The 144,179-nt window shown below is 41.1% G+C and overlaps 4 protein-coding genes across 11 annotated transcripts in view; 1 reads left to right on the top strand and 3 right to left on the bottom strand.

Annotated features, from left to right (window-relative positions):
- The window catches only part of LOC117507043 (low-density lipoprotein receptor-related protein 1-like), a 446,568-nt gene extending 443,995 nt beyond the window's left edge, over positions 1 to 2,573 (top strand). For all 3 annotated transcript variants that reach the window (XM_034166738.1, XM_034166739.1, XM_034166740.1), the window contains one exon: positions 274 to 2,573. In XM_034166738.1, coding sequence (XP_034022629.1) covers positions 274 to 414 — 141 coding nt within the window. In that variant the 3' untranslated portion in view covers positions 415 to 2,573. The remainder of the gene's footprint in view (positions 1 to 273) is intronic.
- A 69-nt stretch (positions 2,574 to 2,642) lies between these two features.
- On the bottom strand, positions 2,643 to 27,226 carry LOC117507044 (E3 ubiquitin-protein ligase DTX3L-like). 2 transcript variants are annotated; one of them, XM_034166742.1, is made up of 9 exons: positions 26,987 to 27,226; positions 26,683 to 26,713; positions 26,008 to 26,055; positions 18,948 to 19,155; positions 7,005 to 7,164; positions 6,671 to 6,930; positions 5,700 to 6,577; positions 5,413 to 5,627; positions 2,643 to 3,155 (listed from the first exon to the last, which is right to left on the bottom strand). In XM_034166742.1, the coding sequence occupies exons 2-9, from the start codon at positions 26,698 to 26,700 to the stop codon at positions 3,086 to 3,088; spliced, it is 1,857 nt and encodes a 618-aa protein (XP_034022633.1). In that variant the 5' UTR covers positions 26,701 to 26,713; positions 26,987 to 27,226; the 3' UTR covers positions 2,643 to 3,085. The 2 variants fall into 2 exon arrangements, with proteins under 2 accessions (XP_034022633.1, XP_034022632.1); XM_034166741.1 differs by having other exon boundaries at positions 5,700 to 6,914; positions 7,007 to 7,164; positions 26,987 to 27,225.
- Positions 27,227 to 29,534: 2,308 nt separating this feature from the next.
- On the bottom strand, positions 29,535 to 85,511 carry esyt1b (extended synaptotagmin-like protein 1b). 4 transcript variants are annotated; one of them, XM_034166736.1, is made up of 53 exons: positions 85,302 to 85,511; positions 84,848 to 85,206; positions 83,471 to 83,512; positions 80,986 to 81,120; positions 80,811 to 80,884; positions 80,652 to 80,724; positions 79,913 to 80,002; positions 79,683 to 79,738; positions 77,423 to 77,543; positions 77,163 to 77,339; positions 76,565 to 76,647; positions 76,322 to 76,370; positions 76,141 to 76,230; positions 75,907 to 76,002; positions 75,365 to 75,436; positions 72,827 to 72,913; positions 72,546 to 72,695; positions 72,294 to 72,407; positions 72,033 to 72,209; positions 71,839 to 71,924; positions 71,712 to 71,760; positions 70,954 to 71,043; positions 70,772 to 70,867; positions 70,594 to 70,665; positions 70,417 to 70,503; positions 70,162 to 70,308; positions 69,734 to 69,840; positions 67,253 to 67,430; positions 66,875 to 67,048; positions 66,688 to 66,770; positions 65,490 to 65,538; positions 65,319 to 65,408; positions 65,138 to 65,233; positions 64,530 to 64,601; positions 61,705 to 61,791; positions 61,091 to 61,237; positions 60,869 to 61,005; positions 59,613 to 59,733; positions 59,446 to 59,516; positions 59,046 to 59,187; positions 44,508 to 44,684; positions 44,345 to 44,427; positions 37,199 to 37,247; positions 37,019 to 37,108; positions 36,730 to 36,825; positions 36,560 to 36,631; positions 36,379 to 36,465; positions 36,112 to 36,258; positions 33,834 to 33,976; positions 32,887 to 33,018; positions 32,693 to 32,795; positions 32,428 to 32,477; positions 29,535 to 30,338 (listed from the first exon to the last, which is right to left on the bottom strand). In XM_034166736.1, the coding sequence occupies exons 2-53, from the start codon at positions 85,190 to 85,192 to the stop codon at positions 30,311 to 30,313; spliced, it is 5,469 nt and encodes a 1,822-aa protein (XP_034022627.1). In that variant the 5' UTR covers positions 85,193 to 85,206; positions 85,302 to 85,511; the 3' UTR covers positions 29,535 to 30,310. The 4 variants fall into 4 exon arrangements, with proteins under 4 accessions (XP_034022627.1, XP_034022626.1, XP_034022624.1 ...); XM_034166735.1 differs by having other exon boundaries at positions 59,446 to 59,524; positions 59,615 to 59,733; XM_034166733.1 differs by having other exon boundaries at positions 59,440 to 59,522; positions 85,302 to 85,510.
- Positions 85,512 to 91,894: 6,383 nt separating this feature from the next.
- On the bottom strand, positions 91,895 to 97,796 carry zc3h10 (zinc finger CCCH-type containing 10). Of its 2 annotated transcripts, none has more exons than XM_034166732.1 (3): positions 97,716 to 97,796; positions 95,242 to 96,531; positions 91,895 to 92,765 (listed from the first exon to the last, which is right to left on the bottom strand). In XM_034166732.1, the coding sequence occupies exons 2-3, from the start codon at positions 96,388 to 96,390 to the stop codon at positions 92,244 to 92,246; spliced, it is 1,671 nt and encodes a 556-aa protein (XP_034022623.1). In that variant the 5' UTR covers positions 96,391 to 96,531; positions 97,716 to 97,796; the 3' UTR covers positions 91,895 to 92,243. The 2 variants fall into 2 exon arrangements, with proteins under 2 accessions (XP_034022623.1, XP_034022622.1); XM_034166731.1 differs by having other exon boundaries at positions 97,569 to 97,759.
- Positions 97,797 to 144,179: the final 46,383 nt, after the last annotated feature.

Genomic DNA, 144,179 nt, shown 5'->3' with positions numbered 1-144,179 from the left:
GTGTGGGGTCTCTCAGTTACTGAAAACTTACCCACAATTTTAAAATCTTGCTGTGTGAACCATGCATGATATGACACAAAATACGGTAACATGTGACTCAGAAAATTTACTATGAGTGTGTAGTACATCCATGTAGATTGTGCACAAATCTCTGCTGCACTATATTGACAAACTGACATTGAAAGTAATGTTTAGTTACAGCCGTACCAGATACCCATACTGTACGCTTCTACACGTTACATTGTCTGACAGATGATTTCTGATTTCCTCCAGCCCACCAACTTCACAAACCCAGTTTATGCCACTCTGTACATGGGAGCTCACAACAGTCGCAACTCGCTGGCCAGCACAGATGAAAAGAAGGAGCTGCTGTCACGTGGAGACGAAGAGCTGCTGGTGGACCCGCTGTTATAGACTGTCTAGTGGCCTGGTTCATACTTTTAAACACACCCTCTTCTTGCCTTTTAAAGAAAAGTCAACAAAAAATTGATGAAAAAGTGTGAACACTGTATAAAATGTACAAACATTAAGGACTACTTTTGTATGTGATTGCAGTATTATATTTTGTTCTTTTGAGATTCCTCTGGTCAAAAATGAATAACATTTTTTTATGAGATTTTTAATTTACACTTTTACCTAAATAGCCACTACCTCTGTGCAAAATGAAACGGAAAACAAGAAAATCAGATGCTATCATCGGAGCAATTTTAATTTTTTATTTTTGTATGAATTGTATAAAGAAAACATTGTTCCGTTTCACCAGTGCAAACTGTTTGTTGTTTGTGTCAACTTTGGGCGAGAAAGGCAAACAGAGTTTTCTAAATCAGTACATATGTTGTGTTTCTGGAGTTTTAGTGAGACCGGGTGAGAGTGATTTATGATAGCACAGTTTGTGTATAGCACAAGGAAAATGCCAATACCAGATGACAACTAGTGATTCCACATCATTTTCAACCTTCATGTGAAATGATTGTGTTGTCTTCCTTGCACAGAATATACTCATATTTTGTGGCTTAGTTTTATACTGTAGGTCCAGTGGTGGGCACAGCTAACCTACAAGTTAGTGCTGATAACCATTAGTCAGCTGACTGAAAACTTCAAATTTGTGATAATGCTAAACTAACAAACAACTAAAACATTTTTAGTTGAAGCTACCATAACCGCTAACTTTTACTCTATGATTTTAGCTTTGGCTTGGATTTCGGGCTCTAATACCCTGAAAAACAAACAGCTGAAATTTGAAGTGTAATCATGGAAGTTTGAAAAAAGGTTTAGCATGCCGAGATCAGCTAATAATGATTTACATAATTATACAAATTGAACAGTAGTTTATACTAAACAGTTTATTCACAGTACAGAAAGTATTAAACAAACATTAAATACAGAAAATACACATAGAAAGTGATTTTAATAATTTAATTAATGGATTTATGACCTAATCAGGAATGAGCTTACTTCTCCCACCCAGTGTAATAATGCAATCACACTTGAGATGGTCAACACAACATTGTGATACCTGGCTACAGGAAGAATGTAAATTACATGTAAATTTTGTAACATTCATAGTTATTAATGTCAAAGTAAGTGATGTTAGATGCCATAGCCTAAACTCACCTGTTTGAGAAGAACATGACTTGTGTGCTGCAATCTGCCCTCTTGCTTTGGATTGCACCACGTACCAGCGCGTCTCACAGTTGATACGCTGGTCCTCCAGCTCCTCGAGGTGACGCTTGTTGCTTTTGCCATGTGTCAATTTCATTGGATCAGTGTATAAACTCCAGCAGCGACAAATGTTTGATTTTAGTGTTTATAAACATTTTTTGACTGTTAAATTTTATTCAAAAAAGTGTTGCTGACTTAAGAGTTAGCAGAAATAAATTTAGTGGAGGCTTCTTGAAACATTTGGCTTTGCTAATTAGGTGTTAGCTGAATTGTGCCCACCACTGTGTCAGCTATATACCGTAAGGTGTTTTGTTTTGAATCACATTCTGTGACACGTGGAGCCCATGTGTTGCTGAAATGAGATTATAGAGTTGGAGAATGAGGATGCTGCTAATGTGCTGGAAACATTCCAGGCAAAAGTAGATGATGTTGAGGTAACGAGGGTCTGAAATTACGAGTCTTTTTCTGTAAACACCAGATAATAATCGTCTGGCTCTGTGAGTACTTTTCTTACGTTTAGGAGCTCAGTCTGTACTCTCATTGTTTTAGTCTTAAGTGCATTATTAGCATCTCTTTGTTTCTGAAGATGTTCTTAATGTGTCCTCTGTGCCCTGCTGCTGCCAACGCCGCCATTCTGGTCACTCTGACACGTCCGTACGCTCGGCCTCTGTCCCACGATGCTGCTTCTTTCCAAAAACGTGTCAGCCATATCTTAATGCATGTCAACGGTTAACTCCAATTTGTAATGTAACGACAATAACAACTCCTTATTTTTGCTTGTCAGCGTTATTTTATGCTGTTGTATGTTTTGTCTTTCACTGAAAAAGAAGTACAATCATTTTACCTGAAGAACTTTCTTTTTTGTGCAGAATCATACATGCATTTTCAGAATTGTTTTTGATTCATCCTTTTTTTAAAAAAAATGAAAATCGACACACAGCTTTTATAGTACACAATGCATGGAGGCTCAGACTTTCTTCTGGAAAGAGAATAATGTTTAAATTTTGCTGGAGTACTTTGAAAACTAAATAACAGATTGTTATAAATAAAATTTTTAAAATGATAAGCAGGTGCATTTTTTCTTTACATACTCTGCTATATAGTAAAGATAACTGAGAAGATAATGCTGATTTGCTTCATTGATTTATTTTGTATATATTCACATCATTTCACAAATGTGGACTTCTAAATCTTCTGTTCTAAGATAAAAACCTGTATTCACTTTAAAGCTTTATTCCTAAGTAAAGAAATAAGAAGTAGTTTCTGCAGATCAACATATGCTCAAAATATAAACACTGTTCACTTGTGCACAAACAACCCCAACTGATTATCATGACATCATATAATTTCTGAGTATGAACTAAATTTTAAATATCTTTCATGTGGGTGACATTTGGCTGTCACAACTTGTTTCGAATAGTCTTCACTCGATCCCTTTGGCCTTCAGTTCCTCCGTCACTCGCTTCAGATAGTTATGATCCGGATATCCATAACTGTGGGAATAAGTACATTTAAGACAGAATGGTCTCTTTAATTCAAATAATTTTAAATGTGTATTAAAGGGGAACTTTGACATTTTTTTCAACCTGGGCTCTATTTTAGAAGTCGTGGGGTTCATCTTTTAAATTTGAGAAAAATTTATTTAATTAATTGATTTAACTGATTTACAACACAACATCAAGGGCTAACTTGAATATATAACCTAATGGCACAGGACAATATAAAAACAGTCGTCATCATTTGCTGATGAGGGCTCGGCCTTACAGAACAAGACCACATGACTATGAGGCTAAGGTAAGCACTTCATTGTATACCCAATCAGTTGCTTTAAAAAGTTGCTTTACAGTTAGTACTGTAAATGTGCATGTTTACCTCCATAGGAACTGTCCACATGCTACCAGACACTTCTAATGACATTTTCACCTGTTGAGTGCCAACAAGAAGTGGTTTACTGAGAATGCTTTTAGATTGTTCTGTGACATTACACTACATAGTTGGTTAGCCTGTGACGGTGTTTGCAATCTGTATCAGTACTGTGTCAATTCAATTTATTTTTGTCCTGAGTGAAAATAACCCCAGAATTTCTACATATACAGCTGCAGCTTAAAAATGAACTTCCCCTTTAAAACCAAAACTGGCTAAGCTAATATCAATTATAAAAGCTGATTTATCAAAGTGGAATTTAATCCCTTTTTTAAGCTTGGTAACAAGACTGGAGGCGATTAAGATGAATATAGTGCCACGCTTGCTATATATATTTCAAAATCTTCCGAATGAGTTAACAGAAACGGATTTTAGAGAATGGGACAAATTTATATCTAGATACATATGGCAGGGTGCCAGACCGCGTATTAAATATAGAACTCTTCAATTGCCAAAAACAAAGTGCGGTCTAGGTTTACCTTGCCTTAAGAGCTATTACCCAGATGCTCAGTTGAAGGTCCTGCTGGGTTTGTGTGATCCAGATTATGTTGCGAAATGGAAAGACATTGAGGGGAAAACTGCACCACCAGTACAAGCTCTTTTGTGTGATGTGCAATTACAGAAAATCTGGAGACAAAATGTGAATCCTTGGCTGTGGGTGTCTCTGGGGCTGTGGTCCAAAATCCTGAAAAAGTACAACTTGATACAAAAATGCAGGGTATTGAGATGGATCGCATATGATACTGATTTAGCACCAAATGCAGTGGACAGCACATTTAAAATGTGGGAAAATGGCCCAAAAATGTATTGGGAAATAATTAAAAGAGATGAGGTAATGAGTTTTCAGCAAGTAAAAAGTTTTTGGTCTGGGCAATCAGGATTTTCATAGATACCTACAGCAAAGGTATTATATACAGCAAAAAATAAAATTAGGAATGTTAATATTTCTCAATTGAATATACTTAAAATTGTCTTGGCTTCATATAAATCAGAGTTAAGTAGTAAAGTTATTTCAAAACTATATGTAGCTTTAGAGGAGTTAAAAGGGGATGCCACAGGATATGTGAAGGGGAGGTGGGAGAGGGAAACAAACATTGAAATTTTGGAAGGGGATTGGGAACAAATGATTTCATATCAATGGAAAACAACTAGTTCCCTGTTTTGAAGAGAATATGGGTGGAAAAATGTAATATGTTTTTTTTTTATTACTCCTGCGTAAAGAAAGTATGCTGATACTAAATGTTGGAGGATATGTGGTGAGGATAAAGCAGATCACTTCCACATCTTCTGGGGTTGCCCCTTAATAATTCAATACTGGACTGAAATTAAAAAAGTTATAGATGAAGTACTACATATTAAAATTCCATTAAGGTTTGAAATTGTGTATCTGGGTAAAACTGAAATGTTGAATTTAAGAAAAGATGATTATAAAATTATGAGAATCATGCTCTTGGCTAGCAAAAAGGCATTCACCAGAACATGACGAACAGATCTGGTCCCCAAGGTGGAGGAATGGGTCGATGACATGCTGAATATATACATTATGGAGAAAGTGACCGCATCTGACAAATTCAGTAATATCTGGACGGGATGGCTACAATACATTAGACAATACAGATCAGATTTTATATAGGACTTTATTGCATATGTCAGGAACATTTCTATATATAAATCCCCCCCCTTCTGCTTGGAGAAGACTTTATTGTGACATTAAGTGGACTCTTGGATAAATAAGGATTTTGAATGATATTTCTGTACACCCTAGTTCGAAGCTACAGTGTTCTTGTTTTCTGAATAAAAACAGAAAAAAAAAAATGGCAAGCTCACCAAGCTCCTCCTCTAGTGTTGGTCTTGTGATGAATGTCGTTCCAGGTCACCTGGTCTTCTTCCCCCGTGGTTCTGGACATCCCAACAGTAAATATCATCTTCTGTTCAAATGCTTTTCTTAACAGTTGCAGCACATTGTGGCCCTCTTTGTTGTCTGGTAGATATGCCCTTCTCATGGTGCCACAGTATTTCTTTCCAGGGTTGGGGTGTTTCTCCTACAAAAGAACAGCAACACTTAAGCACGACCACATGTTAATAAAGTGTGTTTGAATAGTTAAAATCGGTACCGTTTGTATTCCATCTGGAATATGATAGGTGATGACGATTGTGCCACAGCCAGGGAATCCAGGGAGGGGTGAGGAACTTATGTTCCAAGACATGTTTCCATCAGGCTGGTCTCCCTGCATCTTACCAAAGACCTCTCTACAGATGGGACATATGTTCCCTGCAGTTTCAATGGCACGAGTCAAACAATGTTGACAAAATTCATGTTTACATTTGAGTTGTTTCTTATTGGTAAATGAGTCCATGCATATAGAGCACACTTCTTCCTTGCTTTCTCTTGTAGAACTTCCTGCTGTTGCTCCACCTCCTGTGGGCATTTCAGTGTTATCCATGTCAGCTTGTGACTGTCCACTGTCCCAGCTCACTTGTGGACCACTGCTCCCACTGGCACCAGCTCTAACATCATCTTCAGAATTGGACTCTTCCAGCTTTTCTGCTGCATCTTTGGTCTGGTCAGGATCCAGGTTTGCTAGGGTCCCAGGTGACATCATGATCTTCTGGTAGAGACGAAGAAGTGTTCTCACAGCATGGCTCTCCATGGAGGCTGCTCCTACACCTGATGTATGCCTAACTTTAATGGTGAGTTTACCCTGAATGATGCTCGATTCTTCAAAATCCACACCATACTTTGCTTTAATGTTGACGAGTTCTGTCTTTAAGGAAACATTCATCTTCTTCCAGTGTCTCTCATCCACTGATAGTCCACCATGAACGAACGGGTCTTCAATGTTCATGCCAATCTGTGGTCTGTTCTGGGACACCCACGCAGACTCTTCCCTCAAATTGCTCTGCATTAATTTATTCTGTGGCTGGTTTAAGCACTTGCTGATGATATCTTGATTTGGTTTTGGTCCACTTGTGGAAATTCCCTCAGGGGTCACTGTCAGCAAAAAATTAGCGTCATTTCCCTGGAGCATTTTCAGAGTGTCCATCAAATTATTTAGCTTTGCAGACTTGAGAGGAAAATAATCACCCCTGGATTCGCCTAAGCACCCTTGAACAAGACTTATGAAGTCATTGATAGCTTTAGTAGGATTTCCTCCTTGGTTTACGTTGAAGGACACCTTTGCTTCCGGTTCGATTCGAACGCCATTCTCTTCCTCTATACGTTTCATTTCCTGCCTGTAGATGTGGTACACATACCAGAAGTGCCCCAAAGGCACTAAGACATGCTGTGTCTCCCCATCTTCAGCAATAGATGCATCACTGTGTTCATCCTGGATAAAAGATGCAATATTTTAATAGAGTTTCTATTTTATTATTATTATTTTTGTTTTAACTGCACACTCAGCACAGAAATAATACGTACACATTTTGCAGCTGACAGTAAAGAGGGAACATTGGCTTCATCACCATTTGCCTTCTGAGGTCGTAGCTCCGATGGGGTCTGACCAACAGATATTATCTTGTATTTTTCATCTTTCCTCCTCAGTATTTGATCAGTTAGACCCTCTAACACACTGATGGCTTTAAAGGAAGAAAAACAAAATTAATCATAACCTAAATAATTTAAGTTACAGTGAATGATTCATTCTAACCAACGGTGTGGACAGCTCAACTAAAAGTTAACCCCAATAATCTCTAATCTGTGACATGAAAAGTTAATTGTGATAAAGTTAAATGCATAACCGCTAATATGTTAACTGAAAAGTTCACTGTGATAATACTAAACTGATATACTGCTAAAATCCACAGAAGCTGCTGATGACAGCTAACTTTTACTAAACACATTTAGCTTTGGCTTGTTTTCTGGCTTTACACTCCACCCTAACCAGGACTAGTGCGCTCTAGGACTAGTGGGAAACTCCCATTGTCAGTCATCATGTTGTACCTCCATCCTTTTCACCCCATTTTTTTCTCCTCTCCTTTTTCTGCCCTTGGCACCAGAGGACTTTAGTTGTTTTTTTGTTTTGTTTTTTGACATGATGGCATATAGCCTACTACCGTATTAAACCAAGTATAAAATGGCTCTGAAACATTTTCTAAAGACCAAATCAGGTTTTTTTAAGAACTACACAAGTTCAGTCAGTTTTTGTGTGTGTGTGTGTGTGTGTGTGTGTGTGTGTGTGTGTGTGTGTGTGTGTGTGTGTGTGTGTGTGTGTGTGTGTGTGTGTGTGTGTGTGTGTGTGTGTGTGTGTGTGTGTGTGTGTGTGTGTGTGTGTGTTTTGCTGTTTTGTCTGTTTGTTTGTTTTTGGTCGCATTATTCTTTATGGAACTCCCCCTACAGTTCAGGAGTACATATGTCACAAAATTGAAAAAAAATAAAAAAATAAATCACTGCCACGCAACGTTACCACTCTCCATGTGCATTTGTTTTTACACAAGCCGTGTCAAGAAAGAGACAATCCAGAAATACACAGAACAGAGTTTAGCTCAGGTGGATTTCTCTTTGTGTCTGTTTCTCTCAGTCTCTCCATCTGTCTCACATGTGCAATCACTCACCAGCTCACTTTAGTGAGCTGGATCTCAGACTACCTTACCAACAGGCCGCAGTTTGTCTGGGTGGGGGACTGCAGGTCTTCAACTCTGACTTGCAGTACTGGAGCACCTCAGGGCACAGTGCTCTCTCCTCTCCACCCTCTACACCATGGACTTTCGTTACAACTCCAATACATGTCACATGCAGAAGTTCTCAGATGACACTGCAATTGTGGCATGTATTCGGGAGGGGGACGAGAGCGAGTACAGAGGCCTGGTGAAGGACTTTGTGCAGTGGTGCCGGGTGAATAAGCTCCAGCTGAACATGTAAGAAATAAAGCCTTCATTGGCTGCCCGGTGCCTCAAAGTTTTAAAGTTTTAAATTGAATACTGTAACCCCCAGAATGGGTACCAATTGATGAGAAAACACGCTGTGTAAAATTTTGTTGATTCCTCCTGGCACTGGCTTATAAATTCAAGATGGCCTCCACAGGTGATGTTCAAGCTTTAGTTAGTATAGAGTTACATCACAGAAAATAGCAAAACTTCATTGCTTTTGATCTGAAGTAAAACTTGCCAAACCATCATCGTAATATGCATATGTCGTGGACATGAATGAGCGAAGCTCGTCAGCATCTCACCATGTCATTTAGGCAGTGGTGGGCACACTTCCGATAATCCGATAACAGATAATTATCGAAAATAAAGTTTTCATTATTGGATTATCTTTTTAGATAACTTTAAAAACCATTATTGGACTAATTATCTTCCGATGAATTGTCATCCGATAACTTTTAGACTGATAATGTAGTAAACCAAGCTGAACAGCAGCAAACATTTTTAAAATTTAAAATCAGCTGAGGCATACCTGTTGAAAGTTTTCTGAGAGATTTATAGTTCCATCCTCTGCAAACAGAAGCGAGCTAGTCTCAGGAGAAACCATTCTACTCTCTGCAGGCAAAGAAGAACTGGTCACAAAAAAAAAATAATTTTCTTTAACACCATACTGATATGCTGGCCATATCACCCAAGTCATCCACAGGCATACATTTTTAACTTGTGGTTCAAATTTTAACCAAACTAATTTCAGACAATCTCAGTACGTTCATGACAGGACAAATGCATTTCAGACACTCTGTTCAGGCTCCATGGACAACAGCATTAAACTCTAGTGCCTAAAACTCTCGTGAATATATTCTCTGGGTTTATAGAGGTTATTGTATTTGCGTTTGTTAAATTCCACGCATCTTAAATGTAGCAGACACAGATTATCTGGGATTTTGTTTTGGCACGTTTTTCAGGCCTCTACTGCCATCTACTGGCCAGTAGTATTCATGGCAGTATTCCCCTAAGTACTAAGCGTCTGGGCACCAGTAGATGGCAGTGTTCTATTTATTTTGACCCCGGTTATATCAGATGGTTGTCAAATCAACTTTTGGGCTTTGCAAATGGCTTTTTTTTTTTTTTTGGTTACAAATTAAGTTTAAAAGCAAAACAACAACAACAACAACAACAGCAGCAGCAAAAAACATTACAAGACAGCTCTGCGGTGTTTGCACATGCACAGTGCGAGCAGTTGGATGCTTGTAGCTCTTCAGGAGCAGGATACACTCACAACGGCCGACCAGAATAATATCAAACAGGTTTGATTTTCATTCGACTATACGATCGGCGATCAGGAGGTGGTCGTGAGATGTTAAACGCAGCTTGTTACTCCATGTACACTACACGATGCAGGACGTGCGATTAACCTGAAACTTGGTCCAAAAAATTCTCGCATCTGAAAAAAGGGCCAAAACTCGCACAGTGTAAAGCCAACATTTATGTGTCAACACAATATTGAGTGCACGTTTTACAACATCATAAAACGTGCACACGGCACAATATAATAAAACATGCGCACATTCTCTCCACATGCAAAACATTTTGCGATGACACTTCCAGGGCTCCATAAAAATGAATGTTTTTACAAATAAAAAATTGAATATTTTACAAAAGCACAATTATCTGTAAACACCAACACACGACACACGTCACATTAAAGTGTTGGTTTACATAATGAATGACTGAACCAATCAGTGTTTAGCAGAGGCACTTTTATCCAGAATCCTTTGCGCTCTGTCTGTGTTTGTTACAAAACCTCAGAATTAGTGCATTATTCAACATTAAAAGATATGTTATATTTTAACTTTGTACAAATGACAGAATTGACATTAATGGAGTTATTCTATCAGTATTCACACAAAACCATAAGTCAGGATGCCTTTATTTTTCAAGACCTCCGCCTGACCGGAGCATTGTGATTGGTAGAGAGCTGGGTTTGTGGCTGTTCTCAGGGTGCTTCAGTGCTGTAGCTGTGTAGCTTCTAGAAGGGGGCAGCATGTTCAAACATAGAACTGCTGACTCATTGTTTGGGTCTTTTGTGTGGTGTTTAAATTCAAATTCAGCTTGTTAGCAGTTGCAAATGTACCAGAGACAATACTGGAATTTATCGGTTATCTGTAACTTCCAATACATTTTTGGGTGGTTCATCAGTTTATCTTTATCAAAGATAACTTTTCAGTTATCTGATTATCTGTTATTGAAGTTAATTTTTTTGGTTATCTGTGCCCACCACTGCATTTAGGTCCTTCAGACTTTATTTTGAGTAAATGCTTCAGGGGAGCATAAGCATGGCAAAAACCTTTCAGCCCCCCAGACTCCCCGCCTTTTTAAGTATTTTTCTTTATTTGCCTCTCACACACCTGGAAAAGCTCCTTGCCATCTAATGTCCATGTCCTTTAGGTCCATCAGACTTTTTTCAGTAGAATGTTTCTTGAGAGCATGACTAAAACCTTTCAGCTTTCAGACCCCCCACCTTTTTAAACATTCTCCTTATTTTGCCTTTCAGCTTCTGGAGGGGCTCTGCCCCCCATAATCCCTACATTTTTAACTATTATTCTTTCTTTTTTTTTGCGTTTCAGCTGACCCCCTAATTAGAGCCCTCGTAACCCCCTGCCACTTTAAGTATTTTTTTTTAATGTAGATGTAAATTAATATTCAAAGTTTTCAGCTAGTTGACAGTAGGGCTGTACAATATGGCCAAATTATCATATCTCAATATTGTCATATATGTAAATTGTCATGTAAATGTCACTTATATACATGCTGTCCTCGAGACCAGGTACCTAAGTGGCTCTACACTCTCTCTCTCTCTCTCTCTCTCTCCCTCCCTCTCCCTCTCTCTCTAAAGATATTTCGGTGTACCTTAGTAAACACTAGTAGAGTTCCACCTTAGATTTGGAATGTACAATAGAAGATATACCTTAATGAATTTTCATTTCAATATGATATAACTAACATTTGATACAAAGTGCAGCAACAATGAAAATTATACATTCTTAAACAAAACAAATAATACCACACTTATTTTGCACTTATCATAAGGTTAGGATACTGTGCCCTCCAAAAGTCAATCAATCAATCAATTTTTTTTTTTATATAGCGCCAAATCACGAGAAACAGTTGCCCCAAGGTGCTTGCTTGCTTGCTTGCTAGCTAGCTAGCTAGCTAGCTAGCTAGCTAGCTAGCTAGCTAGCTAGCTAGCTAGATAGATAGATAGATAGATAGATAGATAGATAGATAGATAGATAGATAGATAGATAGATAGATAGATAGTTTTAATGTCCCCATGGGGAAATGTACTGTAAGGCAAGGCCATACAATAATTATGTAAAACCCCAACGGTCAAAACGACCCCCTGTGAGCAAGCACTTGGCTACAGTGGGAAGGAAAAACTCCCTTTTAACAGGAAGAAACCTCCAGCAGAACCAGGCTCAGGGAGGGGCAGTCTTCTGCTGGGACTGGTTGGGGCTGAGGGAGAGAACCAGGAAAAAGACATGCTGTGGAGGGGAGCAGAGATCGATCACTAATGATTAAATGCAGAGTGGTGCATACAGAGCAAAAAGAGAAAGAAACAGTGCATCATGGGAACCCCCCAGCAATCTACGTCTATAGCAGCATAACTAAGGGATGGTTCAGGGTCACCTGATCCAGCCCTAACTATAAGCTTTAGCAAAAAGGAAAGTTTTAAGCCTAATCTTAAAAGTAGAGAGGGTGTCTGTCTCCCTGATCTGAATTGGGAGCTGGTAAAAGTAATGGGACACTTGGAATTTCACAGATTTTAATTTGTTTATGCCATTTTAAATACAAGAAATACAATATATATATATATATATATATATATATATAAAGAATTAAAATTTCTAAAATTATTTTCCTCAAACTCAAACTGAAAGCAAATCTCTAAAACTTGATAAAACCTGTAAATAATAATCAGTTTTACTGCCACGTTTCTTTAGAGAAGTCAGGGGATGGAAAGATGAACATTTCCAGTTCACTGAATATGTCTTGGACTTTATTTACATCAATTATGAAGAAATACAAAAGTTTCTTTCACCAAAACATCAAATCTAGGCTTTCATCTCAAATGTACTTTCTGTCAAATTGTAGCTGAACTTTCAGGTCTTTTTAAGAAAATCTTCCTCTACACCACTTCATCAGGAAGCAGGATTTTATATTTGTAATTCATTTATATCAAGTTGTAGAGATTTGCTTTCAGTTTCAGTTAAGGAAGATCATTTTAGAAAAAACAATGTATTTGAAATGGAATAAACAAATTAAAATGTGTGAAATACCAAGTGTTCCAATACTTTTGAGGGCAATTGAGAGACACTGAGGAGCAGCATCTTACATCTCATATGTAGTCAGTGGTGGGCACAGCTAACCAAAAAATTAGCTTCCATAACAGATAATGAGCTAACTGAAAAGTTATTTTTTATAAAGCTAAACCAATAAACCACCCAAAAATTTAGCGGAAGCTACAGATAACCGATAACAAGCTGATTTTGAGTTTTAACACCACAATCGCTTCTGGTAGCATCAAAGGCGACTACAGACCCAAACAATGAATCAGCACTTGTGTCTTTGAGCACCCTGCCCACTGCTGGAAGCTCCTATTTACTCCATAACTTCCAGCAGCAAAGCTCAACTCTCTACTCAGTAACAGTGTTGCCGTGAGGCGGAGGTCTTGAAAAATAACGCAGTGCTGACTTATGGTTTGGTTTATAAATAAAATTAATACTGATAGAATAACTCCATTAATGTCAATTCTGTCATTTGTACAAAGTTAAAATATAACATATCTTTTAATGTTGAATAATGCACTAATTCTGAAGTTTTGTAACAAACACAGACAGATGGCAAGGGATTATGGGTAAAAACTGCCTCCGCTAACACTGATTGGTTGACTCATTCATTCTATGTTTCTGTGTAGGCTCTCAGTTGTCCAGGTGGTTTCCATATTAGAGAGGCTTGAATCTTCGACTGGCGTCAAGCAACCCAGTCCAGTCGAAGATTCAAGCCTCTCTACTATCATTCATTCTATGTAAACCAACAAGTTAATGTGAGGTGTGTCGTGTGTTGGTGTTTACAGATAAATGTGCTTTTGTAAAATATGCCATTTTTTTATTTGCAAAAAAAAAAAGTCAAGTTGTAATTAGATAACCGTCTGATATAACTGTTGCCAAAATAAATAGAACACTGCCAACTACTGGACGCTCAGTACTTGGGCGAATACTGCCATGAACACTACTGGCCAGTAGATGGCAGTAGAGACCATGAACACTTGCCAAAACAAAATTCCAGATAATCCCTGTCTGCTACGTTTAAGATGCGTGGAATTGTTTCTGTGTAGGCTCTCAGTTGTCCAGGTGGTTTCCATAGTAGAGAAGCTTGAATCTTCGACTGGACTGGGTTGCTTGACGCGAGGCATCTATCTCGCGTCAAGCAACCCAGTCCAGTCGAAATTAGTTTGGTTAAAAATTTAACCATAAGTTAAAAATGTATGCCTCTGGATGACTCGGGTGATATTGCCAGCGTATCAGTATGGGGTCAAAAGAAATTAGCTTTTTTCTTTTTTGTGACCAGTTCTCCTTTGCCTGCAAAGGATAGAGTGGTTTCTTCTAGAACCAGCTCTGTTTACGGAGAATAGAACTGTGCATCCACTATAAAACATTTAACAGGTAGGCACCTAACTGATTTTAGATTTCATAGATGTTTGTAACTATTCAGCTTTGTTTACCATGTCTGCAAAAATACGATAGCCTTATGATCAGGCAAATAATGTGGTGCAGTTTTCTATATGATTGGGACCATCTTTTAATTTAGACCAGGGTTGGGCAGCTTGCTCCAGAAAGGGCCAAGAGGGTGCAGGTTTTCTTTGCAGCCACTGACTCCACCAGGTGATTTCACTGATTAATATCACTTTGAGCAGATGGAATCAGTTAATCAGTGAAATCACCTGGAGGAGTCAGTGGCTGCAAAGAAAACCTGCACCCTCTTAGCCCTTTCTGGAGCAAGTTGCCCAACCCTGGTCTAAATTAAAAGATGGTCCAATCATATAGAAAACTACACCACATTTTTTGCCTGATCATAAAGATTCCAAAAAAGGTATAGTTTGGACTATCTGTGACTGAATGTTACGGAGTTATGAGGTAAAAGCAGGAAGAATGTTGACAAAGGTCAGTTTCAGTTTGTACAGGGGTCAAAAGTTAAAGTTGCTCCATTAATTTAGCTCCAGCTGCATTTGTGCAGAATTTGATGCTTGTATCACTATTTGAAGGATTGTTTCAGTTATCTGCTGCACCAATAAACCAATAGAGAATGAACCAGCTGCTGTCTGTTAGCTTAAATGTGCATATAAGCAACCCAAATTAAAGGAGAAATGCTGCTTTTAACAACCTGGACCTCATTTCTGGCATAAAATACGGTCTGATTAGAAGTCCATAGTTCAAACAACATGTTCAGTTCAAATCTGAAGCAAACATTTTCTTCTTCTACTAAGGTGGATTAGAAGTTTTTGTGGTACACAGCACTAACTACTGGACAGGAGGAACCTATCAGTCAATGTGACTTACTGATTTGAAAATGCAGCTCTTTCAACCAGAAGTGTGGTGCTATGACATGTCAATCATCTGTGTCCAATCAGATTTCAGGAGAGTCCAGTGAAACCCCGGCCTCTACTCTAGCTCCACCCATGCCAGGAAGTGTTTGACATTTGAACATTTCCTGTTTCACTGTGACTGATAAATTAGCACTTCCTGTTTGAGTGTGAGCTTGCCCTTGAGTTCCCGCGAGATTCCATGGGATCTCGTCTGTCAATCCCACTGAACTATACACTACGTGGAATGGCCATCATGGCTGAGCGAGTGAAGCCAAGCCGCTGCATTGTCGGCCATCTTGCGTCCCCCAAAAGGCACAAACGCCGCACAGTGGAATCAGGTCGATAGTATAGGGTCAAACTCACCAATTTCTGCAGAATGAAGCCCTTCGTCGAGTCGTTATGTAATATTATTGAGCTCTGTTGAGGCCATTTGTAAGACTTGTACATGCAGTGTAGTTTTTGATAGATTACTAAAGTAAATAGAAACAAAAACTTGTTAAATCTATGGCCATTATAAGCTCTTGCAATGCAACACTATTTGAATACTTTATATCATATTATATGCTTGTGAACACGCACAAAGCCCCCCCCCCCACACACACACACACATAATGTTCATTTGACACAACACAACACAACACACACACACACACACACACACACACACTCTCACTCACTCAAAACACCCCCCAAACGGTGCACATCAACCACAATCAAATGCACAAATACTTTTTAATGTCGTGCACACATGCAGAAAGGCACACAAGTAATTGGTCAATCAGTTAAAGTAAATATTAGAATGTATTTTAGTTTTGCAGAAGTAGGAACATTGGAACAAATCACAATCACAGTTGATGTAAAGCAGTCAATCCATTCACAGATGTCAATGTGCACTCTATCAAATTGAAAATTAAATATGTGAGAGATTTAGTGTTTGAAACAAAATACAACTAGAGCAATGGCCCAATTTTAAATGAGCTTTTTACAGTTGTTTACATTTCTGAACTTTACAGCATCTGATTAACACATTTTGAAAAATAGCTTTTTATGTATGTACAGAGCGTGTACTCACTTTCATCATCAGATGGAGCAGCATCTTATTTGGATCCAAAATAAAAAATAGTATAGTAATATTATTTGATAATGCTCTATAGAAGTTGACATTTTCAAAGAAGCCAGACCAAGTTAGAGGCTGAAAATTTCAAAATGTATATTACATTATATGTATTATATATGTATTATTATTATTATTATTATTATATTAGATCATATTACATATATTATATATATTATATTATTATTATTATATATATATGTTTTATTGTATAATATATGTATATTACTTGGGGCAACTGTTTGTTGTGATTTGGCGCTATATAAATAAAATTGATTGATTGATTGATTGATTGATTACTGAATCTGGCCTGTCAACTTCATGGAAAACGCATAATAATAAAGCAAAACTGAAAATCCTGAAAGTCCTCTCCCACGATTTTCACGAGTATCACGATTCGTGCAATTAATTGCAGTGCAAGACGGCATTTTGCGGTGCAAACAAAGCTAAATCAAATCAAACAAAGCTAAATCGGCGATTATTAATCTAAATTTTGCGTGTGCGATGAGCATCTCTTTTTATATCGCCATTCGAAGTTCTGGGGGACACAAGATGGCGTTTTCTGTACTTCCGCTGGCTTCACGCCTCAGCGGCCAATCAAGGTACAGTGATCGATCGGGCCCATTCTACGTAGCGTATAGTTTAGTGGTCAATCCAGGAAGTGTTTGACATTTGAGCATTTCCTGTTTTACTGTGGATTTGAAAACTGGCACTTCCTGTTTAGGACTCCCTTTACCATGAGTGAGCTTCCCACCACTGCGCAACGCTTCGTTCATATTAATGACTATGACACTACACAGGCTCTTACTGGCTGATTTCTGGTATGATATTTTTCCATAACAGACCGTAACCATGACAATTGGTCCAGATCACGTATCACATTTGTGTCTCTGTTTACAATTTTCACAGCTCAGAATAGAACAAAAGTGAACAAAGAAATTATGAGCGATGAAGAGGACCTTTCTCAGAGCGAATTTTATTACACTGGTTTGAATTGGAGGAAGTAACAGCAAACGAAATGGAAGTGCACATGCAAAATGAAGACAAACAAGATGAAAACACAGCTTCGAACAGCTATATAATAAACGAATTACTGCACTGCGCTCGGTCCATACTGTCAATACCACGGTCTGATATTTTCCTGTACAGACCTCGCACTCTGTTAATAACACTTTAATATTTTTTTAAGTTAGCGGTTTCATATGATTAAATAACTTGAACATGGAAACAAATTTTGATGAAAGTCTGTACACAAACAGAGGTTTTACAGCCCTGTGTACCTCCAAAAATGTATTTATACAAACAAAATTTTACACAGCGTGTTTTCTCATCAATTGGAACCTATTCAGGGGCCAGAGTATAAAATTTCACAACTCTGCAAAATAAGGACCATCCTACTGGTAAGGGGGAGAGTTCTCCGCAAAACAAGTCATTTAGCCATTACAGTTACTCCCAAACTGTAAAATTAAGGTAAAAAGTTACTTAGTTCCCCTTTAAGACAATGTGAAAATAATCCTAATAAAAGGACACCGAGTACAATAGTGGTGCAATAAGCAGTAGGGCAACTCCTATAAATCGCCATTGTCTAAGCCAGGGGTTTTCAAAGTGTGGGAGAGTGAGCCCCCCCCCCGAAAACAAATGAATAACTGCCCCCCCGACACACATACACACAATTCCAACATCTTCGTGTGTTTCTTTTTATTCTTTTAAACATCTTTAACACATTTTAAAAGTATATGTATGTTTTTAAGGAACTGCCTATGCATTTACACATTTTACAGCCTTAGTAAACATTTTAAGCATGTGTTTTTAAAGAACTTTCTATTCTTCTATTATTATCTTTTGCCGTATTTTAAACATTTTTTAAACATTTAAACATTTCTGTGTGTTTTTAAACGTCTTTGGCATAACTAACTCATTTTAACATAAATAATAAGGGATGGGTATTGATAAGATTTTATCGATATCGATGCCATTATCGATTCCGCTTATCGATCGGATTTCTTATCGATTCCCTTATCAACACCTCCTGTGAATTTTCTGTGTACTAAAAGTAGGCTTTACAGGTTTTTTATGTCAATAACATAGATAACATCTTAAAGTAAATAAATATGAAATTGGTCACTGGATCACTGATCTCTGGACATAAATAAAAATAAACTAAATCTATAGTTTTTCTCAAAAGCATTTCCTTTCAGACACAAATGGCATGAATCTAACTCCATAACTGAGCTGAGCTCTTACACCCGGCTGTGCTGCAAGTCAACATCAATGTCATTCATAAAGAATGCAGGACTTCTAATTTAAAACGTTTTAAAAAAATGTTTTAGTCTCGTGTCTGTGTTACAACGTTTGAAAAGAGGTGTCATTTGATTTAAACAGTGATTTGCTGTGAAGTTATTCATTCCGACTGAACTCTGTCTCGGCAGAGAGCGGCACATTGTTTGGAGCTGTGCAAACGGAACGGAGGACGATTCTCGTTTCTTCCCGGCAACAAGAAAAGAGTCCCAGTTAGTGACTTTAATCCGCACTTTAATCCCCGGGGGGGGGGGGGGGGGGGGGGGGGGCCTCACAGTTTGAAAACCACTGGTCTAAGCAATGGGCAACTCTGGCTGTAGTTTAGTTCATCAGTACTAAGGGGCCCATGACTGTCCTGGGGTCCCACACAGTTGCCTGTCTTGCCTGTTGGCAAGCAGCTCCTCTGGTCATAAAAAAAGAAAATTCAGACATACAAACCTGAAGCTGGTCTAATACTCATCTCAACCGTCCCGTCTTCTGACACATTTTTAACAGTGCAGTATTCGCCTCTCTTGTTTCTGTTGAATTGTGTCTGCAGAGTTATCTGAAGATCCTTTTTACGTGCATCTGGCTGTAGCTTATCTCCTTCCCACTTTACAGATAGAGTAATTAAAACTTCCTGCGTGTTCTCTGCTGTCATCGAATCCTGAAACATATCAGCCCATTGAAGTTACAGCAACACAAAGACCAAATGTGCTGAGCAACTGGAAACGCACAATATAATCTGACAAATCACGACTGAAGACGCATTTGTTTTCTATTTTATATGAGGTCTGTTAGATAAGTATCGGACCTTTTTATTTTTTGCAAAAACCTGATGGAGTTGAATCACGTGTGCTTGCATCAGCCAAACTCAAACCTTCGTGTGCACGCGTGAACTTTTTCACGCCTGTCGATTGCGTCATTTGCTGGTAAGCAGCCTTTGTGTGGGACGTGTGTAGTGCGCTCAGCAGATTTTCATTGCAAGGAAAAAGACGGAACAACTGGAGCAGCGCCGCATCAAATTTTGCCAGACAGTGGGTGACAGCCAGGTGGAAACCATTCTGATGATTCAGACGGCTTTTGGTGACAATGCTCTGGGCATCACACAGATTAAGGAGTGGTACAACCGGTTTAAAGACGTCCACACAACGGTGGAGAGCGAGCCATGCTCCAGTTGGCCATCGACATGCAGAAATGACCAGATCATTTCCAAAGTGAACGCTGTGGTGATGCGGGACCGTCGTGTGACTCTCCGAAAATTGCGGAAGAGGTGGATATCAGCACTTTTTCAGCACATTCCACTGTGACAGAAGATTTGGCCATGAAAAGAGTGGTGGTGAAATTCGTGCCGAAGCTGCTGACGGCGGAGCAAAAGCACCTTCGTGTTGAAGTCTCACAGGACATGCTGTGACATGCCCACCTCTTCCACAAATTCTCGGATAGTCACATGACTGAAAAGTCACCGAAAGCCATCTGAATCATCCAAATGGTTTCCACCTGGCTGTCGCCCAGTTTCTGGCAAAATTTGATGCGGCGCTGCTCCAGTCGTTCCGTCTTTTTCCTTGCAATGAAAATCTGCCGAGCACACTACACGTCCTCACACAAAGGCTGCTTACCCGCAAATGACGCATTCGACAGGTGTTGAAAAAGTTCACGCATGCACACGAAGGTTCAAGGTTGGCTGATGCAAGCACACGTGATTCAAATCCATCAGGTTTTTGCAAAAAATAAAAAGGTCAGATACTTTTCTAACAGACCTCGTATAATTAACATATTGTTTTACTATGCTTTTTATTCTTTTTACTTTATTATGCTTTTAATCTTTTCACGATGCTCTTTGATCTTTTGGTTTAATTTGTTTGGTTTTTTTGTAGTTGTTTCCTATAAAGCGCCTTGAGGTGACGCTGTCGTGATTTGGCGCTCTATAAGTTCAATGAATTGAATTGAAATTTCATCAATCTGCTCACATACAACCCCTGGCAATAATTATGGAATCACCGGCCTCGGAGGATGTTCATTCGGTTGTTTAATTTTGTAGAAAAAAGCAGATCACAGACATGACACAAAACTAAAGTCAATGTTGCAAAAGATGTTGGTTGTTCACAGTCAGCTGTGTCTAAACTCTGGACCAAATACAAACAACATGGGAAGGTTGTTAAAGGCAAACATACTGGTAGACCAAGGAAGACATCAAAGCGTCAAGACAAAAACGTAAAGCAATATGTCTCAAAAATCAAAAATGCACAACAAAACAAATGAGGAACAAATGGGAGGAAACTGGAGTCAACGTATGTGACCGAACTGTAAGAAACCGCCTAAAGGAAATGGGATTTACATACAGAAAAGCTCAACGAAAGCCATCATTAACACCTAAACAGAAAAAAACAAGGTTACAATGGGCTAAGGAAAAGCAATCGTGGACTGTGGATGACTGGATGAAAGTCATATTCAGTGATGAATCTCGAATCTGCATTGGGCAAGGTGATGATGCTGGAACTTTTGTTTGGTGCCGTTCCAATGAGAATTTATAAAGATGACTGCCTGAAGAGAACATGTAAATTTCCATAGTCATTGATGATATGGGGCTGCATGTCAGGTAAAGGCACTGGGGAGATGGCTGTCATTACATCATCAATAAATGCACAAGTTTATGTTGATATTTTGGACACTTTTCTTATCCCATCAATTGAAAGGATGTTTGGGGATGATGAAAACATTTTTCAAGATGATAATGCATCTTGCCATAGAGCAAAAACTGTGAAAACATTCCTTGCAAAAAGACACATAGGGTCAATGTCATGGCCTGCAAATAGTCCAGATCTTAATCCAATTGAAAATCTTTGGTGGAAGTTGAAGAAAATGGTCCATGACAAGGCTCCAACCTGCAAAGCTGATCTGGCAACAGCAATCAGAGAAAGTTGGAGCCAGATTGATGAAGAGTACTGTTTGTCACTCATTAAGTCCATGCCTCAGAGACTGCAAGCTGTTATAAAAGCCAGAGGTGGTGCAACAAAATACTAGTGATGTGTTGGAGCGTTCTTTTGTTTTTCATGATTCCATAATTTTTTCCTCAGAATTGAGTGATTCCATATTTTGTTTCCCTCTGCTTGGTCTAAAAAAGTAACCGTTACTGACTGCCACAATTTTTTTCCTGATTTCTTACAGTGTTTCTTAAAGCCAGAAAGCTGCCATCTGAAATGACTTTAGTTTTGTGTCATGTCTGTGATCTGCTTTTTTTCTACAAAATTAAACAACTGAATGAACATCCTCCGAGGCCGGTGATTCCATAATTTTTGCCAGGGGTTGTATATAATGCAATGGATAAAATACAAATTTAGCTCTTGGACACATTAAATCGATAAGAGGATTTCTCTGTGCTCGATCCAAAGTCATCCAGGGTTACATCTGGCTCCAGGTCTTAAGTTTGACTGAGTAGAGTATACATATATTAATACAAATGTGGGCCGTAACAAAATAAACACACACACACACACCAAAACAATTATAATGCAATAATGATAAAATACTCGTACGTTTGTGGATTTTTTTAGCCCAATTTTGCATGTTTTTTTGTGTTTGTTTTTTACGTCCTCATCAAGCAGCCGGTCGCGGCGCTGCGAAGGGAGAGCACGCGCATTGTGTTCTGTGTGTGTCTGTTTATAAGAACCTTCTCGCCCAGAAGAAAAAAAGAGCGCCAACAACTACCAGTGATGCCGGTAACGGCACTGAGCTTTACAAAGACATTTTTATGCTTTTTTTCTCTGAGCCGCTAAAGTGTGAGTGCTTTCTTTTCAGTGAGAGCAAGGGCAGCCAATCAAACAACGGCAACCGATCAGCGCCAACACCTACGTGCATTTCATAATGAGGTTGCCAAATAAGCTCCAAAACGACGACATTAAATGCAAACGAAGCATGCTAAACCCAGCATAGTAACATAGCTGTTTCAGAGAGCCTTTTAGGAAGGTTCTGAGCCATTACAGATCCAACCAATTTTTTGGGGGCTACATATCACATCACAGAACAAGGATTAATGTCCCATTCAACCTCTCTCTATCACCTTTAAATAAAACAGGGAGATGAAGTGGAGGTTTAAGAGTCACTAGGTGTTCACAGGAAACAGTTATTTCTATATTTATTTATTTATGTTTACTGTTATTTGGTTTTATCTTTTCTGTTCTGTTTTATCAGGTTCTTTTTGTCTGTTTCTCTGAAATTGTATTGTAGCATTACTAGTTATTATTACTATTATTGTTGTTGTTGCTATTATTATTAATATAGAAATAAAAATAAATAAATATTACAATTTGTAATACATGTGACTTTTATGACAAATGCTGAGCCATTAATTATACAGAAAAAAATGCACACAACGTGCTGAGATGCAAACAGCTTAATGCTAACTTTAACATTTAAAACGCCATAGACATGCTAATGCGTTAGCATCAGTCCCATTTTTAAGTTATAAAATACATCTATCAACTGTTTCAGCAGACCATAACAGGTTGGTTTAACACAAAAAGGTAAATATTACTCACAGGCATATGTTCTTTAGGGTTTTAGCTGGGAAAAATTAAGATAAAGCAAAATAAAACTAAGAACTGAAGCAGCATATCAAAGCATTGCTTCACTGATTCAAGGTTCAAAGCAAAGCCACACCCTGCTCTACTTGGGGAGTGTCTACCAATGTTCCCACAAAGACAGGGAGGAGAAGGACCGTGGCTCATGGCAAGCAGTAAACAGAGGGGAGAGGAGTGAAAATTCACACAGTCCCTTCCTCCGTGGTGCGGCGCCATCCACACTGACACTGCTGCTGCTTTGATTAGCGCAGAATGGGATGTTGCTTTGACAGTGAGAATATCATATTTTGGCCCCAAAACACACGACACCACGTGCACACAGGTCTGTTAGAAAACTATCCGACCTTTTTAGTTTTTGCAAAAACCATATGGATTTGAATCACGTGTGATTGCATCAGCCAAGTTTGAACCTTCGTGCGCATGTGTGAGTTTTTTCACGCCTGTCGGTTGCGTCATTCGCCTGTGAGCAGGCTTTGTGTGAGCAGTGGTCCACCCCTCTCGTCGGATTTTTATTGCGAATAAAATGTCTGAATGATTTGGAGCTTTGCTTCCACAGAAATGGCAGAAGACGTGGACATCAGCACTTTTTCGGCACATTCCACTGTTACAGGAGTTTTTGTCATGGAAAGAGGAGCGGAGGAATGCGCCACAGAGTCGCGAATGGCGCGGGACAAAAGCACCTCTGTGTTGGTCTCACAGGACAGCTTTCAGATGGCTTTCGGTGGCTTTTCAGTCGTGTGAATATCCGAGAAATTGTGCATGAGCTGGACATGCCAGAACATGTCCTGTGAGGCTTCATCACGGCGTTGCTTTGCGCCATGCGGCTCTGTCCTGACGCGCAAATTTCTCCGCACGTCTGTCTCAATGTGCCGAAAAAGTGCTGATGTCCACGTCTTCTGCAATTTCTGTGGTAGTCAGACGATGTCCCGGATCAACACAGCGTTCAGTTTGGAAGTGAACAGCACATTCCACTGTTACAGGAGTTTTTGTCATGGAAAGAGGAGCGGCGTCAGACGACGTCCCGGATCAACAAAGCCTTCACTTTGGAAATGATCTGGTTGTTTCAGCGGGGTTTCAGCCTGTCGATCGGCGCTCGGAGTGCGCCGCACTCTCAGCCGCTGTGGGCGGTCTTTAAACCGGCTGGAGCACTCCTTAATCTGTGTAATCCCAATAAAATCGTCCCTGAAAGCCATCTGAATTTTCCGAATGGTGTCCACCTGCAGGTCTCTCAGTTTCTGGAAAAATTTGATGCAGCGAAGCTCCAAATCGTTCAGACATTTTATTTGTAATAAAAATCCGACGAGAGGGTGGACCACTGCTCACACAAAGCCTGCTCACAGGCAAATGACGCAACCGACAGGCGTGAAAAACTCACGCATGCGCACGAAGGTTCAAGCTTGGCTGATGCAATCACACGTGATTCAAATCCATATGGTTTTTGCAAAAAATAAAAAGGTCGGATAGTTTTCTAACAGACCTCGTATGTGTGGTTAAATTTTCCAAATGACGGAAATCTGTCGTGGTGACGGAAAACTTTAACCCATGCCATAGGTTTTCTGTTCAGACTCGGAACAGCCGATATGAAGCCCGTATCTCAGCTTCGCCCTGTTAAAATATGTTAAAATATCTTAAACTAAGAAGTAAAAAAAAAAAAAAACAAAAACAACTGCCCCCTGTATCGTTGTCATGGAGGAGGAAACTTTTGACAGCCAAACCATTTTTTTGTACCAGACTGTAAACATGTTTATTTCTGCTCTAAAGTTGGACATTTTAACACAGAGTCCTGCAGGAATGTGATCTGTTTCGGAGCCAACCTCAAGTGTTCCAAAAAGGAACTGCAGCTTTTTGTACTTCCAATAAGGGTTCCTTTGATGCCCTCAAAGTTCATTGCTTGGATATAACCTACCACAGACTGGACTCCTTTTCCTTGAGTTCCAACAGAAATGGCTGATTCATTCAACATAACACTAACCATAAATCGCCAGAATGCGCAGAAGGCATGAAAAAAAGTGCCAGATGCGACCTTGGTGGCTACTACGTCGCTGTATTACGTTACGAATCCATGTGTATTGATTTCTAACACAAAACTGTAAAAAAGGGGGGATAATTATAAGTATAAAGATGACTGAGTATATAATCAGAGCAGTAAAATTATCAGTCAGCGTGAATGCCACATTCTAATCCAATTACATTTTTCTGTGAATTTGACTGGTTAAGCGTGTGAGATTTCAAACCATATAATATCAGGGTAACAGTGGCAAAATATTCAACCGTTTCACATTTGGATGTATTACTCTGCGCCCTGATCAGTGTTCTGACGAGATGTCATTCCTGTCGAATGTCATTCTTGCCCTCCGCGCAACTGCGCAATATTGTCGGGACGTGGAACTGTCGATTTATGTGACAAGACGCACAATTCAACAGAACACCGGTTTCGTGCCCTGCTAGCTGTTAGCTGAGAGCGAGAGAAAGTCATGTACCGCTGTCGCCTAAATGAGTGAATTTAAACTACCATACGAAAGTATTGATGTGGATTCTGATACAGAATTACCATTTCACATTTGATGGATTTGATGGATTTTCATGTTTGATGGATTACTCCGCACCCTGACCACTGTTGGAGTGACACTGCCTAGGCTCGACGGTAAGCCTCGCTGACCAAATGACCTACAGAAAAATAAACCATGCAAATGATGGAATTGAATTAGAATGGGAATAACCCCCTTGTATCTGATGATTTGCAGACGTTCATGCCGTTATACGGTCGCAAATAGCCATTTTACCAGCTCCGCTAACGGGTCGCCATAAAACTCCTTTTCACCAGCTCTGCTAATGGGTCACTGGTAAAGCTCTATTTGCAACTGTATAACCAGCATGACCATGTGCAAGCCTTCAGACACAACAGGGTTATTCCCTAATTAACCCCCACCAGCACTGACCCTGTGACTGTGTACAGTTATTCTCACCAGCTGCTGCTGCCGATACACCTGGAAAGAAGTACTGGATTATTCCCACACTTATATTGCTATGTCTAATAAAAATAATAAAAATACACACTTTTATTTGTAATTAGGACACTGAACTGCACCATTTTTTCAGAAATGCAAGTAGAATTGCTTAAATTCTGCTTGCTGCTTAAATTTCCAATTCTGCTTAAATAAGCAGAATTGGAAAGTATGAGTTCTACAGTATTCTGATATCATAAAAAAAAAATCTATTTTCATCCACTTAAAGTTCTGGATCGGCAGCAGCGATCCAGAACTTTAAGTGGATGAAAATTTCAAAGGTAAATGCAGCAGTGAAATGCAGAAGTGCTAATGGCGGCTTGTGCTTCTTTTTAAAAAAATTTTCAAGAGTCCAAATGATCAGCGATATTAATAACATTTAAAACCCTTTAAAACCAGAAAATATGAATTCTACAGGTACATTTGACACTGTTCTTTTGTTATGCCTTTTTTATGATTTGTTGCTTTTCTCTATGTGTGTTGTTGGTTTGTTTTGTTTTTCATGTCTGAAATAAAACTTTCATTCATTCATTTTGGGACAGGTCTCCCCCACCTCTAGACACTTATTTTTATCCCGAACTATATAGTGTCGCCTTCATAATTACTTACATTTACTTTATCCGACATTTTGAGTCTTCCCCTGCAAAAAGAGAAACGTTTTAACATGAAGCCACAGTTTTCAAGAAAATCATAAAACGCTGTTGACACAAATAACCCTCATTAATCTGACGGGTTTATACAAAAAGACAACGCAGTGAAGAAATCCTTTCGCTTTCGATTTCAGACAGAACAGACATCACTTTATTCATTTCCATTCACATTCTCTGAAACATTATAAAGGTCTGAGGCGTTCAATGTACTTCATGAACACGAACAAAACCAGAAACGTCGAATAAAACCGTATATAATTTACCTTAAAGCTCGCCAGCTGCGTCTTCCTGGCAAAAGTGAAAGCGCTTGTCAGGACCGGTGACGTCACCGGTGGAGGCGGAGCTGGGGCAAGAGTTTAAAAAAATGTACAAAAATGAATAAAATCTTGTTTGATTTCGTTTGGAAAAGGAAAATGTCATCAATTATAGGCTTCTGTTGAAATGAGTGGAGAAACTGGGACTGGTGCAATATTTTGTTGTTGCCTCCATTCACTGCTTCCTGTTGGAGTGTAGTGGACGCGACAGAGACTAATCCACGGGCGGAGTGTGGGCGTGTTGGCACAAACCATTTGGAGAATGGGGGGTTCAGCTGAAACCATTTCAAATTTTTGCCCATGTATGAAATGCAACTATTAGTGCAGCAGATAACAGAATATTTACAGAGGAATCCTGCAAATGGTGACAGAGCAAAAGTTAAAGTTTGGTGGAAAGTGGTGCAAATTATTGGTTGAGCTGATAGGATTCATAAATAGAATAGTTCTGACTGTGCTAATTGTTTGGTCTCCAAAGTAAAGGTCAAGCAATGTCGACATCCACTGGATTCTATGACGTGACATTTTACCCCGTAATGTGATAACTAATGTAATAACATTGTGCAAAGTATTCTTTTTAAAACCCTATCAACTCAACCAATAATTTGCATCACTTTTTACCAAAATTGGAGCAACATTAACTTTTTACCCCTATACAAACTGAAATTGATCTTTGTCTCCATTCTTGCTGTTTTTACCTCATAACTCCATAACATCCCTCAATGAAGAAAGTGTGTCAACCTTGGCAGGTGAATTAAGGTGCCCTGACACTTGCACACACATTGTGGTAACGATCCCACCCGCTGTGTTCCCAGCTGGACGCCGTGTTTTGTTCTACTGGCTGCCCCGCGTTATGCACTGGATGCTGCGTATATAAAATCATTTTGTTGAGGATTAATCTTTTTCTGTCCGAGTTGTCTGTTGAAAACGGCTCTAATCGCTATCGGAATCACAGAGGAGCGCTCCAGCTGCTGCTTTCCTCACGCGTGTGCATGTTTAATTACGTGGAGAATGCATCTGGAGCCGTCTAAAAAGGTAATTATTTATAATGTTTACATTGTAATAGCTTGGTGAAACAGTTACTTCTTGTGTGCAGCTGTAAAAGTATGTTTATGATAGAATCGTTTAGACGAGCTGCGCTCTGATGCGGTGCGCAGACGCAATCACTAGCACTCACATGCAGTGTTTTTGACTTGTTTGCCCTTACCAAAAAATAGTACTGATAAGTATATAAAAAGTAAACTGGAAGTATACTTGGAACATACTTGCATGTACTACTTTTTGGTAAGGGTGCATAATGTTCACATGAAGTTCAAGTAGTTAATGCGTGATGGATATTTTTAACATTTCAAAATTTTCTTTGCGTACTTGCACAAAACTGCGCACACTTTACAAGAAGTTTATTTTCGTGCACAGCAGAGCACACGCAAATGATCAAAGTCGTCAAAGTGTCAGGGGGCCTTTAGTCAGCTCAAACGGGTAATCTATGCCTAGTAAATGAATTCAGGTGATATTGGTGATTTTGTGTTTATATTTGATAAATGTCACATTTGATTTTCACCATGAAGAAATGGTTACATCATCCAATGTCAAATTTAGTCACTGACTAGTCCACCAATGATTTTAATGAGTCGTCCCAACCCGAGTATTGTTAAATCTGCAAGGTCCAGAGAGGTGTGAACATGATCCCATAATTTCAGGCTGTTGGCCCTAACTTTACAACCAATAAAAGTCTTGATAAGTAAGTAAAATCACACTGGTTAATTGACATTCAAGATAGTAAGTTGAATTCTGGACTCCAGCCATGGCCTTGGTCTCGAAACTTGCAGCACTGAATCATCTTCAATCACTTACTCCAAATGAAGGTCATGGAGGGCGAGCCTGGAGCCTTTACCAGTAGTCAGGACGTGAGGCCGAGCACACCCTGAACAGGACACCAGTCTGTTGCAAGGCCAAAAGTGCAGCATTGGTCTTGGATGTTGCCTTGCTCCATGTTGTTTTTTTTTTTTAGATTTATCATCAGGCTCTGAAGACGGTTACTGTGGCTCAGAGTGAATTCACTTCATCTGACATTGTTGACATCTGTCCTTCACATTGTCAACTTCTGATTAGATTAGTCATAGTATGAATGTGAGAGAATTCAAGTCCTCCACTAGTGTCACTTTTAGGTCCCCATGATTTTTGTAAATCTCGCTCCTCTGGGAAGATGTCTGCTTTAATTTCAGTGGACCCACCTGAGCTTTCAGTCCAAAAGGGTGAAGATTGATCCAGGTCATCTAGTGTATGCTGCGTTGAGGTGATCACACTAATTCCACAGTATTTTTATTTGGGGGTGGGGGTATTTTTGCCATTCTAATCAACACTACATACAAAAATTTGACTTTTGCTCACTAAGCCTTCAAGCCTGTTTTAATATGAAAATAGTGATGAGTCTGAACTTTGACCCTCAAACCTTTGCTCCATCTTAAATATGAGTTCAGGGAAACAAACACTGAGATGTGATGAATATTTTTATTGTCATTTTGTTGGCAATCCTTCAATAACAGCATCTGATCTGATCCATAATCTTTGCAAATATGCACAGAATCAAGTATATGATGCATTTGACACACAGGTGCAACGAATTCATGATTTAAAAAAGAAATCACACAAAAATACCTCAAAAACAGAAAACACTGTGTGTGGGAGCAGCCACGGTAAAACGTTGACACTGTTCTTATCTGTGTGCATGGGATTCCTGTAAAGCGTGATTGTAAAGCACTGAATCGCTGCAGTCAATTTAAATATAAAATAATACAATGTTGTCCTTTCGTTCCAACAATTCAAAACACTGAAATAGTAGCATTCATGGACGATACATCAAAGTAACTTACGTTCTAAAAATGTTGCTGCCCTTCAAACATGATACTGCTGTACTTTTTTTTTTTCAATATGGCCACAAAAAGAGCAAAATAAGCAACAAAAACTAACTTCTGGGCCTGTACACCTTCACACTGTTCACTTACTCCAGCTTTTTCTTCACATCATTATCTCAAATAAAACACACCTTTCTGTCACGCAGAACTTAATGTAACTGTTTACCCACTCAGCTAGTTCAGCCTGGTTAGATTACTGATTTATGTGACTGTGCACCACAGTCATTTAGGTCTGTTAACACACTGAGAGCGAGGCAGGTACAGCGAAAGTGCAGGAAGTGAAGGCATCGTGTGAGACGCAGTAGTGGTGTAGCGTGAAGCAGATTAAAAACGCCATCAGTGACACAAGCAGTCGCAGCCGCTACTCATCTTCATCTTTTAGATTGAACCTGGAACAAACACAGGGACATTCCTTTAATGCAAACAGTCAGCATCAGCAGGGATTTAGTGCTGATCAGTTGATGATAATCACACAAGAAAAATTTTAATGTTTACAGTGAAAAATTACACCAAACTCAAAACATCAGTACACCAAAAGGGGCATGCAGAGTGCATGTGCCTCACTTGTTTGACCCCGATTGTAGCTAATTAATTCTGAGTGATTCAGTGAAAACATAGTACAGTGGATTGTTCTGTAATTTATGTTTGTAGCATGGTCCAAGCAGAGGGTCACCCCTTTGAGTCTGGTCTGCTTGAGGATTCTTCCTCAGAGGGAGTTTTTCCTTACCACTGTTGCTCTGGGGGTTGGTAAGGTTAGACCTTACCTGTGTGAAGCGCTTTGAGGCAACTCTGTTGTGATTTGGCGCTATATAAATGAAAATAAATTGAAATGAAATTGAAATTACAGGTAAACCCTGTCAACTCGTATTCCGGCTTTACTCGCGGTTGATTTGTGGACCCCAACAATTTAGACTACTATATAAAAGTCAGTTTTGATTTGACCATTTTTGGGAGGGGCAGGCACAAATATAAATTCGTGCCCACCACATGCGCAAGGGGCGGGTGCATGTCTCGAGCGTGAAGTGCGGGTGCGTGTATAAATTCCAGCCGAAACTGAACCAGCGATAAGGATCTAAAGGCAATGGTCACATCCAAAAACTTTGAATTGTTCAGAATCATCCTCACTGATGAAGCCCTCATCGCTGAAGTGCAGCAGCCCAAGGAGGAATAAAATCCCGAACCCACTCCAGATGAAGAAATCATCACCATCCACTAAGGAATCACGCTTGAAATGGTCAAAACTAATGCAATATGGCATGGTGAGCTGATTACAAGTTTTTTTGATCAACCTCATTAAGGGCTAAATTGTGCAGGTGTCAGCCAAATTCCAGGTTTATACACACAAACATCTAACACCGCTCGCTTGGCACTTAGAAAATGTGTGGCCATACGCACTATTAGCATGAAAACAGTCAGCAGACAATCACTTTTGAGCTGGCTGTGAAATCTGTCTAAGTGCCCCCACGAGTGTGGCATGGCAGAGTGTTGGCTGCGACGGGCTGCAGCAAGTGAGTGCATGGTGCGCACACTGACAGCCTGCCCCAGGTGAAATGGACAGTCAGGTCGTAAGACGCAGTGAGCGATCTGAATGTCACGTCACCCATGTGAGCTCTGTTACACATGATACTGTGTCTGTCCTGCAGAGTGCCATCAGCAGGACACGTGTGTTGGGCCGGACACGCACGTGGGGCTGGCTGAACATGCCAGGCCAGTGGATGTGAATGTGATAAGAGCAGACTGCTCCATTCATATCATTTCATGACTGTACGTCTGTGACCATGGGTCATCTACAGAGGAACAGGCGGTTCATACTTATATTGTTCCCTTGATAAGAAGGATTCAATAAAATGCTGTGTTATTTTTATGGTGTGTGGTTTTATTTTTTTTTAAATACATCTATCTCCTTGTTGGTTTCAGCCATTTTTCTGCACCTCTTATAGGACAGTGATAGTAGTGCAATGGTAAAGTTTCTGGCTGGCAATCAGAGCTTTTGTAAATTGCAGGTTTGAATCCCATGGGTGGCATGTAATTTTTTTTTTTCTTTTCACAGCAGCTGTGTGATGTGGTTACACATACTCCAGCTGCTCGCAAGTGTTCCCGCTGTGATGGTTTCATGCTTGTGCACGAAACCGTTGCAGTGGGATCATTCACACCTGCCCGACCACGTGTCCCTCCCGACGTCGGCTCGATGTTCTCGTAGTTTACTCATACGAACTGTTTCGCCGTGATTCGCCCTGATTTGTATTTATTCGTACTATGTGTGAAGGGGCCCTAACACGCGGTTTCAGATAACTCGCAGTCTGACTGTGTGGACCCCAGCTTGTGCGTGTTAACATGGTTCACTTTCTTCTGTGAATCGTTTGATTCATGACAACTGGGACACAGTATTTTTAGTGATTGACATCAAAATATTGTGGATGCTGTATCACTTCAACAAGCACAGGGGAGAGAAGGTTTCATCAGCTATTTTAAACTCACCATTCTGTGACCCCAGAGACCAGGTCAATCTGAGCCAACTCGATCTGCACCTAAAGGACGAAAATATCATGTTAATGTTTCTATTTTTATAATTAGTCAGCATTTTTGGTGGTTTGTTCCACCATCAAGGGACCACAAATGAGAATCATCTGGATTGCTTTGTGTGTAAGGATAACAGTGCCCAGACGCCACTTCCTGAAAGGACGTAGCGATCGAGGAGTAGCATAAGCCTTTATGAGCAAACTGAACATTGCCTCAGTCTGACCTGTCCGATGATATCACGGCTCCTGAACAACGCCGAGCTGTTCTTCACCGATACACTAAGGCGCCTGAATCTCGTCTCCTCCATGGAAAGATCATATTCAAACCTTAAAGAAATAGCCTGATGTAGTTATATCTGATCTTGAGAGACGCGAGACGCTCTCATAGATGCTGTGAGCCTGACAGACGACTGATTACCTCTCATTGTATTCTGGGTTGAGGTCTCGTTTTTTCACAGCCGTCTTCCCCTTGCTTGCCTTGTTTTTGTCTGGTAGCAGCATGAGGGAAACATAACTGTCAACTCCATCCTTACTTTGAGAAGGCAGACCCCTGCACACAGAAAACCAAAGCATATCTCAGACCATTCATTCAACTATTTTGTGTACCCGCTTACTCTAATCAAGGGACACAGGGAGGGTTCGCTGCTATCCCTATACTATGCTCGGGGGAGAGGTGGGGTACACACTGGATAGGAGGCCAGTTTATTGTAGGGCCACATATAGCCTAAAAAACCTCATTCATACTCTCACCTACGGTAAATTTAAGCTTTGAAATTCAGCTAACTTGCATGTCTTTGGAAGCAGGAGCACCCGGAGGGGGCCCACACAAACACAGGGAGAACATGCAAACTCCACACAGAAAGGACCGGGGGAAGTGATCCCACAAGCTTCTTGCTGTGAGGCAACAATGCTAACCACGCAGCCACGATGCTGCCCTATCTCAGATCATTTGACATATAAATGTTTAAGATCTAACACAATTACAGTGTGATAGTGTCTTGTTTTTGACTACTGTACTGTAAGATTGGTCAGATAACAGGCTGCATGTTACAGACCTGCATGTTTTTTTAAAGGAGTGGAATAGAGACACACAAAAACACATATAAACTCTAAAACACAAACACAATGAAAATAATAACTGCAAATATTAAGAAAATATTCTTATTGAGGTTACCATGACACAAACATCAAAATATAAGATAATTAAATTCCAATTTTATTTTTTTGCTGTATCTGATGTAAATGAACACCATTTCTACACTAGCAATCATGTCTTAATTAAATGTTGGCCCTCCAGTCACCGCCGTTTGTTGTTTTAATATTAGCTTGAACAAACTATTTTAGCATACTGTTTTTGGAGCCTACCTGCAGGCATGAACAATGACGATGAACCTCCTCTCTTGTGAGTCATAAGACAGAGATAACTTCACCTGGCCTGTGCCACAGCCAGCCACAGCACAGGGGAGAGTCCCTGCACTTATCATGTCCACCAGTTTGGAATCCAGAATCTGATGAAAACACACAGATCAGTAACAACAGGCCTTTCTCATCGGCTAAAGGTACATCCATTTTAACAGAAAACAAGCTGTATGTTTTCCTGTATAACAAGAACAACTAATAAAAGCCCATTTTGAAAGTGTACTTTATTAACAACAAAGACACAGCTCTAAGAAGTGCGGAATGAATTTTCACAAAGATTTATTTAGTCATTTTTATGTTTATGTTATTTGTTAATTACACCATCTTGGTATGACACGCGTATCTCCACGTCCAAGTCATCACACCACAGTGACGAGCAACAGGAGGAGTGGATGTGAGCCGACACAAAGTTTTCCTCCCCGCAAATCTTTACTCAGAGACTTGGCTTTAAAGTTGAAATTAGAAATTTAGGTTGAGGTTCTGGTCAGGTTTAGTTGTTGAGCTGTGAGGGTTGGAGACACGGCTAAAGCAGAAAGTGTTTATGTGCCGTTGCACCCATAGACTGGACAGAGCCTGCATGATGGCACCCATTGGTTTTCTACAGAGACCCGGAAAAGCTGAAATGATCACCTATTCTGGGTGTTACCATGTTGACAGCCCCACCCACACTGATTCACGATGACCTTATTAATGCATAAAGGGGCGGAGAGTGGGTGGTTCCATGTGTGACGGAAAAAATCTGAACACTCCGCCTTCATAGTTTTGGGCACTGTGCGATGGTTCTCATAACGGTTTACTTTGGCGTGGACAGTAAAACTTATCTGCTGCATATTTCCACAGTAATTGCGTATTAAGGCTGGGCATACACTGTACGATATTTTCAATCGTACTTGGCTCCAGCTCAAACTGTGCGACAAAACCGCAGGGGTTAAAAGTTCAGAGCGCACGATTCATGTTCTCACACTGTACGGCCCGATGCTCTGATGCGATCTGACTGCTCACATTGTACGTTCAAAAACCACACGTCGGAAGCTTTTTTTTCTTTAAAAAAAATTTATTTCATGCCTATCAGCGCGCACAGTGAGTGAAATCAGGTGGGGGGAGACTGAACATATATGCGCGCGCACACACAGCAGACAGCAACATGATCCATGAGAGGACGGTAAAAAAAGAAAAACATTCATAACAGGTGTTGGTACTTACACTGTTGTATAAATGAACTACATTTCATACGGAGTCATACAGCTGTGCAAGGTGTAGCAACTCCCTCATCTGTCGTAAATCCTGTTGTTGTTTGTTGTGTGTGCGCCCGTTTGTGTGTTTGTTGTGCACACACAGCACTCTCACTCATGAGAGAACTGTTTGCTCTCTCCGGTGTTTGCTCATGGACAGTGTGCGAGGTAATCAGCGCGTAGACGCTTGTAGCGCTGCTTCAGCAGCGTGGAACCCTCACGAGCCACGACAGCCAACCAAAATATCAAACAGGTTTGATTTTCATCCAACCATACGATTCCTGATCGGGAGGTGGTCGTGAGATGTTAAACGCAGCTCGTTACTCCATGTAGACTGCATGATGCAGGACGCACGATTAAGCTGAAACTCGGCGTGATCCAAAAAATTCTCGCACGAGTGAAAAATCGGCTGAAAAAGGGCCAAAACTCGCACAGTGTAAGCCTGCCTTAAGAGGACCTACCGACAGCTGCTAAAAGTGCTGACACCATGAGCATACAACATTAAATAAGACAAGAGTTTCACTCTGCATGAATATTGCAACAGGGATGTCTTAGATGACTCATTAGGATGTTTCACCACACAACAAGCCAGATTATTCCAGGTGTTTGTAATAAAATACTCCAAACACACGGAGAGGGATGGGCTCCTTTCAGTTGGAGACTACGAAAGGAGTCGATGGACACAGTCGCTGTCACTCAAAGCAACCACGCCCACAATTATACAGAATTTTATTAATTAACATGTCTTAAACTAAGCAGTTAGAACCAAATTCCACCCCGCACAGTTGTCATGGAGGAGGAAACTATCTATAGAGGCCAAAACAGTTTTTTTTTTTTTTTTTTTAAACCAGTTTATTTCTGCTCTAAAGTTGGACGTTTTAAAATGGCCTCCTATGGGAAAATGCTCTGTTTTGGAGCCAGCCTCAAGGGGCCAGTCAAGGAACTGCACTTCCTGGTTGGGGTCAAAATACGAGCTTGCCATTTGGCTGCACCTTGAGTTCAGCTCTCAGGAGGATCTGACTCTCAGGTAAGGCTCCATCCAGATGGAACCACTGGTCCAGGAACAGCTGCGGTTCTGCCAACAACTCTCTCATTGCAACCACCAGCGATCCCATTGGCTGCTCCCAGCCGCTGAAGAGCTGGAATATGTGTGTGAGAAAAAAAATTCAAACATTATCACCATGAACCACAGCTTTAAAACAGACTGTGTCATAAGAAGAAGAAGAACGTTGCAGATTGTTAAAATAAAAAGTCCTCACCTTCAAGACAAGCATCTGATGCTTCGGATCACGGACCAGGAAGTGGAAAGACTCGTTCCACTGGGGACTTGTACTGCGGTCACATACCTCGAGGTAGAAGGTAAAAGGATAGGATGAAATTACGAGAATAAGAATTTGTCATCACTGTTAAGAATGAAGCATGGCGCTGCAAAAGTCTCACTTTGGTTCTGTAGGATGTTTCACCCAGAACAAGCTCAGCTCCAGCTTTGGGTTCTTTTCCACTCTTCTTCATCTACACAGATATTCAAACTGTGTTATTTGAGCCGTTGTGTGGGAATACTTGTTCTTTTAATAACTGTGGATTATGTCAATAAACTGCAGATGACTCACGGGTAATGCATTTGCGCTGTCTACATGGACGAAAAGCAGAGCGGCAGCTGGCAGCACTTTGTTCCGGTAAGCTTGAAGGGACTGAAGCTGCAGTACCTGGCACACCAAGCACAGTCAGTCAGGTCTCACAGGAATGTGTTGAAATGTGAATCACATTCCAACAGTGTTGAAATGTGGCAACACAGCATTATCGGTGGTGTTCCTTTGAATGCCTCATTCCAAGTTTGACTGTTTCAACAGTACGAGCCTAAAGCTAGTACGTGATAAAGTAACATGCTTAAGGCCTGACCTGGTCAAGTCTGGCTGCGTGTGAGACTGTAGGAACCCATTCCAGTATGACATGAACCTGTCCAGACTTCACATCCTTCAGGGTGTACCACTGCAACAGAGTTAAAGAACTGCATTCATACAAAAATCTGACGCCACACAGAGTTAGAAAACAACTTCAGATTCTGAATTTTGGACTAACCTGATCTGTGTACTGTGACCTAATGATGTCATTTAGATTAACACTGAATCTGCAAAGACAAAAGCAACAAGGTTTCATGTCATGAGCTCAAAAAAAAAAAATGCACTGCCCAACTCAAAATAATTAAGGAAACAATTTGCATGGATTTTAAAAAAAGTCATTCCTCAGACATGACTCAGTACACATCGTCATAATAACTTAACTTTGGAAAACATTCAGCTACGTAGTTTAGTATACTTGATCTGCTTTGTCCTCTACAAGGGTAAATAAGTTGACCCAACTTAATGAAACAATTTTGTTATTAGGTAGCCAAATTCTTTTATTTAAGTTATTCTAACTTCTTTATTTTCATCTAGTCTACTCAGAAATGTCCGACAAAACTGTTCTCTTCAATTTATTTTGATTATTTCACTTCAGTCAGAATAAAATACGTTACAATTCCGGTTTTACAATCAAACTGTTATTACTAACCTCATGAAGCATTTTTTTTAGTGTGTGTAGAATTTAACATGATGAGAACAGAATTACAGTTCATTTAAATTAACAGCTACTATGACCAAAGATAAGATGGATTAAAATTAACTCAATTAAACCACTTGGATTTTCATATATATATATATATATATATATATATATATATATATATATATATATATATATATATATATAGCTCACCTTGTCCTCTGGTCTTCTGTGACACCAATCAACAGTATGTGACAGCTGCAATGAATTCTCCCATTTATTTTGGGTTATTTGATTCAATAAAGTTAATTTTATTACGGGGTATGTATTCAATTCAATACTTTATTGTCATTGCCATAATAACAACAGTTATAAATGACACGAAATTTCGATGGAGCCTCAAACAACGGCATAGTAGCTTATTCATGACATAATAACTTATTCATGGGTATGAATATGTTTGTAAACCTTCATTATTAAGTAAGGCACAGAGTGACAGTTCAGCATCTCAGTGCACAGTAGAACAGAGTAAAGTGCGTATATGTAACGGGGGGGTCCCAGTAAACAGGGATGTTGGGGAGTGTCGAGTGGCTGCTGCAGCAATGCAAAGACCAATTCACAGTTATTGTAATGGTGGGATGTGACGTGTAGTGATGGCGGGCGATGACAGAGAAGGAAGGGGAGGGAGAGACTGCAGGTTTAGCAGCCTCACGGCCTGGGAATACAGACTGCGGGCCATTCTAGAGGTTCTAGTACGTGTGGACCTGTATCTTCTCCCTGAAGGTAACAGGTGGAATAGGTCATGTGCAGGATGGTAACTGTCCCGAAGGATGTTGTACACTCGTCTAAGGCAGCAGCTGGTGTAGAGTGTCCTGATCTCCGGGAGGGTAGTCCCGATGATCTTCCCCGCTGTCCTCACCACTCGCTGGAGAGCCTGCTGGTCAGCCTTAGTGCAGCTGGAGAACCACACTAAGAATCCGTAGGTTAGCACACTGCTGATAGCACAGTTGTAGAAGTTAGTCATTAGCTGCTGAGGAATTTTGGCACATTTCAGTTTCCTCAGAAAGAAGAGGCGTTGTTGGGCCTTTCCTACAACTGCAGCTGTGTTACTGTCCCAGGACAGATCCTCTGTCACCATCACGCCTAGGAATTTGAATTTGGAGACCCTTTCCACAGTTTCACCGCTGATGGAGAATGAGTGCGGTGACCTTTTTTGCATGAGGGGGTTGACGGATTATCAGTGCCGATATTCTGCATTTTTGTGGATATTGGTATTGGTTATTTATACTGGTCGATATGCTGATATTTTTGCAGCATGTAGCGACTCAGTAGTTGCTAAGTTCAGCCTTCATGCACTGTGCACTGCAGCTGTGAGTGAAGCTGGAGTACACAGCTGAAAGGAGCATTTGTCTCCGTCTAAGTAAAAACAAACAAAAAAAACCCCCATCAAAATCGTTCATTAAATAATCCACAGTTACTCCTGTGTTCATAGCTGTGAATACATACAGAAATTAATGGTTAATTTTACAGATTAAAGGCTCTGTGTTTCCTCAACAGGAGAAAAGGCTAAACAGCAGACATGGTGTTTGAATCAAGGAGAGGAGTTGGGGAGGGGTAAGAGCAGAGAGGACTGGAGGGGAAATAAAATAAAAGGGAAGAGAGAAGAGGAGGTTTCACTCATTCACATGAAAACAAAAGTTTATAGTTTTCATGGAACATTTATAAACTGTACAAGCTGTTTACTGTTTATAAGCAATCACAAGGCCATTGTAAACAGCAAACATTAGCGCAAAACGCTCATTAAAGCAGCGACGCAACTTAACAATCATAAACGATCATCTTTTGTGCACAGCCTCACAGAGAAACAGGAAAATATTAAAAACTATGATCCATCCAGATTTGATCCTTTCAATATCAGGTTTATAATGAAATTAGTCCAGGTTCAGCTCTTGTTCAAATAAGACAATGGTTATATTGTTGGAAAAAAATGCAATCCCACTCAAAAATATATAGAAAAAAACCTGCCAAGATGACAGTGTTAAACTATCTGATGGAGCTCTCTGCCTCACTGGATAAAAGCTACAGAGTGTAACACATAGTAGCTTTAATCCGGTGAGGCAGAGTGCACCATCAGACAATTTAACACTGTGAAACAGTTTTGAAGAACGGAGCAAATGCTTTGTCCATCAAATATTAATGTGTTTTTAAACTTTTAACTATTATTTATGACCTATGCGTAACATAAAATGACATGAAATAACACAACTATGAAATTTGCATCATTTAAGTTTAATTGCCTCAAGTTGTGGCTCTTACAGTAGATTACAAATCTTTATAAATCTTACTTTAATTTATTGTGCATCACATAGAACAACTGATGTCTGAGAAGTACACAGTAAAATCATCAGTGTAAAACTAACACTGACAGTGTTAAATTAACAATACCACTGTCAGTGCCACTGTGGTCAGAGTGGGACCATATGTTTAATTTCAGTGTTAATTTAACACTGGTTATTTTACTGTGTACCCATCATATAAAGTAAACAGACCCTTACTTCAGGCACTGATCCAATTCAATCCAATCCACCTTTATTTGTACAGCACATTTTAAAAACAACAAGGTTACCAAAGTGCTGCACAACAGATAAAATATATATATAAAAAATAAAGTTAAAATACAACAGATTAAAGACATATAAAAACAAAAGGAAGACATCCGATAAGATAAAACACTAAAAGATGAAAACACAACAAAAACAGACAGAAGACCACACAACTCTCATGCAGTATTAAAATCCATGGAGTAAAAATAAGTTTTTAAATGAGATTTAAAAGTATCCAGGGTGGGGGCCATTTTGATATGCGTGGGCAGCTCATTCCATAACTTAGGAGCCACCACTGAAAAAGCACGGTCCCCCCTGGTCTTTTGTCTGCTTTTTGGCACAACAAGGCGGAGGTGATCAACGGCCGTCAATGCTGTTGTGGGGGCGTAGATATGTATAAGATCAGCAATATACTGAGGTGCCAGACCATTTAGTGACTTAAAACAAACAAACAAACAAACAAACAATAAAATCTTAAAATTTATTCTAAAACAGACAGGGAGCCAGTGGAGAGAGGCGAGAATGGGGGTGATATGATCATGCTTACGAGTGGCTGTTAAAAGACGAGCAGTCGCGTTTTCGACCAGCTGTAAGCGGGCAAGGGAGGCCTGGTTAATGCCAGTATACAGTGCATTACAGTAGTCGAAACGGCTCAAGATAAAAGCATGAATCAAACACTCAAAATCATTAAAAGATATGACATTTAATTTTAGATAAAAGCCTCAGATGATAAAAACTGGTTTTAACTACTGAATTTATCTGTTTATCAAGTTTAAAATCACTGTCCATTTTAACACCAAGGTTTGTGACAATGGGTTTTACGTGTGGGTGCAGGGAGCCCAGTTCTATGGAGGAGACACCATAGGCTTGACGGTCAAAACACCATGACCTCAGTTTTATCTTCATTTAAATTAAAAAAATTAAAAGCCATCCATGCCTTGATGTCCTATTAGACACTCTAGTAAGGGTATCAGGGAGCTCTTGTCATTTTTCTTAAGGGGCAGATAAATTTGGGAGTCATCCGCATAAAAATGGTAGGAGATACCATGTTTTTTAAAAAGTAAACCAAGAGGGAGCATGTATAAAGAGAAAAGGATGGGCCCAAGAATAGAACCTTGGGGAACTCCGCAAGACAGGGGAGCAGTAGACGAGGTGAAATCACCAATCCTCACTGAAAAGTATGTCTCAGACAGATATGATCGGAACCACTCCAAGGCAACATCCCTGATACCTACACAGTGCTCGAGACGAGAAATGACAATTGTGTGGTCAATCGTATCAAAAGCGGCAGTGAGATCTACAAGCATAAGAATAGCTGAATCACCAGAGTCAGTAGTTAATAAAAGATCATTAAAAACCCTTAAAAGTGCAGCCTCAGTGCTATGTAATGCTTTAAAGCCAGACTGAAAAATGTCAAGAATATCATGTTCATCCAAAAAAGACTGCAGCTGTACAAATACAGTTTTCTTCAAGATTTTAGAGATGAATGGAAGCTTTGAGATTGGTCTATAATTAGAAAGAACTGAGGTGTCTAGATTTAGTTTCTTTAGCAGAGGTTCCACAACTGCTTCTTTAAAATATGCTAGAACAACACCGGAAGCAAGACTACTATTTATGATTTTTTGGACATTAAGTCTAATGGTCTCCCAGACCTCTTTAAAGAGGCGAGGGGGAACAATGTCTGTGGGACAGGAGGAGGATTTAAGTTGAGTGACAATTTTTGTGAGAGATGAAAGCGACACAGGCTCAAACCGGTTTAAGAGAGCTGAGCAAGTGACAGGTATGGAAGGGTCAAAAGAGGGGAGTGAAATATGAGTTCTGATAGTTTCAACCTTATTAATAAAATAGAGAAAATCTTCACAAACTTGGGAAGAGGCTTCCAGACAGGTGGACTAAGGAGCGTTTAAAATTAAATCAATAGTTTTAAAAAGAACACGAGGTTTATTCAAATTTTGGGAAATTATATCAGTAAAATAGGCTGTTTTTTCTGTTTTGACAGTCCTCTGATATTTTCTCCAACTTTCTTTGAGAATTTCATTAGACATACAGAAGAAAACTGAGCAGCAGTGGAGGGTTTCAACATGCGACAATGTCACACAGGTGCACACGGTTTAAAACTATGACAGGGCAAATTAAAATCAAATAAAACAGGCATGTGGTCAGAGAACACTGCATCACATACCTGAACATTAAAAATAGACAGATCGTGTGATAAAACAAGGTCTAACGTGTGCCCATGTTCATGTGTGGATCCAGTAACATATTGTACAAGGTTAAAAGCATCAACCAGGTCTAAAAACTCTTTAGCCGGTGGCTTAGAAGGGCAGCAGACATGCACGTTAAAATCACCAACACATAAAATCCTGTCATAGTTTGTCATAACACCAGCCAAGAAATCAGAGAGCTCTTTTATAAAGTCTCTGTTATATTTAGGTAGCCGGTAAAACACCGCACATAGTACCGGGTCCGACTGACCCAGTTCAAACAAGCTCAGCTCAAAAGAGGAAATGACATAAGCGGTAAAGGCTTCCAATACAGGCTGTTTTTAAAAACAGTTGCAATTCCTCCTCCACAGCCAGATGTCCTTGGCGAATTTATAAAAGTACAATCAGGAGGTAGAAGCTCTGTAAAGTCGGCTGACCCACCCACATTTATCCAGGTTTCAGTCAGAAAAAGTACATCCAAAGTATGTGAGGTGAAAAAGTCTTGGAGGATTAAAGTCTTATTCACCGATCTTGCATTTACCAACGCACATCTAGTCAAACCCAGGAAAACTGGGTTTGACTAGATGTGATGACAGGCCACATGGGCTGTCCGGCTCAGCGGCTTAAGGTTACGCTGGTCCACTCCACCAGGGCTCCGGAGGCGAGACAGGTGAGGGCGCACGGCATGAAGCTCTACAAAGGGCAAACAATAGGTACCAGCCAGGTGCCAGCCTGAATGAGGGTGCGACGAGAGACAAACGGACAAAGACAGGCTAAATATTCCTGTGAAAAGCCCCAGGGAAACCTCCTCCGAGCCACCCCGGAAGAGGAGACCAGCCAGGCTTTAATCCTGACTAGTTGGCCACTGCGTGTTCCTGTGTCTACGCCTCCGGGGAAGCTGAGCTCCAGCACGGAGCAGGTGCGCGGGAACATCTGCCAAAAGCAGTGGAGGACAAGTTTTTTGCTCACCCCGACCATAACTCGCCAGAAAATTTGCAGAGGATTTGATTTTTAATAACTCCTGGTGATCATATACCAGCAGAGAGTTTATGGTCGTCAGGACAGACACCAATAACAGAACAAACACAAAAATTGCCAGCGTTAGATGGCCTGCCAGACACACTGGCACAATCTTTGAACACCAGACAGTTCAAATGATCTGAAGTCCTATTATCCTGATGGGCTATTAGCCCATATCACTCTTTTAAAATATGAATTGCTGTTTTCTGGTCTGTAGCAAAGTCCCGCCCACAACACTACTTGATTTGTTAGCCTGTTAGTGCCGAAGGCTATTGTCACACAGACTGGCTTAGAAGAAGGTAGCAGTAAGCAGACTGGAGCTGTACTGGCTGTATTCATTTATTTGTTCAACTTCATAATAATGTTATTTATGGCTCCCTGCACTTTTCGTGTGACGTCATATTGAAAGGTTCTGTCAATTAAAATGTATGCGGCAAAACATTTAAAGAAGGATTTGTGTTAAGAGTGCATTCTACTCAATTCTGACACCTTTTCACACTTTTTACTGCAAGCAAATATCAATCTCAAATATCAGGATCAGCATCCAAACTTTGCCGATAATCAGTATCGGACCTTAAAAATCCCGATGAGGCGACTCCTAGATCTGCACATGGGAGCACTTTAAACTGTCACTTAAAATAAAACAGAAACACAACCTTGTTGTATATTTTCAAATGTGATAATGATTGATATGGAAAAATAACTGATTATATATATATATATATTCCACATTAAATCCGGCTGCTTTATTTGTGGTCCCTTAGAACTCATCCATTTTCCAGATGAATGTACTGTGAACTTTGCCATTAATAAGTCACTGTTTAAACATGTCTGTGAGGAACACGAGATACACGCACCTGCCCAGGAAGTCATCAGAATCTAAATCCTTATCGAACAACTCAAACTGGATCTCCTGGACACTGCGTCCATTTAAAACCACCTGAACACAAAACAAAGCATGTAGTTGGAAAAGACAACACACACCATTAAAGCCAACCTTTCACCTGCCGTACTCCTTACCTCATACATTTCATTCCAGGTTGGGTTGAGATTCTCTTTGATCACTTTACTCTTGAATGTAACCACACCAACACTGATCTTGACATAGGGGTCGCTCTTGCCCTTTACCATTCCCCCCATCAGGTTATCTTTGGCAACCAGACTCTGGGCCTCCAGTAGGTGAATCCTCAGCACCCCCTACAGGATGGACAGTGTAAGTACACATAGAGGTCTGCTAAAAGAAATTGATGGAGCATCACTTTCATTTACATTCCTGCTACATGTTGTGGTGTACTGCTACTGAGGAGTGTATGGCTGTGAGGATACCGAGCGAACATGAGCAGCTACACAATGAGTTTAGTTCTTTTAAATTTTGTTAATATGCATATCTCGCGGACATGAATGAGTGAAGCTTGTTGGCATCTCACCATGTCATTTAGGTCCTTCAGAGTTTATTTTGAGTAATGCTTCAGGGGAGCATTAGCATGGCACCCCCATCTTTTTAAGCGTTTTTCTTTATTAAAACCATGCCGCCCCCGCAGAAGGGAAGGGAGGTAACGTGAGCAGAAGCCGGAGTGTGGGGTGTGTGATGGGGGGGTAGGAGGGGGGTGGGGAGAGAGAGTGGAGCATGCTTTAGTCCTATGAAAAACAGTTTATTGTCTTTGTGGGTTGAGATAAGAAAGGAGCCAAATAATCACCAAGGCCTGAAGGCATTCCTCTGGAGGAAAAAAGTCGGGCAATTTGTCCTTCAGGCTTGATAAGCCTGCCATGTTGTGGTTTGAGCAATGAAAAACACTTTTTACAGTTCCACTTGAACAACCAAATCCCAATTATAAATTAAGAATATTCCCAATTATGAATTAGAATATTCCCCGGCCTCTGAAATCTTCAACTTCATCTGCAAGGCACGCATCTGCTCCAAGATGTCATCCAATTTGTGTCTGAGTTCAAGAGTCATCCCAGTCTGAGAATGCAACGCCTTGCCCACCTCGTTAATCATGACGGACAAGCGAGGGGCCATGGTTCTTGATGCCACCGTCTTGCCAATTTTCCGATAGATCAGGGCAGCACATAAGCTAGAAAGTACCAGCCCTGCTACCATAAGACCAAATATGAATAAATTCTCTACGTCCTCAACGGAGAAAGGCGCCAAGCATGCAATACGCCAAGACCCCCAGGAGTCGAGAACATAGCCCGCAGGATACGTTCCATATCGTTCAGAGACCAGCTGATCAATTCCATGGTTAATCCAATAGTAGTCCAACAGAACCAGTATCCAATATAATTTGAGGATTTCACAGTCTGGTGAAGTAGGGACTTGAAGGTTAAAGCAGAGAGCAGAGATAAGGGGGAGTGGAGGAGATGTGACCGCCCTCGTCGGAGTCCCAAGCTGAATGTCTCAAGTTAAATCAACTCTAACTTACAAACTTAAGTTCAAACAACTTAATTCATTCAGGTTTTTACAAATTGTAACACTTTTTTAAGTTGGTTCAAACCTTCTCTTTTTTCAGTGTAGGGCTGTACAATATGGCCAAATTATCGTATTTCAATATTGTCATATAAATTGTCTTGTAAATGACACTTATACAACCCCTGGCAAAAATTATTGAATCACCGGCCTCGGAGGATGTTCATTCAGTTGTTTAATTTTGTAGAAAAAAAGCAGATCACAGACATGACACAAAACTAAAGTCATTTCAAATGGCAACTTTCTGGCTTTAAGAAACACTATAAGAAATCAGGAAAAAAAATGTGGCAGTCAGTAATGGTTACTTTTTCAGACCAAGCAGAGGGAAAAAAAATATGGACTCACTCAATTCTGAGGAATAAATTATGGAATCACGCTGTAAATTTTCATCCCCAAAACTAACACCTGCATTAAATCAGATCTGCTCATTAGTCTGCATCTAAAAAGGAGTGATCACACCTTGGAGAGCTATTGCACCAAATGGACTGACATGAATCATGGCTCCAACACGAGAGATGTCAATTGAAACAAAGGAGAGGATTATCAAACTCTTAAAAGAGGGTAAATCATCACGCAATGTTGCAAAAGATGTTGGATGTTCACAGTCAGCTGTGTCTAAACTCTGAACCAAATACAAACAACATGGGAAGGTTGTTAAAGGCAAACATACTGGTAGACCAAGGAAGACATCAAAGCGTCTAGACAGAAAACTTAAAGCAATATGTCTCAAAAATCGAAAATGCACAACAAAACAAATGAGGAACGAATGGGAGGAAACTGGAGTCAACGTCTGACCGAACTGTAAGAAACCGCCTAAAGGAAATAGGATTTACATACAGAAAAGCTAAACGAAAGCCATCATTAACACCTAAACAGAAAAAAACAAGGTTACAATGGGCTAAGGAAAAGCAATCGTGGACTGTGGATGACTGGATGAAAGTCATATTCAGTGATGAATCTCGAATCTGCATTGGGCAAGGTGATGATGCTGGAACTTTTGTTTGGTGCTGTTCCAATGAGATTTATAAAGATGACTGCCTGAAGAGAACATGTAAATTTCCATAGTCATTGATGATATGGGACTGCATGTCAGGTAAAGGCACTGGGGAGATGGCTGTCATTACATCATCAATAAATGCACACGTTTATGTTGATATTTTGGACACTTTTCTTATCCCATCAATTGAAAGGATGTTTGGGGATGATGAAAACATTTTTCAAGATGATAATGCATCTTGCCATAGAGCAAAAACTGTGAAAACATTCCTTGCAAAAAGACACACAGGGTCAATGTCATGGCCTGCAAATAGTCCAGATCTTAATCCAATTGAAAATCTTTGGTGGAAGTTGAAGAAAATGGTCCATGACAAGGCTCCAACCTGCAAAGCTGATCTGGCAACAGCAATCAGAGAAAGTTGGAGCCAGATTGATGAAGAGTACTGTTTGTCACTCATTAAGTCCATGCCTTATAGACTGCAAGCTGTTATAAAAGCCAGAGGTGGTGCAACAAAATACTAGTGATGTGTTGGAGCGTTCTTTTGTGTTTCATGATTCCATAATTTTTTCCTCAGGATTGAGTGATTCCATATTTTTTTTCCTCTGCTTGGTCTAAAAAAGTAACCGTTACTGACTGCCACAATTTTTTTTTCTGATTTCTTATAGTGTTTCTTAAAGCCAGAAAGTTGTCATTTGAAATGACTTTAGTTTTGTGTCATGTCTGTGATCTGATTTTTTTTCTACAAAATTAAACAACTGAATGAACATCCTCCGAGGCCGGTGATTCCATAATTTTTGCCAGGGGTTGTATACATACTATCCATATTCTTGAGCAGCTTAGGTGGATAGGGAGAGTTCCCATGGGATAAAAAAAGCTTTGCAACCTACCATCCCTGGTTCTCAAGACCAGGCACCTAAGTAGCTCTACTCTTTTTTTTTTTTTTTTTTTAAGATATTTAGGTGTACCTTAGTACACACTAGTAGAGTTCCACCTTAGATTTGGAATGTATAATAGAAGATATATCTTAATGAATTTTCATATCAATATGATATACGATATCACTATGATTTGACACAAAGTGCAGCAACAGTGAAAATTAAACATTTTTAAACAAAATGGTAATAATAATACCACACTCATTTTGCACTCATCATAAGTTTAGGATACTGTGCCCTCCAAAAGTATTGCAACACTTGGAATTTCACACATTTTAAGTTGTTTATGCCATTTTAAATACAAGAAATACAAAAAAATAAAGAATTAAAATTTCTAAAAATATCTTCCTCAAACTCAAACTGAAAGCAAATCTCTAAAACTTGATAAAACCTATAAATAATAATCAGTTTTATTGCCAGTTTTCTTTAGACAAGTCAGGGGATGGAAACATGAACATTTCCAAGTCACTGAATATGGCTTGGACTTTATTTACATCAATTATGAAGAAATACAAGTTTCTTTCACCAAAACATCAAATCTCGGCTTTCATCTCAAATGTACTTTCTGTCAAATTGTAGCTGAACTTTCAGGTCTTCTTTTTAAGAAAATCCTCCTCTACGCCACTTCATCAGGAAGCTGGATTTTATATTTTTAATTAATTTGTATTATATCAAGTTGTAGAGATTTGCTTTCAGTTTGAGTTAAGGAAGATCGTTTTAGGGAAAAAAAATGTATATGAAATGGAATAAACATTAAAATGTGTGAAATACCAAGTGTTCCAATACTTTTGAGGGCAATTGAGAATAACTGAGGAGCAGCAGCTTACATCTCATATACAGTGCAGCAGATAAGAGAATATTTAGAGTGGAATCCTGTAAATGGTGATACAAGCATCAAATTTGGCACAAATAATCCATAGACATGAACTCTTTTGAAAAAACTGATTGGCCACTTGAATTTTTAACAGGCGGCCAGGTAGGGGTCAATTGAAGAATTGCACAGGGATCAAAATTAAAAGATGCTCCAATCATATAGAAAACTACACCATATTACTTGCCTGATCATGAAGATTCCAAAAAGGTATAGTTTGGACAATCTGTGACTGAATGTTATGGAGTTATGAGGTAAAAGCAGCAAGAATGGTGACAAAGGTCAGTTTCAGTTTGTACAGGAGTCAAAAGTTAAAGTTGCTCCATTCATTTTGCGCCAGCTGAATTTGTGCTGAATTTGATGCTTGTATCACGATTTGAAGGATTGTTTCAGTTATCTGCTGCACTAATAAGCCAACAGAGCATGAACCAGCTGCTGTCTGTTAGCTTAAACATGTATATAAGGCAACTCAAATTAAAGAAGAAATGCTACTTTTAACAACCTGGACATCATTTCTGGCATAAAATGTGGTCGTTTACTCACCAATATACGTTTGGTGTGATTAGAAGTCCATAGTTCAAAAGACGTGTTCAGTTCAAATCTAAAGCAAACATTTTTCTTCTTCTACTAAGGTGGATTAGAACTTTTTGTGGTACGCAGCACAAACGTCTGGACAGGAGGAACCTAGCAGTCAATGTGTCTCACTGATTTGAAAATGCAGCTCTTTCAAACAGACGTGTGGTGCCGTGACATTTCAATCATTGGTGTCCAATCAGATTTCAGGGAGTCCAGTGAAACCCCGGCCTCCGCTCTAGCTCCACCCATGCCAGGAATTGTTCAACACTGGACATTTCCTGTTTCACTGTGACTGAGAATTCAGCACTTCCTCTTTGAGTGTGAGCTTGCCACTGAGTTCCCGTGAGATTCCATGGGATCTCGTCTGTCAATCCAGGAAGTGTCTGACATTTGAACATTTCCTGTTTTACTGTGGACTTGAATTTGGGCACTTCCTGTTTAGGATGCCCTGTACCATGAGTGAGTTTTGTGATGCTTTCGCTCATATAAGATACAAGTAAAATATATGATTTGGGAAAGCACTTACTAATTATACACATACATTTAATGACTGTGTCAGCAGATATTTCATGTTGTATTTTTAATGACCAGCAGTACGTGCCGTTAGCAGTACCTGTACCAAAGTTTGAGAACTGCTGCCTTGTAGTTCTACTATTCCAGTAGTCTACTATTTATTCCCACTCTATGCACCTATATCAATCAATCAATTTTTTTATATAGCGCCAAATCACAACAAACAGTTGCCCCAAGGCGCTTTATATTGTAAGGCAAGGCCATACAATAATTATGTAAAACCCCAACGGTCAAAACGACCCCCTGTGAGCAAGCACTTGGCTACAGTGGGAAGGAAAAACTCCCTTTTAACAGGAAGAAACCTCCAGCAGAACCAGGCTCAGGGAGGGGCAGTCTTCTGCTGGGACTGGTTGGGGCTGAGGGAGAGAACCAGGATAAAGACATGCTGTAGAGGGGAGCAGAGATCGATCACTAATGATTAAATGTAGAGTGGTGCATACAGAGCAAAAAGAGAAAGAAACAGTGCATCATGGGAACCCCCCAGCAGTCTATATAATACAAGTACAGTATGTGCACTTAAACCAATCTTTTAAACATGAAAGGCACAAAGATATTCTAAATCAAGTCATTCCCGGTAGCACAGCAGCACAGCATGGACGCATAAGTCAGGAGCTCCCGTATGCCAATATAATAAACTCCACCTTGCGTGGCGTGAAGCTATTTTAGATTATAAGCATGCTTTATTGGCTATGAAGCAGGCCTATTACTCTGAATTGATAAACAAAAACAAGCATAATTCAAAGTTTTTGTTTGATACGGTGGCATTTCTTATTCATGGACAGCCACCTGATGGTCGTTCTCCTTTTTCAGCACAGGACTTTCTGGACTATTTAGAAAAGAAAATAGAAGATATTAAGTTGAGCACATCTCAGCATACTTTGGTCCAGTCATTGTATCCAGCTACTGAGCTGGGGACTACCACTGAGGTGCTACCTAGATTCACAGAATTTAATAGTATCTCACTAGGTGTGCTGACGAAACTCATGATATCTACTAAAAGCACAACTTGTTTATTTGATCCTACACCAACAAAATTGTTTAAGGATCTTTGGCCCATTCTTGGGCCGACTGTGCTGGAAATTATTAACCTTTCTCTAAACTCTGGATCTGTTCCAAATTGTTTTAAATCTGCAGTGGTTAAACCATTACTCAAGAAATCTAATTCAATTCAATTCAATCAATTTTTTTTATATAGCGCCAAATCACAACAAACAGTTGCCCCAAGGCGCTTTATATTGTAAGGCAAGGCCATACAATAATTATGTAAAACCCCAACGGTCAAAACGACCCCCTGTGAGCAAGCACTTGGCTACAGTGGGAAGGAAAAACTCCCTTTTAACAGGAAGAAACCTCCAGCAGAACCAGGCTCAGGGAGGGGCAGTCTTCTGCTGGGACTGGTTGGGGCTGAGGGAGAGAACCAGGAAAAAGACATGCTGTGGAGGGGAGCAGAGATCGATCACTAATGATTAAATGCAGAGTGGTGCATACAGAGCAAAAAGAGAAAGAAACAGTGCATCATGGGAACCCCCCAGCAGTCTACGTCTATAGCAGCATAACTAAGGGATGGTTCAGGGTCACCTGATCCAGCCCTAACTATAAGCTTTAGCAAAAAGGAAAGTTTTAAGCCTAATCTTAAAAGTAGAGAGGGTGTCTGTCTCCCTGATCTGAATTGGGAGCTGGTTCCACAGGAGAGGAGCCTGAAAGCTGAAGGCTCTGCCTCCCATTCTACTCTTACAAACCCTAGGAACTACAAGTAAGCCTGCAGTCTGAGAGCGAAGCGCTCTATTGGGGTGATATGGTACTACGAGGTCCCTAAGATAAGATGGGACCTGATTATTCAAAACCTTATAAGTAAGAAGAAGAATTTTAAATTCTATTCTAGAATTAACAGGAAGCCAATGAAGAGAGGCCAATATGGGTGAGATATGCTCTCTCCTTCTAGTCCCCGTCAGTACTCTAGCTGCAGCATTTTGAATTAACTGAAGGCTTTTTAGGGAACTTTTAGGACAACCTGATAATAATGAATTACAATAGTCCAGCCTAGAGGAAATAAATGCATGAATTAGTTTTTCAGCATCACTCTGAAACAAGACCTTTCTGATTTTAGAGATATTGCGTAAATGCAAAAAAGCAGTCCTACATATTTGTTTAATATGCGCTTTGAATGACATATCCTGATCAAAAATGACTCCAAGATTTCTCACAGTATTACTAGAGGTCAGGGTAATGCCATCCAGAGTAAGGATCTGGTTAGACACCATGTTTCTAAGATTTGTGGGGCCAAGTACAATAACTTCAGTTTTATCTGAGTTTAAAAGCAGGAAATTAGAGGTCATCCATGTCTTTATGTCTGTAAGACAATCCTGCAGTTTAGCTAATTGGTGTGTGTCCTCTGGCTTCATGGATAGATAAAGCTGGGTATCATCTGCGTAACAATGAAAATTTAAGCAATACCGTCTAATAATACTGCCTAAGGGAAGCATGTATAAAGTGAATAAAATTGGTCCTAGCACAGAACCTTGTGGAACTCCATAATTAACTTTAGTCTGTGAAGAAGATTCCCCATTTACATGAACAAATTGTAATCTATTAGACAAATATGATTCAAACCACCGCAGCGCAGTGCCTTTAATACCTATGGCATGCTCTAATCTCTGTAATAAAATTTTATGGTCAACAGTATCAAAAGCAGCACTGAGGTCTAACAGAACAAGCACAGAGATGAGTCCACTGTCCGAGGCCATAAGAAGATCATTTGTAACCTTCACTAATGCTGTTTCTGTACTATGATGAATTCTAAAACCTGACTGAAACTCTTCAAATAGACCATTCCTCTGCAGATGATCAGTTAGCTGTTTTACAACTACCCTTTCAAGAATTTTTGAGAGAAAAGGAAGGTTGGAGATTGGCCTATAATTAGCTAAGATAGCTGGGTCAAGTGATGGCTTTTTAAGTAATGGTTTAATTACTGCCACCTTAAAAGCCTGTGGTACATAGCCAACTAACAAAGATAGATTGATCATATTTAAGACCGAAGCATTAAATAATGGTAGGGCTTCCTTGAGCAGCCTGGTAGGAATGGGGTCTAATAAACATGTTGATGGTTTGGATGAAGTAACTAATGAAAATAACTCAGAACAATCGGAGAGAAAGAGTCTAACCAAATACCGGCATCACTGAAAGCAGCCAAAGATAACGATACGTCTTTGGGATGGTTATGAGTAATTTTTTCTCTAATAGTTACAATTTTGTTAGCAAAGAAAGTCATGAAGTCATTACTAGTTAAAGTTAATGGAATACTCAGCTCAACAGAGCTCTGACTCTTTGTCAGCCTGGCTACAGTGCTGAAATGAAACCTGGGGTTGTTCTTATTTTCTTCAATTAGTGATGAGTAGAAAGATGTCCTAGCTTTATGGAGGGCTTTTTTATAGAGCAACAGACTCTTTTTCCAGGCTAAGTGAAGATCTTCTAAATTAGTGAGACGCCATTTCCTCTCCAACTTACGGGTTATCTGCTTTAAGCTACGAGTTTGTGAGTTATACCACGGAGTCAGGCACTTCTGATTTAAAGCTCTCTTTTTCAGAGGAGCTACAGCATCCAAAGTTGTCTTCAATGAGGATGTAAAACTATTGACGAGATACTCTATCTCCCTTACAGACTTTAGGTAGCTACTCTGCACTGTGTTGGTATATGGCATTAGAGAACATAAAGAAGGAATCATATCCTTAAACCTAGTTACAGCGCTTTCTGAAAGACTTCTAGTGTAATGAAACTTATTCCCCACTGCTGGGTAGTCCATCAGAGTAAATGTAAATGTTATTAAGAAATGATCAGACAGAAGGGAGTAATCTTGATCCTGGTGTATTGAAAAATTATAGGCCGATATCAAATCTATCATTCTGCTCTAAAATTCTGGAAAAGGTGGTTTCACGGCAGCTTGTGGACTACCTTACTGAGAATGACCTTTTTCAGCCACTGCACTCTGCTTTTAGAAAACATCACTCCATGGAAACAGCACTTATTAAAGTAGTTAATGATCTTCTGCGAGCAATGGACTCGGATACTACTACAGTATTGGTGTTGCTGGATCTCAGTGCTGCGTTTGACACAGTTGATCATCATATTCTACTTGATAGGCTACAAAACGGTTTCGGGATTACTGGAACTGCTCTTGCGTGGTTGACGTCTTATCTGTCTGGTCGTTCCCACTGTGTTTTGTGCAACGACACTACCTCTGATTTTAGGGGCATGAAGTTCGGGGTTCCGCAGGGATCCATTCTGGGTCCCCTGCTTTTTTCCTTGTATATGGCACCCCTTGGGAACATTTTGCGGCGTTTTGGGGTTGCTTTTCATTGCGATGCTGATGACACTCAGTTGTATATGCCGATAGCTGCTGGAAACCCTGTCCACATAAAATCTTTACAGGACTGTCTCGCAGCAGTGAGAAGTTGGATGTCTAGCAACTTTCTACTTTTGAACTCTGATAAGACTGAAATGATGGTTCTTGGTCCAGCAAGACATCGGCATCAATTTGATCAGCTAACGCTTAGCCTAGGTTCATGTGTTATACATCATACAGACAAAGAGAGGAACCTTGGGGTAATTTTTGATCCTATGTTGTCCTTTGACCTCCACATTAGGGACATTATGAGGACTGCTTTCTTTCATCTAAGAAATATAGCAAAGATTCGTCCCATCCTGTCTATGGCTGATGCTGAGACTCTGATTCATGCTTTTGTTTCTTCTAGATTGGACTATTGTAATGCTTTGTTTTCTGGTTTACCACAGTCCAGTATCAGGGGTCTTCAACTGGTTCAAAATGCTGCTGCCAGACTTCTGACATGAAGCAGAAGATTTGACCATATTACGCCGGTTCTGGCATCCCTTCACTGGCTTCCGGTCTCTTTAAGTATTAGTATTACTATTGTATTACTGTTGGCCTATAAAATTGTTCACGGACTGGCACCCCCTATCTGACCTGCCTGGTTGAGTCCGATGTGCCGACAAGGACTCTGCGTTCACAGGGTGCAGGACTATTGTGTGTCCCGAGGGTGAAGAAAAAGTCAGCGGGTTACAGAGCTTTCTATCACCGCACCCCAGCTCTGTGGAATGATCTGCCTATGCTGATACAACAGTCGGACTCTGTGGAGACTTTTAAAGCCAGGCTGAAGACACATTTGTTCTCCCTGTTTTATCATTAGTATTTTATATGACTGTGTGTCTTTTTTTATTCATTTTATTTATTTTACTTCTTTTACCTTTTTATGGTTAATTTTTTTTATTGTGTTTTAATCTTATTTCATTTTATTCTGCTTTTAAATGTTTGTGAAGCACACTGAGGCGATTACTCGTGATTTGGTGCTATATAAATTAACAAATTATTATATTATTATTATTATTACTCCGCTCAAACCCGATACACGTGACAACAAACCTTGAAACTAAGAATATGAGTGGAGGTTCAACAAAAATTAAAGATAAAAAGAACCCGGTCAGTCAAGCTAAAGAAACTCACTGGACTAATAAGCGTAAGCTAACACGTGAAGCTAATATGATGTTGTTTCAATGCAGCCTGGATAGTTATTGTGTAATCTTTTGTTAAAAGAAAGATGTGCTAATGAAGAACTTATGTGAATTGCCAGAAAAGGATTATATTGTGTACTTCTGATGACACTGAACAGATGTTTAACAGAAAATATGTTTTGTGCAAAATGTATGTTTTCTTTCAAAGGAAACTAAAACATCAGAATTTGGAGTTAATAGTACAATTTGAGTGAAACACAATCTGTAAATAAAATGAATATAGGATTAAAAATGTGGGATTCACTAGAGGAGTAATTTTTCATGGATCAGGGCCTGTTGAATCAGAGACAAAGGCCCTGGCCTGGGAAATTTCCATGATATCACCTGCAAGTTGACTGAGAGTGATCCCACTGACTGGGTGAATTCCAAGAAACGAACTAATCTGCATTTTTGCAGACTGGGTGGCATTCAAGAAGTAAGCTTATTTGTATTTGTAGAATGATGTCATTAATAATTGATTTCACTGGTGTAAAAAAGTCCTAAGTTTAGAAATGCCACTCATTTTGGGTGGAGTCACTGACCTCTGAAGTGTATAAAATGCATTGTCCAGTGTAAATTCTTTGAAGCGGTTGTGGTGATTTTTGTGACGTGGATTCTGTGTACTGCTTCCTTTTGCTGGCAAAATAAAAATTGCTGCTTTGGGACTTCAATTCTCTCTGATTTTTGTGGACATCATTAAGGAATAGATTTTACGATTGAGCAGCAAAAAAGACTCATGTCTGGTGAGTAAGAACTTTGTTCTCAAAAACTCCATCATTAGCAAACAAATCCAAGCTCTGCAAATCAAGCTGAGAGAACTAAAAGACCACAAAGACACTGGGGAACAAAACGAGAAGATAAGGGCAGCTCTGACACACACAGAGGAAATAGAGATGTGGAGTTATGAAGCAAACTGTGCACTGCTTGGAATAATACAAGAGCAGAAAATGATTACAGATAAACTGGATGATCTGGAATCGAGGTCTAGACAGAATCGCACAGTTTATGGACAAATGGCTCTGTAAAGAATTTTATATTAACTCTGATTCCAGATTCAATGTGCTCATCGAGCCTTAGCTCCAAAACCAAAACTTGGCCAGTCTCTCAGATCTACTGTCCTCAGTTTCCAGCAGTACACAGTGAAGATCATTTTGAAAAAAGAAGAAAACAATCATACACGGTGGACACTGGATATATTTTGACCATGACGCTGCGGGACGGCGTCTGACATGGAATATTTTTATGCCGTGGTGGACGAGGCATTTGTGAGCCATTGTTGTCAGCAAACGGCGCAGCCGGGGTGAGAAGGATGTAACCACAGGCTGCAGCACCTGGCCGGTGTCCACCCTGCACTGTGACACACACCTGAGGCTGTACTGGAGGTGAGTTTACATTAATATTTATGGTGTCATGAGCTGGGAAAACAGTTCCACCGTCATTCCTCCAGCAGAGTTCAATGGTAAACATGTCATAATATGTGTAATACGGGGGTGACATCCCTTTCAACTGCATTGCGGGCACCGAGCCGAGCCTCTGACGTGCACAATGACATATTGAATCACAGTGACAGACGAAGCTTTCAGTTTGACTGCACAATGTCCATTGCCTTTTGATGGGTGTCCCACCTGGACTGTGCCACGAGTGTTTTGAACATGTGAAAAACATTTGAGGCACCTGTGCGAATGGGCCCACCCGTGTCGACTGCTCTGAGACTGCTGCCCGATGTTTTCAGACTGCACCTCGACACTTTTCAGATGTGGGACAATTCATCATTCGGACACCAGTCGGCCTCTTTCGTGCTATGTGTGACGGGGGTCTAAATCTTGCCATGTTTTATGCCTTGGGTATCTGGAATAAACTGTGCATGCAGGAGACAAATATCTGGTCAAGATTCTTCTGACGGCTTTAAAGAAGGCCATTACTAAGAACTGGCTTAAGACTCATGCTCTGAGTTACAAGTAGAGGACATACTTGTGATGGAGCACCTTACAAATAAGCTGAAAATGAAGGAAGAACTTTTTATTAAAAAAAAAAAAAGGGGGGGAAATGGTAGACGTATAAACAGGGACATAATCAATGATGTGGCCCGACACACAGACTGTTCTTTTTTATTTCTTTGTATTTTGATTTTTTTTTGTGTGTGTGTTTTTTCCTTTTTTCTCCTCAGTTTTGGGAAGGCTGTTTTTGTGCATAACTGAAAAACTAAACAAACAAACAAAAAAGCCTTTCTGAGGACTTTAAACAGAAACCTTTTTTGATTCTAGCTGGAATGAAGCAAACCTTGAGAGGACTGTGCACCATGATAACCAAACAAATAGCAAGACAAAATGTCCAAACAGTTTGTTATTTTATGATAACAGAATGTGGCAATTTGTAGTTTTGGGGAAAGGCCATTTCCAGAGATTTTCAGTAGAGAACAGCAATATTATTTCTTTAAACATACAGTAGGTCCATATGAATTTGGACATTAATTTCTTTATTTAGCCTCCGTATACCACCACAATGGAGTTGAAGGGGTTTAACAAAATTGTCTTAACTATTTAGGAATTACAGACATGGTAATCCCTTGCATTGGAGCCCATTATGCTGTTGTCTATAAAGTCTTCCAGAAGCAACACAGATGTGTTAAGTTATACTAATGTGTGCTACAGTTGTTTCTGCACACATCACATGATAAACTCTGCATGTTACATCATCATAACATGTGAAAGCTCACATTCATGGGATATTATGTCAGCATTTATTTTAGCAAAGGAAAAGTATCTCCTGACCTTTGATTTATGCTGCTGAATAATAATGTCACAATGGAAAATATACATGAATGCTGTCATATACAGTGGTCCCTCGTTTATCGCGGGAGTTACGTTCTAAAAATAGCCCGCAATAGGCGAAATCTGCGAAGTAGAAAGCGTTATTTTTTACAATTATTATAGACGTTTTAAGGCTGTAAAACTCCTCACTACACACTATATACACTTTTCTCAAACAGGCATTAACATTTTCTCACTTTTCTCTCATGTGTAAACACTCTCAAAGTTCAAACCTTACTAGAAAAATAAGACCAACCTGTTTTCAGGCTCAAACATTTGTTTGAGAAATAAAAATAGAAAGTTTTCCTATAAATAATTATGATGGCTTTTAGAACTAACGAATTTAATTTTAACGATCAACCTACGAGGTTGGACACATAAGAAATTATTAATAGTAACTGACCAGTATTTCACAGTTACTCTGATCGTGCCTGTTTGTCGTGGCGCCACTCCGCTGAAGGCCTCGCTGCAGGTGTCTTTTTCTGAGTGAAGAACAGTTATGGGTAGTTGTTGGCGCTCTTTTTTCTTCTGGGCGAGAAGATTCTTATAAACAGACACGCAGAACATAATGCGCGTACTCTCCCTTCGCGGTGCCGCGACTGGCCTGCTTGATGAGGACGCAGAACACAATGCGCTATAAAAAAAAAAGAGCATTCAAAATTGGACTAAAAAAATCCGCGAAACTGCAAGGCCGCGAGGGACCACTGTATTTAATAAAATTAAATCTTAACATTCCATCTGCTGATTAATGCTCAAACTAATCCCACCTCTTTACCAAACTCCTGGCTGGGGTTGGTGTGTGGCGGAAGGACTTCACTGTATCCGGGGTCATCTATGAGCTCTAGGGCCTGCAGAGTGTCAGTGGGAAGGCTGGCCACTGTGGACTGAGCAAGATGGTCCAAACCAGTCCTACAACACATACACAGTGCAGAGATTTCAATATCTTGTTGTTTAGGTTAATTTGTTTTGAGTAACAAAAAAAAAAAAAACAGAATATGGAACAACTCACAAGGACTATGAGGTACTGTTAACTGAAAAAATGGTTCACTGTTCTTTATCAACAATGACAAGGAGCTTTTTAAGGTTATTCGGTCTAAGTATGTTTATTATTAAATAACTGAACAGAAATATCACATCATTTTGCTGCATCATGGACCTCACCCCTGCCTTTGCTGGGGTTCAAAGTCTCCTTTGTCTTCTGTGTTTGACAGTGAGGGATGTTCTGAATCTGTGGACTCCTCCACCAGCAGAGAAAAATAATAGGAATGTTATGAAGAAAATACTGTATAATAATAATATAATCATAAAACCCAATATTCTGTGCCATTACTCACTGCAGAAACAGGTGATGCGTAAATGACAGGTGCTGGTTCAACAGCTGGATCTTCTGTGGCAGCTAACGCATCAATTTCTGCTGCTTCAGAGAGTCCTGGCTGAATGGATGCTGCACCAAACCTGATCAGACAGCCCATAACCTGGTTAGAGACCTGTTAGGTCAGCTTACCTGCATTTAGCTACAAATACAAGCCAAGATTAGCAGCTTTACGACACATTCTGGAGTCACCTTCATCTGGTTCTCTGAGTTTACAAATGACAGCATGTGTATAAGGTACTAAAGATCTTTAAAATGTTGTTGTTCCTTTTCTATTTTGTGTCAAATGTGAAAAGAAAACATGACGAAGATTCAACTTCATGATCTAATGAGATGTGTGTGGAACCCTGACAGAACCACTGCCACCTGTGATTTACAACAGATAAATTATAAATCTGTCTTACACACAGTCCATATAATGTGTAATAAGCAACTACAACACACACACTGCAGTCTCATCTCTTCTTAAATTAGAATTCATACAGATTCAACTTATCTGGTATTACTACACATTACAGCACCACAACTTTTAGAATCAGAGTATGTAACATCTTGAAATAATAAATAACTTCACTTATTGTAACAGGACAGCCTCTCTCTCTCTCTCATTTTCAAAAAAATTATTGGTACAAGCAATTCAGTTTTATTAAAATTTAATACCAGTGGCCTTGATGTTGACTGGCTGCTAAAACTAAAAAACATTTTCTATGGAGGAAAATTAATGTTATGTGAAGGATTCTAACATAATTTAACTATTTTTACCATCTGCAAAATGTCAGTTCACCTGAGTCAGAGTTTCCAGAGTTACCATAAAAGTTAGTCTGTTTTCAGAAATCTCAGTTTTTCCACGGGAAGTGGTGTATGTTACTCACAAGCACTGGTTTGTGCTCACATAATTTGTGAAGTAATACAGGACATGTCTATTGCAGGACATTTTCCATATTAAACCTCTAATATGATGACTTTTTTTCTTAAAGTGTATGTTTGCATGTGTTTATTAGTGACTTTTGATGATATAAATGATACATGGTATCATTGGGCTCTATCTTTCACCGCGCATAAAGCAATACCTGGGACTGCACAAGTGCAACTGCTAGTCTCCACCCACTGCAGCAATTCTTTTGCGTCGCATGTTTCACATCGGCCCTGGAGATATAACCCGTTGTGTTTCTTGATTTGGAAACTAATGTAGACTTTATCGAGCCAGGCACCACTCACTCTGCAGGAGGCAGCTCAGAGATTTCCTCCTCTTCACTCTTTGCTGTGATTGACGGATCAGTGGTGATGACCATCTCTTCTTCCTCTGAACCAGATCCAGATGGCTGGGGAGCTTCAGCCATGTGTGAGTTCAGAATCTGTCAACAGTAAAATGAAGGTTCAGATGGTCAAACTGTCTGGGAGACAATAAGAATAATCCTGTGGGTGTGTGCGTTCTCACACCTTCATTTCAGCTCGCAGCAGGATCTCACTCTCAGGTAAAGCTCCATCCAGATGGAACCACTGGTCCAGTACCAGCTGCGGCTCTGACAGCAAATCTTTGACCGGAACCACCAGAGATCCCAGTGGTTGTTCCCATGCACTGGACAGCTGTGGAGAACAGAACAAATGCATAATATCAGCCAGATCTGAAGACGTTTCTGTTACTGGCAGCAAGTTTAAACTGTATGTATATTACTCCCCCTCCTGTTTTTCCTTTCTGTTTTGTGTGATCGCTCCTGTCTGTCTGCAGGCAGGTTATCTGTAAAAGCTATGAATGAATCGTGACAAAAATGCTGCAGTGAAATGATTCTTCAATCAGGGATGAGTTCATAATATTTTAGTAACGAGGATGAGCTCAACGTCCTCCTCATTTTCCCCTTCATTGCTTTTATTATGATAGACTTTCTTTTTCCTTATTTTTTTAAACACTCTGGCATTATTCTGTCACAACAATCTGATGGGCAACAAAGTCAGAATTCTGACTGTCCTCGTCTGACAGCTGTTTGAAGTCAGTGGCAGACATACGTGCTCTCTAAGTACCCTTCTAGTTCCCATGATGAAACATGGTCAGTCACCTTCAAGATAAGCGTCTCCTCTCTGGGGTCACGAACCAAGAAGTGGAACGCCTCCTTCCACTGTGGTGATCTCGAGCGATCACACACCTACAAAAGCAAAAAGAGGAGACAGTGTGGTGGTATCAATGAACAGACACGCACAAACACAAGCACACAAACACATCAATTCAGTTAAGCCGTTTCTTTCTCAACCTGTTTTCTGTCTATAAAAATAATCTGTCACAATTTTTTTCATGCTCAACTCATTTTTGATGCATTTGATTATTTATCTAATATTTGCATTAACTTGCTTCAGCACTGTGAGAATTGGTAGTTTTCTTTCTTTTTCTGATTTTACCTATTTAGTTTTGTCTATTGATCATTTAAGAAAAAGGTCAACAGCAGAATTTAATATATGATTGAAAATCTTTTTACATTAGACAATACTAGATTATTATATTTACTCCAAGGCAGCACGGTGGCTTAGTGGTTAGCACTGTTGCCTACAGCAAGAAGGTCCCGGGTTTGCTTTTGACCTGGGGCCTCATGTACAAAGACTTGGGTAGATTTCCTACTAAAAGCTGGCATACACCAAAACCCAGAAACTGGTGTAAGCACAAAAATATTCAGATGTATGAAAGTGTGTGTTGGCATGGATCCACGCATGTTCCGTTTGTACATCCCACTGAACGTGGATTTGAGCATGGAACCAAACTCCTCCCTGGCCATGCCCTATTTAAATATGCAATTTCGTGAAAATAGGCCATTGGAGGAGGGATTCCCCATGATGTCACATCAGACAACATGAACACTGAAAAGAAATTATAGTACAGATGACTGGAAATTACGTGCAGACACGCAGGGACAGTTTATTCAGTACACTGTTAGACAGATTCATCATGAAACTGTGAAAATGTTTGTGGACGCTACCGAGTGTGTGTGTGTGTGAGCCCGACAGCTGTGAGCTTAAGGTGAGGCGCCCCTCCACATGCCCAAATGTGTCTGTGCTGGTTTACGTTCGGATCAATTACACAAACACACTATTTACACAGCAAGCAGCAGTTATCGTGCACTGTGCCAGCCACCAACCAGCCTGATGCGCATCACATATGATGTGATTATGTGAGCCCCCAATAGCTCCGATTACATTGAAACCGGCTCTCACTGCAAATGGTGCTTTAATGCTGAAATGTGATGTACCTGATGACATTCGGTTGATTGTGTTCCACACAGCTGGCATGGCTCGGCTCTAGGTTGACTGGCACATTCCTGACTGATCAGCCAGCTCAAGTTGGAATGGCCCTGTTTCCAGGAAGCTCAGTGTGGTCAGCACCTGGGTCAGCACAGACAACCACCTGGGAAAGTCGCAGTTCTGCGCACAACTCCAGTAACAGTGGCCATTGTAAACGAAATCGGTTTATCAGCCAATTACTGTCATTTGCAAGTAAATCCGCACGTTCCCTGAATACACGCTCATGTCAGATTGTACCATTTGCAAGGTCCTCTGACGCTAACACAGCCACTGTTGTAGTGCCATTTTACGCATCACTTTGCGCAAGGTTTTAAATTTTTGTCCATATAATTGCAAACACGTGGGTACGTTAATTGTTCATTACTGTGTCTCTGATGGATGCTCTGATCTGATGCACATCACTCTTTGTTTTCACACTATTAACGTTTCCCAGCATCACCTCTACATGTCCGCAGTGGAACAATAGCTGTAGAAACGTGCGTATGCCAGCCAGGAACTTTTGAGTGATGCACCGCACATTTCCACGGTCATTTCACTTTTGATACATCTGAACGTTGGCATGGTGACGGATGTAAGTCATGTTTTTGTCCGTAAGCACACTTTGTACATGAAGCCCCTGGTCCTTTTCTGTGTGGAGTTTACATGTTCTCCCTGTGTTTCCGTGGGTTCTCTCTCTGGGTGCTCCGGCTTCCTCCCACATCCAAAGACATGCAAGTTAGGTGAACTGAAATCTTTAAATTGACTGTAGGTGTGAATAAGTTTGTCTATATATGTTGACCTGTGATAGACTGGTGGCGTGTCCAGGATGCAGACCCAGCTCTAGCCATTTTGGTGCCCTAGGTGAGATTATGGTTTGGTGAACCCCTGGAGCAAAAGGACGCACACTTTTTTTTAAGTAAATCAACTGACTCCTTTATTGAATGGATTCTTATTGGATTTGATCAGAGCTTTCATCTATTCATCAACAGGATGACCAGCAGATGTATCAATGCAGTTTCTACAGGAAAGCCGTGCTCTAGAGCCCCACACAAGGCTGTTTTTCGCAGGCTGTAGTCACAACATGCATGCACTGTTGGGAAAGCTCAAAAACTCAGAATGGCACAAAAAATAAAAACAAAACAACAACAACCAAAAAACATAATCCGCCCTTCAACAGAACAGGATGCCACTCAGCTTCCTGCCATATACAAATCAGACGTGATTGCGCTATCACATAATCTAATGACTTTTAGCAATATTTCATAGAGCCAAGAGCAATTTCTGGTGAAGTATTTGGCAACACTGCAAAATAACAACAAAATGTTAATGCTAATGTGTGTGTGTGTGTGTGGGTGGGTGGGTGGGGGGGGGTTAATGTATAAATTGGCAGTGTGGAAATACAGTTTCACCTCAGTTCATGCTCAAAGCAGTCATTGACTGCGCTATGCACAAATGGGTTTTATGACAGAATTATGCCACAGTTACACTGCTTCACTGTAGCAAATTAGAAAATTTAGCTTCCTCTTTCTATATTTCTAGTTGTTATTATTATCATCATAGTCAATCGAATACAAAGTGTTTGTAGATTTCAGGCCTCTATTTATTCATGCCATACCTTTGTTTTATAGCTCGTGTTTCCCAAAACAAGCTCGGCACCAGCCTTGGGCTCCTTCCCACTCTTCTTAAACTGGGTGCAGAACAAAACATATTTATATTGTCTGTAATTAAGAGAAGCCTGAAATCCAGAATCCCTTCAAACTAAGCAATAAAACATTACTATCATTCATCAATGCCATATAAACATACCTGCTGCTCCGGTAGAAACAGCTCATTTTTGAAGTATTCTTTCCTTTTAATTAACTGATAAATAACAAAACGAAGCCTCAAACAGTTAAAATGTATATTTTGCCCAAATACCAAGGATCTGTAGCAGGGCTGTTCGTGGAGGGCGCCTGTCCTGCTCCAACCACAGCTAATTAACTCTGACAGGTGTGTTCACCCAATATGATCTGAGAAACACCGGAATTAAAAAATGAGGTGTGAGTAGAGCAGGCAGACATGAAAACATGCAGGGTAGGCACACTCCAGAAACAGATATGACCAGCATGTATATGGTATTTTCTGTCTATTTTTTTTTTTTTAATCAAAGCCTGCTCAAATGCATTCATAGACTCAGAGATATCACGTTTAACACAGTGTTCTTCTGGGTTGAAGGATACTTACTGGCAGAGTGTCTGCTCTGTCCACATAAACAAAGAGCAGGGCTGCAGAGGAGACACTCTTATTCTGATAAGTCTGGAGAGACTGGAGTTGCATCACCTGCAAAAGTGCATCAAATAGAAAATATGCCACAATGATTCATGAACCATTTGTACGGATAAACATTCAAATAATGTGCACTAACCTGGTCCAGTGCATCATTCTGAGACTCTGTGGGAACCCACTCCAGTATCAGATGGACATGGCCAGACTTGACATCATTCAGCGGGTACCACTGGAACACAAGCGATTACTGAATCACAGACTATAAATAAAGCAGAACATAACATACACTGATATACTGTGCCATACTCACCTTGTCTGTGTACTGGGACTGGATGATATCTGCCACACTGACTTTAAATCTGCTCACAAAAAGATTATTATAAACACATTTTAAACAATGAAACCAGCTGGAAAATCTTGATGTGGCATCAAATTTGTAACCAGAGTGCTCTGAGAGCATAATATCCCCAGCTGGCAAATGCTGCTTTGTACAAGTGTTTGCAACATTCTGATAACATTTCAAGGCATCTGATAGTTGATTTCAGAATGCAGACACCAACTCATGAAACTGGCAGTGTCTAGATTTGTTAATCAAGGGCCATAACTCTGGTAAAATGTGTCAATCTTGTACAATATTGCAATATGCGTGTTAACAACCTATAACAAGGAATCGTACCAAGTTTCCCAAAATTCCTCCTAAAAATAGGAGAGGAGTTGATATCAGAATGCAGCCACATTATTGATAGGTTTACAGCTGATGAATAACTATTTATGCTTCATCAATCAACAGGTTTTTTTTGGGTTCACCATGACTAACACACATATCAAATTTGGTGACAATCAGGCAATTAGGACAGAAGTTATTGCATTCACAAGATTTTTATAAAGTATGTGCCACTGACCTTGACCCTTTGACCCCAAAATCAATAGGATTCTTGGGGTCTCTATGTTGACATAGAGACCCCACATGTATCAAGCTTGGTGACAATTAGGAAATAAATTATTGTGCTCACAAGCACGCTCTAGTGACCTTGACCTTTAACCTTTTGACCCTGAAGTCAAGACACTTCCTGGGGTCAATATACCCAACACACACACACACACACATACATCAATGTTTGTGACAAATGGGCAGTTAAAAATGTTATTGTGCTCACAGATTTTTTTTACAAAAAAAATTCTACTGACTTTGATGTTTGACCCCAAATCCAACAGACTTCTTGGCGTCACTATGTGTAATGCATATACCGCGTTTGGTGATAATCGAACCGTCAATTTAAGTAATCTCGCTCACAAGTGAAATTTCACACGACTGACTGACTTCCTAAACATAATGACGTTTAGCCGACTGGTTGCACTATAGGGGGAAAAAATAAAACAGTCTCATGCTTTACAATATACTCTGACAAACATCTATCAGTCATGAACTTCTGTTTTAATATTTCCACAGGAAATACTAAAAATCTGAAGTGTCTTTGTTAGACAGCAAACACCCATGTCATCCTCACCTGCCTAAGAAGTCGTCTTTGTCCACGTCTTTGTCATAAAGCTCCACCTGCACCTCTAGTTCTGCCTGAGGCCTCAGCACCACCTGAAATAATTCAACAACACCAGGAGCACAATGAGTTTTAAAATTATTATAGAGTCACCCCTATCATGCTTCAAGGAATATTAATTGCATATCTCGGTACAAACCTCATACATCTCATTCCAAACTGGGTTGAGATTCTCCTTGATTACGTTACTCTTAAGCATGATTTTGTCAATGCTGATCTTGGCATAGGGGTCACTCTTTCCTTTCACCATCCCCATCAGTTTATCTTTGGCAATCAAACTCTGTGCCTCCAACAGGTGTATTCTAAGCAGGCCCTAAAGACATGAATAAATACAGACAAATGTACCCACAAATAAAGTGCCGAAAATTCTACAAGCAACAGTGAAAAACAGTCAACAATTTTTATGCCTAAAAGCTGAAACAAGCTGTGTTTCCAATAAGTAACATCATAGAATATCTGTAAGTGTTCCAATGTGGTTCCCCGCTCCTCTGAGTTGGGAGTGATCTTGTTGAGTTACCTCTTTAGCAAAGCTGCTATCTGGGGAAGCACGTGGAGGTCGTGTTATGGTAGGACTTTGAAATTCTTCTTCCTGCTCTTCAACCACATCAGCTGACATTTTGTCCATGTCAACATCCTCATGTGAAGACTCCTGAGAGACAACAGTCTCCAAAGGAGGAGGATCCACTGAACTTGACCTAAAAGTACAAATGGTGGAAATAAATGTGATGTAATATACTGTATTTTTTGAAATATAAATTGGTTTCTTTTCTGATCTGGGAGGTCCTGCGACTTGCAGGTGTGACTTATATACTAGGAATCAAAGCACTAAACAAATTCCAATAATAAAAATTACACTATACCAATGCACAAAACATATGACTTATACTCAGTACAACATATATTCCAGAAAATATAGTACAAAGAAAGAGAAGATGATGTTGGGCAGTATTGTCTCATGGCCAATTTTCTACTTTGATGTTTTTGAAAACCTTGATAATTCTTTGGTAACTTCATATTTCCTCTAGGACACCATGATGCGTACTGTTCTTTTGCTTACCACGCTACACAGATTATACAGTTTTACTTTTAAACATACCGCTTCAGATAATACCATGCAAGCAGTCACCGCATATAAATATCAAATGCAACACTTTTCACCCAATCACATAGCTCCACTGATCCACCCAGCAGGGCCAGACCCACCCACCTGGGGTTGGGCCCAGGACAGAGCAGCTGCTTAAGAGCAGCTATAGCCCAGAAGTTGAGGTTTTAGCCTAGGGTTTGGTATCGAGAACCAGTTCTGTTCGGGTATCCTTAAGAAATTATTCAATCCATCGACATCAATAGCCTTTTTGCTTAACAATTCCCTTATCAGTCCTTCAGAGCGGCCATTGTTTTTGGGGGTGTTTGTCAGGAAAATGATCATATGTCTACGTTGATTAGAGACCCTGCAGGGTCTGTAATCAATCGTTTCTGCAGCGTGGTTCATCTTTGAAACTTGAAGCAATGAAACATTGATCCGACCTGCTGCTTCGTTGGTTCTTTGTTTTATTTCGTTTTATCTTAATTTTTCCTTGCTAAAACCCTAAAGAAGATATGTCTGTGAGTAATACAGTAGTTATCTTTTTATGTTAAACCGACCTGTTATGGTCTTCTGAAACAGTTGATAGATAACTTAAGATAACTTAAAAACGGGACCGATGGTAATGCATTAGCATGTCTACGGCGTTTTCAATGTTCAAGTTCGCATTAAGCTGTTCGCATCTCAGCACGTTTGTGTGCATTTGTTTTCTGTATAATAATTAATGGCTCAGTGTTTGTTGTCGTAAAAGAGTCAAATGTATTACAAATTGTAATATTTTTAAATTATTTTATTTATATATTAATAATAATAATAGCAGCAACAACAACAACAGTAATAATAACTAACAATGCTAGAATACAATTTTAAAGAAAGAGACAAAGAACCTGATTAAAAACACAACAGAAAATATAAAACCAACTAACAATGAACATAAATAAATAAATAAATATAGAAATAAATAACTGTTTCCTGTGAACACCTAGTGACTCTTACACCTCCGCTTCATCCCTGTTTTATTTAAATTTAATGACAATTTGTTTCAGTCAAACCATATTTTCAGTTTGTTCATTTCTTCAGTGATTTCCTCCAGACCTATCTGGCAAGCTAGAAAACTGCTGCATCCTAGTAAGAGCAGAATACTACTGGAATGAATTTGAATAAGGAAAGTTGGGTTTTTTTCTCACCAAAATGGATGCTGCACTCACTGAAGTTTATTGTCTGGAATAGTCCCAGATTGCATTTCAGAGCTTCTGGAATTAAGACATTTTTGTGCGGGTGGTGGTGGGGGGTAATTTTGGGTTTCAGCTTTTTTAAATTTCATCACATTCATGCCTGAATATTTCAATCATGAGTCACTTTTGTGCAGATTAAAGTCACTAACTGGGATTCCTGTCTTGTTGCGAGAATGAAATGAGAATCGTCCTCCGTTCTGTTCACCCAGCTGACCAGCAGCAACCGGCTGAGCTCAGCTCAGAGGTATGGAGAGATATTCATGCCAAAATGTCTGAAAGGAAATGCTTTTGACAAAAACTACAGATTTTGTTTATTTTTATTTGTGTCCAGAGATCAAGGATCCAGTGACCAATTTAAAATGGCGTTGACATAGAAAACCTGTAAAGCCTACTTTTAGTACACAGAAAATTCACAAGAGGAATCGATAAGGAATCGGATCGATAATGGCATTGATAGATAAAATCTTATCAATACCCGTCCCTATTTTGGCCTCAGCGGTGCATGAGACGTCTGTTGTCAAGCTTCCAGCGCTGTAAATGGTGACTCTCTTGTTCATTGTGGGCATCTTTTTAATATAGCATCTGGTTTTTTAAGTCTGTCTCCTGTCAATCTCTTTATTCAGTTCAACTTACACAATAACCTTACAATGAAGAGCTGTTCTTTGTGGAATAACTGTCTCACCTCAGCACGGTTTCTTTCTCCTGTTTTTGATGAGCAGGAGAGGACTCAGCCGCTGATAAGACTTTAGGCTTGTCAATGATCACTGGACATTTTCTAGGAATCAGCATCTGCAATTAAAACAACACTGTCATTTGTTTACTTCACAAACTACTAGAGGTGGTACAAAATTAAAGAACTAACGAAAATACAAAAAACAACAGGGGGAACAGCTGGAAAACATACACATGTAGGAAAAGAGACAAAAAATGGAGATAAAGGTATAGCAGACAAAATAAGTAAAAAAGACGGCACACCCTTCAGATTTTCTACCTGCCATTTAAAAAAGAATTCAGTCTTCTCTACATTCATAAAATTTGTAAAATTATGCCCTTTAAAGTCACACTGAAAACAAATTTCTACAACATGATATAAATTAAATAAATTCCAACCTTCAGTTCAGCCTTCAGCAGGATCTGGCTATCAGGTGATGCTCCATCCAAATGGAACCACTGGTCCAGAACCAGCTGTGGTTCAGAGAGCAGCTCTTTGATAGGAATGATCAGAGAACCAATGGGCAAGGTCCAGGTGTGAGACAGCTACAGAAACACAAAGCAGCAGGCTTACATGGGAGCTGATTTTCTAACTGTTGCAAGAGGACACATTATTTCTGTTTACTCTGTACTCAGGTACTGAAGTCACATTACCTTGACTACAAGAACATCTTCTCTGGGGTCATGAACCAGGAAACTGAATGCTTCATTCCACTGAGGTGATGTGGTGCGATCGCACACCTTCAGACATAGGACACGCTGTCACTCTTGAAGTTCTGCATTAACAAGTATTATGAATGAAACATCACTGAATAAGGTGTAGAGTCCTACCGTAGTTTTGTAGGACATTTCTCCAAGAGTGAGTTCAGCACCAACTTTTGGGTCTTTACCGCTCTTCTTCACCTGTACAGGTAATAATAATAAAAGAAAAAGAATATCACAAATATTGGGTTTAAAGGTTCGCTGTTTATGTTGGTGTCGCCTTTCACAGCAGTAAGAACAGACTCACTGGTAAATTGTCTGCTTGCTCGACGTAGATAAACAAAAGTCCTGCTGACAGAACTGCTTTGTTCTGGAAGGACTGTCTGGAATGGAACTGAAGAACCTAAAGACAAAGGAAGCAGTCAGGGACTGTGGATCAAGTTTACCAACGTGCATCTATTAATGAATAACCAAGAATTAAATACTAACCTGGTCCAATGTGTCTGACTCTGTGGCTGTTTGAACCCATTCCAGTACCAGATGAACTCGACCAGACTTCACACCACTGAGACTATACCACTGAGAGATACACACCACACATATGTAATAGTAACTCACAACCTACACTTAGCTTTTCAGTATTATTTAATTCTACTGAACATTTTCAATTCCAAACATTGCTGACACAAACATGAAAACTATATAAAAGAATGGATCTTAAATGAGTCATATTATACCAATTTTCAGCAAATAATATAAAGTACAAGCTCTCTTTTAAACAAATATTAGTTTGTAGTCACAAATACACCAGTTGCTGATGTGATGCAATCTACAATAAATAAATGAATAAATATTTCAAATCTCAGTGAAACAACCTGTTTCTGTGACCATGTTTCTGTCACAGTAGTCTAAAATGAACCTTTTATGGTGTAAAGTTCTTATTGCATAAGAACCTTAACAAGCACAGATAAAGGATTATGAGACATTTCATCCAAGCCAAGTTAAACTGAAAGTTGGATTAAAACTTACTTTCCAAAGTGTGACCCCTTTAACATCTTTCATGATCATCTCTGTGTTATAAAAAAACTGCTTTGCTTTCATCATCTTACTGAAGAACACTGCAGAGCTATGAACCCTTGTGAGATACTCTTAAATTATTTCATACTCATAATATTTTTGCATTTCCGTTATTTTAACTGCACTTTGAATTTGACCATGGGTCAATGTGTCTGGCTGAAGGATCCCACCTGATCAGTGTACTGAGACTCAATGATGTCCTGCAGACTGATCTTCAGCCTGTGTAATGAGATATGCATGATTTGTCTATGTAACTTAATTATCTTATGGAGCACTGGTTAAATTGTACAACGCTACCTGCCCATGAAGTCATCTTTCACGTCCATGTCTTTATCAAAGACCTCTAAATGCAGCTCCTGGCCTGGCAGCTGAGTTAGAATCACCTGAGGGATGAACAATGCTGCAGATGTAACTGGACTGTTTAAACGATTACAAATACATGGAACACTTAAATTATTTCTGTTAAATCACTACAACCGTGTGCTGGTTACCTCATACATCTCATTCCAGGTGGGGTTAAGATTACCCTTAATAACTCGACTTGTAAAAGTTTCTCCCCCAATGTTGACTTTGACATAGGGATCACTCTTTCCCTTCACCATGCCCCCCATTAGATTATCTTTAGGGACAAGATTTTGGCCTGCCAGCACATGAATTCTGAGAAGTCCCTGGATCAAACAAACAAACACTTTATTAACTGTAGCAAGCTTACAAATTTGAAAAGAAAACACGACTGCTCTGCCCTCCATTACCTCTGTTGCAAAGCTTGGATGAGGGGAGGTCTGCTGGGGCCGCTGTTTAGACAATCCAGACTCCAGATTAGATGAAGCATCAGACTGAATGCGGTCCTCATCTAACCACATGACCTGTGATACATAAAGAGAAAAGGAATCAAAATGAAGCTTTTATTCAGTAATTAATTACCTACAGCACTATGACTTGCTTTATTTTTTATCATTTGTTTGTATGTTTATAAAAGCTATCGGAGGAAACGTGTTGTTTACCCTGAGAACTGTGCTGATATAGATACGACTGGCAGATCCAGACTTGTCCAGCTGAAACCACTGGTCCAGAGAAAGGCTCGGACTGGACAGCAGACGGGACAAGGGGATGGTCAGACTGCCCAAAGTCTGCGCACAGTCAGCATCCTTCACCTGGTCAATTTAACATGAAGGACATCAAAACCAGGCCACAGTTAAAGGAAAGGAACAATCACAATGGGTTTAACTGACCAAATGCCATGCATGAAGCTACGTTCAGTGTAACTGATCTTCAAACCTCTTACTTGAATCTCAATGTCCTGCTTGCGGGGATCTTTGATGAAGAAGGTGAACGCCTCCTCCCACTCTGGATTGATGGTTGCATAACAAGTCTAAAGATACAAATAATAAATTAGAAAAAAAAAATCAGATTCCTGTGTAAAACAAAATGGCATATTTACAGTATTTTAACAGTCTTTCACAGTAAAAACGCTTGGTTTTCACAGTAAACATACCATCCCTGGTTTTCAAGACCAGGCACCTAAGTGGCTCCACTCTATTCTACTCTTCCTTTTTTAGATATACCTTAGTATACACTAGTAGAGTTCTACCTTAGAAATGGAATATATTCTAGAAGACATGCCTTACTGAATTTTCATGCAGTATGTACTGTTAGTACAAAAAATCATTTACTGATTGTACTTTTTTACATCTGTTGACTGTGGATAATGATTTGGTTCTTGGTACCTTCCATTTGCATCAATGAAGAGCTGAGGCAAACATTTAAATAAACTGACACAAAAGACACCAATCCCTGCTCAACTTTGAGGGCACATTATCTCACACACTGACCTCACATGAAAATGGGAAAAATGTAGAAAAATATATAGAAGACAGCAGGAAATTAATTAATTAAACATGTTTTAAACAATTATGGGTGGCCTTTGTGGGCAACAGACCTTCAACCAGACCTGCTCCTAATTTCCATCAGATATGATGAGAAAATTATTCCTTGTTCAACAGCTGGCAGGCAGGTCTATTGTAAGTTAGATAAGCAAAGCAAAATTCATTTTCTTTTGAGCAAGTGTATCAACATAAACTGACATCGAATCAATTTATCCTTATTATATGCCAATTTAATTTGTTGCGTTACAGTTAGTTGGACTCATTTATCTATCTATTCTTTTACAGCATTGTCCAGACTATGTCACATTTTATTTTATTTATTTACTTGTTTGGAGCAAAAGGTGGCAGTAATGTGCCATTAAGCTGGATGCCAAATGTCATAAAATACTACCACCACTACCACTAATAATAATAACGAGATAATGAAGATAATAACAGTAATGATAATAATAATAATAATAGGAAAAAGAAGAAGTCTGAATGAGAAGGACTTCCTGGGTCTTAGAGAAAGACTGAAAGCAATAAATCATGGGTTACATATATAAAGCCTTTACGAACAGACTTTGTGGAGGTCACTCACGTATAGAAATTATTATAACAAAATTCTCATTCCCTTTTCAGTTTTGTGGTAGACTATTATGATTTGTTTTTCAGGATTTACTGTGTACATTGTCTCTCTATTGTATGATTTAGTTGGACTGTTATACTTGGTGTTGTTTTTCCACTTTTTGAAAATAAAGAATTAAAAGAAAAGAAGAAAGCAATAAATCATGCTCTCAAACTGAAAGTTCACAATCTTAAATGAAGAGAAAATTTCCGAACCATTATTCTACTCGGCTCTCAACATATTTGGAGTATGTGGGCCAGCCAGAACAGCAATGAGGAGGATGACTAGGCTATGGTAAGGCTAACTATAATGCTTTAAAATATACATATATGAGTTTTAAACCACACACACACACACACACACACACACACACACACACACACACACACACACACACACACACACACACACACACACACACACACACACACACACACACACACACACACACACACACACACACACATCTTCAATAGGAGCTGGAGCCTATCCCAGCAGTCACAAGGTGTGAGACAGGGTACACCCTGGACAGGACGCCAGCCTGTCGCAGGGCCACATGTAGACAAACAAACACATTCACACTCACAACTACAAACAATTTATAGTTGCCAATTCACCTAACCTGCATGTCCTTGGATGTGGGAGGAAGCTGGAGGACCCAGAAAGAACCCACATAAACATGAGGAGAACATGCAAAATACACACCGAAAGGCCAGAGGTGGGAATTGATCCCATGACCTTCTCGCTGTGAGGCAACAATGCTAACCACCAAGCCACCGTGCTGCCTGAGCTTTAAACCATTCAGTTCCACTTAGTGTGGTAAATGTACACACATTTAGTTCTGAACAGATGTTTGCATCTGTTCAGTGGTGACAAGAAGCTGTTTAATTATGAGTTCTTTGTGTCTCATACAATTAGGCCACTAGCTTATGCTTTGTAATGTGGTGTTTGTGTTACACATAAATGATGCATCAATGATTATTTTACTTCTTGTTGCATGATGCAGGAGCACCATGTTTTAAAAATAAACATAACTACCGGTAATTCTGGACTGATGTGAATAATACTCCAGTGCAACATATAGTCTGGAAAATATGGTATACTCATTGCATTTTAAATATGACCTTTGTGCAGGATATGAAAAATGGTTTTATCTTCCCAACAATGCAGATTTACTTTTCTACCTTTGATATTGTAACTGGATACCACTGCGTTTTGAACAATCCTGTACCCACAAGCTCTGTAGTAATTAAGTCGCATTCAGCAGCAAGTATGTGGAAAAAACAGATTTCACTTAAAATTTAATCTGTAATACAGAGTGGAAATGTACCTTGCTCTTTTTAGTTACATCCTGTAAAGTCAACTGCACCATGGGATTGGGCTCCTTATTTCCCTTCTTCATCTAAAAGATGAACAACGATGCAAACAGATGAGCACATAACACAACATTTTACAAATTACATTCCGTACACAGGGCAAAAAAAAACAAAAAAAAAAACCCACTATTGACGTGCCAACCTAACAACGTGTGGTTATGTGAACAGTACCACTACCATAGCAACAGCAAAAACACGTGAAAGGAAGCACAATGCTGTATGACTTAATAAGGAAATATAAATCTGCAGTGAAAGAAGCCACAGTGGAGTTTCATAGCAAAGATTCTCTCACTGTTCACTGATAACAAAACTAAACGTAAGAATTATTGCATTTGACAGCATTTTCTTATCCACGCTGCAACAGACAGAAAAAGGTTCCAGACTTATGGAATGTCAAAACTGATTTGAGTTCAGCTTTGCCTCAGTGTAACCACACAGGAAGCAGCTCTGTGCTGAGCAGAAACTGGAGCACGGTGGGTAAACGCATTTGACTCACAGGAAGTGCCTCAGCCTTGTCCAGATACACAACCACGATGGCCGAAGAAGGTGGATCAGCATTCGTACTAGTCACACTTTCATTTCTCTTCAGGATCTGGGGAGGAGATTGCGTAAGTCATTTATTTTCTTTGAGCGACTGTTCTGCAAAGTAAGATAATGTTAACTGATAGACACTTCTTAAACACTAAAATGATCCTTTGGTAAATTATCATGGATCCTAAAAGACTGAGACCTGCTCCAGTTGATCCGTACTCGGCAGCAAGGCCAACCACTCCAGTCTGAGATGCACACGTCCTGAGTGAGCGTCTTTCAAATTGAACCACTGCAAAGACAGCGACAGACAAACATTTGCAATCCTTTATCAACAAAAACACTGTGATGTCATAAAGGACGACTGATCTGAATTTACTTACATTATCTACAGCGATAGACTTCTTCACTATACCCAAATCCAATTTGGTCCTAAATGGAAGAGAAGTGAAAAAAATCACTGAACAAAAGATCAGACATTTTAAATTTGATTGTGCAACTATAATCCTCAAAAAAGCCAAACTTTATGAGACAAAAGAAAACAATCATGAAAGGGGACGGAGGTGAGCTGATACTGTGAGCTTCAACACGGACATGCAAACAAAACATGCAGTTCACATATGTACCTTCCCAGGAAATCATCCTGGTCTGGGTCTTTGTCATATACTTCCACCTCCAACTCCTGACCAGGCACTTCATGGACTATAACCTGATGTATCACACACTCACACACACACTCACACACACACTCACACACTCACACACTCACACACACACTCACACACACACACACACACACACACACACACACACACACACACACACACACACACACACACACACACACACACACACACACACACACACACACACACACACACACACACACACACACACACACACACACACACACACACACACACACACACACACACACACACACACACACACACACACACACACACACCACACACACACACACACACACACACACACCATGAAGACTGACAGAGGGATTTGCTTGGATGCTGCCTGTGGCCTATTCCATCCAGTGTGAATGAAAATGACACACTAGTCTGTGTAACAGTTCGATCCCTCAAATACAAGAACAAAAAGAAATGACGCAACACTGAATGTACTGATGAAAAACACGGAGGTGTCCACTGACACCTGTCCATGCAGATTAATGATGTTAATGTTCTACACATCCACCCCCTTCCTCACCTCATACGTCTCTGCCCACTTTGGAGAAACTGTGTTGTCTACATGTTTGGAGGTGAAGATTTGAGGACCCACTCTAACCACAGCATAGGGGTCAGACAAACCAGCCATGACCCCTTTTACGTAGCTGTCCTTAGCTGCCAGATTGTCTGCCTCTAGTAGATGGATCCGTACCACACCCTGAAACAAAGAATAAGAAATATATGGCTGTGGAATTAATATCGTGGTCTCTCTCGCTGTGCAGGTGCATGTTTAAGCCTTACCCGGGGTAAAGGAGAGCGCAGCTGAGCCACATGCAGGCCTTGAACAAGTGGGACAACCAAGCGGTTGGGGAGCACCAAGAAGGAAGCAATGGCATCCATAATCATGCTATCAGACATGACACTGACACAGAGGGAAAAGTGGCTTTAGAGTGAAACCAAAACCTATTGTAGAGCATCACTGACTTTTCTCTGTGTAACAAGAAGCACACAAATTTCTCAGTGTCGCACCAAGACTAGAAAAGGCTGCAATAACTATATCTACATATACCTTTCTGCTTAACAAATGCACTACTGTGTTGTTACAAAGCATTCTTAATTTATGACTGCTGGAATGATTTATGCAAATTAATAGTCTAGTTAGCATATTTATAGCAGCCACATAACATACATTGTGAATATAAAGTCTCAGTAATAATACTTTCGCAAGTAATCTTTCATCGAGAAAAGACTTCCCAAAAAATATACAAATATATGCGCCACACAATACTAGACTCTAAGAATAAACTCTAATGAGCTTATTTACTCCCGAGAAAGTACCCATGTTGTTCATATCAAGTGTCTAGGATGTATTCTTAAGGAGTTACTGTATTGTGTTCATAAGACAAATCACGTCATACTCATTAACATATAAATATTATAAGAGTATAGCAGATGGACACCCCAAAGAGTCTGGGTTTCTTGAGGTTATTTCCTGTAAAATAACAAAAAACAAACCACCGTCACCAATGCGTTAGCTGATATGACAGGTAAGCTCTAAACCATACTTGCGCAAAGAGGTGACTTATGATTTGGCACTATATGTATAAAATGAATGTAAGCCAAATAAATATCAAATGTAATCAGCTGTATGAAGTGTCTACGTTGTATTATTAACGAGTTATGTTCACAAAAGAAACTAGAGCACAGCACTTGTAGAACACAAACCTCTGCCAACACTAGTTTTCAATTCCACAAGTTTTTACCTTGTCAAAGTCCTTTTAGAAGTGGCTTTTCATAAGCTAAAATATAATACAAAATATAGATCAAAAGGGGTTTTCAATGGTAAAGAGAATCAAATATCCACTAAATCCGCAATGTGGATCAGATGCGAATCAAACTTAGTCTATTCATTGAGAGTGCCAGTTAGCACCTCATTGTCACAAATGAGAGTGATTGAGTCACTTTTGATTGAGATACATGCAAAATGTTCACCAAATGGGCTTTTCAATATTAAATTCAAATGTCTACAAAATCCACAATCCAGATCAGACTTTGTCAGTGAGTGCCAGTCTGTACCTCACTTTCAAATATGAGAGTTATTGGGACACGTTTGATTAAGTTATCATGTAAAATATACATTAAATGGAGTTTTCAATTTTACATTTAAATGTAGTCTGGATCAGATCCAGATCAAACTTTGTCAGTTGACAAAGGATGCCATCCCACATAACACTCTCAAATATGAAAGAAGTTGGATATTTTTTAACAGAGTTATGAATTTTTGAAAATTTGTTCAATGTCAAAGATAGGGATTTTTCCAATTTTTCTAGATTTTTCCTGACTTTGTCCTTTGACCTTGAAAACTGAATCAATTCTTGCCTATCAGGATATGACTCCTCAATAAAAACATTTATAACATATGAAAAATTGTGAGCTTCAGGTTGTTCACAAACAAACAAACAAACAAAAACAGGGGCAAAAACATAACCTTCTCCAACTTCACTGGCAGAGGTAATAACTGAATTCTCATTAGTACATATCATCATGGATCAAATAAGCCTAAAATCTAATCTGATGATTTACTCCCAAGGGGGATACCTATGATGTTAGGATGAAGTTTGTAGGAGGTATTACTAATGAATTATTATGTTCACAAAATACATTATTTCATCCTGATTAGTATGTAAACCACAAACAACATGTGTACCTGTGGTACAAGTATGAGGTGTCTGCAATGAATAGTTAGTGAGTTATCATGTTTACAAAAGAAACAACTGAATCGTCATTAATATGTTAATATAATCACCAAGCAACCCTAATATACAATATATAATATACAGTATAATCATCTCATCTACCTATGGTGTATCGATGAAGTATCTATGGGGCATTTTTGTGAGTTAGAAGGTGTCCATACACAGACAGAAAACAGACAAATACAGTTGTGTGGATAATGATATTAAAATAAAAAAAAAAAAAAACGCATGCTTATAAAATATTTTTTGGAGATGAATTTTTACTAATATCCAAACTAAACTGAAGACACTGCAGCATGACTTACTTCAGTCCAGGGATGTCCAACAAATTAGTGAGCCCACTCCAATTGATGTCTAGTTTCTGGGAAGTGATAAGACAGAAGATTGTGTTGCATGCAGCAGATTGATCAGGGTTGACAAGAAATCAATAACATGACAAGCATAAATGACGAAACTCAGATACATAACAGTTCCAGATAAACAGTAGAAGGTGAATGAGAAACAGACAAATAGAGGTATTTGTACATGGACCTACAGGCCTCCGGATGAAAAACATGGTGACCGCACCCACAATGGGCACATCTCCAATTAGAGGCTCCAAAATGACCCGCATCATCCCATGAAGCTTAAGACAGAAACAGAAAGGACACCTGTGAAAACCTTCAAATTTTAATAATACAGCTACATATTTCAGTATCATCTCCATCTATCATTAGACAATTTCTTTGTATCATAGTATAATATACAATTATATACTTTTGATTTCAGTGTACCCGTGATTATGCGGACCTGGTCAGGATGGGGTTCACCAGCCTCCATGAACCCCAAAACCCGGTGAACCCTAAAAATATAAAAGCCACAATGATGGGTTGCATAAGTAATTACTCATGCAACCCATCATCTTCGCTTTTATATTTTTAATTCATTTATATCAAATTGCAGAGATTTGGTTTGAGTTTGAGTTTAAGGAAGATATTTTTACAAATTTTTATATTGAGAAGTCTGATTTACTTTTTGTATTTGAGATGGCATAAACAAATTAAAATATGTGAAATACCAAGGGGCCCAATACCTTTGAAGGGCACTGTATGTGGATGAAGAGTGTCTATGAATTGCTCTTAAAAGATTTGGCAAAGGATAAGGTCACTGGACTTAAATGTCAGACTGCTGTCGCCCTTACTGTCTTCATGCCAGATTGTACTGTATACAAAGATATATGTAATAAGTCACTGTTGTGAAAAAATAATATTTTTAGATGTGACAGGAAGACAAACCTGTATCCCTTTGACTCCTGCTTTGCAGAAGTATCGCTTCACCTCAACGTTGATCTCAACATTTCCAACATAGCTGAAGAGAAAAAGAAAGAATGTCTAGACTAGTATGTAAAAAAGTGTAACAGCGATACTCTTAAAAAATAATACCAAAATGTTCACCTAATATACAGATCGAGCAGAACCTGGCCCTTGTCATTCTCTGTGTGTGCTTTGATGCCTACGACCTTCATAGCCTGCAGCAAACAGAAAACAATTTCAGTTCCCTTTTTGATTTCACAAATTCTTGTGAGTCTTTACAACAATGTGAGGATGAATAATGCCAGACTGATATCACCTTGTCACCCATGTCCACCTTTGTGAAGCTGAGCGTCTGCAGGTGGCTACTTGAAGCTCGGATAGATGGAGCAATGGTTTCCACAAGCAGCTTCTCGAGGTACTGCCCAACAAAGGGCCACACCTGCTGCAGCACCTAAACCACATCAGCAGGAACATGGTCACAAACTGTGTTTACCAACAACAAGCTGAGTCCAAACCTTCGCTCCCAGCTGCTGTCTCTCATAATCATAACTTATGTATGTCTGTTCAAAGAGTTATCTGGGTAAAACCCTGTCTGGGGCTGATTTAAAGGAACAAGGGTGAGAAAGCCTGCGTTAAACTTCCTCGTGATGTGAGTCAGCTCCCTGTGAATCGACAAGACCTCAGTAACTTAAACTGGTTGTTCCACATTTGAGTGGACACTCCATTCAGAAAATACCTTCAGCATTACATCATAGAGTCTTCAGGTGGCTTCATAGTGGTTTTGTGTTTTTACAGATGCACTAGGAGATGTGCATACAAGTAACTTGGTAAACATTATGTGTGTAAAAACATGACATCCTTGGTGAATTAGAGATCTGTGATCAAGCTCACAAAATGATATATCTCCCACTCTGCCACATTCTGCTGTTTATCTGGGTCCAGGCTGCTGTGGCAGTACACCAAACAGCTCATTTCACACTTCCCTAACCTCAACCAAGAGCCTCTAACAGGGGGTGCTGAGGCATTTCCAAGCCAGAAGCCAGGTGGGAAATATAATCACTTCAGCATGTCTTGGATCTTCCCCAGGGCCTCCTCCCAGTTGGACATGCATGGGAGACCTTCGTAAGGAGACAACCAAGGGACACCCTTGGTTGTCTGTTGCTTAACAGGGTCCGAGTCCAGGTAAGCAGCAGAAAATTAATGAATGAATGTATCCATGTTTTTCTTTTGGTCATTACCAAAGGTTCATGACCACAGGTGCAGATAGGACTGGTAATTGAAGAGCCTCGCCCTCTGGCTTAGCTCTTTGTTCACCACAATGGTCCGGTACAACATTCGGACCATTGTATATCAGTGGTATTATATCTTTTGTGATGAAACACTTGCACTTAAGAAACTGAACATACAAGGACATTGGGGCATGGACAGCTTCAAACCATGGGCCTGCTTGTGTCACCATACTCACTTCCAGGTCCTGTGTGAATGGGTTAAATGTGGGTTTGATAAGTGTCTGACACTCTGATCTGAGGCCAAGAGGAGTTCGCCTGTGTGCTTGCTCTGGGGGTTGGTAAGGTTAGACCTTACTTATGCAAAGCGCCTTGAGGCAATTTTGTTATGATTTGGCGCTATATAAATAAAAATAAATTTAAATTAAATTGAAAAAATCCCATGTTGGCACGTGTCAAATGTCTTGTGTATACAGGGGACATTTTTATCTCATAAAGTTGTTCTGTTTTCAGTTTTTATTTGTTTGAAAACATGTTCCAGTATGGCATTTGCACAGAATACATTTTGGAACATGGTTTAGTTTTATGTAAAGACTGATAACTGCAATAAATCCCACTAATAAATAATTTGCTTGAACCACAGTAAACCACACCTACATGTCTGCTGTATATACTGACTCTATTTTGAACTAAACCTTGGTATTCAAACTGTGCACATTTCATCAAAACTATCCAGTTTACAGGCGCGGGGATTGAACAATGAAACAGCTGCAGTCGGTCTCAGCTGCTAGAGACTTGGTAATTGACTTCTTACATGTGTTAGTACGAGTCCTGTGTGACATGTAGAGCACAGGACATGAAAGACATCTCCAAATGTCTTTATCTGTAGAAAAAGAACAGTTAAAAACATAAGTGGTGCTTGTGTGACTGTCAGAAGCCCACAGTTGATTACAGTTTGGCATAAGTAGAGAGTGAGTCATCAGCTGCCTGCGCTGCTGAAGGATAAATCCTGAACAAAAGCACAGTCTGCTGATCTCCAGGCCAGTAAACAGTCACAAAACACAACTTTGTCATGCACACTGACAATCCTATCCCGTGGTCCAGCTAACATGAACAATTTTATTTCTATATCTCCCCCCCATCAGTAACTCTAGTTTCTTTGGGCTGGAAAGCCAGGTGGGGGTGGTGGAGGTGGGGGGGACAATGGCTGTGGTTTTGGGTAGCTCCTCCTCCTTCCTGAGAGCTAGTCTGCAATGAAGTGGAAATGTTGAGATGGTTGCCTGGCATGAGGCCTGCTCTCTGCAGCACACACTGAGCAGCTGAGCTAATGGCGGTGCAGCCTGTACTGGAACACGGCAGCAACAAAATCCATCAGCTAGCACCAGCTAATATCCGACCACATGCCGGCAAGTGTCAATCAACGCAACAGCTGGTTCCATACAAACCGTGTGTGTGTGTGTGTGTGTGTGTGTGTGTGTAATGTTGTGGGCTTGATAAAAGATGAATAGATAATGTATTTTTATAAAGTCAAACGCTGAAAACATGAATGTGACAAAGGGAATCAGGACATGTTACCTTATTGAGCCATTCAACCTTTTCAACATCTGGAAAATTGACCTGAATATTAAAAAAAGAGAAAACAAAAAGCTACTTAGCACCACTGTAAGGATCTGTTAAACATACAGGATGTAGAAATGATGATGATCTAAAAATATCAACAATAATGCTGTTAATAATACATCAGCATCTCTTACATCAGGCTTTAAACAGATTGTCTTTAAAAAAAAATTAGAAACAGGCAAAACAAGTAAACATTTGCAATAAAAACATTTGCTCCACAGCTTTTCTCTGTTCACATTTCATACGTTTACCTCTTTTTAAACCCTGCATAAACATTAATATTGTTGAATGATGCAGAGCACTTTGAATGTCCATGTTGACCTCTTAAGTAATTCAATAAAACAGGGTTACTGGTGCGGTTACACTAACGGTTGTTAAAAATAAATGGGTCCACAAAAACCTCACTGGGTGTGGCTGGCTGCTCTGCGTCAGAACAGACCCACAAAGGTTGTTTTTTTTCTCCCAGCATTTTCCATTTTAGCACATATATTCTCAGAATGAGTGACTCACAAACAAAAAGCACGACAACTGTTGTGTATTTTGCAGAAACTTATTGTATTACAAGACAAGAACATTATTAAGGCTGTCATTACAAAAGCGGAAGAAGTGACCCCTCCCCACTATGATTTGTAAAAGGTGTCATTTGCAGCATTGAGGTGTTGGGTGGGGGGTACTCAACTGGCACTGCAAATAACAGATCTGCATAATTAAATACATGCACTTTTTTCTCTCCCAAGCAACAACACAACCCCAGTAAATTTAATAGTGACTCAGCCTCTCGGGAATTTATTATATAATGCAATAATAATTGTTATTATTATTAATATGCTTGTACACACCAATAGGAGTGGTGATGCTCTATGACTGTTCATAACAACTCAAAAAAATTACAAGAAGCTCTTCACGTTAATTTATGTGGTCAGGAAAAAAAATTATGTTTTGACGCACTTCTGGGTTAGATTTAAGTGTTTTCTTTCCTGTTTTCTGGTATTTCACAAAACTTTTTTGTGTGTGTGTGTGCATATTGCAAAAAGACACCTATCCCCCAAGATGGTTATTACCCTGGCAGAGGTATGTAGTCTTCGAGCACCTTGTTGTTGTACCTATTTAATACATTTTCCCTCAATTTCAACTGAGCCAAGTCATATTTTTGATTAATTGCTCAATATTTTAGCCCACTTTGGGGGGGGGGGGGGGGGTGTAAATGTGACTAAAGGCCAACATTGGCCTTTAGGAAACACCTTTTCATTCTTCCTGGTCAAAGTGAGACACCAAAAGCACCTCCGTGAAGGTTTTGGGAGCACGCCCCCTGTCACAGGGTTTCTTGCTTACCCAGGCAGGCAGGTCTCCTTTGATTTTGGACATGTTCAGGTCCATACCCTCCTGCTGGTTGTTGTGCAGCTGCATGGCTGACTTGAGGCGAGCCTCCTTGGCCTCTCGGGCATGTTTCCATCCCGTGTAGACCATCATCCCAAACACCAACAGGCTGGTACTGACCCGATAGTACCCAGCCAGGTAGACGGGCAGCAGGGCCCCCAGACATTTGCCAAATGTCCACAGCACCGCCACTGCACTGATCCCCTTTGGTTTGGCGACTTCCGGCTCCTCGTGGCACGGCTCCTTCTTCTCAGCGTGGCTCGCGCTCGGATCCTGCGGCCCTGATTTGTCGCTTTGCATTGTGGGACCGTCTTCTGCAGCCAAGAAAGTAACACTGACATAAAGTCTGACAGCAATAATAATAATAATAATAAAAAAAATTTTTTAAAGTGTGATCGAAGAAACCTACCAGTTATTTCAGCGCTGCCGCTCCTTTTGTCGCCACTTTTAACTACGTTGGAGATAATCTTTATCTTACTTTACTTGTCCCGTCAGTACTTCAGTCTGTTTCTTCGTGACGCATCTTCAATTACATTAAAACGCAGTTATTCTTCATTTTGAACCATTCCGCTGTGCGAGTAGAGAACGTGTGGCGGACACAGCGGCTCGGTCCCGTTATCTGAACGAAAACACGCCCACTGGAGCAAACTGCATCTTTGACGAGTCATCGCTGAAGAACAGCCATTTAGACTAAACACAGGGGCGGAGGCAGAATTATCTGACCGGGGAGGGGGCACACACACAAAATGATGACCAAATTAAGACAACTGCTAGCTAATGCAGAAAAATACTTTCAACACAGCAGCAACAAGGCATCCACACTGACAACTAGTTCTATCAAAAACTGTCTGGTAAAAAAAAAAAAAAAAAAAAACCCAAACAAATGCAAACACCAACAAATACAGTGAGGAAAATAAGTATTTAAACACCCTGTGATTTTGCAAGTTCTCCCACTTTGAAATCATGGAGGGGTCTGAAATTTTCATCTTAGGTGCATGTCCACTGTGAGAGACATAATCTAAAAAAAAAAAAAAAAAAAAAAATCCGGAAAACACAATGCATGATTTTTTTAATAATTTATTTGTATGTTACTGCTGCAAATAAGTATTTGAACACTTACCAAAACAGCAAGAATTCTGGCTCACACAGACCTGTTAATTTTTCTTTAAGAAGCCCTCTTATTCTGCACTCTTTACCTGTATTAATTGCACCTGTTTGAACTTGTTACCTATATAAAAGACACCTGTTCACACACACAGTCAATCACACTACTGGACACGAGCCTCGAGTGTCCTCGGCCCCACTGTGAAGGGGTTTGCCAGGAGGGATCTTGGTATGAGGATGTTTCAAAAGAAACAAACCCTAGCTAAAACCTCCACAAAGTGCCTAGGCACCAGGGCGTATGAAGAAAATGGTGCAACTTCTCCCAGTGCTGCGTGGAGACATCTCTTCTGTAGCAGCACTCAGCTGGGTCATCCACCAGATCAGCGGTGTCATCCACCAGATAGTTCTGATCCTGGACCCCAGCAACAACACCACCAATGGGCTAAAAGAATCCAGTGAAACTGCATCATTGTAAATTGGTCCATTGGGGAGAAGAAAAAGATCTCTCACTGCTTCGCTTACTCAAACTTGAGAAGTCGGGCAAGAGATCAAAGGCAGTATTTGAGGAGAAGAAAGGTCACCATCTTGAAGAGAGCCCCTCGGATACAAAGTCAGTAATGTTAAGGGTGCAGCTTTAGACCCCGGGTCTGGGGCCCACTGCACTCTTGTAGAAGGAAATTCAAGGCAAATGAAAAAAAAAAACGGCAACCTGTCCACCATAGCCAAGACCAAAGAGCTGTCTAAGGACACCAGGGACAAAACTGTAGATCTGCACAAGGCTGGGATGGACTACAGGACAACAGGCAAGCAGCTTGGTAGAAGACAACAACTGTTATGATTATTTATTAGAAAGTGGAAGAAACACAAGATGACTGTCAATCTCCCTCAGTCTGGGATTCCGTGCAAGATCTCACTTTGTGGGGTAAGGATGATTCTGAGAAAGCTCAGAACTACACAAGAGGACCTGATCAATGACCTGAAGAGAGCTGGGACCACAGTCACAAAGATTACATTAGTAACACATGATGCTGTCATGGTTTAAAATCCTGCAGGGCAGCAAGGTCCCCCTGCTCAAGCCAGCACATGTCCAGGTGAAAAACTGGTGAAAAACTACAGGAAACATTTGACCTCTGTAATTGCAAACAAAGGCTACTGTACCAGATATTAACATTGATTTTCACAGGTGTTCAAATACTTATTTGCAGCAGTAACATACAAATAAATTATTTAAAAAAAAAATCATACATTGTGATTTCCGGATTTTTTTTTTTTTTTAGATTATGTCTCTCACAGTGGACATGCACCTAAGATGAAAATTTCAGACCCCTCCATGATTTCTAAGAGGGAGAAGTTACAAAATCACAGGGTGTTCAAATACTTATTTTCCTCACTGTATAACCTGCAGCACATGCAACATTTTGATAAATTCACTCTGTAAATCTGCGCATAGTGGTTAGCACTGTTGCCTCACAGCAAGAAGGTTGTGGGTTCAATTCCCGTGGCCTTTCTGTGTGGAGTTTGCATGTTCTCCCCGTGTTTGCGTAGGTTTCCTCCGGGTGCTCCTGTTTCCTCCCACATCCAAAGACATGCGGGTTAGGTGGATTGGAATCTTTGTCCATAGGTGTGTCTGTGTTTGTTTGTCTGTTTATGGCCCTGCGACAGACTGGCGTCCTGTCCTGGGTGTACCCTGCTGTGCTCTACGGCTGCTGGGATAGGCTCCAGCCCCCCGCGACCCTTAAATGGACTAAGCGGTAGAAGATGAATGAATGAATCCGCGCATTGCACCAAAAAAGCACAACAATGCAGAAGTACTTGCAACACAAAAAGAAGTTTCTGCTTAGCAAACCTTTACTGACTTCTACTGTTAATGCATTGCAAATAAAATAATAAAATGTGAAAATATAGGCAGCTTCAGAGTAAAATGATAAATGCAGTGAATAATAAGTATAATATACTAAGTAGTTAGTATATGCTAAGAATAATAGGTCTTTTTTAGATAATGTGTATGCATGTGTGCTGCGCATGCTGTTATACCCACTGCTTATGCAGTGTGTGGGTGTGTGTGCTTGTGAGGAGCACTTTATGTGCAATATACAGTATTGCTCTATGTCTTTACCTGTTGAATGATGTTTGATGTGAGCTGTATTTATTTGTGATGTTTGATGTTTTAATGTGTGCTATATTTATCTGTATCTAAGGACTGCAGATGCGTGCAATGCATCAAATGGGTACATTTATGTTTTAATTGCAGATAATTTCAAATAAATTAAATTGAATGAAGTCACTCAGAGCAGAGTGCAGTGATGCACTGAACAATCAAAGGTCCCCTGGGAAGAGACCGTTTTGTGCTACTTGTAGTTCCATTGTGATGTGAAGCTTTGCAGCACATCTTTGTTTTGGGGTGTGCTGCAGGAATTTGCAGCAGACACATAACCAAGTAAAATTGTTGCATGCATGACATATTTGTGTTCTCTGCATTTGCAATGTGTTACATTTGCAAGATGTTTTGTGATGCAGGTGGAATTGATGCAAGTGCCTTTTGTATTTATGTTTTCTGCATTTGTCACATTGTCTTAATTTGGAAGTGCTGTGGCCTCTATCAGCTACCGTAATATAGACTTAGTCAAGATTTGCGAATCAGGCTTTGGTTCAGGAATTTAGTAGTAAACCTGACCGGATAATTTTTAACAAGCAGACACTTGAATTTATTCATTTAGATAATCCATCAATTTTCTATGTCTGCTTACTCCAATTAAGGGTTGCACAGGGCTGGAGCCTATCCCAGCAGTCACAGGGCGTGAGGCAGGGTACACCCTGGACAGGATGTCAGTCTGTCGCATATAGACAGACAAATATTCACACTTGCACACAGACCTACGGACAATTTAAAGTGCCCAATCCACCTAACCTGCATGCTTTTGGATGTAGGAGGAAGCCAGAGCACCCGGAGAGAACCCACGGATACACAGCAGCTAAACACTGGCAGTGTGAGCTTGTGGTGCAAAGATGGTTTAGACATCAGCAGGGATTTCACGTACATGCATGGATCAGGTGTTTACTTTTGCACTGCTGTATGTTTAAGTATCAGTATAAGTGTAGGTGATCAAACAACGCAGATATTTATTGAACTTTTAAAGAAGGTATAAGTCCTATACAACCCCTGAATCCCATCAGGCTGGTACTTATCACTGCAACGCAAAGTGGATGAGAGCAAGGATGTAAACAAGACTCGGTTCCAAATATTTCAGTCTGTTGGAATCATATGCCTCAAACATTAACAATTACTCTTACCAATATACCAGCATGCTATTTTGAGACACAGAAACATGTCATGGAATCACATCTGGCATTATGATGACATGAAACTCTGCATCTAGCAATGATGGGGAAAACACTGATGGTGAAAACCTGTGTAGGCCTCTATTCATCCACACAGAAAAGTCTTCAGGAACTGATATATGAATCAATAGAATTGGACAGAAAAGTAATATTGATATTGGTAAAATCTTACACTGGTCAACACGATTTTTCTTACATGGAGTTTTTCAACACATTTTGGGTAATTTGGGGGCACTGAATCCGAATCTGGTCTTAGTTTTTGCCAATCGCATCAGATTTTTGAGATATGAAAACAGAATTCTTGTATCGAGCATTGACGCAAAAGCTGCAGTCTTCCACACCTCTTGGGCGCCATAAATTATATTATGGTTCTTGTTCATATTTCACGAACCTGGTTTAAAAACTATGCCTTTGAAGCTGCTTTTGAGCATGATTAGTGCAGTCAAACTCCTGATATGCAGCTCCCCCTAGAAAGGATCCAAATCAATTACAGGTTACTTCTCCAGCCAAGGCCAGAACATATTCCCAGCTGACAGGACTGGGATGATGCGGATGAAGTGTCTTGTTGTCCGAGGACACATTGGATCCCACAGCTGGAAACAAACCCCGGTCCACTAGTAGTGCAAATCCTATCCCATAGAGCCATAGGTGACCGATTTAATTTGCCACTATAGTCACATGAGTCTTTAGCCACAACCAAATAACTCGCAGACGGAGAAGCTCGACATTTGCATCAAATATTGAGAAATCCAGACAAATTGCAGCACACAGGAAACCAAGGTAACAGCTTTTTCTTTTTTACAATATATTATCTCACCGCAGGAGATAATATCCTGTTGTAGGGGGAAGTGGTATATAAGAAGTTATGAGAAGTGGGCTTGTGGCCAGACTGCTATGGGATCAATTCCCAATCAGACAGGAAAATCACTTTTAAGAAGCTGCTTCATTCCCAAGTTGCCCCCGGTGTGCAGTTGAGCACGTTGCATGGCAGCAGACACTATCCTAACAGGGTGAAAACTACCCAACTCAGGGTTTATTCAGCTGTTTTATGGCAGTGTTTGGATCACCACTCCTAGTAACAACTATAAAGACAAACAGCATCCCATGTCTCTGAATAGTGATCAAACTCTGATATGCAGCACTAGAGAAGTAAAAACCATCCTTGAAGTTATTGGAAGGGACGCAGACATAATTAGAGCTGATTGATTATTGGTGAATTATTAAATTCACCGGCTATTTTGGTAATTTAGTTTTGAGTCTTTTTAAAAAGCTTCTTAAAAGTGAGTATTTCCTGGTTTCTTTCCTCTTTTCTGTTACTGAGCAAAATATTTTTGGCTTTTGGACAAAACATTTTTGGCCATCATCTTGAGCTTTGAAACATACTGATGGATTTTTTTCTCATTTTCTAGAGCTAACAATAGTTTAATCCAGAAAACAATCAACAGATTGAATGATCACAAAAATAAATGTTAGTTGCAGCCACATGAAATGTGTTACGATTCTATTTTCTATTTGTGTGTGTGTGTGTGTCAGGAAGACGCAAAACTTTTTTTTTTTCATATTTTTTCCATGACTGCCTTGTTTAATGGTTGGCATTTTATATCCTTTATATATTGGTATTTTTTCAAAAAATATATATGTACTATTTAATTACAAAATATTTGAATGCAAGATTGTATGTTTTTAACCAAAGGACAATCAATCAGGAAATAATCAGAAGCCTAGTAGTAATAATAAGAACAAATGAGATTAATGGAAAAAATAAACAGATTATTCAGCTGCAAAAACCAATCATGCAGCCCTAGACAAGATCAAGAACACTTTTCAAGGGTGGTGGGGTGTTGAGGTACTCTTTACAACAATTTTGCTACGTAACTGATGTGTAAAATTCACTTTACCTGGCTGATGAAGATGGACAAAACACAGAGATACGACAGCCACGTTACCACGTTTTTTTTCCCCAAAGTATTCCTGGTGGAGGCAGACTGTCTGCCGTGGTTTATTTTCTAATAACAGAGTAGATAGTCTCCTCAATCCCAAAATCCTTCAAGAGCACACAGGCCTGGAGCAAACCTATTCTTACTACTCATGAAAAGGGAAAAAAAAAAAAAAAAAAAAGTGCCATTTGTTTATACAGTCACATGGATATTCAGCTACTGAAGACGCAGGGAATTCTGAGTTTACCCAATGTAACTCCATCCAGACAACTCAAATAAAAAAAAATATATATATATTAACAGCATGTGTAAACCAAAAACAAACTATGAGCAGGATGCTGTTATAATTTTCTGAAGATCAAATTCAGCAAATACAGGTGCATCAAAAAAAAAAAAAAAAAAAAAACCAAACATGAAAACATTCAATATTTTCTGTCAGGCATTTGAGAGGGGGGGGGGGGGGGGGGGGGGCGTGGATCAGCCGCAAACTAGAAGAGCAATGTCAAGAGTCAACACTCAATCAAGGCTCAAAATGCCTTAGGACCAGCCCATTTCATTAGGTTTTGAGTGTTTGGTTTTAACAAATCCAGGTAACAAAAATAAAAGACTTTACGAGTAGGAGTTAAAGACAGGTAACACAATATTTATTGTTGAGTGGTTGTTATTCTTTTTTTTTTTGACGTGTAAAATACCAATGTTTGTACATCAGTTTAATCCACAAAGCTAAAAAACAAACTGCATCCAAAGTGTTCATGTCCCCACTGGGACAGCACAGCCGCCTCAGAAAAGTTTCTGACAGTATGGATGACAGCACATATGTAACTAGAACTTGTGACACACGTTGCTGTCAAAGTTCACAGGTCAGTCTGCAGAAGAAGCTTTGTCCTGTCCACATACCTGATTGCTGTGACTGTTCGTTTACAGAAAAAGATGTGCTGAGAAGATTCCAGTCTCCCCAGTGAATGAATGACTTAATGAGGCAGAGTTGTTATCCTCATACTTTGACTGGCTATGGGATAGGACACCATCGGTGTCGTGGCGTGACTCATTGTGATACCAGGCAGGGGCTGACTCATGGACATGGACACGGCCACTGGCGCCACAGATACTGCTGCTACAGGTGCCATAGAGACAGGGGGCGCCATCCCCTGGGCAATGGTCTGTGCGAGGGCAGCTGAGAGGGGTGTGATCTCTGGATTGAGGTGGGGTGGTGGAGCTGTAGGTGGGGCAGCATTAGCTGGTGGCGCTGCAGGTGCGCCAGTGGGTGCGACGAGGTCCTGCTGTGTAACGGGCCGAGGCTGCAGCGCAGCGCTGCTCAGCGTGGTGTGAGTCTGGGCAATGCTGTGATTGTAGGAACTGACTGCACCCACAGGAGGCGCCAGACTCTGCTCAGTAGGGGCAGGAGTGGAAGACAGTGTCATCACCTTGGCTTGGCTTCGGAACTGCGCATTCTGCTCCAAGAGAACCTCATTTGTGGCAATGAGGTTTGAAACCTGAGAAACAAACAAAATTGATTAAAAAGTCTCATCTATGAATTGCTGACAACTGTAGTCAAGTATGTTAAACAATAATCACTGATTAAACTAAGTTCCAGTCAGTTTGTGTTCGGAAAGTCTAATCATTTTTCATAATTGGGCAAACTCACCAATGGTATTAATCATAATTTTTCTTTGCCAAAATGTTTACGAATGTGATTGTTTCACCACTTACTTTTTAAGAGTGTCCCAGATACTGTCATGTCTGGTTGCAGAATATGTCACCTTTTTCTTTTTAAAGATGCCCAAGATGCTTAAAGACAAAGAGAGCTCCCAGAAATGACAAACCTTGGACTTTGAACAGACTTAACGCAGCTTCAAATACTTTCAGTGAAAACAGCTTTCAATGACTTATATATATATGCATTTGTAAAACAGTGATACTTTTCTTTGGTCAATCCTATTTAATATTTAAACAATAAGGTTAATATTTAAACTACAAGAGGTGCCTCAGTCCACATCAGGCATAGCACAGCTTTGTGCTGCAGCTGCATACAGATGGATTGTCTTCATTATAGAAAAAAATTATTAGCCATAAGACATGGAAAACTCAAACCCATTTTACTTACAACTGTCTTAAGGCCCCCTGACACTTGCATGACTTTGATGCACCCACTTGCACGCACTGTGTCGTGCAGGAGAGTAAACTTGTCTTTAATGGGTGTAACTGAATGTGAGAGGGGCGCCGGCGCTTGCAATTGCGCAAAGAGAATTTTGAAATGTTCAAAAAATCTTTCACACATAAATGTCGTGCAACGTGGCATGATCTACTCGCCAACATTACATGCAGCTTGTCAAGTGGAGTAAAGAAGTGAACAAAGTAAGTGGCTGCATCAGCGCACCACATCAGAGTGCAACTCGTCTGAAGGATTATAACGAGATGTTAAATCTCTCATAAACATACTTTTACAGCTGCACATAAGAAGGAAAGAACATGCAACTGCTTTACCAAGCCATGACAGTGTAAACATGACAAATAATAACCTTTTTAGACTGCTCCAAATGCTCAGCGCACGTGAATGGCTGCAGCTGGAGCGGTCCTTTGTGATTCAGGAAGCGATTAGAGCCATTTTCAGCAGCCAACTTACAGAGAAAATGATTAATGCGCTACAAAATAATTATTTTATATACGCAGCGCCCAGCGTGTGGCAGCCGGTAGAACAAAGCACAGTGTCTAGCTGGGAACACAGCGGGTGGGATCGTCACAATGGCGTGCGTGCAAGTGCTCTGATCAAAGTCGCAAGTGTCAGGGCATTTGTAGTTTTGAGAGCTACCTAATCCAGACAGGTTTACCATATAATACCATAGTGTTAAGGCCCCCTTCAGTCTACACCCGTTAAACACGAGTTTACTCTCCTGGGCAACACAGGGCGTGCAAGTGCATGCATGAAAGTCGTGCAAGTGTCAGGGGGGCCTTTAGTATTTCTTCATGTGATTCATGTAAATCAAAAACAAGACATATTTACTGACTGTGTGTATCCATCACTTGACTTCTCAAAAGAAAACTGGTTGCAAAAGTGGCAATTTGTATTAAAAATTGTCCAAAAATGTCCGGCCTCTGAAAAAGGACAGAATGTATATAAAATGGATGTAATTCAGAAATGGTTAATGCAGTATTTTTGTTAGACCCTGTGAATGTAAAGCTGAAAGTTAACATCTTGACTATATCATTTAAATGCCACTGCGTTGGTGTAAACAGACAAAATTACATCATTGTCCAAGTACATACACCCTGTACCTGATTGTATTATATTCTGATATATTACTTTTTTGTTATCTCTATTAATGCAGCAGTGTAAAGGTATCAAAGGGTACCCCACAAACAAACAAAATCCCAAACATTTCCAGAGTAACAGCTCTTTTACAGTAACCTCTAAAAGTATTTGAACACTTCCTATTCCACGTATTTTAATTTGTTTATGGCATTTCAAATACAAAAAAAAAATATAAATTTCTAAAATGACCTTCCTTAAACTCAAACTGAAAGCAAATCTCTAAAACTTGATATAAATTAATTAAAAATATAAAAGCCAAGATGATGGGTTGCATAAGTAATGGAACACTTTGGTATAATACCTGTGTGGTACCCACAGTAGCATGAATATGTGATTGCTTTGAGTTTGAGGAAGATATTTTTAGATTTTTTTTAGTATTTGAAATGACATAAGCAAATTAAAATGTAATACTTTTGGAGGGCACTGTATATTCTAATGCTTTTAATCTGCAATTATTTGAAAACAAGGAAACAGCTCTGGATTTTCAACTACATTTAGTTGACAATTGCCAGTTTTCCCCATGAACCTTTTAAATGAGTCAGTTTCCCTTCAATGGATATCAGGCATTCATTAAGACTAATTTAAGGATTTGAAAAATAGTATTCATTTCGAGTCAGCATATTTAAAAAAGTGTTTTTCAAACCATTGGTCATTCTAACCTGCTTCTTTAATTCTTCCACTCTCTTCCTTAGCAAGGAATTTTCTTCTTCCAAGAACCTGTACTCCAGGGGGCGAGGCTGCAAGGTAGCCTGAACGCCTAGCTCATAGTGTCCACCTCCACTCCCATCTGCCAGACGTAGACCCTCCAATCGCCGTCTTTTATACTGTACAGCAGTGTGGTCCATAGAGGCCTCCAGGGATCCTGCGTCAAACAGCCCACTCTCAAGCAGGGGGTCGTATACTGAGCAAGCACTTCTGTCATACCGCCGCTGTACTGAAGACCCTATGGACAAACAGCCACTCATACCTCCTCCACTTACACTCCCAACTCCTGAAAACCCTGGATCTCGACAGCCACCCAAACCAGGGCAGCCCATCCCCATCATGTTACTTCCGACTCCACCTCCCACAAGTCCTTGCATTCCTCCATAGGCACTTCCTCCTGACCCACCAAGACCTCCACCAGCATTCACCATTCCAGTGGCACCAGGCCCCATTACTCCACCCACTCCAACCCTGGAAGATTCATACTCGTAATCTTTTTTGACATGCCGGAATTTACACTTATTGCCTCTTAGGCACTCCCCCTTCAGGAAGTCTCTGCAGATGGGGATCTCTCCGCGGCTATGTGGGAGATCCATGGGGGACAAGCCCAGTCGTGCTGCAACTTTCCCTCTTAGTCTGAGGGGCAGCTCTCCAGTTTTCTTGTAGTAATCCTCGTCCTCTTTAGATCCATGGACAAAGCGGCAGTTAGAACGCATACACTCTTTATTTTGGTGATCATGACAGAAAATGAACTCATTCTTTTGCACGCCCAAGTCTGGCACCTGGTTGAAGTCAAGGTGTTTAAAACGGCAGCGCTTACCCCTCTTGCACACATTTCGTATAAAATCTCTGCAGACACCATCCAATGCCAGCCCTGCACCTTGACTCCCACCACCACCATTCCCACAACTGTTACCATTTCCAAGCACCCCTCCTCCACCCATGCCCCCAGAACCAGAGACGTTACCCCCAACACCTCCTCCGGAACACACTCTACTCTCTGCCGAACCCCCGGCTAACCCCGACCCAGGTCCTCCTTCCTCACAAACAGTACTACCACTCCCACTACCAGCAGACAGGTAGGAACTGTCCCGGTCAGGCATGGCGCTCGGCCCAACAAGAGAACGAAACAGCACTCATGTGTAAGTGAGGGGCTGACCACACCCAGTAAACATTTACATACTCAAGCAACAAAGACATTAACTTTTTTAATCTTGCAGTTCTTGCATCTTCTATTCAAAGCACTGAAGAAGAAGAAGAAGAAGAAAAAAAAAACGTAAGTTCAGATATCTGTTAAGAGACATAAATTACATTAAATATACAGCCAGTGCACAGACACAGACTGTGGGTTATAGAGGGTTTTCAATCAGGTGACCGATTTGCTGCAGGACATGTGCCGTGTCCATTCTGGATTACAAGGAGGCTGGCGTGCGATAGAAAAATGGAGAGAATGTACGGTTATTACGATGCTTCAAATCCTCGAGATAAAGCTATTTATCGTGATAGATGTGTAGCAGTCGGTTCAGTGGATCTGTATCTTATACCAGATAGTGAATTTAGTGGCGATGTAACGAACTGACCGACAGTGTCACACTGCAATATTCTGAACTAGGAAGCTGCCGACCAGGTCAGCCTCGCCGGCCTCCTGCAGAACATCACGGCGGAGCTCTGAAAGCGGAGGTTGGTCTTGAAGTCCTGAGCGATTTCTCTCACCAGGCGCTAGAAGGGCAGCTTGCGGATCAGCAGCTCGGTGCTCGAGGACCACAATGTAAATAAGCATCCGTATAGGAAGCGTTCTTGTGTTATCCTCGGCAGTATTTTTATGTATTCTTATATAATTTTATTGCCGAATAAAATAAAATTCTGGGATCAGTGGATTAATGGTAGCGACGGATCTCTCTCAGCGCCACGGTGCCGTGAGGCTTCTTCACACCGACGTTGAAGCTTCTGCAATTGTTCGCCAAATGCACGTAGCGTAACACAGCGGCCACCGCGTCGTAATCCAGAATGGCCGCGGGACACAAAATGACATGACCGATATGTCACATGAAAACCCTCTATACTGGCTCAGGCTAAGATATTAGCAAGTGATAACTGTTTAATAGCATCAGCACATTCACGCTGGAAACAAAAAAGGGTTCTACATGTCGACCGTCGCTAAGGGCACAATCATAATTCTAAATAAATGAACCTAAAACGGTGCTACCAGCTTGTGTTCGCTAGCGACTTAGCGCAAAGGTAGGTGGTTAGCTTAGCTGGCTAAATATTAGTGTTGTCTTACCAGTTACAAGATCCATTCAATAGCTTTTCAGGTGATATGAAAAGCCGATCTAACGTACTAAAATGAATACAAAATAACACAGATAAAAACTAATAATAATCGAAATCGTGTTCCCATTAGCCGTTCTTAAAGGCCCGAGCTGTTTACCACATTTCTGCAACATTCTTCTTCTATCGAGGTTATATTGGAAGTTTGAACACCAACACGGTGCATTACCGCCACCAGCTTCTTCTTCTACCTTTCTTCTATGGCGAGTAACGGCAGCCGGCATCCTTATTATTGCAATGCTGCCATCTGCTGCATCAGTCCGTTATAGCAGTACTAAATCTTCTCGATGAGTCCAGTGTCTTTAGTTTTTTAAAAGCCAGCGCTTCCCCTTCCCACTTGACTCTGTGTATAAAATACTTCCTACAGAAACTTCTTTCAGATCAATTCTTCTAAATTCTGAGAGAAGCTCTTGCCTTTCTCTGGAATATTTATTACATTACTTGAGAACAAGCTGCACTCTCTCTGGTTCTTGACATAGTCCATCTTGATGCTTTCCTGGGAGGAAGAGAGCACCGCTAAAGAATGTATCACCAATTCTCAGTCTCACAATAGTGACATCATCCTTTCTTTTACACCCTCTTCTTTTACAAATGTTTAATGAATCTGTCACTATACTAGCTATTGAAACACCACCAGCTGTTTGCGTGTGGAGCATTAATAGAGTCTGACATATTAGTCAATGGGCCAAGCAGGTTTTCGGCCCACTTAAGGGGAAAAATATGACACTTAGAATCCAACCTCAGTGTATCATGGCCTACACAAAAATATATGATAGCCATCCCAGGGTGGTAGCTGTAGCCAGGTAGGGATCAATGAATAATTACACACAGGTCAAACTTTAAAAATGCTCCAATCATGTTGAAAACTATATCACTTTGCTTGTCTGATCATAACGATTTCAAAAAGGTATAGTTGGACTATCTGTGACCGAATGTTCTGGGGTTATGGGGTCAAAACAGCAAAAATGGTGACAAAGGTCAATTTCAGTTTGTACAGGGGTCAAATATTAAAGTTGCTTCAATTTCAGTAAAAAAATATGCAAATTATTGTTTGGGTTAATGGGGTTCTAAAAAGGAATAGTTTACACCATCTGTCATGCTTAGTTATCATGTTACAGGGTAACATCTGACACATGTCATAGAATTCAATGGATGTTGACCTTGTTTGACCTTTACTTTGGCGACAAAGCATTCAGCACAGTCAAAACTATTCCATTTATTGATCCTTTTATTGCAACCAATAATTTGCACTATTTTTGCTGAAATTGGAGCAACTTTAACTTTTGCCCCCTGTACAAACTGAAATTGCCCTTTTCACAATTTTTGCTGTTTTTACCTCATAACTCCAGAACATTCCATCATAGATAGTCCAAACTATACCTTTTTGGAATTGTTATGATTAGACAAATAATGTGATATAGTTTTCAACATGACTGGAGCATTTTTAAAGTTTGACCTCTGTGTAATTCTTCATTGACCCCAACCTGGCTACAGCTACCACCCTGGGATGGCTATCATACATTTTTGTGTAGGCCATGATACACTGAGGCTGGATTCTAAGTGTCATTTTTTTCCCCTTAAGTGGTACAGATTAGGTCAAAATTCATGACTAGCTCATGGACTAATGCTATATTAATGAAGCAATGGGGAGATAAGGGATGGGGGAAAAGGTGGTGGGGGAATGACACTGTACTATATTCTAATGAATAATCCTGTTTCCTTTAAATATGCATTAAATGTCTCCAAGCTGGTGGTGTAAGTGTAGAAAGTGTAAAACTGATCTGTTCATAGAATTCTAGTAGAATTCTTCTTTGTCTGTTAAGCCCTGGTCCCACCAAATAATAAAGGATGAATAATGAGCCACACAGCATTTTTTTTTTTTTGCTATGAGAGGATTTATTCAACTATTGTGGGAGAATAGTGGCTCTGAGAGGCTCTTCGAGGCAAAATATTGGGCTAATGAGGCTCATCTCTGAACCTTGGTGGTAATTTCAAGATGTTCAAAATTTAGCAGTTTGTGGGGCAGTTTGTGTGGGAGTTACTATGAGGACTAACAAGGATTATAGAGACATGTGTGTGCACTCTGCATTTAATCATTAGTGATCGATCTCTGCTCCCCTCCACAGCATGTCTTTTTCCTGTTTCTCTCCCTCAGCCCCAACCAGTCCCAGCAGAAGACTGCCCCTTCCTGAGCCTGGTTCTGCTGGAGGTTTCTTCCTGTTAAAAGGGAGTTTTTCCTTCCCACTGTAGCCAAGTGCTTGCTCACAGGGGGTCATTTTGACCGTTGGGGTTTTACATAATTATTGTATGGCCTTGCCTTACAATATAAAGCGCCTTGGGGCAACTGTTTGTTGTGATTTGGCGCTATATAAAAAAAATTGATTGATTGATTGATTGGTGAGGACGAGGCTGCTAAAAGCCCATTATCTGAGCACCTGGCAGCTACGAGGACCGTTTTGGGCAGGCTCAGCCCTCTTGTGCACAATCCCACCTGTTTTGCGCGCCGGACGCTGCATATAAAATAATTATTTTGTATCGGATTAATCATTTTCTGTCAGTTTGGATGTTGGAAACACCTCTTAATCGCTTCTGGAATCACAGAGAACTGTTTTATCTGCACCCTTTTTGTCCCCCTCTCCCCTGCTCCATGAAGTGGAGAACATATTTTCGAACAGCTTAAAAGGTAACTATTTGTTATTGTAATAGCTTGGTAAAACAGTTGCATGTTCATTCCTTCTTTATAAACTGCTGTAAAAGTATGTTGATGATAGATTTAACATCTTGTTAATGGATCAGATTAGGTGAGCTCTGTGCGCACTGATGTAATGACTCGTGTTTAAGAAGAGCATTTACACAAAACACCTGCTCGAAAAACAGTGATTTTGCAGTCAATAACGGACAAACACAAAGTTAAAAGCTGGATCACGGTGTATGTTTAAAACCGTGGATGGAAAGGAGAAGATGGAAGCGAGAAGGAAGGCAGAGGTAACTGTCCAAGACCACAGAATGACAGCGCACACAAAAGAGTGGTTTTGCAGTCATCACGAACAACCACAAAGTTAAAAGTTGGATCACGGTGTCAAAATGCCTGTGAAGCTGGCAAAAGAAATAAATCCAGTGAGAGGAAGCACTAAGGTGACTGTCCAGGAACCCATGGTTTGGTTCAGCTGGTCTGGTATATTTAATGACTCTGGAACACAGGTGAACAGCAGCCTGACACACAGTGCACACTGGCCGGACTGTAGTGGAGTGTCTATTTTTGGACTGCGTTTAAAAAATGTGACAACATCTTGAATGGATGCTGTGAATTGAAAACCCACACTTAAAGAGACAAAGTGTGGGAGGGGTGGAGGTTTGGACCATACCCATGCTAAAAGTCCACCAACGTCGCGTTACCATGGCGCTATATGTGGCTTGACGTGGATCATATGTGGCGACACGAGCCACTTGAGGGTGGATGGCGCTCAAATGACAGGTCAGTCGTGGCTCACTAGAGGCTGATACCTGGCACATATGAGGTACTTAGAGGCACATAGAGGCTTCTAGCAGATACGTGATAGATGATAACATGGCTCATTCTTCAAATAATCGTTGACACAATAATTGTTTGAAGCTCATGATTCATGGCTCATTATTCATGGCTTATTATTCGGTGGGATCAAGGCTTTTCATGTTTGGCACTCAACAGTCCCTCTCCTGCTGCATCTCAAACACTGACTGGTTTTATGTTTTCCAATGATGTTAAGAGTACGATATAAACCCGTATGACTTATTCGTAGTCGCGTGATTACTTCTTCTTCCCTGCGACTCCATCTCTTCTGTTTCCTTGATACAGCATATCCCTAAATTTTCCTGCAACATCTACTTCATCTTTAGAAATTATGGTGGCTGACAACTACCATATAGTAGGTGCATTGCCGTGCCCTACTGTGTTGTAAAATGGACCAGTGCTTTCTATGATTAAAAAAAAAAGAAAGAAGAAAAGAAAAAGGTGTATAAGAAAGAAAGAAGAGAACAAAGAAAACTTGAAGAGAAAAGAAATCTACTTCCAAATGTACCCTCCATTCTGTGGAATAACACTGTGGTTTTCAAGTTGTAAAACAAACTTCCTATGACAATTTCAAATAAAGTTTTCAAGTTCAACTCCATACCATCTTTTCCTAATGCCTGCTTATTCTTGAGAGTACAGTTGGCAATGGGCCAAGACATCCATCCATCCATCCATCCATCCATCCATCCATCCATCCATCCATCCATCCATCCATCCATCCATCCATCCATCCATCCATCCATCCATCCATCCATCCATCCATCCATCCATCCATCCATCCATTTTCTAAACCTATTTATTTAATTTAAGCATCACGGGGGTCCTGGAGGCTATCAGTAGATCGAGACATGATCCACCAATTCCTCACTATGACATTAGCCACTTAATCCTGAAGGGTGTCTGCTTATCAAGTGTAATATCTTGTGCAGTCCAGTATATCCCATTCAGACTTCTTAAAATGTTTTTCTTCCACCTTAGTTCTTTTAACTGTCCTTATTCCACCCACTTTCTGCTGAACTGCACAGAGGTGCCATACCATATCACATTCATAATGCCATTCCCTGATAATGTTACTCTTGATTAATCCTTTCTCATCTGACTTAATCAATAAAATGGGTGTCAAAATCCAGCCCCTGGCCGTGTTGTGACACCTGGGTAATGGATCAAGTAGTGGATTGCCTGTTGGGGTGAAATACTGTGGGGACCCTTCGTGCTCTGTGGCCACTGCGGTACGGATGACGGCCCAACAGGAATCCTGAACATGAGAGGGCTAACAGGGCTCTGATGAAACAACAACTTCTTAACGGCAGGCGGCGGACATGATGGCTTGTCACTCATTGGCTGTGAAGGCGATGAAGCCTGCAGCAGGTCCTCAGACCCTGATGGTCTGGGATTTTCCAGCATGTGATGCATCAAGCGTAGGAGTGGGTGCAGTGATTTCTCACAAAACATTCAACCATATTTGAGGAGAAAATGTAATCTACACCAGAAGCGAGAGCCCCCCACCACCAAAAATAGTTTGCAATGAAGAATTCCTGTAGTAACTGATCCATAAAGTGAAATCCATAAACTACTTACATAAACTGAAAAATAAATAAATAAATAAAATAGCACACAACCCAAAGTTTCCAGTCTGGTGTAGGATATGGCTGCAGCTGAATCGCAAACCCAGTCTGAACGTGACCTAGTAGGATGAAAATCAAGCCTGAACACTCTCTGGCTAGCAAGTTCAACCCCGTTCACACTGGGGTTTACAATCCATAGACGAAAGAACAGCCAACAATCTTTAAAGCTGTGTTAATCACTCTGCATTCTTGTTTTGTCAGCTGCAGAGCAACCAGTGTTCCACACAGGTTGTTCATTACAGCACCAACCATAAACACATCTCTAATAGCAGTGGCGGCTGGTGAAAAAAAAAATCTTAGTGGGCTGGTGTGCCAATAGATTTCCCTGCCGAGTCCAGAACAGACATTCATATGAACGGTTGGAAAATTGCTACAATTCCACATTAATCATTTCATGTCCTTCTCAAAATCAGCAGTTTCACAGATAAAGTTAACCATTTACAGCTATATTAGGCCTTATTTATACTTTGGAAAGGAACAGTATCAAATACAATACAGCACTTAAGTTCTTGAGCAAGGAACATTTCACCAATTACACACACCAAACTGTACTGCACTGCCATTATCTTCAGCCAAACAGATCCTGGGTTTCACAATCCTTAACAGAATAGAAAATATCACCAAATTTAGACTCTTTCAAAACATGTAAAAATTCCTCAGTTGACAAAAGAACATTATGTACATACTACAACATTCACACCACCTTCCAAAAAAGAGGGAGTGAAAGATGGTGTGTGTGTGTGTGTGAGAGAGAGAGAAAATTAAGGTAAAATTAAGGTAATAATTTGCATGAACATTACTGAGTGGAATGGAGGCAAAATAAAGAAGCGAGAATAACTTAAATAATTCAGCTACGTAACAACACTAAAACCTTTAAATTAAATTGGTTAGATTAATTAACAGTGTAGAGGACAAAGCAAATTAAGTATACAAAACTACTTAATGCTTTGCTAAACTTGAGTTAGTCTGACTATAAGCATCTTGTGTGTAGTCAGTAGTAGGGTTGCATATCGAGAACTTTTTTCTTTTTGGGTATCGTTAGGAACTGATTCGATCCACCGACATCAATAGCCTTTTTGCTTAACAATTCCCTTCAGAGCGGCCGTTGTTTTTGAGGGTGTTTGTTGAGAAAATGCTAATTTCTCTTCATTGATTACAGACCCTGCAGCGGCTCTGTAACAACCGTTTCTGCAGCGCAACTCAACTTTGAAGCGTGAACCAATGAAGCAGTGCTTCGATCCACTGGCTCGTTGGTTCTTTGATTCATTGCTCTTCAGAAGCGGCAAGTCCGCTTCTTAAACCCTCTCAGAACCATTAAAATATGTCAATCATGAGTCACGTTTGTGTGGATTAAAGTCACAAACTGTGACTCTTGTCTTGTCAGTCAAGAAACAGGAATCGTCCTCCGTTCCATTGGCACACCTCCAAACACTGCACGGTTCTCTGCCAAGACAGAGTCCGGTCAGAATTAATAACGTCAAAACGAAACGCTGCTTTAAATTAAATGACACCTTTCCAAATGCTGTAATACAGACAATAAACTACAATAGACTAAAATGCTGTTTTTCCTCACAAAATAAGACGTTCTGCATTCTTTACGAATTACATCCTGACAGCCAGCTGCTAGAGCTCAGCTCAGATGTAAGGAAAGATATTCATGCCAGTAATGTCTGAAAGGAAATGCTTTTGACAAAAACTAAAGATTTTGTTTATTTCTATTCATGTCCAGAGATCAAGGATCTACCATGTAGAGTTTATTATCGCCAGAGTTTAAGGATCCAGTGACCAATTTCATATTTATTTACTTTAAGACTCAATAAAATGTTGTTGACATAGAAAACCTGTAAAGCCTACTTTTAGTACACAGAAAATTCACAAGAAGTATCAATAAGGGAATCGATAAGGAATCGGATCGATAAGCAAAATCGATAATGGTATCGATAGATAAAATGTTATCAATATCCATCCCAACTCAGTAGTGGCTGAGTTAGCATTTCTTTAAAAAAATGCAAATTGCAATTTTAGGTTTTATTAAAAAAAAAAAAAAAAACAGTAAAACATTCGTTTTAGACTGTGGAATACTCCAAAAAAATTTCACTTCTGTGGGCTGATCATGTGTACACTGAAATCAAAATGCCAGCATGGTTGCAGCTTTGAACACTGTGACAAACAGCCCCGGTCCCCCCTAACTGTGATAACTGGTCCGCTGTACCAATAAAGATCACAGCTTTGACCCCCTAAAACAAACAAACATCACTTATTCGTTTTATCTTAAAATTTCATCCTCATTTCCATGGGCGCAATTTGGTGGGGGGATGGTGAGCATGTCCCCCCACCTTTTCAACCAGGGGGGACAGAATATGGTATGTCCCCCCACCTTCTGACATATATGTGTGTACTTGAAACATGCTATGCCAGTCTTATGTGCAAAACCATGTCAGAATAGTATCTTTGGTTCTGCAAGTTTGTATTTTTAGCAGCATTGACTTGTTTACAACACCTGTTTGTTGTTTGTCACATTCGGAATTTTCTGGGACTGCATTTGCCCAGATTTGACACCAGAAATAGTTGCCTCTAGGGACTAGTGTCTACACATAAGTATCAATGGACCATATACTAATTTACTAAATTCTGAAAGTTAGAAAAGAAAATCAGAAAAGCTATCTGGGACCTCAGAAAGCCCATCTGCAGTTATTGCTTGATCTCCAAAATCAGTCCATGCAAGCGAAATTATGTTCAATTATGCCACTTCGAAAATTAAATTAATGATAAGTAATTTATCCTAAACTTATGATCTGTTGTTTTTTCAAACTTATGCAAAAACAAATCTTGAGAAAAAAAATACAGTATGTGATAGTTAATAATTATTAAGAGCCTGTTCTTTCATATTTATGAATACATTTTACCACATTGCAGTTGTTTTTTTTTTTAATGAAAACTCAACCTATCATTCATTTTGAGTTCTACACATGTGGTGATACCTTATTTACACCAGGATGTTAATAAAATCAGTGCTGGTTATTCTCAGAATAAAGTACTTATATCCATAGTTTCAAATTGTATAAGTCAAACAGTGTCCACTTTATGGTCTTCTGAAAACATTAAAATTACTGTTCTGGATGCTCAGAATGCATCTGAGCTTATCTAGAAACCACTGGCTTTTGGGGGCATAAAGTGGCCCCCAGATCCCTAGCCTATGTGCTTCGGCCCTGCGGGCCTCGCACTTTGTCCCCCCCAATTTCTAGCTCTAAATTGCACCCTTGCTCATTTCCACACCAGGAGCAACATTTGGGAGTAAATCCTTGCAGCTCAACAGCTCACCTGTGCTGAAGTGGGATCCGAAGGTGAATCCACAGACCACCGAGGACATAACGATGAGAAGGAGCAGCAATCATAAAGTCCCAAAGTTCTTCAACTTTTATTTCAAGAATTAAAAACACAGGGAGACAAAACAATAAATATAACCCAAACGTCGGTAGGCAGTGGCGGCACCAAGGGGGGGCTTGGATGGGCTTAAGCCCCCCAATAATGAGCCAAGCCCCTCTCAGGCCCCCCCAAAATTCTGCCAATAATTTGAATAGCGACTGACATACTGTATTTGTGGATCTCAACTGCAGTTTTACGCTGAGAATGTCTCAATATTGCGTAACTGAGCAAAGTGATAAATGTGTGTGTTCGGTGATCCACCGATGCTGAATCACCCTTCACAAACAGAATTTTCAGTTTTGCAAATAAACATTTATTTGTAAAAACCCACACCCAAGTTACAAATCAGAAATTTGCGTTTGTGGATCACAAAGCACGTGTACAAATCAAAGGATATTTGCAAATCACCCTCTGTGCATTTGCAAGTATTAATGAGACAAATTTAACACCATACTCCAAGAATTTAGGTTTCCTAAATATTTATTACCGCCACTCTTAAAACTTCACTTATCTTTATAATTTTATTACTGGTAAATTTTAGAATTGATTTAGATGAGATATACTTATTATCTCATAGGAATATATCACAATTATCTGGGAACTACTTTTTGCACAGGAATTCATCAAGCACGTCGGCCGCAGCCGTGCACTAACACAGAATATACAGAAGCTTTATATCGTTGTTCGGCCAAAACCTCTGTGTTAAATTGGCAATAAATCTTTGATATAGACAATTTGTGTAAGGTTGATTCTTGAGCACCCCTTCAATGAATTCAGTTTATATACCCATGTGCAAGTTTACTGAACTCGCAATCATTCTAAGTAATGTGTGTGTGCATTGATACCACATTTTAGAGGAGCACGGGTGACTAAAACATATACCTTGGTATTTATAAAGCAATTTACTATATATTGTTCATTTCGATGACATTTTATGGAGCCCCTCCAACTTTTACCCCAGACCCTCCTCAGCTCCCCCAACATAAATTCCCTGGTGCCGCCACTGTCGGTGGGGTTTCTGTTTCTGCCAAAAACAGCAGCACTTTGATAAATCTACAGGTGACCAAAGCCATTAAATTTGGCGATGATGATTGGCCAAATATTTATAACATTTCCTTAGCAACCACACACAACTGGTCCATTGGCGACAATACTCTCGCCCACAAGGTATTAAATTTGGTGATGCTGATTGTCCAAATATTTATTATTTTCCTTAGCAACATACACAATTGGTCATTTCACTGCACTTCAAAGGGACTGATGAGTGATCGCCCAAGAAGAGAAATGATACATTCTGTGCTTCTGTTGGTGGAAATGCACTGTTGAATGAGAGTCAGTTGGTGGAAATGTTGCTTTAATAATTCAGATTACAAGTAGGCACATACTATTAAGTAAAACTGACACTGATAATGCTTTTGTTTTTAAAATATATTTTAGAATTTTTCCCCTCCACATCTGGGAGGGCGGTGTCCCAGCGCCCCCTATGGGCCAGCCGCCACTCTTCCTTTGAAGCAGTTTGAACTTTCTGACACACAGCTGAGAATGATGGTTTGTAGACTGATCATGAGGTCATTGTGTTTAAAATTTGACTGCAAAAGGGAGGAGAAAATCAGAAAATTTAACAAATTCCCTTCGTCAAAGTGTGTTAAATAGAACAAAGTGTTTATTGAATATTAATTGCACTTTGGTCCAGTCTAACCATTGGGACAACAGACAAAACAGCCTGGTCGCAGGTCCAAGACACTTCCTTGGTCAGTGGCAGTGGAAAGGACCAAAATCGTAACGTGCACATTTTGATTTTATTATCATTTTACATTTTTTGGGGGTCTTGTGGCTGGTGATGGCCAAATAAACTTTCATGGAGCAAACAAGCTCAAAGAACTGTACTTCAGTTTGTTATGAAGCCTTTTGTAAAATGAAAGCGCCATCTATTGGGGTCAGGAACAAATACCATGTCTGGCTGTCACAACTTCAGCATGGACTTCTGTCAAGTCGTCTAAGGAGCAGTGGAAAAGTTTATTGGGTAATCTTGAATTCACAGTTGAAGGACAGACAACTAAAAAAAATTGAGGTAATGCAACATAAAATTGACTGTATTGTTATAAAACATAAAAAAATGCAGTTTGACAAATGAAAAGTTTTTCATCCCTGTATAAATTCCCATAATGGAAATGATACAACAAATGTAACAATATAGAATAAATGCACTTTACGTTTTCATTTTGGCCTTTGTGCTTTGGTATTCCATTAAATTAAAATTTCAAACCTGCAACTACTGATTATTAGAATTGCTATTGCTTGGTGTCTTTTCACACTTAAGTAGAAAGTAAAAAAAACAAACAAAAAAAACAACTAGAAATCAAAATATTTTGGTAATAAGGATCCACATTCAGGAGTATAACTTCATAGTAAGCCATTTGTTATGTGGGCCGCTGAAGAGGAGGTACTGCTGGCCCACCACCGCCAGAGGGCGCCCTGCTTGGAGTGCGGGCTCCAAGCACGAGAGGGCGCCAGACCCAGAAGAAGTGACAGCTGTCATTCATCCTCTGCACCAGCTGTCACTCGTTCATCATCATCATCATCACCATAAAGACCGGACTGCAACTCCACCTCCTCGCCGAGAAATCGACTACCGAAGAGGTAATTTCTCTGCTGACTCAAACCGTTGAGTGATAACCTGAACTTCTTTTGCAGCCGTTATCCTGTGGTGTTTGTCATTATCTGTGGGATTGGCGTTTGGTGTGACAGCGACGGCTTCGCCTCACACCCCAAACCAGATAAGTGGATTAAACAGGAGCTGCACGAGTGTGTGATTGGAGGTGGAGGTGCTCCCTCCTAACTGTGTGCAGACTGTGGATTACTGAGTGTGCGGACTCACACTCATTCATCTTGTCTTTGCTTTCTGCCAGCAGTACCAGGGTCGACAGCCGAAGACAGAGGCCACCTGGGGACTCGGGACTTGGCGGCTCTGGTGTTCTTCAGACCGTTGGTGGTGGAAACCGTGTGGGACGCGGCTTCTCTCTCGTCGGGGGTCTTCTATCTTCGAGCCTGCCCACACGTCACCTGGTGTTAATTGACTTTGCAAATTTTGTGTATTTAGTTGTGTGTTGTCACAACATTAAATTGTTACTTTTTGGCTTATTCATTGTCTGTTCATTTGCGCCCCCTGTTGTGGGTCCGTGCTACGACACCTTCCCAACACCATTTTTTGTTTTGTTTTTTCATCTTCTTTTAAAAACTTTGGTTAAAACATAGTTAATAAATTTGTACTTGAAATTAAATTTAAAAGCTGTTAAAATGTATAATAGTAGATGTAGGAAAGTAACAATTGCTCAACGGAATGAGAAAGTGTTAAGAATTTGTCTGGGACTGTCTCTCTGTGTGTACGTGTGTGTGTGTGTGTGTGTGTGTGTGTGTGTGTGTGCGTGAGTGTGTGAGTAAGACACAGTCAAACCAAACATTAATTCTGCCTCATACTCCTAAGGAGCCATCATTTGACTTGATCAGTCGTGGTGTCATTATTTTTTTCCATTCATCAGTTTCCTTGGTTGTTATGGCAACCATCTAAAACTGCATTGTTTTAGCATCCTGTGCTCTGGTTACCAACAGCATAATAACCTATGCATTCATTTATAATCATTCTGGTTCATAATAAAATAACTTTTTATTAGCTTTGTAAAGACACAACACCCAAACTTTATTTGCTTTGTAAAGATGCAATAAATAAGTATTGATCATTTTGATTAATATTTAAGTGCTGATATAATCCAGCGTTTGTAGGTGAGTTAATTTCTTATCATAAAGAAAATTGTTTTTTTGTGCAGCAAAATCTGTAACATAATAATCCTGTTTCTTTTTTATTCATGTTGAGATGGTTTCAGTTTGTTAGTGGATATGATTGTGGTTATTCACTTTCAGTACAATACTCAAATTGTCTGATTAATTCACTTAATTTAGTTCATTATCTGTATATGTGCACGTTCATTTAAACCAGTACGTCAACGCACAACTTTGATGACGTTTTTTTACAGTTTCCTGAATAAAAAAAAAACCAGTAAGTCCAATTTGACCCCTCTTAACCGTTTGCTCAAACGTCATAACTCAGAATACACGTTAGATGTTCACAAGCTCACAGGTGTCCACAGAGCAGCAATTAATCACCAGGAAAAAAAACTTTTATTGACAGAAAATCAACTTTGGAATCACTTTTTGTTGCAATCTCAGAGAGGAATAGCTGGAAAGAAAAAAAAACCCAACAAACTTTGGAAGTGGGCGCGAACACAACACAGGTGAGCCGTTTGTCCCTGCAATGTCTGTAAATATAATATACAGATAAACTGTGACTATTAATACTGAGATTTCCTGCTTTTGATAAAGATGATGGCTGTGCTTAAGGTTTTACGTATTTATTTATTCATTGATTGTGCATTTGTTTTGCGTAATGCTTATCACAACACAGGTGGCCCCTTACTGAATGGTTTATAAATTTAATATACAGATAAACTGTGACTATTAATACTGCAATTTATTGCTTTTGATAATGCTGATGACTGTGTTTGAGGTTTTATTTTTTATTTATTTCTGCATTTGTTTTGTGTTTTATTTATTTTCGTTTGGTGCCTGTTTAAAAATGCTTATGTATTTTACAGGTATATTTTATGTAATTGTTAAGGTGTTTGTGTATAAAGTTTGCATTAATGTTATCTTGGTTCTTCCTGGGTGGTTCTTATGGCAACTGATCCAATCCCAAGCAAGGACTATTTGTATATAAAAAATGTATTTCCTAAAATGATACATTTTGGGTTTCATGTGCAAATTTATGTAGCTTTTTTACCCCTCAAAATCCTCAAAAAGCTTCTGCTTCGGGGGGCTTTGCCCCCCTGAGCCCCCCACGACGGCGTTGCCCCTCGACCCCACAGGGGGCCTCAATTCTGAGGCTGTTCTGTAAATATTCATTCATACGCTTAAAAATATTCATGTTCTGTGTTCATAAAAAACTTGTCCTGTAAATAGTTCTTACTTTTGTGATCAAACACATTGATTTGAATCTCAATCCATATCAATTTCAGACTTAAATTAATGTACTGATTTAACCCTCTGGGGTCCGAGGGCATTTTTTGGACAGTTCACTCACCTGGCATAAATGTTTTATTATTGCTGTTAACAGCTCTCCTTGCATCCTACAATCAAGGTTTATGTCTCTTTTTTCCAGGACAACCTGTGCTTTCAGAATATATATGTTTTTGTTGTGTTTTATAAGTGTAATAAAGGTTTACAATCAAAAATAGACAAGGAAAAAAATTTTCCACACACATTGAATCCAATTACTGATTACTGATTACTCCTTGAAAAAGTAACTTAGTTACTTTACTGATTACTCAATTGTAAAAGTAACTAAGTTAGATTACTAGTTACTTTTTTAGTTACTTTCCCCAGCTGCCGACAACAACCCTCTGCCACCTCAACATGACAATGATACTTGTTTTGCCAAAACTCACTTTATAGTCACCCTTTCTTGACTTCAATGAAAATAAATACTTGTTTTATAAAAAGTAAAATAAAGACCTCTTTCTTGACCTCATATTTAACTGTTGACAGCACTGTAACAGTAAAACTTGCAGCCTACACTGCACTCTAGCCTACACTGTTTATAAATGTAACTATTAAATTCTTTCTAACATTTTTACAACATTTAAATTCTCTCTAAACATTTTACTTGTCAAAATTATTATTATTGTAAGTAGTATTAGTAGTTGTAGTAAAAAAAAAGGCTTCAAAACTGGACCTTTAATCTAGGGGTGTTGTGGGAGGGCACATCCCTGACCCATGCCCCGATTCCACCTGGATTCGCCCCTACTTTGGCGTTTGAGCACAAAGAATGGATAACATTTATTTATGTAGAAAACATGACCAGATTTACAGGTAAAATCTTATTGCATTTTCACATCATGTGGTCCTCAGAAAGAGAGTTTAGGTGCATTTGAGTGGAAAATAGTGTTAGTTGTTGATGCGTCGCGGAGGATCAGCTGTTTTAAGCAGCAGATATGGAGCGGCTCAGCTCAGAATTCTAAATAAAGGAGAAAAAAAAAGCATAAAAATATCTTTGTAAAGCTCAGTGCAGGTGTGCTGTTGTCACCGCATCGTAGCTGCTGTAGAAAACCGCAGATGAAAAGCTCACAGCTCGCTTAAAGTGGGCAGTTCAGTCGAACCCCGAAGTTTAATGCTGCTATCGACCCACAATGCAAAAAATAATAGTAACGCACAGTGACTTGGAGAAGTAACTTTAATCTGATTACTGATTTGGAAAGATTAATGTGTTAGATTACTCGTTACTAAAAAAAAGTGGTTAGATTAGAGTAACTTAGTAACGCGTTACCGGCGTCACTGTTCAAAAGACACAGCAAGCTATAATAAACAACTTTTTTGACACTTTACAAAGGTAATTTGAGGTCTTGTGTGAAAGCCTGTACAACAAAAAGGTTCAAACAGTAAACACAAATGCACATTTTGAACAATATAATACAAAATGGTCTATGCATTTTGTTGTCCATTGATATGGTAAACAGTGCTTTACGTAGAGAAAGCAACAGTAACATTAACATTCACATGCAAACTAGTGGAGCAATCCTGATAGTTACACACTCTTTGAGCACATGAGATTGTCATCAGAGGCTCTCTGTCTGTGGTTTTCATGTCAACCTATAGTCCGTAAATTATACGGATTTTTCAGAATTTCAGAGTCATACAGACGTACAAATAAAGTCGGATATTCAGGGTTTGGTCTGTAGCAGGTTTCTGCAGTGCGACTCCACTTTGAAGCCGTGAACCATTGAAGCAATGCTTCGATCCACTAGCTTGTTGGTTCTTTGATTTGCTGCGCTTCAGAAACGGCAAGTCCGCTTCTTAACTCCTCTCAAAGCCATTAAAATACCGCGAGTCACTTTTGTGTGGATTAAAGTCACTAACTGCGACTCTTGTCTTGTTGCAGTCAAGAAACGAGAATCGTCCTCCGTTCCGTTGCCACAGCTTCAAACGCTGCGTGGCTCTCTGCTCTCTGCTGAGACAGAGTCCACTTGGAATTAATAGCTTCAAAATGAATTGCCGCTTTAAATAAAATGACACCTCTTTCCAAACGATGTAAGACAGACAACTACAATTGACTAAAATGTTTTTTTCCCCCCAAAGTGAAACGTGCTGTATTTCTTTACAAATTACATCCTGAAGTGAAGCACAGCAGCTGTAAGCGCTCAGCTCAGATATATGGAAAGACATTTATGCCAATAATGTCTGAAAGGAAATGCTTTTGACAAAAACTACAGATTTTGTTTATTCCTATTTATGTCCAGAGATCAAGGATCCACCATGTAGAGCTTATTGTTGTGAAAGTGTAGGAACACGGACCCACAACAGGGGGCGTAAATGAACGGGCAATAGATAAGCCAAATAGTAACAATTTAATGTTGTAAATTGTGCACAACGGAATACAGACAATAACAAGTTTGGAACTACAGTCAATTACACGTTGGGTGACGTGTGGGCAGGCTCGAGGATAGGAGACGCCCGTCCAGAACCGAGCCAGATCCCACACGGCCCTCACCGCCAACGGATCTGAAGAACACCGTAGCCGCCAAGTCCTGAGTCCCCAGGTGGCCACCGTCTCCAGCTGTCAGACCTGGTACTGCTGGCAGAGAACAAAAACAGCACAGGTGAGTGTGAGTACGCACACTCAGTAATCCCACAGTCTGTGTTCTTTTGGGAGGGAGCACCTCCACCTCCAATCACACACTCGTGCAGCTCCTGTCTAACCACTTATCTGGTTGGGGTGTGAAGCGAAGCCGTCGCTGATCACACCAAACTCCAATCCCACAGATAAGGCAAACACCACAGGAAAACGGCTGCAAAAGAGTTCACACTATTATTCAGTTTTAAGTCAGCAGAGAAATTACCTCCAAGGTAGCTGATTTCTCGGCGGGGAGGTGGAGTTGCAGTCCGGCCTTTATGGTGATGGTGATGTGGATGAGTGACAGCTGGTGCTGATGACGAGTGACAGCTGTCACTCCCGGTTGTTATGACGCCCTCTCGTGCTAGAAGCCCGCACTTCAAGCAGGGCGTCATCTGGTGGTGGTGGGCCAGCAGTACCTCCTCTTCAGTGGCCCGCACAACACTTATTATGGCCAAAGTTTAAGGATCCAGTGTCAATTTCATATTTATTTACTTTAAGACTCAATAAAATGTTCAATTTCAATTCAATCGGCTTATAAAGTGCCAAATCACAACAAAAATCTAAATATACTAAAACAAGATGTATTTGTTTTAGTATATTTAGTCATGGAACTCAGCCACATGGGGTGTGCAGTCAGTACATTCTGAGTGCCGTCCCAAGCCCGATAAATGAGGAGGGTTGCATCAGGAAGGGCATCCGGCGTAAACAAGCCAACCCAACTATGCAGACTAAGAATCGAATTCCCATACCGGATCGGTCGCGGCCCGGATTAACAACGTCCGCCACCGGTGCTATTGCCCAACAGGGTGCCGGTGGAAATTGGGCTACTGCTGGGCGAAGACGATGAAGAGGAGGAGGAAAACGTTGCCACAAACAGTGGGAGAAGAAGAAAACTAGAAGGGTGGAAATGAGAGTGGGGACTTTGAATGTTGGTAGTATGACTGGTAAAGGGATAGAGCTGGCCGATATGATGGAGAGGAGAAAGGTAGACATATTGTGTGTGCAAGAGACCAAGTGGAAGGGAAGTAAAAGCAGGAGTATCGGCGGTGGGTACAAGTGGTTGTACCATGGTGAGGACAGGAAGAGAAATGGTGTTGGGGTCATTTTAAAGGAAGAGCATGTTAAAAGTGTGTTGGAGGTTAAGCGAGTGTCTGACAGGGTGATGAGTGTGAAGTTGGAAATTAAAGGGGTGATGATGAATATCATCAGTGCATATGCCCCACAGGTAGGCTGTGAGATGAAGGAGAAAGAAGATTTCTGGAGTGAGTTAGATGAGGTGGTGGAGAGTGTGCCCAAGGACGAAAGAGTGGTGATAGGAGCAGACTTCAACGGGCATGTTGGTGAAGGGAACAGAGGTGATGAGGAAGTAATGGGTAGATATGGTATCAAGGATAGGAATGGGGAAGGACAGATGGTAGTTGATTTTGCAAAAAGGATGGAAATGGCTGTGGTGAATACCTACTTTAAGAAAAGGGAGGGTGGTAAAAGATGCACATGGTAAGGTGCTGACAAGTGAGGAGTGTGTGCTGAGAAGGTGGAGGGAATATTTTGAAGAGCGGAAAGGCAGTTGGTCCAGATGACATTCCAGTGGAGGCATGGAAATGTCTAGGAGAGATGGCAGTAGAGTTTCTAACGAGATTGTTTAATAAAATCTTGGAAAGTGAGAGGATGCCTGAGGAGTGGAGATGAAGTGTGCTGGTTCCTATTTTCAAGAACAAGGGTGATGTGCAGAGCTGCAGTAACTACAGAGGCATAAAGCTGATCAGCCACAGCATGAAGTTATGGGAAAGAGTAGTAGAAGCTAGGCTTAGAAAACAGGTGAAGATCTGTGAGCAGCAATATGGTTTCATGCCGAGAAAGAGCACTACAGATGCAATGTTTGCTCTGAGAATACTGTTGGAGAAGTACAGAGAAGGACAGAAAGAGTTACACTGTGTGTTTGTGGACTTAGAAAAAGCTTATGATAGGGTGCCAAGAGAAGAGTTGTGGTAATGTATGAGGAAGTCTGGAGTGGCAGTGGCATGTTAGGGTAGTGCAGGACATGTACAAGAATAGTGTGACAGCGGTGAGATGCGCAGTCGGAATGACAGACTCATTCAAGGTGGAGGTGGGATTACACCAAGGATCAGCTCTGAGTCCTTTCTTGTTTGCAGTGGTGATGGACAGGTTGACGGATGAGATCAGACAGGAGTCCCCATGGACTATGATGTTTGCAGATGACTGTGATCTGTAGTGAGAGTAGAGAGCAAGTTGAGTCTAGTCTGGAGAAGTGGAGATATGCTTTGGAGAGAAAGGGAATGAAAGTCAGTAGAAACAAGACTGAGTACATGTGTGTGAATGGGAGGGAGCCCAGTGGAATCGTGCAGTTACAAGGAGTAGAAGTGGTGAAAGTAGATGAGTTTAAATATTTGGGGTCAACTGTTCAAAGTAATGGAGAGTGTAGTAAAGAGGTGAAGAAGAGACTGCAGGCAGGGTGGAGTTGATGAAGAAAGGTGGCAGGAGTGATTTGTGACCGAAGAATATCAGCAAGAGTGAAGGGGAAAGTTTACAAAACAGTAGTGAGACCAGCTATGTTGTATGGTTTAGAGACAGTGGCACTAACAAAAAGGCAGGAGGCGGAGCTGGAGGTGGCAGAGCTGAAGATGTTGAGATTCTCTTTGGGAGTGACAAGAATGGACAAGATTAACCCTAGTCATGGACATGATGAATATTGTTACTTGCTTGACTGTTTCTAATTTTGATTGGTATCAAAGGAAAATGTCTTCTGTGAACTGTCTGTATCTCAATATATTATTAAGAATATATGCAGTCAGATTTTTATTGATTTTATCAAATGAAAAAAAAAAAATCATAGATTCAAGTATAATTGAAAGATTGTGGCAATAAATTTGATCCTGTTTACAGTCAATTTTTGTTATAGTGTTTTTATAAGACATCATATTTATACAAATAAGAAGTGTTCACTATGGTCCATGAAGTATAACTGACAGGGTTTTCTATATATCAGGAATATGATTATCAAATATTAATGTCTTTACTTTGATGTACTGTCTTTCATCTTGTCTGTGATTCTGTTCTCAATTTTCATACAACCCCTGGCAATAATTATGGAATCACCGGCCTCGGAGGATGTTCATTCAGTTGTTTAATTTTGTAGAAAAAAAAGCAGATCACAGACATGACACAAAACTGAAGTCATTTCAAATGGCAACTTTCTGGCTTTAAGAAACACTATAAGAAATCAGGAAAAATAATTGTGGCAGTCAGTAATGGTTACTTTTTTAGACCAAGCAGAGGGGAAAAAAAAAGACTCACTCAATTCTGAGGAATAAATTATGGAATCACCCTGTAAATTTTCATCCCCAAAACTAACACCTGCATCAAATCAGATCTGCTCGTTAGTCTGCATCTAAAAAGGAGTGATCACACCTTGGAGAGCTGTTGCACCAAGTGGACTGACATGAATCATAGCTCCAACACGAGAGATGTCAATTGAAACAAAGGAGAGGATTATCAAACTCTTAAAAGAGGGTAAAACATCACGCAATGTTGCAAAAGATGTTGATTGTTCACAGTTAGCTGTGTCTAAACTCTGGACCAAATACAAACAACATGGGAAGGTTGTTAAAGGCAAACATACTGGTAGGCCAAGGAAGACATCAAAGCGTCAAGACAGAAAACTTAAAGCAATATGTCTCAAAAATCGAAAATGCACAACAAAACAAATGAGGAACGAATGGGAGGAAACTGGAGTCAACGTCTGTGACCGAACTGTAAGAAATCGCCTAAAGGAAATGGGATTTACATACAGAATAGCTAAACGAAAGCCATCATTAACACCTAAACAGAAAAAAACAAGGTTACAATGGGCTAAGGAAAAGCAATCGTGGACTGTGGATGACTGGATGAAAGTCATATTCAGTGATGAATCTCGAATCTGCATTGGGCAAGGTGATGATGCTGGAACTTTTGTTTGGTGCCGTTCCAATGAGATTTATAAAGATGACTGCCTGAAGAGAACATGTAAATTTCCACAGTCATTGATGATATGGGGCTGCATGTCAGGTAAAGGCACTGGGGAGATGGCTGTCATTACATCATCAATAAATGTACAAGTTTACGTTGCTATTTTGGATACTTTTCTTATCCCATCAATTGAAAGGATGTTTGGGGATGATGAAATAATTTTGCAAGATGATAATGCATCTTGCCATAGAGCAAAAACTGTGAAAACATTCCTTGCAAAAGGCACATAGGGTCAATGTCATGGCCTGCAAATAGTCCAGATCTTAATCCAATTGAAAATCTTTGGTGGAAGTTGAAGAAAATGGTCCATGACAAGGCTCCAACCTGCAAAGCTGATCTGGCAACAGCAATCAGTGAAAGTTGGAGCCAGATTGATGAAGAGCACTGTTTGTCACTCATTACGTCCATGCCTCAGAGACTGCAAGCTGTTATAAAAGCCAGAGGTGGTGCAACAAAATACTAGTGATGTGTTGGAGCGTTCTTTTGGTTTTCATGATTCCATAATTTTTTCCTCAGAATTGAGTGATTCCATATTTTTTTTTCCCTCTGCTTGGTCTAAAATAGTAACCATTACTAATTGCCACAATTTTTTTCCCCTGATTTCTTATAGTGTTTCTTAAAGCCAGAAAGTTGCCATTTGAAATGACTTTAGTTTTGTGTCACGTCTGTGATCTGCTTTTTTTCTACAAAATTAAACAACTGAATAAACATCCTCCAAGGCAGGTGATTCCATAATTTTTGCCAGGGGTTGTATATACAGATATGCATGTGTGAGAGTCCATTACTCTTAATTAATCACTTATTGTTAAAGCAATCATATACACTGAACTGTTCAAACAATCATTACAACTGCTTACATGGGAAAGTGAACAGATGATCTTTGGCTTAGTGAATGTGCAGACTGTTTTACTAAAGATATGTTTTTGCTAAGCGCAGATGTGCGGCTTTAATTAATGGGTCAGCCTTGAGGGAAGAGTGGTGTGACCGGCACACTGGTTCAGGGCTGAACATTGTTATGGGAAGGCTAGGAGACTGAAGGCTCAAAGCCATAACAGTTTTCATATCGACGTGAGACCAGCCTGTCTTTTTTTTGTTTTGTATTACTGTTGCCCCTATATGCTTGTATGCAACTTTATTTCGATAAATATGAGAGGCAGATGGGCGAACCATGTAACTTAAACACATTAGTCAACATCGCCTCAGCTGTCTCTTTGGCCGAGGTGAGTTTAGGTAAAGGAATAAAATGAACCATTTTGGAGAACCTGTCTACTACGGTAAGCACCACCGTATTGCCATTAGAAGCAGGGAGCCCTGTTACAAAATCCACAGAGAGATGTGACCAAGGCCGCCTAGGGACTGGAAGCGGCATCAGTTTCCCTGACGGACACTTGGTGGAAGACTTGTTCATAGCACAAACCTGACAGGCATTAACGTAGCTCGATATGTCGGCCTGCATACATGGCCACCAAAACCTTTGCTGTATGATGTAGGCTGTTCTTTTGCTCCCGGGTGGCAGGCAAAATGTGTGGCATGACCCCAAATAATAACATCTCCCTTGAGAGAGTCAGGTACCAGGAGCTTCCCTGGAGGGCACTCGGAGGTTGTGGGTAGATTTTGGGTTGCCGCCTTGACCCTAGTTTCAATGTCCCATGTAATGCAGGTAAAATGGCGGAAACCTTGGCGGGCACGCGAATGGAATCAAATTGGCGTGACAGAGAATCAGGTTTGCCGTTCTTGGTGCCCGGCCGGTAAGATAATACAAAGTCAAAATGACTAAAGAAGATAGCCCACTGAGCTTGCCTGGTATTCAACCTCTTGGCAGTGCGTAAGTATTCTAAGTTCTTATGGTCCGTCCAAACCAGAAACGGAACTTGTGCCCCCTCCAATCAATGGCACCACTCCTCCAAGGCCACTTTAACCACTAACAGTTCGCGATCACCCACGTCATAATTGCGTTCTGCCACCGATAGTTTCTTGGATAAATATGCACAGGGGTGCAATTTCCCCATCTGTAGGACACATATGGGAAAGAACAGCCCCAATGCCAATATCGTAGGCATCCACCTCAACCACGAACTGTCGGGCGGGGTCAGGGAGGAGCAGCATGGGAGCCGCAGTGAAGCCTTGCTTTAGCACCCGGAATGCTCTTTCACACTCCGGGGTCCAGACAAAAGGCCGATGGGACAAGGTCAATTCATGTAACGGAGCGGCCACTGAGCTAAAGTTCCTTATGAACTTCCTATAAAAATTAGCAAATCCCCAAAAAACTCTGCACCTCTTTGCGGGATTGTGGCACTGCCCAATCGACTATGGCAGTGACCTTCGCCAGGTCCATCCTAATCTCCCCCTCAGCTAATACAAAACCCAGAAAAGACACTGGATCTGTGAAACTCGCATTTCTCCGCCTTGACGTACAACTGATTCTGGAGTAGTTTCAGCAGTACTGTACGGACATGTTGAAAATGCGTTTCCTCATTGGGAGAGAAAATGAGGATATCGTCTAAGTAAACAAAGACAAACTTGTTTAAGTAGTCACGTAGCACATCATTGACAAGGTTTTGGAATACTGCCAGGGCATTAGTTAAACCAAAGGGCATGACCAAATATTCATAGTGCCCGGTGGTAGTGTTAAACACAGTTTTTCACTCATCCCCTTCCTTGATCCTAACCGAATGATAAGCATTACGTAGGTCCAGTTTGGTGAAAATCTTGGCTCCCTCTAACAATTCAAATGCCGAGGTAATGAGGTGGAGTGGGTACCGATTTTTCACAGTAATATCATTAAGGCCCCGGAAGTCAATACATGGACGTAGGGTTTATCCTTTTCCACAAAGAAAAAACCAGTACCCACTGGAGAAGACGAGGGACGGATTAACCCGGCTGCTAGGGACTCCTGGATGTATTCGGTCATGGCTTGGCGTTCCGGTGCAGATAGCAAAAACAATTTCCCCCTAGAGGGAGAGGTTCCAGGGAGTAAATCAATAGCACAATCGTAATCTCTGTGTGGAGGTAAAGACTTAGCCTTAACCTTGCTAAAGACCTGAGCAAGGTCGTGGTAACATGCTGGGACCCCAGAGAGGTCGGTATGGAGCAAAGACTGTGAAACCGGATGCTGAACTAAACAAGAATTAGCACACATTGGATCCCAAGAACAAATTTGACCATTAACCCAATTGAAATTAGGGTTGTGCTGTTTTAGCCAGGGATGCCCCAAGATCACTGGGTGAGTCATATTATCAAAAAGATGGAAATTAATTTGTTCTGAATGGTTTTCTGATACTATTAACTGCACCGATTGAGTTCTAAATTATATCTGACCCAAGCAGCCGCCATCCACCGCCCCAACCACCAGAGGGTGCGGGAGGTGATGCAGTTTAAGGTGCAGATTCCTGGTGAGAGAAGAATGTATAAGGTTAGCATCTGATCCTAAATCAACAAACACAGGAACGGACACTGAAGAATGTACAGAGGTAAGTATCGCCATAATCAAGTTTTCAGCTGTAGTGGAGACAATAGAATTTTGACTCACCCAGTTTGATGGTCTATTCTGTTTGGAGGCACCCCTGACCTGGCAACCAGAGATCATGTGACTGTGCTGACCACAGTAGAAGCACAATCCTTCGCGCCGTCGTAGATGCTCTTCGGTAGAGAGTCGAGTTCGACCCAGCTGCATCGGCTCCTCTGTGCTGTTGCCTAAAGGACTTGGAGCCAACCGGCCCAGAGGAGAAAAAATGCTGGGTGGATGAACAGCTGCTGGTGGAGCAAGAATCCCTCCGGGAGAGATCAGACAATCTTCTGTCCACCTTAATCGCCAGCGCGATGAGTGCGTCCAGATCTTCAGGGAGTTCTGCTTGCAAGTATTGGAAAAAGACGTCATTGAGTATAGCGGGATTCCATTCACTCTTGGCGGCCATAATCCGGAAGTCAATAGCGTAGTCGGAAAGGCTGCGTGTGCCCTGTTTAAGCTTGAGCAGTGAGCGAGCTTCCTCTCGACCTGGAGCTGTGTGCTGAAAAACTTGTAAAGCTGCGGTGAAACAGCTGAGCGATTGACAGGATGGTGACTGCCTGCTCCATTTGGCCGTTGCCCAGGCCGCCGCCCGTCCTGTCAGGTGAGTGATCATAAAAGCGATTTTTGCTCTTTCAGTTGGAAACATAGATGCCATTAACTCGAAATGTAGTTCGCACTGTGTGATGAATGGCTTGACATCTCCCGATTCTCCAGAAAAACGTTCAGGTCGAGAAAGCTGGTTACAAAAAAAACAGCATCTAATGTGGGAGCCGGTGTTGCCGCTGGAGGTTCAGGAAGTGGGCTGACGGTGGTTTCTGCACGGGATACTGAGTGCGCTGATGGTTCAGGTCTGTCCATGAGACGACTAACCTGATTACTGAATGAAGACATCAACGCGTCTTGGCGTTTAGCCAGCTCGCTCAATCCGACGCATAGTGTGTCGAGTTTGTCTTGTTGTTGAGCCAGTTGTAGGCTGTGTGCGCGTACTGTCATCTGGAATGAATCCGAGTCTGCTGTGTCAATCTTTGGCCAGTTCGTTCTATCAGGGCCAGTGGTACCGGATGGCTGGACACAAATGCAGAGCTCAAACTCGGATGGGATTTGACGACAAGGTTTTACTGGAACAACAAGCAGGGTCTGGTACACGGAAAGGCAGTCAAAAATCAGCAACAGTGTCAGAAGCATTAGGCTAGGGCGTGGTCCAATAAACAAGCAGGCAGTCCCAAACACAGCGAGAAAACAGGTCGAGAAAAACTTACAAAACTGGCTATGAAGCGAAGGCATGAAGCACAACAAACTGGCGAGTAAATTGTGCAACCCGTGAAGCTAATATACACCCTGGTAATGAGCTACCAATTAGAAGCAGGTGTGTGGAAAACTCCAGAATAGGGGTGTGGCCAAACAGTGTGCCCTGCCCACCACCAGGAGAGACAGATAAGAGAGAAAGGCCAAGCAGAAAAAAAACCCACAAGAAAAATCACAAAACATAACCTAACTAAGCATAGCAAACACAATAAAACAAAATCTAAACCCTAACAAAAACACAATTTTGCAAACTAGTGTGGTTTAATTGAAATACTTAACACAATTCACAAAACCACACACTCAAACTGCAAAATACCTCCTACAGCCTGCAAAATGAAACACTGCAATCAAAACTGCATCTAGCTTTGTCAAAATCAAACTTTTGCACCAAATGGCACAAATGTCATGCATATTACCAGATTTTTGTCTAACCAACTACACACTGTTGGGTATAAAGTAAAGTACTCTTATCTTTAGTATGCTTGCCACAATGCTAAAATAGTTCAACTTATAGAAAATTCATCACATCAGATTGTTCACATGCACAGAAATATTTGCAGATACATGCTGTTGAAACATCCCTTACCAAAAAAATAGTACTGATAAGTATATAAAAAGTAAACTGGAAGTATACTTGAAACATACGTTATTTTTCCCCAAACAGGACAGTATTTTGATTAAATCACACTAGTTTGCAAAATTGTGTTTTAGTAATTGTAAAAAAAAAACTGTAAAAGAGGAAACCTAAGAGGGTTACTCTTTTACTTAAGTTATTTAACTGTTTAATTATTTCTGTTGCTCTGAGTTTGAGCAACAGATGGACTCTTTAAAAGCCCATTTATCTTGATTTCTTTTAGTGTGGCGGGTGTCAAGTACAATATGAAACGAAAATTCATCTTTTTAAAGGAGAAAACACACTCAGCCTTTTCCAGTCAACACATTCATGTGCCTCGGGCGCCACCTTCTGGACGAGTCAGAGGGGAGAGGGGAAAAGTAATAGAAAAGTCAATGGAAATATCTCTGGGATTTTCTATTTACTTTAATAAATGTCTTGGAAATGTGATTACACACAAGGCAGATGAAAATAGACACTGTTTGGCGGACGAGTGACTTGGGGAAAAGCAGAGGAGGAGGACTGGTCATCTACTCCAACAACAGGTTGTGTACAAATGCTACAGTGACTGAGACACACTGTTCCCCTGATTTGGAGTTTATGACACTTAGATGCCGTCCGTTTTTTTTTTGTTTTTTTTGGGCACGAGAGCACACGGTCGTCATGGTAACGGCTGTGTACATATACACCGAGTGCTAATGCTAACGTACCATTAAAGACCCTGCTAACAGCTATTAGCAAACAACAGTGTGCCCACCCGGATCGCATTTTCATTGTGACCGGAGACTTCAACCATGTTGACCTAAGATATGTGCTCCCTAAGTTTTACCAGCACATTACATGTGTAACGAGAGGCCATAACGTGCTGGATAAGGCTTACAGTAACATCAAGGATGCATATAAAGTCTCCCCCCTCCCCCACTTCGGACAATCAGACCATTTGTCCCTGTTTCTCACCCCAGCATACAGGCCTCTCATACAAAGAACTCTGCCTGAGGTGAGATCTGTTCGGATCTTGCCTGAAGATGCCATTCCACAGCTCCGGGACTGCTTCCAAACTACCAACTGGGACATCTTCACACAGGAGGACCTCACGGACTACACATCCACTGTATTGTTTTATATTAAAACGTGCATGGATAATGTCACAGTGGAGAAGAGAGTTAGACATTATCCAAATAAGAAACAGTGGATGAACAGTGAGGTCAAACAGCTGCTGAGAGACCGGGACTCTGCTTTCAGGTTTGGGAACATGGAACTGTACAGCTCAGCGAGATCCAACCTGAAAAGAGGCATAAAACGGGCAAAGGCAGCATATGCAAAGAAGATCGAGGGGCACTTCACAGAGGGGAACCCCTGACGTGTCTGGAAGGGCATTCGTGACTTCGTCAACTTGAACACTTCCTCTTCTAATGCCACCACCACCGACACCAGCACAAGCCTAGCGGAGGAGCTAAATCGGTTCTTTGCTAGGTTTGAAGTTAGTGAGGAAGACAGTGTCCCCATGCTGCCACCCGCTGACAATCTGGCCCTCACTGTGAGCACGGAAGAGGTCAGGAGGGTGCTCCGGGGTGTGAACCCGTCGAAGGCTGCTGGTCCCAATGGTGTCCAGGGGAGGGTATTGAGGGGCTGTGCAGACCAGCTGGCAGAGGTTTTAACTACCATTTTTAACCTCTCGCTGGCTGCCTGCACAGTCCCGAGCTGCCTAAAATCTGCCATTATCATGCCCATCCCCAAGAGACAGTTGGTCAGCAGTCTGAATGATTACAGACCTGTGGCTCTCACTTCAACTGTGATGAAGTGCTTTGAGAGGCTGGTGCTGAGGCACATAAAATCCTTACTGCCTCCCAGCCTTGATCAGCACCAATTCGCATACAGAGCCAACAGGTCCACAGGTGATGCCATCAACACAGCCCTCCACACCGTGTGTCAACATCTTGAACATCCATCCATCCATCCATCTTCTACCGCTTAGTCCAATTAAGGGTCGCGGGGGGCTGGAGCCTATCCCAGCAGTCATAGAGCGCGAGGTGGGGTACACCCAGGACAGGACGCTAGTCTGTTGCAGGGCCACAGACAAACAAGCACAGACACACCCACACATACACCTACAGACAATTTAAAGACTCCAGTCCACCTAACCCACATGTCTTTGGATGTGGGAGGAAACTGGAGCACCCAGAGGAAACCCACGCACACACGGGGAGAACATGCAAACCCATGACCTTCTCGCTGTGAGGCAACAGTGCTAACCACTAAGCCACCGTGCTGCCCCATATCTTGAACAGTCTGGCAATTATGCAAGGATGTTGTTCGTGGACTTCAGTTCTGCTTATAACACACTTGTTCCAAGCAGACTGTTGTTCAAACTGCGCAGTCTGGGCATTGGCGAGCACACCTGCAGATGGGTCACAGACTTTCTCACCAACCATTGGATGACACTACTGACACTACACTACTGTGGTTGGGCTGATTCACAACAACGATGAGACGGCCTACAGAGAGGAGGTCCTGAACCTCACTACTTGGTGCTCCCTAAATAACCTGGCACTTAACTCCTCAAATACAAAGGAGTTGGTGCTACATTTCAGGCGGAAGAGGGAGGACCCCCTCCCCCCTTCTCATTCAGGGAGACACCATAGAGAGGGTCAGTGACTTCAAGTTCCTGGGAACATACATTTCTCAGGACCTGACATGGGGCACCAACATCAATGTCCTTGTGAAAGGGCATTACCCTGACCTCTAGTAATACTGTGAGAAATGTTGGAGTCACTTTTGATCAGGATATGTCATTCAATGCGCATATTAAACAAATATGTAGGACTGCTTTTTTGCATTTACGCAATATCTCTAAAATTAGAAAGGTCTTGTCTCAGAGTGATGCTGAAAAACTAATTCATGCATTTATTTCCTCTAGGCTGGACTATTGTAATTCATTATTATCAGGTTGTCCTAAAAGTTCCCTGAAAAGCCTTCAGTTAATTCAAAATGCTGCAGCTAGAGTCCTAACGGGGACTAGAAGGAGAGAGCATATCTCACCCATATTGGCCTCTCTTCATTGGCTTCCTGTTAATTCTAGAATAGAATTTAATCAATTCAATCAATTTTTTTTTTTTATATAGCGCCAAATCACAACAAACAGTTGCCCCAAGGCGCCTTATATTGTAAGGCAAGGCCATACAATAATTATGTAAAACCCCAACGGTCAAAACGACCCCCTGTGAGCAAGCACTTGGCTACAGTGGGAAGGAAAAACTCCCTTTTAACAAGAAGAAACCTCCAGCAGAACCAGGCTCAGGGAGGGGCAGTCTTCTGCTGGGACTGGTTGGGGCTGAGGGAGAGAACTAGGAAAAAGACATGCTGTGGAGGGGAGCAGAGATCGATCACTAATGATTAAATGCAGAGTGGTGCATACAGAGCAAAAAGAGAAAGAAACAGTGCATCATGGGAACCCCCCAGCAGTCTACGTCTATAGCAGCATAACTAAGGGATGGTTCAGGGTCACCTGATCCAGCCCTAACTATAAGCTTTAGCAAAAAGGAAAGTTTTAAGCCTAATCTTAAAAGTAGAGAGGGTGTCTGTCTCCCTGATTTGAATTGGGAGCTGGTTCCACAGGAGAGGAGCCTGAAAGCTGAAGGCTCTGCCTCCCATTCTACTCTTACAAACCCTAGGAACTACAAGTAAGCCTGCAGTCTGAGAGCGAAGCACTCTATTGGGGTGATATGGTACTACGAGGTCCCTAAGATAAGATGGGACCTGATTATTCAAAACCTTATAAGTAAGAAGAAGAATTTTAAATTCTATTCTAGAATTAACAGGAAGCCAATGAAGAGAGGCCAATATGGGTGAGATATGCTCTCTCCTTCTAGTCCCCGTTAGTACTCTAGCTGCAGCATTTTGAATTAACTGAAAGCTTTTTAGGGAACTTTTAGGACAACCTGATAATAATGAATTACAATAGTCCAGCCTAGAGGAAATAAATGCATGAATTAGTTTTTCAGCATCACTCTGAGACAAGACCTTTCTAATTTTAGAGATATTGTGTAAATGCAAAAAAGCAGTCCTACATATTTGTTTAATATGCGCTTTGAATGACATATCCTGATCAAAAATGACTCCAAGATTTCTCACAGTATTACTAGAGGTCAGGGTAATGCCATCCAGAGTAAGGATCTGGTTAGACACCATGTTTCTAAGATTTGTGGGGCCAAGTACAATAACTTCAGTTTTATCTGAGTTTAAAAGCAGGAAATTAGAGGTCATCCATGTCTTTATGTCTGTAAGACAATCCTGCAGTTTAGCTAATTGGTGTGTGTCCTCTGGCTTCATGGATAGATAAAGCTGGGTATCATCTGCGTAACAATGAAAATTTAAGCAATACCGTCTAATAATACTGCCTAAGGGAAGCATGTATAAAGTGAATAAAATTGGTCCTAGCACAGAACCTTGTGGAACTCCATAATTAACTTTAGTCTGTGAAGAAGATTCCCCATTTACATGAACAAATTGTAATCTATTAGACAAATATGATTCAAACCACCACAGCGCAGTGCCTTTAATACCTACGGCATGCTCTAATCTCTGTAATAAAATTTTATGGTCAACAGTATCAAAAGCAGCACTGAGGTCTAACAGAACAAGCACAGAGATGAGTCCACTGTCCGAGGCCATAAGAAGATCATTTGTAACCTTCACTAATGCTGTTTCTGTACTATGATGAATTCTAAAACCTGACTGAAACTCTTCAAATAGACCATTCCTCTGCAGATGATCAGTTAGCTGTTTTACAACTACCCTTTCAAGAATTTTTGAGAGAATTTAAAATTCTTCTTACTTATAAGGTTTTGAATAATCAGGTCCCATCTTATCTTAGGGACCTGTTGGGGGGGGGTTCCTTCCCACTGTCGCCAAGTGCTTGCTCACAGGGGGTCGTTTTGACCGTTGGGGTTTTTACGTAATTATTGTATGGCCTTGCCTTACAATATAAAGCGGCTTGGGGCAACTGTTTGTTGTGATTTGGCGCTATATAAATAAAATTGATTGATTGATTGAAAAGGCACAGCAGCGTCTGTACTTTTTAGAATAGAATAGAATAATTCTTTATTGTCCACCGATGTGGAAAATTGTCTTCGGCTCACCAGCACAAAAAAGACAAAAAAAAACAGTCATAAAACATTCATACAAACACACGAATAAAACAAAAATAAGATACATAAAATACATGGAAGTAAAAGAAATAGAATAAGACCTAGTAAGATAAATAAAACGTACAGTAAGATCTAATAAAATCAAATAAAACAGAAGTAAAGCAGTTCAGGTTTAATTTGTGGAGTGGTCACTTTTTTGAGTTCATTATGGTGACGGCATTTGGTATAAAAGATTTTTTGAAAGAACCTTTGGCCAGAGGAGCTCTGTAGCGCCTCCCAGACATCAAGAGCTCAAACTGACAGGACAGAGGATGAGAGCTGTCTGCCAGGACTCTCTCAGCTTTCTTCCTCATCCTGTCAGTGTAAATGTGGGCCAGAGTCTTCTGGGGTTTTCCCACAATTTTCCCCGCCATTTTTACAATTCTATTTAATTTGTCCTTACATTTACAACTCAAGTGACCAAACCAAACACAAAGATGAAATGTTAAAATACTCTCAATATGTGCAGAATACACAAGCTCTAAAATCTGCAGATTAACACCAAGACAACTCAATCTTCTGAGACGACTGAGTTGCTGTGAACATTTCTTAAAGATAAAATCAGTGTTTTCAAAGAAGCTCAAGTGACTATCAAGAACTGTACCAAGATATTTAAAAGTTTCAACCGTTTCAACAAGCTGGCCATCGAGTGAAACTGGCTGCACGGTCAGTTCTTGCTTTGTGTGAAAAACAAGCTCCTTTGTCTTAGACACACTGATTTCCAGCTGGCTGTCGAGACACCAAGCTTCAAGATCCTTAATGTGAGAGAGATAGGAGGCTTCGCCAGAGGAGTCACACTTCTGTAGCAGGCCGACTAGGGCCATGTCATCCGCGTATTTAATCAGTTTAAAGTTTGTGTCATTAACTGCAAATTCGTTTGTAAAAAGAGAGAAGAGCAGAGGTGAAAGAACGCTACCCTGTGGGCAGCCAGTGCTTATGATGAGCTCTCCTGACAGAATGTTGTTAGCACAAACTCTTTGAGGGCGACAAGACAGAAAGTCTCTGATCCAGAGCATCAGGCCCTTTTCAACATTTAAATCAGCCAGCCTTTTCAGAAGAATATGTAATTTCACCCGAGCATATGCTTTAGCAAGTGAAAGCTGCTTTGAGGTCACTGAGGAAGGTCAACCTGTCCCAGGAACTGCTGCTGTCCTTCTATAGGTGTTCTGTAGAGAGCGTCCTCACCATTAACATCTTGGTGTGGTACAGGAGCTGCTCTCAGGCTGACAAGAAGGCTCTGGAGAGAGTCAGGAACTCAGAACAGAACATCATAGGAGCGCAGCTGTCCTCTCTGTCAGACATCTATAGATTAGAAATGACAAACTCACTAATGGAAATCTGTATAGATGCTCCTATTTGGCACAACCCAGACTTTAAGATCAATAAAGCAACTCTTCATGTCAGCACATTGGAACAGAAAGGAATCACACACCTTCATCACCTCTTTCAAAAGAACAGGTTTATACCATTTAACAACTTGATGCAGATGTTTAGAATTATAGGAGGAAATGTTATTTATTCATAATAAATTCAGATGCATCAGTGCACACCAGAACCACCAACATTAGTGACAGACATCAAGAACCTCCTCCCAATAAAGAAAACCTTGTCTAAAGTAAAATAAAAAAGAAGCCCGACCAGCTCCACTGAGAAGAAGAAAATAAAAGCCTGAACAGTCATCCAGTAGTGATTTCCAAAGTCTTCCAAAGTCTAAATTTTCATGAAATGTGCATTTAAAGTTTTGCAAAGATCATTTTTTTAGGGAAAGATGCTGCACACCCTTTGGAATTACAAGCAGAAGACTCACATCTGGCAGATGCCCCTGTCGCTCAACTTGCTTGAGTCCATTCAAGATTATTTGCAGGTGTCGGGAAACCTGCTTCTGGTCATACTCAGTGACTGAATGCGTTTGTTGGTCGCTGTGGTGTGGCATCATTCCCAGAGTGCAGCCTCCTTTCTGTGGAACTCCGGTGAAGCCCTGACACCGTGGGAAGGAGAATGTCGTCACCTGGCCAAAGGTCACATTGGTTTGCCTTGTCTTCTTGGACCTCTTAAGAATGGGCATTGCTGTGGATGGAAAAATAATGTGAATTGTTTATATTTAAAAAAAAAAATCTGAATAGATATCTTTTCATCATAAGGATGCTGCCACAGTTCCACCATGAGGTGCCACAACACTCTGCCATTTGAATTCTTGTGGCAAGAGAAAACAGTGCTGAACAGACTGATAAAGGACATCGATTGTGTTGTGGCTCATGTCCCTGCTGTCTGTCCCCTGTTTTTTAGTATCTTGTGATGTCTTCTCAGTTTTGGTTAAGTTTGAATTCTCTGGTATATTAATGATTTCTGAGTTCTTCCTTGTGAGTATTTAGTATTTTTAATTCTGGTTTATTCTTTAAATGTGGTTTCAGTCGTCTGTGTTTGCTGAAGTTTTGTTCTATAGATGTGTAAATTTGTCCCACTTCCTGTTTTATTTTGACAAACTCTTCTCTGTTCTTGTTTGATTTGCTTTCTTCCTGTTTGCTCACGCCTAGTTTCATCCAGCCATCTGTCAGTTGTTATCACCTCCCAGTGTATTGAAACTCTGCTTTTCTGTTTCCTGGTTGCTGGTGTGTCACTTGTCTTTGCCTTTGTGTTCATTCATGTTTTGCAGGTTTGATCTCCAGTTGCCCACTTACACTGCCTGCCTGTATTTCATGAGTTTGGCCTGCGGATTTTAGGAATCTGTGCTTTGAACATTGATCATCTGTGTTTGAACTTGGACTGATTAAAGAACGCTATCTGAATACATCCTGCCTGTTCTCTGCATCTGGCATCACATCAGAACTCAACTGCAACACGTTGATTGAGCTGATCATCATCCAGTGGTTATTGTGTACCCAATTAAATGACAATTCCAACACCCTTAAATCCTGAAGCACAAAACTGAAGTTATAAAGCAGTGAGACAGAGGTGGAGCCAGAAACCAAGGCGACTACACTGCATAATGCAATAACCCACTTTGTAACTTTAAGACTCAAAATCAGGATTAAATGAAGAAGTATGAAATTATTTCTGCAAAGTGTTTTATGGTCTGCAACTCAATGAATTCCTTCAACTCCACCCTGGATGTGTCAGTGTGTGATCAGCCACAGTGCTGCAGTAAAGATGGGTCAGTCAACCATGTTAGAAATTAGCACATGTAAATATGCACATATAGCCTTAGCTCTTTCAGTGATTTTGTGTTTTTGTCAGATGAGGGCACTCATTGAAATTTGTTGGTGTACCTGGGTTGTTGGGATTTGTGGGTGAAAAGTAACCTGGGTCCTCAGTCACCTCCTCAAATTTCCTCTTAACTTGCCCACTCATGGTGACAGTGTGTGGAATCTGCAGAGCACCAAAGAGGGATTAGAAGCATTATGTCACTTTCTTCAAGATTGCTGCCATTTCTTTCAACAGCCTTCAGGGGGTCAGGTTAGTTATCAGTCGATTTTAATTCATGAAACTGAATACATCATCAGAATTGTGCGTTGATGCACTGGTTTAAATGAACGTGCACATATACAGATAATAAACTAAATACTGAACTGAATTAATCAGACAATTTGTATATTGTACTGAAAGTGAATCAACCACAATCATATCCACAAACAAACTGAAACTATCTCCACATGTATAAAAAAGAAATGGGGATTTTGTTGCAGAAAAGCAATTTTCTTTAAGATAACACACCAAGAAATGCTGGTGTATATCAGCACTTAAATATGATTGAAAGCTTGTTTATTATATCTTTACAAAGCAAAAAACAACCAAGCCATAACAACCAAGGAAACAAAACAAAATATAAACAAAAGAAAATAAATAAAACACAAAACAAATGCAGAAAATAAATAAAGAAAAAATAAAACCTCAAACATAGTCATCAGCATTATCAAAAGCAGTAAATCGCAGTATTAATATTCACAGTTTATCTGTATATTAAATTTATAAACTGTTCAGTAAGAACCCACATCGGGGTTGTGTTATGACCCTCAGGTCATGTAGTTTTGTTTGCGGCATATGAGTGTATTTCAATCAATCAATCAACTTTTTTCTTGTATAGCGCCAAATCACAACAAACAGTTGCCCCAAGGCGCTCCACATTGCAAGGCAAGGCCATACAATAATTATGAAACACAGTCTACGTCTAAAGCAACATAACCAAGGGATGGTCCAGGGTCACCCGATCCAGCCCTAACTATAAGCCTTAGCGAAAAGGAAAGTTTTAAGCCTAATCTTAAAAGTAGAGAGGGTATCTGTCTCCCTGATCTGAATTGGGAGCTGGTTCCACAGGAGAGGAGCCTGAAAGCTGAAGGCTCTGCCTCCCATTCTACTCTTACAAACCCTAGGAACTACAAGTAAGCCCGCAGTCTGAGAGCGAAGCGCTCTAATGGGGTAATATGGTACTACGAGGTCCCTAAGATAAGATGGGACCTGATTATTCAAAACCTTATAAGTAAGAAGAAGAATTTTAAATTCTATTCTAGCATTAACAGGAAGCCAATGAAGGGAGGCCAACACGGGTGAGATATGCTCTCTCCTGCTAGTCCCCGTCAGTACTCTAGCTGCAGCATTCTGAACCAACTGAAGGCTTTTTAGGGAACTTTTAGGACAACCTGATAATAATGAATTACAATAGTCCAGCCTAGAGGAAACAAATGCATGAATTAGTTTTTCAGCATCACTCTGAGACAAGACCTTTCTGATTTTAGAGATATTGCGCAAATGCAAAAAGGCAGTCCTACATATTTGTTTAATATGCGCTTTGAATGACATATCCTGATCAAAAATAACTCCAAGATTTCTCACAGTATTACTAGAGATCAGGGAAATGCCATCCAGAGTAACGATCTGGTTAGACACCATGCTTCTAAGATTTGTGGGGCCAAGTACAATAACTTCAGTTTTATCTGAGTTTAAAAGCAGGAAATTAGAGGTCATCCATGTCTTTATGTCTGTAAGACAATCCTGCAGTTTAGCTAATTGGTGCGTATCCTCTGGCTTCATGGATAGATAAAGCTGGGTATCATCTGCGTAACAATGAAAATTTAAGCAATACCGTCTAATAATACTGCCCAAGGGAAGCATGTATAAAGTGAATAAAATTGGTCCTAGCACAGAACCTTGTGGAACTCCATAATTAACTTTAGTCTGTGAAGAAGATTCCCCATTTACATGAACAAACTGTAATCTATTAGACAAATATGATTCAAACCACCGCAGCGCAATGCCTTTAATACCTATGACCTATACCTATTTACCCTCCCCACGTAGGTGAGGTGCTGCTTATTCTGTGTGTGAGTCTCTCTTGTCGTAGGTGAGCTTGTACAGATGGCATCAGCTGATTGGTCCAGCAATGAAGGCTCCTGGCTTTATAAGGAAGGCTGAAACCAACCTCCAGTGCTCCACTCTCTTCCTGCTCCCAACTAATGTGTGTCTGAGGACATGTTGTTGTTGTTGTTGTTGTTAAATTTTGTAATTATTTGTTTTTGAAAAGCAGCCCAACATTTCTTGTTAATAGGGGTGAGAAGCCACATTATTTTAATAGTTTTCTCCTGTTGTTTAATTGTTTTATTTGAGCACTAGGTAAGAACAGGGTTTTTGGTAGTTTGTTTTGTTTATTATTTTGGCCTTTTTCTCACCCTGAAGTTTTATTTGACAATAATAAATTTGTTGTATTTTGGACTGCAGACCCGGAAGTCTGGTCATCCTTGGGAGTGGGGGAGTCATTTTTATGTTATGCCTTGGTTCACCCCTACGCACGGGCATAACATAAACTGGGGGCTTGTCTCGTCCACTACGGGACTTTTGTCAGTATTTGTTTTGTTTTGTTTTTCCTCCATTGTGCGGTCATCAATTGGTATCAGTTGTGGACAATGGAATTTGATTTGGATAGCTTTGTCAAGCATCCCACTTTGCAGCAGCTGCACAGGTGCAGGAAGTTGGATCTGTTGTTGATTGCTAACCTGTTTAATGTGCAGACACCCATGAGTGCTAAAAAGGCAGAGCTAAGAGACATCTTGGAGGAGGAGTTGGGAAAACAGGGTTTGTTGGTGGACTTGCCTTTAGTGGAGGGCGTGGTGGAAGCTGACGTGGACCTCCAGGAGATGGTGTCTCCCGTCATGCCATACCCTGCAAGTCCTCCCCTTAAGGCAGGAGCGTCAGTGGAAGAGCTCCAGCTGACACTCCGTATTAAAGAGGTGGAGTTGAAAAGTCAAGAGTTGGAGGTACAGGCAATGCACCTTTGGGTGAGAGCCTTGGAGCTGGAGCGCCAGTCCAGGGTTGCTCCCAGTCCACCGGTTGATCCACAAGCCCCACGATTTGCACGTCTTCTATCCTCGAGCCTGCCCACACGTCACCCTAGTGACTGACTGTCTGTAAAATTTCACATTCCTCTGTGTTGCGCTCATTCACAACAGTAAAGTGTTCATATTTGACTCTCATTGTCCGTTCATTTACGCCCCCTGTTGTGGGTCCGTGTCACTACACTTTCACAACAAGAATGGGAAGTTGGGCTGATGAGAATGGTTTTCGCTTCTCTAAAACCAAGACTGTGTGTGTCCATTTTTGTGCTAAACGGCCAGTGCACCCTGATCCAGAAGTTAAACTACATGGCACTATTATTCCTGTGGTTTGTCTGACTAAATATCTTTCACAACAGGATATCTCGGCCAGCGTCATGGATCCCGAGGGGCGTCACCCATCTGTTGGACAGCCAATGGAAGAGCAGGGTGCACAGGCGTCTGCAGGAGGCGTGCTCGGTGAGTTGCAGCAAATCCTCACCGCCTTTACCGCTCGGCTGGATTTGATGACCGAGCAAAGCGTCATCCTTAATCGCAGGATGGAGGCTCTCACCGCACAGGTGGAAGCGCGCGATCAGAGCGCTGCTGTGGCTCCTCCTCCTGCTGACCCGGTGCCCGATATTAACGTTCCACTGGTCGTTCAACGAACCCCCCCGCCATCCCCTGAAGCATACATAAGCCCCCCAGAGCCGTACGGGGGTTGTGCGGAGACGTGCGCGGACTTTCTGATGCAGTGTTCGCTCGTCTTTGCACAACGACCCGTGATGTACGCGTCTGACGCCAGCAAGGTGGCTTATGTTATTGACTTGCTTTGTGGTGAGGCACGCGCTTGGGCTACAATGCTTTGGGAGCAAAACTCACGGCTCCTTACCTCTTATACTGGGTTTGTGAGGGAGTTCAGAACAGTGTTTGATCACCCTAACAGAGGAGAGACCGCTTCAACAGTGCTGCTGTCAATGCGACAGGGGCGCCGGAGCGCAGCCGAATATGCAGTTGACTTCCGCATCGCGGCTGCGAGGTCCGGCTGGAATAACGTTGCGCTCCGCGCCGCCTTCATAAACGGACTGTCATCGGTCCTGAAGGAGCACCTGGTAGCTAAGGAAGAACCGCGGGATTTAGATGGACTTATCGATCTCGTTATACGGTTAGACAATCGGTTGGAGGAACGCCGTCGGGAGCGAGACGAAGGACGTGGCAGGGCACACGCCGTCCCTCTCCCTTCCGGGTTCGAAACGGTTCCGCCCTCCCCACGCTCCACAGCCTCAACGCTCCGTGTGGCTACAGCTCCCCCTGCTGACGAAGCTATGGACACAAGCAGGGCCACATTTAGACCACCTATCAGACAGCGGAGGCTGGCCCGCGGGAAGTGTTTTGTCTGTGGTTCTAATGAGCACCTGCAGAGAGACTGCCCCAAGCGGTTAAACACCAACGCCCGCCCCTAGAAACTGGGCTAAGGGTGGGCCAAGACATTCACGTGGGACATACACATATTTCCACACGACTCCCAGTTACAATCCTAAGTGGGGATTTAACCCTTCAAGCCCCAGCACTGGTGGACACGGGGTCAGAAGGGAATCTGCTGGACAGCAGATGGGCAAGGGAAGTAGGGCTCCCTCTGGTGGCGCTTTCTTCGCCATTGCAGGTGCGGGCACTAGATGGCACCCTTCTCTCTTTAATTACGCACAAGACACAACCAGTAACTCTGGTGGTGTCTGGAAATCATCGGGAGGAGATCGAGTGTTTTGTGACTCCTTCTACCTCCCGCGTGATTTTGGGCTTCCCATGGATGTTGAAGCACAATCACCGGATTGATTGGCTGTCTGGGGTGGTGGTTCAGTGAAGCGAAACCTGCTATCGGGTGTGTTTAGGATCCTAGGTTCCTCCCGGTTTACATGCTAAGGAGGAGGTCAAAGTCCCTCCCAATCTGACGGCGGTGCCGGTTGAGTACCACGATCTTGCTGATGTCTTCAGCAAGGATCTGGCACTCGCCCTTCCCCCGCACCGTACGTACGATTGTGCCATTGATCTGATTCCAGGCGTTGAGTTCCCGTCCAGCAGGCTGTACAATCTCTCATGACCTGAGCGCGAATCAATGGAGACCTACATCCGGGACTCATTAGCTGCCTGGCTGATCTGGAACTCCACCTCTCCGATGGGTGCAGGTTTCTTTTTTGTGGGCAAGAAAGATGGCGGACTCCGTCCATGCATTGATTACAGGGGGCTGAATGAGATTACGGTTCGCAACCGATACCCGTTGCCGTTGTTAGATTCCGTGTTCACCCCCCTGCATGGAGCCAAAATCTTTACTAAGCTGGATCTTAGGAATGCGTATCACCTGGTTCAGATCCGGAAGGGAGACGAATGGAAGACGGCATTTAACACCCCGTTAGGTCACTTTGAGTACCTGGTCATGCCGTTCGGCCTCACCAACGCCCCCGCGACGTTCCAAGCCTTGGTTAACGACGTCTTGCGGGACTTCCTGCACCGATTCATCTTCGTATATCTGGACGATATTCTCATCTTTTCTCCGGATCCTGAGACTCATGTCCAGCATGTACGTCAGGTCCTGCAGCGGTTGTTAGAGAACCGACTGTTTGTGAAGGGTGAGAAGTGCAAGTTTCACCGCACTTCTTTGTCCTTCCTGGGGTTTATCATCTCTTCTAACTCAGTCGCCCCTGATCCGGCCAAGGTTGCGGCGGTGAGAGATTGGCCCCAACCAACAAGCTGTAGGAAGCTGCAACAGTTCCTCGGCTTCGCAAATTTCTATAGGAGGTTCATTAAGGGCTACAGTCAGGTAGTTAGCCCCCTGACAGCCCTGACCTCTCCAAAAGTCCCCTTCACCTGGTCGGATCGGTGCGAAGCCGCGTTCAAGGAGTTGAAACGACGGTTCTCTACTGCGCCAGTGTTGGTGCAGCCCGACCCTAGCCACCAGTTTGTGGTTGAAGTGGACGCCTCTGACTCAGGGATAGGAGCCGTGCTATCCCAGAGCGGAGAGACCGATAAGGTTCTTCACCCGTGTGCCTACTTTTCTCGCAGGTTGACCCCGGCTGAACGGAACTATGACGTCGGCAATCGAGAACTCCTTGCGGTGAAAGAGGCTCTTGAGGAGTGGAGACACCTGTTGGAGGGAGCGTCTGTGCCATTCACGGTTTTCACTGACCATCGGAACCTGGAGTATATCAGAACCGCTAAGCGGCTGAACCCCAGGCAAGCCCGCTGGTCACTGTTCTTCGGGCGTTTTGACTTCCGGATCACCTATTGCCCCGGGACCAAGAAACAGAGATCGGATGCCTTGTCCCGGGTACATGAAGAGGAGGTCAAAACTGCGCTGTCGGATCCACCGGAGCCCATCCTTCCTGAGTCCACTATCGTGGCCACCCTCACCTGGGACGTGGAGAAGATCGTCCGGGAGGCCCTGGCACAAAGCCCGGACCCGGGAACTGGACCAAAGGACAGACTATACATCCCACCAGAGGCCAGGGCTGCGGTCCTAGACTTCTGTCACGGTTCCAAGCTCTCCTGTCATCTGGGGGTGCGAAGGACCATGGCAGTTGTCCGGCAGCGCTTCTGGTGGGCGTCTATGGAGGCCGTCGTCCGGGAGTACATCCAGGCCTGCACCACCTGCGCCAGGGGCAAGGCTGACCACAGGAAGTCCCAAGGACTGCTCCAACCGCTTCCTGTGCCTCATCGCCCCTGGTCCCACATCGGCCTGGATTTTGTCACGGGCTCCCACCATCCCAGGGCAACACCACCATCCTCACGATAGTGGACCGATTCTCCAACGCGGCCCGCTTCATGGCCCTCCCGAAGCTCCCTACGGCCCAGGAGACAGCAGACCTCCTGGTCCACCACGTCATCCGTCTGCATGGGATCCCTACTGACGTTGTCTCGGATCGTGGTCCCCAGTTTTCCTCTCAAGTCTGGAGGAGTTTCTGCAGGGAACTGGGGGCCACCGTGAGCCTCTCGTCCGGGTACCATCCACAGACGAACGGACAGGCAGAACGGGCCAACCAGGAGTTGGAACAGATCCTCCGCTGTGTGACATCCACGCACCCGACGGCCTGGAGCAACCACCTGGCCTGGATCGAGTATGCACATAACAGCCAGGTGTCTTCTGCCACCGGCCTCTCCTCGTTTGAGGTGTGTTTGGGGTACCAGCCCCCAGTATTTCCTGTGGTTGAGGGAGAGGTCGGTGTGCCCTCGGTCCGGGCCCACCTTCGGAGGTGCCGTCAGGTGTGGCGCACTGCCCGTTCTGCCTTGTTGAAGGCCCGGACAAGGGCCAAGACCCATGCAGACCGCCGGCGGTCCCCGGCCCCTGCATACCAACCCGGGCAGGAGGTGTGGCTATCGACAAAGGACATCCCGCTTCAGGTGCAGTCACCGAAACTGATGGACAGGTTCATCGGACCCTTCCGAATCCTCAAGGTCCTCAGCCCTGCCGCAGTGAAGCTCCAGCTCCCAGCTTCACTGCGGATCCACACGGTGTTTCACATCTCCAAGATCAAACCACACCACACCTCACCCCTCTGTGCTCCCGGTCCGGCGCCGCCTCCTGCCCGGATCATTGACGGGGAGCCGGCCTGGACAGTGCGCCGGCTCCTGGACGTCTGTCAAATGGGCCGGGGGTTCCAATATCTGGTGGACTGGGAGGGGTATGGACCCGAAGAACGCTCCTGGGTGAAGAGGAGCTTCATCCTGGATCCGGCCCTCCTGGCCGATTTCTACCGTCGACACCCCAATAAGCCTGGTCGGGCGCCAGGAGGCGCCCGTTGAGGGGGGGGTCCTGTTGTGTGGGCCGCCAGAGGAGGAGGTACTGCTGGCCCACCACCAGAGAGCGCCCTGCCTGAAGTGCGGGCTTCAGGCACGAGAGGGCGCTGCCGCCACGGACACAGCCGGGGGTGACAGCTGTCACTCATTATCTCCTGACAGTTGTCACTCATTCATGCTTCATCATCTCACTTCATAAAACCCGGACGTCATCTCCACCTCATTGCCGAGATATCGTCGAACCGTTCAGGTAGTATTCTCAGCCTTAAAAGTAAACTGTGTGTCAGTCTGAACTCTTTTTGCAGCCATTTTCCTGTGGTGTTCCTTGTCTGTGAGACCGGCGTTCGGTGTGACCAGCGATGGCGTCGCTTCACACCTCTACCAGATAAGTGCTGAGACAGGAGCTGCACGAGTGTGTGTTAGAGGTGGAGGTGGAATTCCCACCGTTGTTGCTACTGGGTGTGCACACACCCATATCTTATTGTCTCTGCTCCCTGCCAGCAGTACCAGATCCGACCTTTGAAGACGGTGGCCACCTGGGGACTCGGGACTTGGCGGCTCCAGTATTCTCCAGGTTCGGTGGCGGAGGAAATCGTGTGGTTCCGGTTCATCTCAGGACAGACGTCTTCTATCCTCGAGCCTGCCCACACGTCACCCTAGTGATTGACTGTCTGTAAAATTTCACATTCCTCTGTGTTGTGCTCATTCACCACATAGAGATACAAATTGTGAAATGTTCAACTATGGACTGTTATGACCACATTGTACAAAATGAAGGGGATTTGGGGGCTTCAAAGGTTTTTATTTAAAACAAGATCATTTCAGCGGTGTCTGTTCCTCTTCTCTCCAGTTTTGCAGAAGACTCACACAGGAACCGAAACTGCTGGCATATGAAGATAGATTTCACTGCAGAAAATGGTTCTGGGGAGCATTAGCATGACTAAAACACTTCAGCTTTTGGGGGACAAAGCTTCCCCAATCCCCCATCAGGGCCCTCATCTCCCCCAGCCATTTTAAGCATTTTTCATTATTTGCCTCTTACATGCTGGTAGCTGAGCTTCCTGAAATATTTTGAAATCATGGACTCATGGAATCATGGAGAGGAGAAGAATCAAACACAGTTTCCCTTCTATTATTATTTTTATTAGTAAAGGAGGACTGTTTTTTTTTTTAAATTAGGGTTAGGCTGACAAAAATTTTTCAGTGCGCAGTCTCACTTCAGCCAAGATCCCAAAGTTGGCAACCCTGGAAGATTACATATTCAAACAAACAATTTTCTAAACTGGACTTTCAATCAAAGCAGGAGGTAATAATTAAAGGAAGCCCAACAGTGGAGCTAAAAGGTTTGCTTCAGACTGTGGGACAGAAGACCCGCTCTTCTCAAATGGCGTGGGACTCACGAAAAATCTGGCTGTGTGGATGTCCAGCAAGTAACCGCCTTTTTCTGGGCTTCTTTTTTCAGCTTGTGACAAGTCTGGATGGATATTGTGACCTGAGCACTTTGCAAAGAAGTCTCATCAAACACAAACGGTCAACCACTCGCATTCAAAGCCAGAAAAGGCACAAAACAGTCAGACAAGAAGTGATGAAGGACGACTTTCTTCCCTGGCAGTGATCACCACTGAAACAGGAATTTTAAAAGTGAAGGAAGATAAGGTAAACTTCTACAAACAATTCATCAATGCTTTTGTTCAGAAGGAGCGGCACATGGACTTCATCTATAAGTAAAGGTAAGACCATAATCATGTTTGTAGAGAATGATATGAAATTTTAAACATAACCCGTTAACTGCTGCCAATCAAATGGTGAATAACCTACTATGTGGACTTCATATGTTTGTAAATCTGAAGTCAGGGCGGGCGGCTGCCAGGCACCTGAAGCAGCTGGCCCCACAATGCAGACTCCCAGACTAGGCTTTGCTGTAAGAGAAATCATAGTCTTTATTCCAGGCTCTGGTTCGATGCACATGTGATCAAGCAACAGAGCAGGAAGGGCATCCACCGAAAGACCTTTGCCAATTTGACATGCAGATCCACCTGGGATTTGCTGTGGTGACCCCGAATGCAAACCCGAACCACCAGTTGAATAACTTGCTGTTAGAACAATTCCCTCTTATTAACAAATCAGGATTCAGTATAATCTTTTAACAGTGCTTTATTCTTGCAGCACAATGGTGCAATTACAGTGTCGCTCAGAGGGCGATCGATCCTCTGAGACAACAGTCACTGGTTGCAGAAGGACACAGGCAAAGTCTCTTCTGATTGGTCCCAGGAGTGGTGTGGGTTGTGCTGTTGTCAGGCAGCCTGTTTTCTTCTACTGCTGTTATGGTCAGGGACATCTGCAAAAACATCTTGTGCATGTGACAAAAAGAACTGACTGAGTGACTTCCCACAGTTTCATGTGGAACTGTATGAAATCATCGCCATGACAAACTGCAGCCGAATGTCACGATTGAGGCAGCCTTCACATCAGCGGCCAAAAGTCATTGAATCGTGGATGAATCGCCATTCGACCCACTCTTGGCCAGAGTCTGCTGGAGTCCAGGTAGCACCCACAAACATCCAACACCACTCACGGGGCACTTAGAAAAGGCGGGGCCATTCACGAATGCCCGCACGAAAATAGAGAGCAGGCGACGACTTTCGAGCTGGATCTGTGAATGGCCACACATTTTCTTGGTGCCCCACAAGTATGTTATCAAGCAACACAAGTGGCGCAATTGGCATGGGAGTGTGCGTGTGTCCTCCCCACACACAAACGGCATGTGATTGTGCAGAGTGCACCCACGCCTACACAGATGGCATGTGAGTGTGTGACCCCCCCCTCACCAGCAGCCTATAGCTGAGGTCCGGCTGAGGTTGCAGACCATGGGTGCAGTGCAGTGTGATCATGGTCAGCAAAGCACACAGCTGGATGGCTGTCAAATCCATAATGGCACAGCTGAACAGCTGACAGATATGGAACACCATGGCATCGCACACTCACACCACCTCAGCAGAAATGCAAATAAAAATCCCGTGTCTCAGCCTAGGGGCGTAGGCAGAAATCATAAAATGGGTGGGCCCAGAAAAAATCAGAGGGGCCCAACCTTTGGGGTTGTAGGTAAGGTGTAGGTATTATAATACACCGTTTGAAAAAGTATGTCTCGTTTGGACATGGCAAGCAACATTATCACTTAGCCTACAGCACTGGCAAAGTGAGCACACAGACGCGACACGTCAGACACAAGTACTCTTCATGGATAATACAAACTGCAGTGCAGCGCCACACACACACACATTCAGTGCAAGTCTGGTAGCCTACTTGACTCGGCCTAAACCCAAAACGTCAATAGGTATTTAAATAAGGCATTGTTTCAAAAATGAATTCCAAGTTTAATGATGAACACATCTCAGCAAACTGCACAGTTACACAGACGCAAAGTGTCACACACAAGCACCCCATGGACAACGCAAGCAGCAACGCAACTCTTAGTCATGTAAAGTCCTTTAAAATAAAAACTCAAAATATATCCGCAACATGAAAACAGGTTGGCTCGGAGGACAAATTATGAAATTGATAAACAATAGAAACGATGGCTCGGTGGCCAAATTAAAAACCATCAGAACGGACACCAACATGATTCGTGGCAGTTGCAATATAATATTAACAATTAGGCCTATTTAGAAGAAAAAGTAATTAATGGTGTCACACTTACATTTGATGAATCCTTTTAATGCTACAGCAGGAGACGACAGGGTTTTTGTTGAACTCTCTTATCACGTCATCATAGTCCAATGATTCGGTCAGTTCTCTTTCAAGGGAAAGTACGGAGAGTGCATTCAGTCTGTGAGTCAACATGGATGTTCTGGTGGACGTTTTTATCTGATTAACAGTAGAAAACAGCCGTTCGACAGTGCATGTTGTTATTGGCATTGTGATGAGGGCCAGCAGAAGACGATTTGAGGAAAAATGTGGTCCCTCGTTTATCGCGAGAGTTCCGTTCAAAAATAACCCGCGATAAACGAAATCCGCGAAGTAGTCAGCGTTAGTTTTTACAATTATTATAGATGTTTTAAGGCTGTAAAATCCCTCACTACACACTTTTCTCAAACAGGCATTAACATTTTCTCTCCTGTGTAAACACTGTCTTTTTTCTTCTGTGCGAGAAGATTATAAACAGACACACGCAGAACACAATGCCCGGCTCTCCCTTCGCTCACTGCCTCCCGAGGAACGGATGCGGGACCCGCAACAAATCCAAGTCCTCTCTCGGTGGCCACGGAGCTCTGCGGCTGCGATCAGCATCCGAATCAAAACAGCGAGCGTAGTCTCTGGACCTGTTGCCAGATTTGGCGCAATTCCGCACAGCAGACAGGAGGGCGGCAGTGTGATTGGCCTGCTGCGGCATTTACTGAGCCCGCAGAAAGCGCATCGGAGGCAGTGAAAGCAATCACGTTGATGCCGACCGGTGCCGTGAGCGGCCCGCCTGATAAGGAGGCAGAACACAATGCGCCGTTTAAAAAATCACAGGCT

Source organism: Thalassophryne amazonica, chromosome 3 (genome assembly GCF_902500255.1).
Source record: "Thalassophryne amazonica chromosome 3, fThaAma1.1, whole genome shotgun sequence".
Classification (NCBI taxonomy): domain Eukaryota; kingdom Metazoa; phylum Chordata; class Actinopteri; order Batrachoidiformes; family Batrachoididae; genus Thalassophryne; species Thalassophryne amazonica.
Note: the sequence above shows the minus strand (reverse complement) of the source record. Positions and strands in the feature narration are given on the sequence as shown.

Coding starts and splice junctions, on each gene's coding strand:
- esyt1b (XM_034166733.1), bottom strand. CDS start 85,192: ATGCAAAGCGACAAATCAGGGCCGCAGGATCCGAGCGCGAGCCACGCT. Junction 71,925..72,032: donor CCTGGAATGAGATGTATGAG/GTAACCAGCACA, acceptor TTCATCCCTCAG/GTGATTCTAACTCAGCTGCC. Junction 71,044..71,711: donor AGTCTCAGTACACTGATCAG/GTGGGATCCTTC, acceptor TGTATCTCTCAG/TGGTATAGTCTCAGTGGTGT.
- LOC117507044 (XM_034166741.1), bottom strand. Junction 5,628..5,699: donor TTCCAGATGGAATACAAACG/GTACCGATTTTA, acceptor GTTCTTTTGTAG/GAGAAACACCCCAACCCTGG. Junction 3,156..5,412: donor AACACTAGAGGAGGAGCTTG/GTGAGCTTGCCA, acceptor TTATTCCCACAG/TTATGGATATCCGGATCATA.
- zc3h10 (XM_034166732.1), bottom strand. CDS start 96,390: ATGCCTGACCGGGACAGTTCCTACCTGTCTGCTGGTAGTGGGAGTGGT. Junction 92,766..95,241: donor TGGAAGAATTAAAGAAGCAG/GTTAGAATGACC, acceptor TTTGTTTCTCAG/GTTTCAAACCTCATTGCCAC.